Source organism: Salmo salar, chromosome ssa22 (assembly GCF_905237065.1).
Source record: "Salmo salar chromosome ssa22, Ssal_v3.1, whole genome shotgun sequence".
In the NCBI taxonomy this organism is placed as follows: Eukaryota; Metazoa; Chordata; class Actinopteri; order Salmoniformes; family Salmonidae; genus Salmo; species Salmo salar.
Genome location: NC_059463.1, coordinates 49,224,809 through 49,368,987, shown reverse-complemented (window position 1 = coordinate 49,368,987; position 144,179 = coordinate 49,224,809). Strand labels below are relative to the sequence as shown.

Genomic DNA, 144,179 nt, shown 5'->3' with positions numbered 1-144,179 from the left:
CCTCTCTCTCTCTATTACTATCCCTATCTCTTTATTACTATCCCACCTCTCTCTCTATATTACTATCCCCAGTCTCTCTCTATTACTATCCCTTTCTCTCTATTACTATCCCTCTCTCTCTATTACTATCCCTCTCTCTCTATTACTATCCTCTCTCTCTATTACTATCCTCTCTCTATGAATATCCCTCTCTCTCTATTACTATCCCTCTCTCTCTATTACTATCCTCTCTCTACGAATATCCCTCTCTCTCTATTACAATCCTCTCTCTCTATGAATATCCCTCTCTCTCTATTACTATCCTCTCTCTCTATTACTATCCCTCTCCCTCTATTACTATCCCTCTCTCCCTATTACTATCCCTCTCACTATTACTATCCCTCTCTCTCTATTACTATCCTCTCTCTCTATGAATATCCCTCTCTCTCTATTACTATCCTCTCTCTCTATTACTATCCTCTCTCTATGAATATCCCTCTCTCTCTATTACTATCCCTCTCTCTCTATTACTATCCCTCTCTCTCTATTACTATCCCTCTCTCTCTATTACTATCCCCTCTCTCTCTATGAATATCCCTCTCTCTCTATTACTATCCTCTCTCGCTATTACTATCCCTCTCCCTCTATTACTATCCCTCTCTCCCTATTACTATCCCTCTCGCTATTACTATCCCTCTCTCCCTATTACTATCCTCTCTCTCTATGACTATCCCCTCTCAACATTACTATCCTCTCTCGCTATTACTATCCCTCTCCCTCTATTACTATCCCTCTCTCCCTATTACTATCCCTCTCGCTATTACTATCCCTCTCTCTCTATTACTATCCTCTCTCTCTATTACTATCCCTCTCCCTCTATTACTATCCCTCTCTCCCTATTACTATCCCTCTCACTATTACTATCCCTCTCTCTCTATTACTATCCTCTCTCTCTATGAATATCCCTCTCTCTCTATTACTATCCTCTCTCTCTATTACTATCCTCTCTCTATTACTATCCTCTCTCTATGAATATCCCTCTCTCTCTATTACTATCCCTCTCTCTCTATTACTATCCCTCTCTCTATTACTATCTCTCTCTCTCTATTACTATCCCTATCTCTTTATTACTATCCCACCTCTCTCTCTATTACTATCCCTCTTTTCTCTATTACTATCTCTCTCTCTATTACCCTTCCCTGTGGCTCAGTTGGTAGAAGATGGTGTTTGCTACGCCAGCATGGTGTGTGCAACGCCAGGGTTGTGGGTTCGATTCCCACGGGGAATGCATGAAATGAAATGTTTGAAATGTATGCATTCACTACTGTAAGTCGCTCTGGATAAGAGCGTCTGCTAAATGACTAAAATGTAAATGTATTACTATCCCCAGTCTCTCTGTCTTACTGTCTCTCTCTCTTACTATCCCTCTCTCTCTATTACTATCACTCTCTCTCCATTACTATCCTTCTCTCCATTACTATCCCTCTCTCTATTACTATCCTCTCTCTCCATTACTATCCCTCTCTCTCTATTACTATCCCACCTCTCTCTATTACTATCCCTCTCTCCTATTACTATCCCACCTCTCTCTATTACTATCCTCTCTCTCCATTACTATCCCTCTCTCTATTACTATCCTCTCTCTCTATTACTATCCCTCTCTCTATTACTATCCTCTCTCTCTATTACTATCCCACCTCTCTCTATTACTATCCTCTCTCTCCATTACTATCCCTCTCTCTCTATTACTATCCACCTCTCTCTATTACTATCCTCTCTCTCCATTACTATCCCTCTCTCTATTACTATCCCTCTCTCTATTACTATCCCTCTCTCTCTATTACTATCCCACCTCTCTCTATTACTATCCTCTCTCTCCATTACTATCCCTCTCTCTATTACTATCCTCTCTCTCTATTACTATCCCTCTCTCTATTACTATCCTCTCTCTTTATTACTATCCCTCTCTCTCTATTACTATCCTCTCTCTCTATTACTATCCTCTCTCTCTATTACTATCCCTCTCTCTCTATTACTATCCCTCTCTCTCTATTACTATCCCACCTCTCTCTATTACTATCCTCTCTCTCTATTACTATCCCTCTCTCTCTATTACTATCCCTCTCTCTCTATTACTATCCCTCTCTCTCTACTACTATCCCCTCTCAACATTACTATCTTTTTCCCTCTATAACTATTGCTCTCTCTATATTACTATCCCTCTCTCCATTACTATCCTCTCTCTCTATTACTATCCCCAGACTCTCTATTACTATCCTCTCTCTACATTACTATCCCCTCTCTCTCTATCACTATCCTCTCTCTCTATTACTATCCACTCTCTCTATTACTATCCTCTCTCTCTATTACTATCCCTCTCTCTCTATTACTCTCCTCTCTCTCTATGAATATCCCTCTCTCTCTATTACTATCCCCCTCTCTCTATTACTATCCCTCTCTCTCTATTACTATCCCACCTCTCTCTATTACTATCCCCTCTCTCTCTATTACTATCCTCTCTCTCCATTACTCTCCCTCTCTCTATTACTATCCTCTCTCTACATTACTATCACTCTCTCTCTATTACTATCCCACCTCTCTCTATTACTATCCTCTCTCTCCATTACTATCCCTCTCTCTATTACTATCCTCTCTCTCCATTACTATCCCTCTCTCTATTACTATCCCTCTCTCTATTACTATCCCTCTCTCTCTATTACTATCCCTCTCTCTCTATTACTATCCCTCTCTCTCTATTACTATCCCTCTCTCTCTATTACTATCCCTATCTCTTTATTACTATCCCACCTCTCTCTCTACTACTATCCCTCCTCTCTCTCTAATACTATCCTCTCTCTCTATTACTATCCTCTCTCTCTATTACTATCCCTCTCTCTATTACTATCATCTCTCTATTACTATCCCTACCTCTCTATTACTATCCCTCTGTCTCTATTACTATCCCTCTCTCTCTATTACTATCCTCTCTCTCTATTACTATCCTCACTGTCTATTACTATCCCTCTCTCTCTATTACTATCCCTCTCTCTCTATTACTATCCCTATCTCTTTATTACTATCCCACCTCTCTCTCTATTACTATCCCCAGTGTCTCTCTATTACTATCTCCAGTCTCTCTCTATTACTATCCCTTTCTCTCTATTACTATCCTTCTCTCTCTATTACTATCCCTCTCTCTCTATTACTATCCCTCTCTCTCTATTACTATCTCTCTCTCTCTATTACTATCCCTCTCTCTCTATTACTATCCCTATGTCTCTATTACTATCCCTCTCTCTCTATTACTATCCCTCTCTCTCTATTACTATCCCTCTCTCTCTATTACTATCCTCTCTCTCTATTACTATCCCTCTCTCTCTATTACTATCCCTCTCTCTCTATTACTATCCCTATCTCTTTATTACTATCCCACCTCTCTCTCTCTATTACTATCCCTATCTCTTTATTACTATCCCACCTCTCTCTCTATATTACTATCCCCAGTCTCTCTCTATTACTATCCCTTTCTCTCTATTACTATCCCTCTCTCTCTATTACTATCCCTCTCTCTCTATTACTATCCTCTCTCTCTATTACTATCCTCTCTCTATGAATATCCCTCTCTCTCTATTACTATCCCTCTCTCTCTATTACTATCCTCTCTCTACGAATATCCCTCTCTCTCTATTACAATCCTCTCTCTCTATGAATATCCCTCTCTCTCTATTACTATCCTCTCTCTCTATTACTATCCCTCTCCCTCTATTACTATCCCTCTCTCCCTATTACTATCCCTCTCACTATTACTATCCCTCTCTCTCTATTACTATCCTCTCTCTCTATGAATATCCCTCTCTCTCTATTACTATCCTCTCTCTCTATTACTATCCTCTCTCTATGAATATCCCTCTCTCTCTATTACTATCCCTCTCCCTCTATTACTATCCCTCTCTCCCTATTACTATCCCTCTCTCTATTACTATCCCTCTCTCCCTATTACTATCCTCTCTCTCTATGACTATCCCTCTCTCTCTATGACTATCCCCTCTCAACATTACTATCCCTCTCCCTTTATAACTATCCCTCTCTCCCTATTGCTATCCCTCTCTCTATTACTATCCCCCTCTCTCTATTACTATCCCTCTCTCTATTACTATCCTCTCTCTCTATTACTATCCCTCTCTCTCTATTACTATCCTCTCTCTCTATTACTATCCCTATCTCTTTATTACTATCCCTCTCTCTATTACTATCTCTCTCTCTCTATTACTATCCCTCTCTCTATTACTATCCTCTCTCTCTATTACTATCCCTCTCTCTATTACTATCCCTCTCTCTCTATTACTATCCCCTCTCTATTACTATCTCTCTCTCTCTATTACTATCCCTATCTCTTTATTACTATCCCACCTCTCTCTCTATTACTATCCCTCTTTTTCTCTATTACTATCTCTCTCTCTATTACCCTTCCCTGTGGCTCAGTTGGTAGAAGATGGTGTTTGCTACGCCAGCATGGTGTGTGCAACGCCAGGGTTGTGGGTTCGATTCCCACGGGGAATGCATGAAATGAAATGTTTGAAATGTATGCATTCACTACTGTAAGTCGCTCTGGATAAGAGCGTCTGCTAAATGACTAAAATGTAAATGTATTACTATCCCCAGTCTCTCTGTCTTACTGTCTCTCTCTCTTACTATCCCTCTCTCTCTATTACTATCACTCTCTCTCCATTACTATCCTTCTCTCTCCATTACTATCCCTCTCTCTATTACTATCCTCTCTCTCCATTACTATCCCTCTCTCTCTATTACTATCCCACCTCTCTCTATTACTATCCCTCTCTCTCTATTACTATCCCACCTCTCTCTATTACTATCCTCTCTCTCCATTACTATCCCTCTCTCTATTACTATCCTCTCTCTCTATTACTATCCCTCTCTCTATTACTATCCCTCTCTCTCTATTACTATCCCACCTCTCTCTATTACTATCCTCTCTCTCCATTACTATCCCTCTCTCTCTATTACTATCCCACCTCTCTCTATTACTATCCTCTCTCTCCATTACTATCCCTCTCTCTATTACTATCCCTCTCTCTATTACTATCCCTCTCTCTCTATTACTATCCCACCTCTCTCTATTACTATCCTCTCTCTCCATTACTATCCCTCTCTCTATTACTATCCTCTCTCTCTATTACTATCCCTCTCTCTATTACTATCCTCTCTCTTTATTACTATCCCTCTCTCTCTATTACTATCCCTCTCTCTCTATTACTATCCTCTCTCTCTATTACTATCCCTCTCTCTCTATTACTATCCCTCTCTCTCTATTACTATCCCACCTCTCTCTATTACTATCCTCTCTCTCTATTACTATCCCTCTCTCTCTATTACTATCCCTCTCTCTCTATTACTATCCCTCTCTCTCTACTACTATCCCCTCTCAACATTACTATCTTTTTCCCTCTATAACTATTGCTCTCTCTATATTACTATCCCTCTCTCCATTACTATCCTCTCTCTCTATTACTATCCCCAGACTCTCTATTACTATCCTCTCTCTACATTACTATCCCCTCTCTCTCTATCACTATCCTCTCTCTCTATTACTATCCACTCTCTCTATTACTATCCTCTCTCTCTATTACTATCCCTCTCTCTCTATTACTATCCTCTCTCTCTATTACTATCCCCCTCTCTCTATTACTATCCCTCTCTCTCTATTACTATCCCACCTCTCTCTATTACTATCCCCTCTCTCTCTATTACTATCCTCTCTCTCCATTACTCTCCCTCTCTCTATTACTATCCTCTCTCTCCATTACTATCACTCTCTCTCTATTACTATCCCACCTCTCTCTATTACTATCCTCTCTCTCCATTACTATCCCTCTCTCTATTACTATCCTCTCTCTCCATTACTATCCCTCTCTCTATTACTATCCCTCTCTCTATTACTATCCCTCTCTCTCTATTACTATCCCACCTCTCTCTATTACTATCCTCTCTCTCCATTACTATCCCTCTCTCTATTACTATCCTCTCTCTCTATTACTATCCCTCTCTCTATTACTATCCTCTCTCTCTATTACTATCCCTCTCTCTCTATTACTATCCCTCTCTCTCTATTACTATCCTCTCTCTCTATTACTATCCCTCTCTCTCTATTACTATCCCACCTCTCTCTATTACTATCCTCTCTCTCTATTACTATCCCTCTCTCTTTATTACTATCCCACCTCTCTCTATTACTATCCTCTCTCTCTATTACTATCCCTCTCTCTCTATTACTATCCCTCTCTCTCTATTACTATCCCTCTCTCTCTACTACTATCCCCTCTCAACATTACTATCTTTTTCCCTCTATAACTATTGCTCTCTCTATATTACTATCCCTCTCTCCATTACTATCCTCTCTCTCTATTACTATCCCCAGACTCTCTATTACTATCCTCTCTCTACATTACTATCCCCTCTCTCTCTATCACTATCCTCTCTCTCTATTACTATCCACTCTCTCTATTACTATCCACTCTCTCTATTACTATCCCTCTCTCTATATTACTATCCCTCTCTCTCTATTACTATCCTCTCTCTCTATTACTATCCCTCTCTCTCTATTACTATCCCACCTCTCTCTATTACTATCCTCTCTCTCTATTACTATCCCTCTCTCTTTATTACTATCCCACCTCTCTCTATTACTATCCTCTCTCTCTATTACTATCCCTCTCTCTCTATTACTATCCCTCTCTCTCTATTACTATCCCTCTCTCTCTACTACTATCCCCTCTCAACATTACTATCTTTTTCCCTCTATAACTATTGCTCTCTCTATATTACTATCCCTCTCTCCATTACTATCCTCTCTCTCTATTACTATCCCCAGACTCTCTATTACTATCCTCTCTCTACATTACTATCCCCTCTCTCTCTATCACTATCCTCTCTCTCTATTACTATCCACTCTCTCTATTACTATCCACTCTCTCTATTACTATCCCTCTCTCTATATTACTATCCCTCTCTCTCTATTACTCTCCTCTCTCTCTATGAATATCCCTCTCTCTCTATTACTATCCCTCTCTCTCTATTAATATCCCCTCTCTCTATTACTATCCCTCTCTCTCTCTATTACTATCCCTCTCTCGATTACTATCCCTCTCCCTCTATAACTATCCCTCTCTCCTTATTACTATCCCTCTCTCTCTATTACTATCTCTCTCTATTACTATCCCTCTCTCTCTATTACTATCCCTCTCTGTTTTACTATCCCTCTCTCTCTATTACTATCCCTATCTCTCTATGAGTATCCCTCTCCCTCTGTTACAATCCTCTCTCGCTATGAGTATCCCTCTCTCTATGAATATCCTCTCTCTACATTACTATCCCTCTCTCTCTATTACTATCCCTCTCTCTATTACTGTCCCTCTCTCTCCATTACTATCCCTATCTCTTTATTACTATCCCACCTCTCTCTCTCTATTACTATCCCTATCTCTTTATTACTATCCCACCTCTCTCTCTATTACTATCCCCAGTCTCTCTCTATTACTATCCCTCTCTCTCTATGAATATCCCTCTCTCTCTATTACTATCCCTCTCTCTCTATTACTATCCCTCTCTCTCTATTACTATCCCTCTCTCTCTATTACTATCCCTCTCTCTCTATTACTATCCCTATCTCTTTATTACTATCCCACCTCTCTCTCTCTATTACTATCCCTATCTCTTTATTACTATCCCAACTCTCTCTCTATTACTATCCCCAGTCTCTCTCTATTACTATCCTTCTCTCTCTATTACTATCCCTATCTCTTTATTACTATCCCACCTCTCTCTCTATTACTATCCCTCTCTTTCTCTATTACTATCTCTCTCTCTATTACCCTTCCCTGTGGCTCAGTTGGTAGAAGATGGTGTTTGCTACGCCAGCATGGTGTGTGCAACGCCAGGGTTGTGGGTTCGATTCCCACGGGGAATGCATGAAATGAAATGTTTGAAATGTATGCATTCACTACTGTAAGTCGCTCTGGATAAGAGCGTCTGCTAAATGACTAAAATGTAAATGTATTACTATCCCCAGTCTCTCTGTCTTACTGTCTCTCTCTCTTACTATCCCTCTCTCTCTATTACTATCACTCTCTCTCCATTACTATCCTTCTCTCTCCATTACTATCCCTCTCTCTATTACTATCCTCTCTCTCCATTACTATCCCTCTCTCTCTATTACTATCCCACCTCTCTCTATTACTATCCCGCTCTCTCCATTACTATCCCTCTCTCTATTACTATCCTCTCTCTCCATTACTATCCCTCTCTCTATTACTATCCTCTCTCTCTATTACTATCCCTCTCTCTATTACTATCCCTCTCTCTCTATTACTATCCCACCTCTCTCTATTACTATCCCCTCTCTCTCTATTACTATCCTCTCTCTCCATTACTATCCTCTCTCTCCCTTACTATCCCTCTCTCTCTATTACTATCCCACCTCTCTCTATTACTATCCTCTCTCTCCATTACTATCCCTCTCTCTATTACTATCCTCTCTCTCCATTACTATCCCTCTCTCTATTACTATCCCTCTCTCTATTACTATCCCTCTCTCTCTATTACTATCCTCTCTCTCTATTACTATCCTCTCTCTCTATTACTATCCCCTCTCTCTCTATTACTATCCTCTCTCTCTATTACTATCCCTCTCTCTATTATTATCCCCCTCTCTCTCTACTACTTTCCACTCTCTCTATGAATATCCCTCTCTTCCTATTACTATCCCCCTCTCTATTACTATCCCCCTCTCTCTCTATGAATATCCACTCTCTCTATGAATATCCCTCTCTCTCTATTACTATCCCTCTCTCTCTATGAATATCCACTCTCTCTATGAATATTCCTCTCTCTCTATTACTATCCCCTTTTTCTCTGTTGCTCAAAATGGTAGTTAGTCAGACCATTATTTGCAGTAACGGTATGTTAAGCAAATAACAACAACGTAATGAAATAATAGTGAAATAATAATTAAAATACATATCCACTTAGCCACAATACATCAATCAATAGATACTGAACAGACATTAAGCATTGAGAGAACATTGAGTCCTCTTGTATTTGTCTGTTTTGGAGAAATGCATTTATACTGCCAATTTAGAAGAAATAAAGGTAATAGGAAACCAAGTCAGACACAGCTGTTCAGACAGCAACAGACAGTCTATTTTTTTTTAAATCTTTTATCTCCCTGTCTTCTATAATGTGCACAGGTGCAGCTTAATTCAAATGGAAAACGTTGCCATGGTTTTACATGAATATGTTTCCATGTTACCGGTACAACTGTTGTCATGGAGATGATAGTACTTATTTGAGCCTGAAACCAAGTCTGGTTCAAAAGGAGCTTGCATGTTTTCATTGTCCTTGTTTCATTTGGATTTGTTTCTAGCCACACAGAGGGTATTTGAATTGATACAACACAGTGCCTGTCACGACTTCCACCGAAGTTGGTGCCTCTCCTTGTTCGGGCGGCGTTCGGCAGTCGACGTCACCGTGTCACGGTTGTCGTCGGGAAAGGAGGACCAAAATGCAGCAGGATTGTGGATGCTCATCTTGAAGTTTATTTTAACTCAAAAGTGAACACCAAAATAATAAACACAACGAACTCACGATCAACAAAACAGTCTTGTCAGGCTCACACACGCTAAACAAGAAACAATCTCCCACAACTACAAACACACCCTAATATATAGGACTCTCAATCAAAGGCAAATAGACAACACCTGCCTTCAATTGAGAGTCCCTACCCCAATTAACTAAACATAGAAACAGATTCACTAGACTAAACATAGAAATACATAAACATAACACAGTGCCCAAAACCCCCAGAATACATAAATCAAATGCCCTACTAAATCAACCACCACCCCGAACCACATAAAACAAATACCCTCTGCCACGTCCTGACCAAACTACAATAACAATTAACCCTTATACTGGTCAGGACGTGACACACCGGCTTTCTAGCCGCCATCGATCTACGTGTCATTGTCCATTTGTTTTGTCTTTATTGTACACACCTGGTTTCCATTACGTTATAATTTATTCCCTATTTAACCCTCTGGTTCCCACATGGTTTTGTGCGTGTTTGTTTGTTGTTAAGTGTTCGCTATTTCTGTGAGCTGGAGTATTTTCCCTGCGTGGAATTATTTTTGTTGGTTTATTTGAGTAAAGTCCGTTTTTTTACTCAGTTCTGTGTCCTGCGCCTGACTCCGACCTACCAGCTGCACATTGACACTTGATAGTGCCTTGTGTTCTACAGTAAAATAAAATGCCTGGGTAACAGGTGATACAATAATTAAGTGTATTTTAGTCAGAGGTTGGCTTGCAATGAACATCAGCATTCCACTGGTATACAGAAGTTGTATTTTACAAAAGAGGAATGACGTGCTGAAATGGTTAGGACCATTGGTAAGGTTGGTTAGGTAAGGTTAGTTAGTGTTGTAGTTAGGTTAGTTGGTTAGGTTGGTTCGGCTTGTTTAGGTTAATATTTACCGTTCAGCCAAATATGCACCAAAGGAGGACTGTGTCCATGTAGAAGTTGTCACAATCTGTCTTTATCCCAAATGGCACCCTATTCCCTACTTAGTGCACTCCTTTTGACCAGGGCCCATAGGGCATCCTATTCCCTACTTAGTGCACTACTTTTGACCAGGGCCCATAGGGAAGAGGGACCCATAGGGCTCTGTTCAAAAGGCCCCTGAGCAAAAGTAGTGCACTATGTAGAGAATAGGATGCCACTTGGGACAGAACCTCTGTCTGCAGAAACATCTTTCACCAGAGGATTAACCATTCATTGACAGTGGAGGGATATGATTGACAGATGGGGATTTTTTTTCTCACCACCTTGTCAGAAGGCCTCTGTAAGTCTGGCCCTGTCTTCCCAGAATTCTCTTCTCGCATTCCAGTGTCCACAGATTTTTCAGTACACAAAAACGAAAGGGAATTTTCTGGATATTTTCCCAACATGCATCCATTCGATGAAAGAGAGAAAGAAAACCATTGGTCTCATACTCTCCATTTGCTTCACTGTGGTTTGAATGGTTTCATTTTATCATACACTGCCTGTTATGCATAAGGAGTGCACTAAGTAGGGAATAGGGTGCCATTTGGGATAAAGACAGATTGGCCTGGGCCTATTTACCATACAGTTCATCCAGGATGCCACTCAGTTTCACCTACAGTACGTGTGGCCACTTCTATACAGATAAAAAGGAATGTTCTGTGTTATTTGAGTGAGTGGGAGGACCGTGGTTATTCCTTTAGGCCTTAAAGCAAGCAGTTGGTTTACATTTGAGTAAATAAGTTGCTACTGGGATTTCACAGCAAAATAATGTAGTTCAAATAACGAATACAATGTTGGAACATGTGAGATTATGTAGGAGTATGAATAACATGTTGTGAGATTATGAAAGAGGTATGCATAACATGTTGTGAGATTATGTATGAGTAGGCATAACATGTTGTGAGATTATGTAAGAGGTATGCATAACATGTTGTGAGATTATGTAAGAGGTACGCATAACATGTTCTGAGATTATGTATGAGTATGCATAACATGTTGTGAGATTATGTATGAGTATGCATAACATGTTTTGAGATTATGTATGAGGTATGCATAACATGTTGTGAGATTATGTAATAGGTATGAATAACATGTTGTGAGATTATGTATGAGTATGCACAACATGTTGTGAGATTATGTAGGAGTATGCACAACATGTTGTGAGATTATGTATGAGTATGTATAACATGTTGTGAGATTATGTATGAGTATGCATAACATGGTTAGAGATTATGTATGAGGTATGCATAACATGTTGTGAGATTATGTGTGAGAACGCATAACATGTTGTGAGATTATTTATGAGTATGCATAACATGTTTTTATGTTGGTAGATTATGTAAGAGGTATGCATAACATGTTGTGAGATTTTGTAAGGGTATGCATAACATGTTGTGAGATTATGTATGAACACGCATAACATGTTTTGAGATTATGTATGAGTATGCATAACATGATGTGAGATTATGTATGACTATGCGTAACATGTTGGGAGATTATGTATGAGGTATTCATAACATGTTGGGAGATATGTATGAGTGTGCATAACATGTTGTAAGATTATGTATGACTCTGCATAACATGTTTTGAGACTATGTATGATTATGCAGAACATGTTGTGAGATTATGTATGGGTATGCATAACATGTTGTGAGATTTTGTATGAGTATGCCTAAAATGTTGTGAGATGATGTATGAGTATGCATAACATGTTGTGAAATTATGTATGAGTATGCATAACATGTTGTGAGATTATGTAAAAGGTATGCATAACATGTTGTGAGATTTTGTATGAGTAGGCATAACATGTTGTGAGATTATGTATGAGTATGCATAACATGTGGTGAGATGATGTTTGAGTATGCATAACATGTTGTGAGATTATGTATGAGTATGCATAACATGTTGTGAGATTATGTATGAGTATGCATAACATGTTGTGAGATTATGTAAAAGGTATGCATAACATGTTGTGAGATTTTGTATGAGTAGGCATAACATGTTTTGAGATGAAGTATGAGTATGCATAACATGTTGTAAGATTATGTATGAGTATGCACAACATGTTGTGAGATTATGTATGAGCGATGCATAACATGTTGTGTGATTATGTAAGAGGTATGAATAACATGTTGTGAGATTTTGTATGTGTATGCGTAACATGTTGTGAGTTTAAGTATGAATACGCATAACATGTTGTAAGATTATGTGTGAGTATGCATAACATGTGAGATGATGTATGAGGTATGCATAACATGTTAAGAGATGATGTATGAGTATGCATAACATGTTGTGAAATGATGTATGAGTATGCATAACATGTTCTGAGATGATATATGAGTATGCATAACATGTTGTGAGATGTTGTATGAGTATGCATAACATGTTCTGAGATGATGTATGAGTATTTATAACATGTTGTGAGATTATGTAAGAGGTATGCATAACATGTTTTGAGATGTTGTATGGGTATGAATAACATGTTGTGAGATTATGTATGAGTATGCATAACATGTTGTGAGATTATGTATGAGTATGCATAACATGTTGTGAGATTATGTAAAAGGTATGCATAACATGTTGTGAGATTTTGTATGACTGTGCATAACATGTTGAGAGATCATGTATGAGTATGCATAACTCGTTGTGAGATGTTGTATTTGTATGCATAACATGTTGTGAAATGATGTATGAGTATGCATAACATGTTGTGAGATTATGTATGAGCTATGCATAACACGTTGTGTGATTATGTAAGAGGTATGAATAACATGTTGTGAGATTTTGTATGTGTATTCGTAACATGTTTTGAGTTTATGTATGAATACGCCTAACATGTTGTGAGATTATGTATGAGTATGCGTAACATGTTGTGAGATGATGTATGACGTATGCATAACATGTTAAGAAATGATGTTTGAGTATACATAACATGTTTTGAGATGCTGTATGAGTATGCATAACATGTTGTGAGACTATGTATGAATACGCATAACATGTTGTGAGATTATGTATGAGTATGCATAACATGTTGTGAAATGATGTATGAGTATGCATAACATGTTCTGAGATTATGTATGAGTATGCATAACATGTTGTGAAATGATGTATGCATGTGCATAACATGTTCTGAGATTATGTATGAGTATGCATAACATGTTGTGAGATTATGTAAGAGGTATGCATAACATGTTTTGAGATGTTGTATGGGTATGAATAACATGTTGTGAGATTATGTATGAGTATGCATAACATGTTGTGAGATTATGTATAAGTATGCATAACATGTTGTGAGATTATGTATGAGTATGCATAACATGTTGTGAGATGATGTATGAGTATGCATAACATGTTGTGAAATGCTGTATGAGTATGCATAACAGGTTCTGAGATGATGTATGAGTATGCATAACATGTTGTGAGATTATGTATGAGTATGCATAACATGTTGTGAGATTATGTAAGAGATTCACAACATGTTGTGAGATTATGTATGAGTATGCATAACATGTTGTGAGATGATGTATGAGTATGCATAACATGTTGTGAGATTATTTATGAGTATATATAACATGTTATGTTGGTAGATTATGTATGAGGTATGCATAACATGTTGTCAGATTTTGTATGGGTATGCATAACATGTTGTGAGATTATGTATGAATACGCATAACATGTTGTGAGATAATGTATGAGTATGCATAACATGTTGTGAAATGATCTATGAGTATGCATAACATGTTGTGAGATTATGTATGAGCTATGCATAACACGTTGTGTGATTATGTAAGAGGTATGAATAACATGTTGTGAGATTTTGTATGTGTATTCGTAACATGTTTTGAGTTTATGTATGAATACGCCTGAATACGCCTAACATGTTGTGAGATTATGTATGAGTATGCGTAACATGTTGTGAGATGATGTATGAGGTATGCATAACATGTTAAGAAATGATGTTTGAGTATACATAACATGTTTTGAGACTATGTATGAATACGCATAACATGTTGTGAGATTATGTATGAGTATGCATAACATGTTGTGAAATGATGTATGCGTGTGCATAACATGTTCTGAGATTATGTATGAGTATGCATAACATCTTGTGAGATTATGTAAGTGGTATGCATAACATGTTTTGAGATGTTGTATGGGTATGAATATCATGTTGTGAGATTATGCATGAGTATGCATAACATGTTGTGAGATTATGTATAAGTATGCATAACATGTTGTGAGATTATGTATGAGTATGCATAACATGTTGTGAGATTATGTATGAGTATGCATAACATGTTGTGAAATGCTGTATGAGTATGCATAACATGTTGTGAAATGATGTATGAGTATGCATAACATGTTGTGAGATTATGTATGAGTATGCATAACATGTTGTGAGATTATGTATGAGTATACATAACATGTTGTGAGATTATGTATGAGTATGCATAACATGTTGTGAGATGATGTATGAGTATGCATAACATGTTGTGAAATGATGTATGAGTATGCATAACATGTTGTGAGATTATGTGTGAGAATGCATAACATGTGAGATTATTTATGAGTATACATAACATGTTATGTTGGTAGATTATGTATGAGGTATGCATAACATGTTGTCAGATTTTGTATGGGTATGCATAACATGTTGTGAGATTATGTATGAATACGCATAACATGTTGTGAGATTATGTATGAGTATGCATAACATGTTGTGAGATTATGTAAGAGGTATGCATAACATGTTGTGAGATTATGTAAGAGGTATGCATAACATGTTTTGAGATGTTGTATGGGTATGAATAACATGTTGTGAGATTATGTATGAGTATGCATAACATGTTGTGAGATTATGTATGAGTATGCATAACATGTTGTGAGATTATGTAAAAGGTATGCATAACATGTTGTGAGATTTTGTATGACTGTGCATAACATGTTGTGAGATCATGTATGAGTATGCATAACTCGTTGTGAGATGTTGTATTTGTATGCATAACATGTTGTGAAATGATGTATGAGTATGCATAACATGTTGTGAGATTATGTATGAGCTATGCATAACACGTTGTGTGATTATGTAAGAGGTATGAATAACATGTTGGGAGATTTTGTATGTGTATTCGTAACATGTTTTGAGTTTATGTATGAGGTATGCATAACATGTTAAGAAATGATGTTTGAGTATACATAACATGTTTTGAGATGCTGTATGAGTATGCATAACATGTTGTGAGACTATGTATGAATACGCATAACATGTTGTGAAATGATGTATGCATGTGCATAACATGTTCTGAGATTATGTATGAGTATGCATAACATGTTGTGAGATTATGTAAGAGGTATGCATAACATGTTTTGAGATGTTGTATGGGTATGAATAACATGTTGTGAGATTATGTATGAGTATGCATAACATGTTGTGAGATTATGTATAAGTATGCATAACATGTTGTGAGATGATGTATGAGTATGCATAACATGTGAGATTATGTAAGAGATTCACAACATGTTGTGAGATTATGTATGAGTATGCATAACATGTTGTGAGATGATGTATGAGTATGCATAACATGTTGTGAGATTATTTATGAGTATACATAACATGTTGTGAGATGCTGTATGAGTATGCATAACAGGTTCTGAGATGATGTATGAGTATGCATAACATGTTGTGAGATTATGTATGAGTATGCATAACATGTTGTGAAATGATGTATGAGTATGCATAACATGTGAGATTATGTATGTGTATTCGTAACATGTTGTGAGTTTATGTATGAATACGCCTAACATGTTGTGAGATTATGTATGAGTATGCGTAACATGTTGTGAGATGATGTATGAGGTATGCATAACATGTTAAGAAATGATGTTTGAGTATACATAACATGTTTTGAGATGCTGTATGAGTATGCATAACATGTTGTGAGACTATGTATGAATACGCATAACATGTTGTGAGATTATGTATGAGTATGCATAACATGTTGTGAAATGATGTATGCGTGTGCATAACATGTTCTGAGATTATGTATGAGTATGCATAACATCTTGTGAGATTATGTAAGTGGTATGCATAACATGTTTTGAGATGTTGTATGGGTATGAATATCATGTTGTGAGATTATGTATGAGTATGCATAACATGTTGTGAGATTATGTATGAGTATGCATAACATGTTGTGAGATTATGTATGAGTATGCATAACATGTTGTGAGATTATGTATGAGTATGCATAACATGTTGTGAGATGCTGTATGAGTATGCATAACAGGTTCTGAGATGATGTATGAGTATGCATAACATGTTGTGAGATTATGTATGAGTATGCATAACATGTTGTGAAATGATGTATGAGTATGCATAACATGTTGTGAGATTATGTATGAGTATGCATAACATGTTGTGAGATTTTGTATGTGTATGCGTAACATGTTGTGAGTTTATGTATGAGTACGCATAACATGTTGTGAGATTATGTGTGAGTATGCATAACATGTGAGATGATGTATGAGGTATGCATAACATGTTAAGAGATGATGTATGAGTATGCATAACATGTTGTGAAATGATGTATGAGTATGCATAACATGTTCTGAGATGATATATGAGTATGCATAACATGTTGTGAGATGTATGTATGAGTATGCATAACATGTTCTGAGATGATGTATGAGTATTGCATAACATGTTGTGAGATTATGTAAGAGGTATGCATAACATGTTTTGAGATGTTGTATGGGTATGAATAACATGTTGTGAGATTATGTATGAGTATGCATAACATGTTGTGAGATTATGTATGAGTATGCATAACATGTTGTGAGATTATGTAAGAGGTATGCATAACATGTTGTGAGATTTTGTATGACTGTGCATAACATGTTGAGAGATCATGTATGAGTATGCATAACATGTTGTGAGATGTTGTATGTGTATGCATAACATGTTGTGAAATGATGTATGAGTATGCATAACATGTTGTGAGATTATGTATGAGCTATGCATAACACGTTGTGAGATTATGTAAGAGGTATGAATAACATGTTGTGAGATTTTGTATGTGTATTCGTAACATGTTTTGAGTTTATGTATGAATACGCCTAACATGTTGTGAGATTATGTATGAGTATGCGTAACATGTTGTGAGATGATGTATGTGTATGCATAACATGTTGTGAAATGATGTATGAGTATGCATAACATGTTGTGAGATTATGTATGAGCTATGCATAACACGTTGTGTGATTATGTAAGAGGTATGAATAACATGTTGGGAGATTTTGTATGTGTATGCGTAACATGTTTTGAGTTTATGTATGAGGTATGCATAACATGTTAAGAAATGATGTTTGAGTATACATAACATGTTTTGAGATGCTGTATGAGTATGCATAACATGTTGTGAGACTGTATGAATACGCATAACATGTTGTGAGATTATGTATGAGTATGCATAACATGTTGTGAAATGATGTATGAGTATGCATAACATGTTCTGAGATTATGTATGAGTATGCATAACATGTTGTGAAATGATGTATGCATGTGCATAACATGTTCTGAGATTATGTATGAGTATGCATAACATGTTGTGAGATTATGTAAGAGGTATGCATAACATGTTTTGAGATGTTGTATGGGTATGAATAACATGTTGTGAGATTATGTATGAGTATGCATAACATGTTGTGAGATTATGTATAAGTATGCATAACATGTTGTGAGATTATTTATGAGTATGCATAACATGTTGTGAGATGATGTATGAGTATGCATAACATGTTGTGAAATGCTGTATGAGTATGCATAACAGGTTGTGAGATGATGTATGAGTATGCATAACATGTTGTGAGATTATGTATGAGTATGCATAACATGTTGTGAGATTATGTAAGAGTATTCACAAAATGTTGTGAGATTATGTATGAGTATGCATAACATGTTGTGAGATGATGTATGAGTATGCATAACATGTTGTGAGATTATGTATGAGTATGCATAACATGTTATGGGAGATTATGTATGAGGTATGCATAACATGTTGTCAGATGTTGTATGGGTATGCATAACATGTTGTGAGATTATGTATGAGTACGCATAACATGTTGTGAGATTATGTATGAGTATGCATAACATGTTGTGAGATGATCTATGAGTATGCATAACATGTTGTGAGATTATGCATGAGCTATGCATAACACGTTGTGTGATTATGTAAGAGGTATGAATAACATGTTGTGAGATTTTGTATGTGTATTCGTAACATGTTTTGAGTTTATGTATGAATACGCCTAACATGTTGTGAGATTATGTATGAGTATGCGTAACATGTTGTGAGATGATGTATGAGGTATGCATAACATGTTAAGAAATGATGTTTGAGTATACATAACATGTTTTGAGACTATGTATGAATACGCATAACATGTTGTGAGATTATGTATGAGTATGCATAACATGTTGTGAAATGATGTATGCGTGTGCATAACATGTTCTGAGATTATGTATGAGTATGCATAACATCTTGTGAGATTATGTAAGTGGTATGCATAACATGTTTTGAGATGTTGTATGGGTATGAATATCATGTTGTGAGATTATGCATGAGTATGCATAACATGTTGTGAGATTATGTATAAGTATGCATAACATGTTGTGAGATTATGTATGAGTATGCATAACATGTTGTGAGATTATGTATGAGTATGCATAACATGTTGTGAAATGCTGTATGAGTATGCATAACATGTTGTGAAATGATGTATGAGTATGCATAACATGTTGTGAGATTATGTATGAGTATGCATAACATGTTGTGAGATTATGTATGAGTATACATAACATGTTGTGAGATTATGTATGAGTATGCATAACATGTTGTGAGATGATGTATGAGTATGCATAACATGTTGTGAAATGATGTATGAGTATGCATAACATGTTGTGAGATGATGTGTGAGAATGCATAACATTGTGAGATTATTTATGAGTATACATAACATGTTATGTTGGTAGATTATGTATGAGGTATGCATAACATGTTGTCAGATTTTGTATGGGTATGCATAACATGTTGTGAGATTATGTATGAGTACGCATAACATGTTGTGAGATTATGTATGAGTATGCATAACATGTTGTGAGATTATGTAAGAGGTATGCATAACATGTTGTGAGATTATGTAAGAGGTATGCATAACATGTTCTGAGATGTTGTATGGGTATGAATAACATGTTGTGAGATTATGTATGAGTATGCATAACATGTTGTGAGATTATGTATGAGTATGCATAACATGTTGTGAGATTATGTAAAAGGTATGCATAACATGTTGTGAGATTTTGTATGACTGTGCATAACATGTTGTGAGATCATGTATGAGTATGCATAACTCGTTGTGAGATGTTGTATTTGTATGCATAACATGTTGTGAAATGATGTATGAGTATGCATAACATGTTGTGAGATTATGTATGAGCTATGCATAACACGTTGTGTGATTATGTAAGAGGTATGAATAACATGTTGGGAGATTTTGTATGTGTATTCGTAACATGTTTTGAGTTTATGTATGAGGTATGCATAACATGTTTTGAGATGCTGTATGAGTATGCATAACATGTTGTGAGATTATGTATGAGTATGCATAACATGTTGTGAGATTATGTATAAGTATGCATAACATGTTGTGAGATGATGTATGAGTATGCATAACATGTGAGATTATGTATGAGTATACATAACATGTTGTGAGATTATGTATGAGTATACATAACATGTTGTGAGATTATGTATGAGTATGCATAACATGTTGTGAGATTATGTAAGAGATGCATAACATGTTGTGAGATTATGTATGAGTATGCATAACATGTTGTGAGATGATGTATGAGTATGCATAACATGTTGTGAGATTATGTATGAGTATGCATAACATGTTGTGAGATGCTGTATGAGTATGCATAACAGGTTCTGAGATGATGTATGAGTATGCATAACATGTTGTGAGATTATGTATGAGTATGCATAACATGTTGTGAAATGATGTATGAGTATGCATAACATGTGAGATTATGTATGTGTATTCGTAACATGTTTTGAGTTTATGTATGAATACGCCTAACATGTTGTGAGATTATGTATGAGTATGCGTAACATGTTGTGAGATGATGTATGAGGTATGCATAACATGTTAAGAAATGATGTTTGAGTATACATAACATGTTTTGAGATGCTGTATGAGTATGCATAACATGTTGTGAGACTATGTATGAATACGCATAACATGTTGTGAGATTATGTATGAGTATGCATAACATGTTGTGAAATGATGTATGCGTGTGCATAACATGTTCTGAGATTATGTATGAGTATGCATAACATCTTGTGAGATTATGTAAGTGGTATGCATAACATGTTTTGAGATGTTGTATGGGTATGAATATCATGTTGTGAGATTATGTATGAGTATGCATAACATGTTGTGAGATTATGTATAAGTATGCATAACATGTTGTGAGATTATGTATGAGTATGCATAACATGTTGTGAGATTATGTATGAGTATGCATAACATGTTGTGAAATGCTGTATGAGTATGCATAACAGGTTCTGAGATGATGTATGAGTATGCATAACATGTTGTGAGATTATGTATGAGTATGCATAACATGTTGTGAAATGATGTATGAGTATGCATAACATGTTCTGAGATTATGTATGAGTATGCATAACATGTTGTGAGATGTTGTATGTGTATGCGTAACATGTTGTGAGTTTAAGTATGAGTACGCATAACATGTTGTAAGATTATGTGTGAGTATGCATAACATGTGAGATGATGTATGAGGTATGAATAACATGTTGAGAGATGATGTATGAGTATGCATAACATGTTGTGAGATGATGTATGAGTATGCATAACATGTTGTGAGATGATATATGAGTATGCATAACATGTTGTGAGATGTTGTATGAGTATGCATAACATGTTCTGAGATGATGTATGAGTATTTATAACATGTTGTGAGATTATGTAAGAGGTATGCATAACATGTTTTGAGATGTTGTATGGGTATGAATAACATGTTGTGAGATTATGTATGAGTATGCATAACATGTTGTGAGATTATGTATGAGTATGCATAACATGTTGTGAGATTATGTAAAAGGTATGCATAACATGTTGTGAGATTTTGTATGACTGTGCATAACATGTTGAGAGATCATGTATGAGTATGCATAACTCGTTGTGAGATGTTGTATTTGTATGCATAACATGTTGTGAAATGATGTATGAGTATGCATAACATGTTGTGAGATTATGTATGAGCTATGCATAACACGTTGTGTGATTATGTAAGAGGTATGAATAACATGTTGTGAGATTTTGTATGTGTATTCGTAACATGTTTTGAGTTTATGTATGAATACGCCTAACATGTTGTGAGATTATGTATGAGTATGCGTAACATGTTGTGAGATGATGTATTTGTATGCATAACATGTTGTGAAATGATGTATGAGTATGCATAACATGTTGTGAGATTATGTATGAGCTATGCATAACACGTTGTGTGATTATGTAAGAGGTATGAATAACATGTTGGGAGATTTTGTATGTGTATTCGTAACATGTTTTGAGTTTATGTATGAGGTATGCATAACATGTTAAGAAATGATGTTTGAGTATACATAACATGTTTTGAGATGCTGTATGAGTATGCATAACATGTTGTGAGACTATGTATGAATACGCATAACATGTTGTGAGATTATGTATGAGTATGCATAACATGTTGTGAAATGATGTATGAGTATGCATAACATGTTCTGAGATTATGTATGAGTATGCATAACATGTTGTGAAATGATGTATGCATGTGCATAACATGTTCTGAGATTATGTATGAGTATGCATAACATGTTGTGAGATTATGTATGAGGTATGCATAACATGTTGTGAGATGTTGTATGGGTATGAATAACATGTTGTGAGATTATGTATGAGTATGCATAACATGTTGTGAGATTATGTATAAGTATGCATAACATGTTGTGAGATGATGTATGAGTATGCATAACATGTGAGATTATGTATGAGTATACATAACATGTTGTGAGATTATGTATGAGTATACATAACATGTTGTGAGATTATGTATGAGTATGCATAACATGTTGTGAGATTATGTAAGAGATTCACAACATGTTGTGAGATTATGTATGAGTATGCATAACATGTTGTGAGATGATGTATGAGTATGCATAACATGTTGTGAGATTATTTATGAGTATACATAACATGTTGTGAAATGCTGTATGAGTATGCATAACAGGTTCTGAGATGATGTATGAGTATGCATAACATGTTGTGAGATTATGTATGAGTATGCATAACATGTTGTGAAATGATGTATGAGTATGCATAACATGTGAGATTATGTATGTGTATTCGTAACATGTTTTGAGTTTATGTATGAATACGCCTAACATGTTGTGAGATTATGTATGAGTATGCGTAACATGTTGTGAGATGATGTATGAGGTATGCATAACATGTTAAGAAATGATGTTTGAGTATACATAACATGTTTTGAGATGCTGTATGAGTATGCATAACATGTTGTGAGACTATGTATGAATACGCATAACATGTTGTGAGATTATGTATGAGTATGCATAACATGTTGTGAAATGATGTATGCGTGTGCATAACATGTTCTGAGATTATGTATGAGTATGCATAACATCTTGTGAGATTATGTAAGTGGTATGCATAACATGTTTTGAGATGTTGTATGGGTATGAATATCATGTTGTGAGATTATGTATGAGTATGCATAACATGTTGTGAGATTATGTATAAGTATGCATAACATGTTGTGAGATTATGTATGAGTATGCATAACATGTTGTGAGATTATGTATGAGTATGCATAACATGTTGTGAAATGCTGTATGAGTATGCATAACAGGTTCTGAGATGATGTATGAGTATGCATAACATGTTGTGAGATTATGTATGAGTATGCATAACATGTTGTGAAATGATGTATGAGTATGCATAACATGTTGTGAGATTATGTATGAGTATGCATAACATGTTGTGAGATTTTGTATGTGTATGCGTAACATGTTGTGAGTTTAAGTATGAATACGCATAACATGTTGTAAGATTATGTGTGTGTATGCATGACATGTGAGATGATGTATGAGGTATGCATAACATGTTAAGAGATGATGTATGAGTATGCATAACATGTTGTGAAATGATGTATGAGTATGCATAACATGTTCTGAGATGATATATGAGTATGCATAACATGTTGTGAGATGTTGTATGAGTATGCATAACATGTTCTGAGATGATGTATGAGTATTTATAACATGTTGTGAGATTATGTAAGAGGTATGCATAACATGTTTTGAGATGTTGTATGGGTATGAATAACATGTTGTGAGATTATGTATGAGTATGCATAACATGTTGTGAGATTATGTATGAGTATGCATAACATGTTGTGAGATTATGTAAAAGGTATGCATAACATGTTGTGAGATTTTGTATGACTGTGCATAACATGTTTATTAGATCATGTATGAGTATGCATAACTCGTTGTGAGATGTTGTATTTGTATGCATAACATGTTGTGAAATGATGTATGAGTATGCATAACATGTTGTGAGATTATGTATGAGCTATGCATAACACGTTGTGTGATTATGTAAGAGGTATGAATAACATGTTGTGAGATTTTGTATGTGTATTCGTAACATGTTTTGAGTTTATGTATGAATACGCCTAACATGTTGTGAGATTATGTATGAGTATGCGTAACATGTTGTGAGATGATGTATGACGTATGCATAACATGTTAAGAAATGATGTTTGAGTATACATAACATGTTTTGAGATGCTGTATGAGTATGCATAACATGTTGTGAGACTATGTATGAATACGCATAACATGTTGTGAGATTATGTATGAGTATGCATAACATGTTGTGAAATGATGTATGAGTATGCATAACATGTTCTGAGATTATGTATGAGTATGCATAACATGTTGTGAAATGATGTATGCATGTGCATAACATGTTCTGAGATTATGTATGAGTATGCATAACATGTTTTGAGATGTTGTATGGGTATGAATAACATGTTGTGAGATTATGTATGAGTATGCATAACATGTTGTGAGATTATGTATAAGTATGCATAACATGTTGTGAGATGATGTATGAGTATGCATAACATGTTGTGAAATGCTGTATGAGTATGCATAACAGGTTCTGAGATGATGTATGAGTATGCATAACATGTTGTGAGATTATGTATGAGTATGCATAACATGTTGTGAAATGATGTATGAGTATGCATAACATGTGAGATTATGTATGAGTATACATAACATGTTGTGAGATTATGTATGAGTATACATAACATGTTGTGAGATTATGTATGAGTATGCATAACATGTTGTGAGATTATGTAAGAGATTCACAACATGTTGTGAGATTATGTATGAGTATGCATAACATGTTGTGAGATGATGTATGAGTATGCATAACATGTTGTGAGATTATTTATGAGTATACATAACATGTTATGTTGGTAGATTATGTATGAGGTATGCATAACATGTTGTCAGATTTTGTATGGGTATGCATAACATGTTGTGAGATTATGTATGAATACGCATAACATGTTGTGAGATAATGTATGAGTATGCATAACATGTTGTGAAATGATCTATGAGTATGCATAACATGTTGTGAGATTATGTATGAGCTATGCATAACACGTTGTGTGATTATGTAAGAGGTATGAATAACATGTTGTGAGATTTTGTATGTGTATTCGTAACATGTTTTGAGTTTATGTATGAATACGCCTAACATGTTGTGAGATTATGTATGAGTATGCGTAACATGTTGTGAGATGATGTATGAGGTATGCATAACATGTTAAGAAATGATGTTTGAGTATACATAACATGTTTTGAGACTATGTATGAATACGCATAACATGTTGTGAGATTATGTATGAGTATGCATAACATGTTGTGAAATGATGTATGAGTATGCATAACATGTGAGATTATGTATGAGTATACATAACATGTTGTGAGATTATGTATGAGTATACATAACATGTTGTGAGATTATGTATGAGTATGCATAACATGTTGTGAGATTATGTAAAAGATTCACAACATGTTGTGAGATTATGTATGAGTATGCATAACATGTTGTGAGATGATGTATGAGTATGCATAACATGTTGTGAGATTATTTATGAGTATACATAACATGTTATGTGGTAGATTATGTATGAGGTATGCATAACATGTTGTCAGATTTTGTATGGGTATGCATAACATGTTGTGAGATTATGTATGAATACGCATAACATGTTGTGAGATAATGTATGAGTATGCATAACATGTTGTGAAATGATCTATGAGTATGCATAACATGTTGTGAGATTATGTATGAGCTATGCATAACACGTTGTGTGATTATGTAAGAGGTATGAATAACATGTTGTGAGATTTTGTATGTGTATTCGTAACATGTTTTGAGTTTATGTATGAGGTACGCCTAACATGTTGTGAGATTATGTATGAGTATGCGTAACATGTTGTGAGATGATGTATGAGGTATGCATAACATGTTAAGAAATGATGTTTGAGTATACATAACATGTTTTGAGACTATGTATGAATACGCATAACATGTTGTGAGATTATGTATGAGTATGCATAACATGTTGTGAAATGATGTATGCGTGTGCATAACATGTTCTGAGATTATGTATGAGTATGCATAACATGTTGTGAGATTATGTAAGTGGTATGCATAACATGTTTTGAGATGTTGTATGGGTATGAATATCATGTTGTGAGATTATGCATGAGTATGCATAACATGTTGTGAGATTATGTATAAGTATGCATAACATGTTGTGAGATTATGTATGAGTATGCATAACATGTTGTGAGATTATGTATGAGTATGCATAACATGTTGTGAAATGCTGTATGAGTATGCATAACATGTTGTGAAATGATGTATGAGTATGCATAACATGTTGTGAGATTATGTATGAGTATGCATAACATGTTGTGAGATTATGTATGAGTATACATAACATGTTGTGAGATTATGTATGAGTATGCATAACATGTTGTGAGATGATGTATGAGTATGCATAACATGTTGTGAAATGATGTATGAGTATGCATAACATGTTGTGAGATTATGTGTGAGAATGCATAACATGTGAGATTATTTATGAGTATACATAACATGTTATGTTGGTAGATTATGTATGAGGTATGCATAACATGTTGTCAGATTTTGTATGGGTATGCATAACATGTTGTGAGATTATGTAAGAGGTATGCATAACATGTTGTGAGATTATGTAAGAGGTATGCATAACATGTTTTGAGATTATGTATGAGTATGCATAACATGTTGTGAGATTATGTAAAAGGTATGCATAACATGTTGGGAGATTTTGTATGACTGTGCACAACATGTTGTGAGATCATGTATGAGTATGAATAACTCGTTGTGAGATGTTGTATTTGTATGCATAACATGTTGTGAAATTATGTATGAGTATGCAAAACATGTTGTGAGATTATGTATGAGCTATGCATAACATGTTGTGTGATTATGTAAGAGGTATGAATAACATGTTGTGAGATTTTGTATGTGTATTCGTAACATGTTTTGAGTTTATGTATGAGGTATGCATAACATGTTAAGAAATGATGTTTGAGTATACATAACATGTTTTGAGATGCTGTATGAGTATGCATAACATGTTGTCAGACTATGTATGAATACGCATAACATGTTGTGAGATTATGTATGAGTATGCGTAACATGTTGTGAGATGATCTATGAGTATGCATAACATGTTATGAGATTATGTATGAGTATGCATAACATGTTGTGAAATGATGTATGCGTGTGCATAACATGTTCTGAGATTATGTAAGAGTATGCATAACATGTTGTGAGATTTTGTAAGAGGTATGCATAACATGTTGTGAGATTATGTATGAGTATGAATATCATGTTGTGAGATTATGTATGAGTATGCATAACATGTTGTGAGATTATGTATAAGTATGCATAACATGTTGTGAGATTATGTATGAGTATGCATAACATGTTGTGAGATTATGTATGAGTATGCATAACATGTTGTGAAATGCTGTATGAGTATGCATAACAGGTTCTGAGATGATGTATGAGTATGCATAACATGTTGTGAGATTATGTATGAGTATGCATAACATGTTGTGAAATGATGTATGAGTATGCATAACATGTTGTGAGATTATGTATGAGTATGCATAACATGTAGTGAGATTATGTATGAGTATACATAACATGTTGTGAGATTATGTATGAGTATGCGTAACATGTTGTGAGATGATGTATGAGTATGCATAACATGTTGTGAAATGATGTATGAGTATGCATAACATGTTGTGAGATTATGTGTGAGAATGCATAACATGTGAGATTATTTATGAGTATACATAACATGTTATGTTGGTAGATTATGTATGAGGTATGCATAACATGTTGTCAGATTTTGTATGGGTATGCATAACATGTTGTGAGATTATGTATGAATACGCATAACATGTTGTGAGATTATGTATGAGTATGCATAACATGTTGTGAGATGATGTGTGAGTATGCATAACATGTTGTGAAATGATGTATGAGTATGCATAACATGTGAGATTATGTATGAGCTATGCATAACACGTTGTGTGATTATGTAAGAGGTATGAATAACATGTTGTGAGATTTTGTATGTGTATTCGTAACATTTTTTGAGTTTATGTATGAGTATGCCAAACATGTTGTGAGATGATGTATGAGTATGCATAACATGTTGTGAAATGATGTATGAGTATGCATAACATGTTGTGAGATTATGTGTGAGAATGCATAACATGTGAGATTATTTATGAGTATACATAACATGTTATGTTGGTAGATTATGTATGAGGTATGCATAACATGTTGTCAGATTTTGTATGGGTATGCATAACATGTTGTGAGATTATGTATGAGTATGCGTAACATGTTGTGAGATGATGTATGAGGTATGCATAACATGTTGAGAAATTATGTTTGAGTATACATAACATGTTTTGAAATGCTGTATGAGTATGCATAACATGTTGTGAGATTATGTAAGAGGTATGCATAACATGTTTTGAGATGTTGTATGGGTATGAATAACATGTTGTGAGATTATGTATGAGTATGCATAACATGTTCTGAGATTATGTATGAGTATGCATAACATGTTGTGAGATTATGTATGAGTACACATTTCATGTTGTGAGATTGTGTATGAGGTATTAATAACATGTTGTGAGATTATGTATGATGTATGCACAACATGTTGTGAGATTATGTTTGAGTACGCATTTCATGTCGTGAGATTGTGTATGAGGTATTAATAACATGTTGTCAGATTTTGTATTCACTCACTGGATAAGAGCGCCTACTAAATGACTAATATGTAGAAGTAGTTATTGTCCCATCCTCTCATACTGCATTTTACAAGTGAAAGGTAACAGTAACCAACATGTCATTAGACCTACTGTCTATATCAGATGAACCAAGATGGCTGGACAGTAAACAACCACTAAAGTAACGGACCAGGACCCTAAAAGCATCTGAGGCTAAAGGATCTGCAGCCATCATCTGGCCCCACTGTCCTTACTATCCTCACTGCAGACATCTCAGAAAGATTTTCTGGTGGTGGGGGAATTCAGCACTGAGGGATGCGTCAGGGGCTGTCAAATAAAAAGTGAGTGCTTTCCTTGGGTAATTTAATCCTGTACTTTTATGAAAGCATCAGTGCCACAGTGTCAGTAGTTAGAGCCAGAGTAAAAGGACCGTAATTGTCATTCTTTCACTTTGCAGTAATTTTTGTAATAATATACTGTATGTGTTGTAATTACAGATTAAATACTAGCCTGAGTGGAAATGTCTAACTTCCTGTGTTTAATGTCAACTGGAGGTACATCATATCCAGTCCATTTTTGGCAATTTTGGTTCTAGTCAAACCTTATGTCGAAGCATAAGTCAAACCTTGAGGCTTGACTTGCATGACCACCCCAAAAAATGTTTCTCAAATAGTCTTTCTAGAATCTAGATGATTGAAGAAGTGGAAATGTGTATTTCCTCGATAAATGAAACCCAACTGAAATGATTCTGTGGCATTAATTGAGTCATTCATTTAAATGATGTGTAGGAGGTCTTTGGCCTGCAACCATCAAAAGGCAGTTAGAGTGCCTGGGAATTCAGTAATGTAAGTGTCATCTTTGGATCCTGGGTTGCTTATTGTGGTTGTCAAGATAATGAGCTTGTCGGCAACACTAGCCATTGAGTTACTCAGTCATACCTCGTACTGTAGCTTCTCTACAGGTATTACTTAGTCTTTTAGTTACCGTTATTTAGCTTTACCCAGTTGGTACATGCTCTGAAACAAGTTTCTCAAGGAATTGGCTTCATTCTAATTCACATCAGTTACAATTACAAATTTGCTCAGATACGGCCTTGTCGAGATGTGTTTTTGATTACTAGTGTTGGCGACATTAGCAACAGTAATAATAAAAATGTATCTCAGATTCCCAACCATTTGACAAATACATTTGACATACAGTATATGGTACATAATAACTTACATTTTGCTAATCATCAGCCCCATATAGTAACTAGTCATTATAGTAACCTGTCATTTTTTCTTCCTGCTTGCAATATATGTCGACACTAACTCCATCTGTGCAGTTACAAACCCATTTCTTTACTGGAAACAGCCGTTCCTGGTTCCATGTTGTTGTCACTATACATTTATGCCACTTGGGCCTTTCTATTCACATAAGCCAGATCATTCCTCTTGCTCTCGGCTAAACCAATCCAAGGTGAGCCTCCTGCTTCACCCAGATGGTCCGGGGAAGACATCTGTGTGTCTGACTGATGAATTCATGCCACTGGATTGGCTGAATAGCTGTTGTATGCGTAGTACATGTGCTGCACAGTAGGCCTATGAAGGAGAGCATACGGTTGTTGATTTGACCCTCAACGCTAGATGTAAAGTTGGCCATGCTGGAATTCAATCACATAAAGCATAATACCTTATAGTACATCATTATAGTAATCTAAAGTGACATAACTACTACGGCTAAAATGACATATTTCTAAGCAGATGTATCTGGGCCATGTTGAAGTTGAACCACATAAAGTGCAATACCCCATACAGTATGCAGTGTATATACTGTACATTGCTGCCTAAAATCAACCCAGTAATGTATAGCTCCACGAACAAACTCCTCAGCCTTCCCTCCCTTTACAACATACCAGCAGGTCGACTCTCTCTTTGTCATATTTTCCATCGTCTCACTCATCATGAAACATTACGGCAATGAGATCCGGAGATGGGAGAAACAGAGCAGACAGAGCTTTCCACAACCCCTAAATAAACTCAATGTGACAAGAGGGTTACTTTCTCTCTCTACTGTGACAGTTCATTCTGGACTAGGAAAAATGTCAAAAATGTTTAGCCGCGCTTGACTAGAGTTAATTACAGCCCCGGAGGCAACTCTGACTGGAGCTCCTAATGGCATTGATTTGCAGATAACATTTTATTTACAGAAATGTTTTTAGCTACAGATCTAATTTGCTTAATATCAAATATTTAGGTTGACAATGTTTACAAGGTAGAAATAGAAGGGCCTTTTTTTCTCTCCAATTAATTCTTTGTGGCGGAGGGCTATTGTTTTGTTTTATCTTGGAATGAGATCATTTGATTTTCCTCTCCAATTTTGCTTCGACGTGCCCTGTGTGATGAGAAACTGTGAAAGTATGCCAATTATCTGTAGCCAGATTATGAATTAGAATTCAACAACACATTTATTTTTTTTTTTCAACAGAATAGGATTACACTCACATGGTCATCTTTTAACAAGAATATCTCTTGAGAAACAATAGCAGATGTCATGATGTGGTTTCAAGTTTCTGGTAACTTTCACAAAATCCCTAGGTTTTTCAGAAATCCTGGTTGGATAATTCCTGGCATCAGTAGGGAATAGGCAGGACATTTGGAATCCTCCAAACAGGATTTCTGGAAAACCTGGGAATTTAGGGAAAGTTACTGCAATTTTGCAACCCATGTAGATATCTTCACCAGCTTCTCTCATCTATTCTTAAATTGATAATACATTTATGAGAGTAGTTATCTTGCACAACATTTACATTTTAAGTAACACTTCAACAATATGGGGCGGTTTCCCGGACACAGATTAAACCTAGACCTAGTCCTGGACAAAACACCATGCTCAATGAGGAATATGCATCGGAAATAGTTATAAATCCAGGATTAGGATTAATCTGTGTCCGGGAAACCACCCCTATATGTCTGGACATAAGAAGAACATTATTGTTGTTATTACTAAGTCAGTGCTGGATAGCTTAAGAACATAATTTGTATTGTCTAAAGATGTTGTAGTGTGGCAGCATGGGGGATAAGAGACTGTCAGGTTTGGCTTCCAACAGCTTGATCAATACATCACTGTTTAAATTGCCTTCACTACCAATTGTGTACCCCTGGGAGAAGTTAAAGGGAGAAGATGTTGTTTCTCTCTCTCTCACTCACTCTCGCTCTAACAAAAAAGGGATATACTTTATGTTCTCATGCAATACAATGACCTTCTATGGGCTGGTATCTAAATGCATTCTTTTACAATGTCAATGTTATTAGAATATTATTTAGTTGTGTTTTTCATGGCACTGCCTATGTCCTAAATCATTAATGAGCTCAAATTCTAAGTTTGTCCTTAACATGTTCAACTGGTGTTTCGACTTGAGTGTAAGAAATGAGGATGCTAAAAAAAAAAGAATTCAGCGCTAAGCTAACCAAACCGTCCAAGCCTGGAAAATGCGGTAAAGTTTGACATTCAGCTTTTTGTTTCTGCACTTTGACATTTAGCCCCCCTGACCACCTGAGTAACTTCATTTTTTTCTCTCTCTCACTCTGTCTCTCTTTATCGTTCTTTATTTTCTTCTACAAGTACCTCCCTGTTTTAGACTTCCTCCGACCTTTGGTGTCAACGTTCGCTCACATGGCATTGTGGTTGCATCACTTCCTCATTGCAACCCACTTTGGCTTCGCTGCATTGACACATGAAAGCCTGTGAAATGTTAACTAAGGCACAACAGCAGAGGGGCCACTGGCGACGTCCCTTCTCTCAGAACCCCATAGATGGCCCATGCCTTAGAATGTCACTAGGGTGTAGGCCCTATGAAATGCTCCGCTGTAAAATTCGCTAGCTACTGTAGCTGGCTGTTGCAGTCAGACATCGGACAATGATATTATTCACTGACAGTCCAGTTGGTGGCTATACATAGAGATTACCATTGGAGCCATAGAAAATCAAACTGAGGAGCAATGTCTTCCTTTCTTCCTCTCTCTCGCTCTCTCTCTCTCTCTCTCCCACCCTCTGCTCTCTGAAGGCTTCCAGTTGTGTGGATTGTACTAAGCCACCCATCCTCTTCACTGAACTGAGACTTCAATGTACATCTACCTGTGGTGGTGTGTGAATTATAAATGCGGCTGTCATTCTCACATAAACTGTCACAATGGAACAGAGTCATTGCTGTTATGTGCGATGCGCCTCAGCATCAACCCTTCACTGATTTTATATGGGGGGGGGGGGGATCGAGAAGCAAAGCCTGGAATCCCAGAAGGCCATAAGTAGCTTTACTTCACATCAGACTAATTACCATTTGCATGATTAATTGGACCAATTAGAATTAGTGGAGGAAGAAAGCGATTCTTGGCAAGGTGCAAACATGAATTAGTCATGAAAAATGTTTATTAATGTTTTGGATTTAATACCCCCCCCCAAAAAAAAAAAAATGAGATGAAGAAGAAAATAGTGTGAATATGTGACGTGTTCAATAATCCTGGGCCGACATGGAAATAATGAGTGTCACTGGTTACACTGTGATTCATCTCCCCCACAATAACCTTCCCTGAGGAACACACACACACACGTGTACACACACACTCACATACATTCACAAGTGTACACACACACACACACACACACACACACACACACACACACATGCACAAATGTACACACACAAGTACATACACGCACAAGTACACACACAAGTACACACACTCACACACGGACACACACACACAGCCCCACCTCCAGCACCAAAGTCACCCTTTGAGAAATGCCTGCTTTATCCATCACCAAAGGCATCAGTTGCAACATAAACATTCCCCTCTTGATTGATGAATCCACTCTACACAGATTATATGATTTATACACACGAATCCTGTAAAATATTGATGGCTGTGTGAGCATACAGTACACGGCTGCAACATCAGAGAATAAACAACAGTAGCAGTGCAGTTGATGGCAGTCTGGCAAACAGGACTTGTAGTGGTAGTATCTGTGTGTAATAACATTACTGTTCCTACCACTGCTGTATGTTTCATCATGGTGGTAATAGTATGCTAGGTAATGGTGGCTGAAACAGAATTTCACATAACAAGGGAGGGGAAATGCATCTGTCTCAAATCCAAAATGGCACCCTATTCTCTACATAGTGCACTACTTCCCAAGGGGCCCTAGTCAAAAGTAGTGCACTCTATAGACCTAGGTAATAGGGTGCCATTTGGGTAGCAGATATGTAGATGTTCTTTCACATTGTTCACACTCGTAATGCAGTGACACAACAAAGGAAGCTGGGTGGATACCATAACACTATAGCCAGTCTGAGATTAAACTCTAACTGAATTACGTCAATGAGTTCCTATGAATTTATTATTTGACCTATGGATGATCCGATGCTTGTCTAGAGTAAGTACAGTAGCGCTTCATCAGTTTGATGTTTGTATGTTTTGAAGCTCACTGGTTGAAATATACTGTGTTTTGTTGCTGGAGCTTCAGATTGCTGTGAACCTCTCTCTCCTTTTCCATCTCTCACTCTTCCTCTCTTTCCATCTCTCTCTTTCCCTCTCTTTCTGTTTGTCTGTCTCTCTCTCCTTTCCTCACTCTCTTCTTTTCCATCTCTCTCACTCTCTGTCTCTTTCTCTGTCTCTCCTCTCGACCCTCATTCCCCCTCCCCTCAGGGCAAAATGGACTCTGTACAGAAGACCTCTGCGAATAAAAGCTTTTGCTTCACCCCAAGGGAAACATAAAATACAAAAAAAATATTTCCACATCATAAACACAATCTGCTCAGGAAGCTAGTTTTATAATGAGCATGTTTGCTTGGCTATGATCACAATAGGTGGATTAGAGGATTTCCGGGTGTTGTCATTGTGACTTTGTCATTGAAATATTGAAGAAAATGGGCCATGGAATACAAGTCCCATGCAGCTTTTCAATGAAACTAGCTTCACAACCAAACATTTGCACTATACATCTATAGCTAGTTTAATTAGATATATACAGTTATATATATATATATTTTCATATATATATATATATATATGATTATAGAACATTCTACTGTGTATTGGACTGTGTGTGGTTTAAATTGAACTTGAAATAAGTCCTTTGTTGTTTTATTTTGTTCACATTTAGATTCACCCCAATGTTAACCCTCAATGAATATTTGTGAATCAGGCATACATTGTTGAGTAAAGTTAATATATCCCGAGGTAAAGGTATATTATTTTTTCAACAGAGGAGTTTTAACACAAAAGCACTCATTTAATTTGCTAAACTGAGTGGTAGCTATGTTGGACAAATAGTCTTATTGGGGACCAATTTAATCCAGCCAATATCAGAGTAATTGAATTCACACTCAGTTCAGAGCTTGTCTCTGGGAGTTATTTTATCATAAACTCCCTGACAGTGATCTGAATGATCAAATATTACCGGAAAAGCACGGGCAACACAGCTCATCTGGGTTACAATCTGCACCTTTTTGCTTTATCTGACTTGTATGAAAATCTCTTGAGCAGAAAGGATATAGAGGAGACAATGATGTCCAGCACTAATTTAATAGCTTATTACCATAAGCCTGGTGCAATGCATGCATAATAAATGGTTGTATCTTACACGGCTAAGGCATATGGTTGGAGTCGGATTTTCTTCAAACTGTACCCCATTTGCATGATAGGATGTGAGAGTTGGTTGGATTTGGGGATTATATAAAACACAGCCTGCATTTCCAGTTCATTGTACTAAAGAGAGGTATCACGGTCGCACAGATGGAGAGGAATTTGGAAACACTGCTACAGAGAATCATAAAATGTGCACAGGAAAAAACACTTCAAAGACGGCATCTTCATTTTTTTTGAAGGATAACTTGTCTATTAGTTTCTGTGGTCCCCATTTCCTGTTTTTAAAAGGGTGGTGCCGCTCGAGGCTAAATGTTAGCTATAGAGGAGAGCCCAACGTTTCTAGATAGTTCTAAAAGTTGTTTTGGGACACTCATAATCTTCCAATGATGTTAGATACTGTAGATAGCTCTAGAAGTTACATTTACATTTTAGTTATTTAGCAGACACTCATCCAGAACAATTTACATTAAGTCCCTTGGACAATGGCACAACAACAGGTTCTCAGGTAGCCAGCTTGAGGATTTGAACTAGCAACCTTTCGGTTACTGGCCCAACGCTCTTAACCAATAGGCTACCTGCCGCCCTTACTCTGGGTCATCCATAATCTATATTGTTAGATACTGTAGATCGCTCTAGAAGTTACTCTGAGTCATTCACAATCTGTTGTTTGATTCTAGTTCAAGAAGTCTTTCCAGCCCACTCATAATCGGTTGTTATAAAATATATTTCTAGAAGTTATTTCAGTGGATTAGGGTCATTTATAATCTCTATTGTTGGATATAGGTTGGAAGGTCATATCAGGAGAGTGAGGACAATCATGATCTCATATATTGTTAGATATACATGTAGTTCAGAAGGTCATATCAGGACAGTGAGGACACTCATAATAATATAATATAATTTAATATTGTTTGATAAAATGTCTAGAAGTCATTGCAGGGCAACATTTCTGACATCACCCAGGCAGTCAACAAACACCCAACTGCAGTGGATTTGTGTATTATTCAGGGTAATTCAACATGGTAAAGCAACTGACATAGAGAGACACCAACACACTCTTTATAACTAACACTAGCTACATAAGCACACTATCAGGGATGTGCATTCCACTGGTTGACTTGACATAGGGCGGCGCACAATTGTCCCAGCGTCGTACGGGTTAGGGTTTGGCCGGGGTAGGCTGTCATTGTAAATAAGAATTTGTTCTTAACTGACTTGCCTAGTTAAATAAAGGTTAAATAAATAATTCTATAATGTATACAATGTAGTATGCTTGTTCATGTTGTTTTTGTATCTCCTCATTGTATATTTTCTGTGTGGAAGTTATGTAGCCTTTGAATACGTATTTTACGCAGCATAAGAATTGCCCTTCGGGACAATAAAGATCTATTTACATTCGTAAGTGTCTATGTATTCCTTATGAACAGTTATGGAGTTCAGAGGTCACACCCTTCCAGTACAACTCCAACCAGTGACCTGCTGACTAGGGGCCGTTATTTTCCCATCCTCGTCTAATTAGCTGGTGCATGTCTCTCTCAGCCTCATACCTGAGGGTCATTCGATATGTAGACCACATTACCATTCTATCAACCTCCTTTTCTTTAGGTGATTTGTGAAACTTTGCATAGGAAGACCTTGAAATAAGTTTTCATTAAATCATCCCATACTGTATTTATAGTCTTTTGGGGGGGGAGGACGACATGGTAGTGTGTGGCTCAGTCAGTAGAGCATGGAGCTTGAACCCACAAGGTTGTGGGTTCATTTCCACTGGGGCCACCCATATGAAAATGTATGCATGCGTGCATACCTCTAAGTCACATTTGATAAAAGCATCGGAATAATGGCATATTTTATATTAAATAGTCCACCAATGAAATGGTCTGAAAGCAGAATGACAATAGGCACGCACTTTGAGGTTGCTTGTCAACATTTTACATTTGCAGAAAGCAGGAGACCAGCTGTTGACATGCCACAATCAACAACCCCCAAACTGAACCCCCAAAAGGCTCACACAACGTTTACAACATTGTGTCATTAGAATACGTCAAAATGGTGACATATAATGTAAACAAAGACGTTTGACTCAATCTTGAACTGTACAACTGTGATTCTGGTTTCTATTAAAAGAGTCATTGCCGTCGTCCCGAGTCCTCTTATGAAATCATTATGAAACATGTCAGTTGGGATAACGTACTACTTTCCTGTTGTCACGGACAATCAAGAAGGTCGTAATGTCTGAATTTGCAGCCAGCCACAAATATCATCGGATAGGTAACGATCATTGATAGTGAAGGCAGTGCCCTGTGGAAATACTGTGTTAATCTGCTCTGAGTACTCTGTATGACACAAACCCATCCCATTCTACTGGTAAAGGTCAAAACAAACTGTTGAGAAACAAACTTGGTTAAAATTTCCTGCGACAGGCAACTATCCAGTAATGACAAATTATGAACTTTGTATATTGTTAATCATAGTTTTGCCACCCTCATGCATTAGTAACAAAATGTTAAAAGTCTAGTTTTCCCATACAAAAATTAAAGCTAGTCCTGGACTAAGAAAATGCTCAATGGTTTAATCTCAATTAGTGTCCAGAAAACCAGCTCATGGTATCTCTAGCTTGAAGATAAACTTTTAGCCTTTCAATAAATTGGTCATCAAGTAACTGGTGAGTTTGTGTCCACATTGTATTTCCTCATGTTGTAAAAACTAGCCCGTTTACACAAAGTTAACACACCAGCCCTAATGTCTATATTTTTACATGAGTTTCGTAACTACGCCACAGGAAAAGGGCAATTTTTCCCCAAACAGCCTGCCCAAACTCTGTCCTCCATCCTTGTCATTTTGGTTTAAAAGTTATTTAATTGTCTTCTTCAAGAGCCGAATGGATTCTAAAATGAGATAGTCATGAGTCATTTTGTGAAATCATCTCATAAAGGTTATCAGTTAATTGCCATATAAGGCCATTAAATGGGATTGAGGATGAAACCATGGACCAATGTTTTGTCATGTTGTTTCACATGCTTTTAGGCCTTAATTTGACTAGGTATGTCAACATGGTTCGACCAAAGCCATGCCATTTTCTTCTTACTTCAGCCAGTGACTTAAAAATACTGTATTGTGAAATGTTATAATTTGTTTTACTGAAGAAGGTTTCTATTTTGCCAACAATTCACTAAACATTATTCAATCAACATTTGTATGCAGAACCTGCGGTGGTGATAAAACAATTCCTGAGCTGTAAGAATTAATGTTGGAATAGTTTATCCAATCAATAGAACAGTGTATAAACATTATACCCCATTAGTATCATGTTGAAACTCCATGCTTTTGATGGAACAGGGACCCCCTTCCCTTTAGCATACCTAAAAGCTCTATAATTCCACTGCTGTTTTCAGTTAGCCTAACCATGGTTGTTTAACATCTTATAAATGTGACACATCTCAAGCTGTCAAACGTGACGATCTGGCGGATCATGTTTCTCATCAGTTTTTCCTATAGCTCGGAAATGTCATTGTCACCAAAATTGTATTCTTGCTGTAGTTGCAGAGAGAGTCCCAACTTTGGCACTAAGGTATATTGACATGTATTATTCATCCATGCCACCTCCATTGTATGCATACTGTTGACTGTGCTAGTGTAAAATGAGAATGCACAGTGAGAAGATGGAATGTCTCATACTTCTACATTTATTGTTTTGTTCCTGAATTTCATATTTGGGTTAAAAAAAAAATGATTTTAGCTTTTTCGCTACTGTCACGACTTCCGCCGAAGTCGGTTCCTCTCCTTGTTCGGCGGCGTTCGGTGGTCGACATCACCGGTCTTCTAGCCATCGCCGATCCACCTTTCATTTTCCATTTGTTTTGTCTTGTTTTCCTGCACACCTGGTTTACATCTCCTCATAATTACTATGTGTATTTATCCCTCTGTTCCCTCCATGTCTGTGTGGGGTATTGTTTATTTGTCAGGTGGGCACGCTTCAGGCTGGTGTGCGCCGGGTTTTGATTTGTACCCGTGCTTTGTGGCAGCCGGTACTTTGTACTTGGTTATTGTACTATTGTGCTGCCTCACTTGTTCTTTGGGCATTTGTTTTTGTGACGCGGTTGCGTTCTTTTCTAAATAATGCCTCAGTAAAGTGCTTTGTCCACTCATCTCTGCTCTCCTGCGCCTGACTTCCATGCACCAGCTACACCCACCGTTTGACAGCTACCAAGATTTCAATGTGCGTTTTATGCTGTAGTGTAGATGTTCTAATATCGTGAAGGGGACTAAAAAGGAGAAAGAGTGCACACTAGTTCTGTATAACTTTACATACTTTATGTACTATGCCATCATCAAATACATTAAACTAAGTCATAATATAATTGCTATACATGAACCTAGATTAACTCAGTGCATATGAAACAAAAAATGTTTTGCCAGCTTCATTTGAACACAGTCTACACAAAAACAAAACAACACTTTTTATGTTAATTCATTCAAAGCATAGTCCACCATAGTGGACTTGTTATAATACCTCAAAAACCTAGCGGTCAAACACGGAAATGGTTCCAATCGTCTTTCCAGCATTCATTTTGCACATACTGAATTTTACAAACACTTCAAATTAAGTATGTGTTTGGTGCAGTCTTACCTTGGTGTGATGTTTTGATAACTGTGTAATTCTCTCTTGGACAAGGTGAGTTTTATCAGTATATTCACCTCAATTTACCCCAAAAATATTTAAATGCTAATTAGTAACAGAAAAGACCTCAGCAAGACAACAAATTTGTGCTTCATCTTTAGCCGACACTGTCATCCAGGGCCGCAACTTTGGTTTTAGAAGTGTGGGGCACATAACCTGGTGGAGGGCTTAGGGGTTATCATGTTTTGGGGGTATTATATTTGTATGTCTAATTTTCTCACTCATCATTATTCACAATTCATCTGGATTATCCGTAATCATGGTAGCATCCACAATGTAGAAGTGTTTGGAAACATATTATATTCTTATTTACAATAAAAAAGTGACTCCAAAATAACACAATACATTATTTACTATTAATTTCTATTGGGCACAAAATAATCTAAAACACAACCAAAACAAACAGCAAATTTGTAGAGTCACAACCTTGATGTAGTCACTGCGTGCTATGAATGTGGGACCAAATACTTTTTTTTACTACTTTAATACACATACAAGTGAATTGGTTCCAATACTTTTGCTCCATAAAATGGGGGGACTATGTACAAAAGTGCTGTAAATTCTATATGGTTGAAAACAGCCTCAAATTAAAGCTAAGTGTCACGATTTCCGCTGAAGTCGATGCCTCTCCTTGTTCGGGCGGCGTTCGGCGGTCGGCGTCACTGGTCTTCTAGCCATCATCGATCTACTTTTCATTTTCCATTTGTTTTGTCTTGTCTTCCCACACACCTGGTTTCAATTCCATCATTACATGTTGTGTATTTAACCCTCTGTTCCACCCATGTCCTTGTCCGGAATTGTTTATTGTAAGTGCTTGTGCACGTATGGTGGTGTGTGACGGGTTTTGTTACCCATTGTATGTTTGTTCTGTTTTACGGTGGTTTTTATTATTAAACTGCTCCGTTGGAACACAGTTTTTGCTCTCCTGCGCCTGACTTCTCTGCCGCCAGTACGCACCCTTGACAGAATTCCGGACCAACTATATGGAGTCAGTAGGAGCAGGTACCCCGGGTATAGGGGTGGAGGAGCGCGTCCGGGAGCACGCAGCAATGCTCCACCATCTTGGCACCGCCATGGACCGCGTTGTCCAGACAATGGACCGCTGGGAGAGACAGGGAGTTCTACCAGCGACTCCACCAGCACAACCAGGGTCTCCATTACGCGCCCCTCCTTCTCCTGGTCCCAGTGGGATTCGTCTCTCCCTTCCCCAGGAATACGATGGGACGGCTGCGAACTGCCAGGGGTTCCTGTTGCAGCTAGACCTATACCTGGCAACCGTATACCTGGCAACCATGGAGAGAGGGAGATGCGGCGTTGGACCAGTTTGAGGAGTTCATCCGCCGCTTCCAGGCAGTCTTCGACCACCCGCCCGAGGGTAGAGCGGCGGGTGAGCGCCTCTTCCATCTGAGGCAGGGGACGAGGAGCGCCCAGGAGTTCGCCCTGGAGTTTCCCTGGCTGCCGGCGCGGGATGGAACGACAGGGCCCTGAACGACCATTATCGCTGCAGTCTGCGCCAGGACGTCCGTCGGGAGTTGGCCTGCAGAGACACCACCCTCACATTCGACCAGCTGGTGGACCTGTCCATCCGGCTGGATAACCTGCTGGCTACCCGCAGATGTTCAGATCGGGGTCTGTTGGTTCCATCCCCCCGCACCCCCTCTCCAATACCCATGTAGCTGGGAGGGGCGGTGCGCAGGGAGACCGGAGGGGTTTCCAGCTCGTGCACCATCTGTGGCCGCAGAGGTCACACTGCCGGTCGGTGCCGGGTTGGTTCCTCTGGGTATCGAGACAGCAGGCAGGGCACTCTGGCGTCACCCCAGGTGAGCCGGCACCATTCTCACCCAGAGCCCTCTGTTGCACATATGTTTTTGTATGTCACTTTCCTGAGTTTCCCCCGCATTCCCCCGTTTCCCCCAGCATAAGGCGCTTGTCGATTCAGGCGCGGCTGGGAATTTTCTAGATAGATCGTTCACTCATAGTTTAGGGATCCCCATTGTTCACGTGGCTGTGCCCTTCCCCGTTCACGCCTTAGATAGTCGACCATTAGGTCAGGGTTGATAAGAGAGGCCACCTCTCCCCTGGGCATGGTGACGCAGGGGGGTCACAAGGAGAGAATTCGTCTCTTCCTTATTGACTCTCCTGCATTTCCCGTGGTGATAGGCCTACCCTGGTTAGCTTGTCATGACCCCACTGTTTCTTGGCAACAGAGGGCTCTCACGGGGTGGTCGCGAGAGTGCTCGGGCCGGTGTTTAGGGGTTTCCGTTGGTGCTACTACGGTGGAAAGTCCAGACCAGGTCTCCAGGCCTTCTCCAAAAAGAATGCGACTCAATTACCACCCCATCGACGGGGCGATTGTGCAATAAATCTCCTGGTAGACACTGCACTTCCCAGGAGTCACGTGTATCCCCTCTCACAGGCGGAGACGGAGGCTATGGAAACATATGTCTCCGAATCCCTGCGTCAGGGGTACATTCGGCCCTCCACTTCACCCGCCTCCTCAAGTAAATTTTTTGTGAAGAAGAAGGAGGGAGGTTTGTGCCCGTGTATTGACTATCGAGGTCTGAACCAGATCACTGTGAGGTATAGTTACCCGCTATCGCTCATAGCCACAGCGATTGAGTCAATGCACGGGGCGTGCTTCTTCACCAAACCAGATCTCAGGAGCGCTTACAACCTGGTGCGTATCCGGGAGGGAGACGAGTGGAAGACAGCTTTCGGTACCACCTCAGGGCACTGAGTACCTCGTCATGCCGTATGGGTTGATGAATGCGCCATCAGTCTTCCAAGCCTTTGTAGATGAGATTTTCAGGGACTTGCACGGGCAGGGTGTAGTGGTGTATATTGATGACATTATGGTATACTCCGCTACAAGCGATGAGCATGTGTCCTAGGTGCGCAGAGTGCTTGGTCGCCTGTTGGAGCATGACCTGTACGTCAAGGCTGAGAAATGCCTGTTCTTCCAGCTGTCCGTCTCCTTCCTAGGGTACTGCATTTCCACCTCAGGGGTGGAGATGGAGAGTGACCGCATGTCAGCCATGCGTAATTGGCCGACTCCCACCACGGTAAAGGAGGTGTAGTGGTTATTAGGGTTTGCCAATTACTACCGGAGGTTTATCCGGGGTTTTGTTCAGATAGCAGCTCCCATTACCTCACTGCTGAAGGGGGGCCCGGTACGTTTGCAGTGGTCGGCTGTGGCGGACAGGGCTTTTGGTCACCGGAGGGCTCTGTTTACCTTGGCTCCCGTGCTGGCCCATCCGGATCCCTCTTTGGCATTCATAGTGGAGGTGGACGCGTCCGAGGCTGGGATAGGAGCTGTGCTCTCTCAGCGCTCGGGTACACCACCGAAGCTCCGCCCCTGTGCCTTCTTCGCGAAGAAGCTCAGCCCGGCGGAGTGAAACTATGACGTGGTGGACCAGGAGCTGTTGGCTGTCGTCAAGGCCTTGAAGGCGTGGAGACATTTGCTTGAGGGTGCTAAACACCCTTTTCTCATCTGGACTAACCACCGCAATCTGGAGTACATCCGGGCAGTGAGGAGACTGAACCCTCGCCAGGCCAGGTGGGCCATGTTTTTCACCCGTTTTGTGTTCACCCTTTCCTACAGACCAGGCTCCCAGAATGTGAAGGCAGACACACTGTCCCGGCTGTATGACACAGAGGAGCGGCCCATGGATCCCACTCCCATACTCCCCGCAACCTGCATGGTGGAGCCAGTAGTGTGGGAGCTGGACGCGGACATTTAGCAGGCATTACGTGCAGAGCCCACTCCCGTCCAGTGTCCAGCTGGGCGTCTGTGCATCCCGTCTGCTGTTCGGGACCGGTTGATCTATTTGGCCCACACGTCACCCTCCTCTGGTCATCCAGGCATCGGTCAGACGGTGCGCTGTCTGACTGGGAGGTACTGGTGGCCCACTTTGGCTAAGGACGTGAGGGTTTATGTTTCCTCCTGCTCGGTGTGCGCCCAGTGTAAGGCTCCTAGGCACCTGCCCAGAGGTAAGCTACACACCTTACCCGTTCCACAACGGCCATGGTCACACCTGTCGATTGATTTCCTGACCGATCTTCCCCCATCACAGGGAAACACTACGATCCTGGTTGTTGTGGATCATTTCTCTAAGTCCTGCCGTCTCCTTCCTCTGCCCGGTCTCCCTACGGCCCTACAGACTGTGGAAGCCTTGTTTACGCACGTCATCCGGCACTATGGGGTGCCTGAGGATATAGTGTCTGATCGGGGTCCCCAGTTCACTTCAAGGGTCTGGAGGGCGTTCATGGAACGTCTGGGGGTCTCGACCAGCCTTTCCTCGGGTTTTCGCCCCAAGAGTAACGGGCAGGTGGAGAGAGTTAACCAGGATGTGGGTAGGTTTCTGAGGTCCTATTGCCAGGACCGGCCGGGGGAGTGAGCAGCGTTCATGCCCTGGGCAGAGATGGCCCAGAACTCGCTCCGCCACTCCTCCACTAACCTCTCCCCCTTCCAGTGTGTATTGGGTATCAGCCGGTTCTGGCTCCTTGGCATCAGAGTCAGACCGAGGTTCCTGCGGTGGATGACTCGTTCCGGCACGTGGAGGAAACATGGGACGCCGCCCATGTTCACCTTCAGCACGCCGTGCTGCGCCAGAAAGTTGGCGCAGACCGTCACTGCAGTACCGGGTCTGGCTCTTGACCCGAAACCTGCCCCTCTGCCTGCCCTGCCAGAAGCTGGGTCCACGGTTTGTGTGGCCATTTAAATTCTTGAGGAGACTGAACGAGGTGAGTTACAGGTTACAGCTTCCCCCCGATTACCGTATTAACCCCTCGTTCAATGTGTCTCTCCTCAGGCCGGTGGTGGCTGGCCTGCTCCAGGAGTCTGAGGTGCGGGAGGTTCCTCTGGACATCGAGGGGGCCCTGGCGTACTCTATTGGTTCCATACTGGATTCGAGGCATCGGGCGAGGGGCCTTCAGTACCTCGTGGACTGGGAGGGGTATGGTCCGGAGGAGAGATGCTGGGTTCTGGTAGAGGACGTGTTGGACCCTTCACTGCTGTGGGAGTTCCACTGTCTCCATCCGGATTGCCCTGCGCCTCGCCCTGCGTGTCGTCCCCAAGACGCTGCTGGAGCCGCGCGTCAAGGGGGGGGGGTACTGTCACGACTTCCGCTGAAGTCGATGCCTCTCCTTGTTCAGGCGACGTTCGGCGGTCGGCTTCACCGGTCTTCTAGCCATCATCGATCTACTTTTCATTTTCCTTTTGTTTTCCCACACACCTGGTTTCAATTCCATCATTACATGTTGTGTATTTAACCTCTATGGGCTAGGCGGGACGAATTCGTCCCACCTACGTAACAGCCACTTGAAGCCTGTGGCGCGATTTTCAAAACCTTAAAAATCCTATTACTTCAATTTCTCAAACATATGACTATTTTACAGCTATTTAAAGACAAGACTCTCGTTAATCTAACCACACTGTCCGATTTCAAAAAGGCTTTACAACGAAAGCAAAACATTAGATTATGTCAGCAGAGTACCAAGCCAGAAATAATCAGACACCCATTTTTCAAGCTAGCATATAATGTCACCAAAACCCAGAAGACAGCTAAATGCAGCACTCACCTTTGATGATCTTCATCAGATGACAACCCTAGGACATTATGTTATACAATACATGCATGTTTTGTTCAATCAAGTTCATATTTATATCAAAAACCAGCTTTTTACATTAGCATGTGACGTTCAGAACTAGCATACCCCCCGCAAACTTCCGGGGAATTCGCTAACATTTTACTAAATTACTCACGATAAACGTTCACAAAAAGCATAACAATTATTTTAAGAATTATAGATACAGACCTCCTCTATGCACTCGATATGTCCGATTTTAAAATAGCTTTTTGGTGAAAGCACATTTTGCAATATTCTAAGTACATAGCCCAGGCATCACGGGCTAGCTATTTAGACACCCGGCAAGTTTAGCACTCACCATAATCATATTTACTATTATAAAAGTTTGATTACCTTTTGTTGTCTTCATCAGAATGCACTCCCAGGACTGCTACTTCAATAACAAATGTTGGTTTGGTCCAAAATAATCCATCGTTATATCCGAATAGCGGCGTTTTGTTCGTGCGTTCCAGACACTATCCGAAATGGTAAAGAAGGGTCGTGCGCATGGCGCAATTCGTGACAAAAAAATTCTAAATATTCCATTACCGTACTTCGAAGCATGTCAACCGCTGTTTAAAATCAATTTTTACGCCATTTTTCTCGTAGAAAAGCGATAATATTCCGACAGGGAATCTCCTTTTCGGCAAACAGAGGAAAAAAATCACAAAGGCGGGGGCGGTCGGGTCACGCGCCTAAGCCCAGAGTCCCTTGATCGGCCACTTGAGAAAGGCGATAATGTGTTTCAGCCTGGGGCTGGGATGACGACATTCTGTTTTTTCCCGGGCTCTGAGCGCCTATGGACGACGTAGGAAGTGTCACGTTAGAGCAGAGATCCTTAGTAAAAGATAGAGATGGAAAAGAAGTTCAAGAAATGGTCAGACAGGCCACTTCCTGTAAAGGAATCTCTCAGGTTTTGACCTGCCATTTGAGTTTTGTTATACTCACAGACACCATTCAAACAGTTTTAGAAACTTTAGGGTGTTTTCTATCCATAAGTAATAAGTATATGCATATTCTAGTTACTGGGTAGGAGTGGTAACCAGATTAAATCGGGTATGTTTTTTATCCAGCCGTGTCAATACTGCCCCCTAGCCCTAACAGGTTAACCCTCTGTTCCCCCCATGTCCTTGTCCGGAATTGTTTATTGTAAGTGCTTGTGCACGTATGCTGGTGTGTGACGGGTTTTGTTACCCATTGTTTTTTTGTTCTATTTTACGGTGGGTTTTTATTATTACTGCTCCATTGGAACACCGTTTTTGCACTCCTGCGCCTGACTTCTCTGCCGCCAGTACGCACCTTTGACACTAAGAGTATGCACTTTAACTTCATTTTCATTGTTTGATTTCAAATACAAACTTGAAGTATAGAGCCTAAAGAAGATAAAAATGCTTCACTGTCCCAATATTTACAGGGCACTGTAATTCATATCATAGGCCTAATAGTACTGATGAGTTCTTTTTACTTGCACACAATATAGCTGGATTGCTCAATCCTGCCCCTAGCGGTCCACCGCCCTGCAGCGCCCCAACCCAACACAGCCCATTTAGCTTTAGGGTCTTAGTGAAACATTAATTATTGGTTTCAGGTGTGTTAGGCCAAGGCCAGAGGGACAACCAACAGTACGGCAGACCCCCAGGGCCAGGACTGAGCAGCCCAGCAGCTAGGGATGGCATAAATAGGTATCTCCCTGACGTGGTCATGTTTTCAATACTGACTCCTTTTGTCGTACAATATTCCATATAAGTCATCCAGACCTTATAAAAGTTGCAGAGTATACCTTTAGTCTTGTAATAAATGAAGATACATAACTTGACATTTCTGCCATCCATTGTGACATTGTGGGAAGACAAACAACCTTACAATTAATGGCAATCCATTTCTTTGCTACTATACATGCTAGGTTACACTGTTTCTTCTGACAACAGTCTCCCATATCAACTTTTCCAAGCAAACAAAAAAACAGGGAGAAGGGACAATCTGTAGACATGCTGAGATTAAGAAAAAAAATAATTCAGCCAGCCTTCACAAATGTCCCTTTTTGTGTTTTACACCTCCAGCAGAAGAATTACATTTCTGAATACATGATATTCAGTTTCACTGGCATATAGTATGTTCTATGGATGGTTTTAAAACTGCAGTCATTTATTTGTATATTTTTGTTACTTAGCAGATGCGCCTATCCAGAGCAACTTACAGAATAAATTAGGGTTAAGTGCTCAAGAGCACAGACAGAGTTTTCACATAGTCGACTCGGGATTTGAACCAGTTCGGTTATTGGCTCTTAACCACTAGGCTACCTGTCTGAGATATGAACATGACTGGGCATTCAAACAAATCTGTATCCATTCATCATCATCAATAGCATTTCCCAGGTCTTCCTCACATTTTTGTTTTACTCTAATCAACTTTAGAGGTTTGTCAGACTGCCTTAAAAAGTTTCAATCTTTAAAGCTTCTGGCTTGTCCAGTGTTTGCTGCACAGAGAATAAAGTGTTGCATCTGCAAAAGTTCACCTCAGCACTGTCACAGACTGGTCTTCCCTGGTTGCTTGACCCTGCCGAGACCCTGTCACCATCCATTCCATCAACTCAAGATGGAATGTTGTATCCATTTACTGGTTGTTATAATATACTGCAAAATTCACCTGAACTCCGTAGACTGGTCTTCCCTGGCTGTCTGACCCTGCTGGGACACCTGTCACCTGCTAAGACATGATGAGCATAGTGCTGTGTACTGACTGTGCACCATGACAGTGAAGCCTGTAGAGCTGTTTATACCAACCGTGTCAGTGTCAAAAGTAGGGAATTAGCTAGGGAAACTAACAGATCAACAACGTTACATTACTATACTGACTTTAATAAAAACTGACATTGTGCTGTCAAAAACAGCAGAGTATCAGTCTTCAATCGTTTGGCCACTGGTTTCATTGTTTCATTCAGGTCTAGTGTGATCGAGGCAAAACTAATAGCTAGCTAGTTAACGCACTAACTTTAGCTAATGTTAGCCAACTTTTGGCTAGCTCTAATGGTAGATATCAACTGGCAAAAACTAGCCAAGTTCATTTACTTCTGTTGAAACACAACAAAACAAGCTAAAAAACATTTTCATACACACAACAATTGTAAGATACTGCTGCCTTTCAGCTAAAGCTGAAATGGCTGTGGTGAATACTAGCTAGCTAGTTCATTCCGTTCAGACAGAACTTCAGTTGAGAGGGGATGGAACATGTAATGCATTAGCTTAATTTAAATGTCAGTTGCATTTCTAACTCAGCACTAGGAATATTCTATTTTTCAAACAGCAGTTTGTCAAATAAAGAGTAGCCAGTTTCTGCTATACTTGCTTTTACAACTCAGAGAAAAAGCACACCACACACAGACAACAGCTGCCTCTGTTCACACGCTCTGTGGTGTCTGCTCGGTCCTAAATCATGCCATCTGATACCGCCAAATAACCTACCCGACCGCTCTGAGGTATCCGCACGGTTCTAAAGAACTTTCAGAACGTGCGGTCATATCCCCCTATCCCCAATGAAAGATGTGCCCCTGCTGACAGCTACCGTTCACCAGTGCAATCATAGACCTTCTGTGCCCAATCCATGATGAATCGATGTGCTGTATTGAAATTAATAAAGTATGGACTCTTCTTACATCACTTTTCTCTGTTTTAGCTAGCCACTGACTACACTTTGGCTAGCCAGTTAGCAGAGCAGTAGATCAAAACAATTATTTTGTTTTACTTAGCCTAGATAATTGTTTGTGCAGTATGTCAACTTTGTTGTCTATTTCAGACCTTATGGAATTTTGATGAGCATAAGAGCATTAAAAGGGGAAAAGACCCAATTTTTCCAAAATTTGTTACGTTACAGCTTTATTCTAAAAAGGAATAAATAAAGAAAATCCTCATCAATCTAAACACAATACCCCATAATGACAAAATGAAAACAGGTTTTTGGACATTTTTGCAAATTTATTACAAATAACAGAAATACCTTATATACATAAGTATTCAGACCCTTTGCTATGAGACCCGAAATTGAGCTCAGGTGCATCCTGTTTCCACTGACCATCCTTGAAATGTTTTTACAACTTGATTGGGGTCCACCTGTGGAAAATTAAATTGATTGGACATGATTTGGAAAGGCACACACCTGTCTATATAAGGTCCCACAGTTGACAGTGTATGTCAGAGCAAAAACCAAGCCATGAGGTCAAAGGAATTGTCCGTAGAGCTCCGGATTGTGTCGAGGCACAGATCTGAGGAAGGGGCACCAAAACATTTCTGCAGCATTGACGGTTGCCAAGAATACAGTGGCCTCCATCATTCTTAAATAGAAGAAGTTTGGAACCACCAAGACTCTTCCTAGAGCTGGCCACCCAGCCAAACTGAGCAATCGGGGGAGAAGGGCCTTGGTCAGGGAGGTGACCAAGAACCCAATGGTCACTCTGACAGAGCTCCAGAGTTCCTCTGTGAGATGGTAGAACCTTCCAGAATGACAACCATCTCTGCAGCACTCCACCATTCAGATCTTTATGGTAGAGCGGCCAGGCGGAAGCCACTCCTCAGTAAAAGGCATATTACAGGCCGCTTGGAGTTTGCCAAAAGGCACCTAAAGGACTCTCAGACCATTAGAAACAAGATTCTCTGGTCTGATGAAACCAAGCTTGAACTCTTTGGCCTCAATGCCAAGCGTCACATCTGGAGGAAACCTGGCACCATCCCTAAGGTGAAGCACGGTGGTGGCAGCATCATGCTTTGGGGATGTTTTTCAGCTGCAGGGACTGGGAGACTTTTCAGGATCGAGGGAAAGATGAACGGAGAAAAGTACAGAGAGATCCTTGATGAAAACCTCCTCCAGAGTGCTCAGGACCTCAGACTGAGACAAAGGATCACCTTCCAACATGACAATGACCCAAAGCACACAGCCAAGACAATGCAGGAGTGGCATCGGGACAAGTCTCTGAATGTCCTTTAGTGGCAGAACGAACATCTCTGGAGAGACCTGAAAATAGCTGTGCAGCAACGCCCCCTATCCAACCTGACGGAGCTTGAGAGGATCTGCAGAGAAGTATGGGAGAAACTCCCCAAATACAGGTGTGACAATCTTGTAGCGTCATACTCAAGAAGACTCAAGGCTGTAATTTCTGCCAAAGCTGCTTAAACAAAGTACTGAGTAAAGGATATTTTTCAGTTTTTTATTTTTAATACATTTTATAAAATGTATAAAAACCTGTCTTTGTCATTATGGGGTATTGTGTGTAGATTGATGAGGAAATAAACGATTTAATCAAATTTAGAATAAGGCTGTAATGTAACAAAATGTGGAAAAAGTTAAGGGGTCTGAATATTTTCCAAATGCACTGTAAGTCTAGCCATGTGGAGAAGTGCAGCTACAGTGAGGGGAAACCTACAGGTTTGGTCAGGGCCAGCATGAGGGAGAAAGTTTATCCTGTGTCAGTGAGTGTAGCTATTAAGTTAAGTTTTTATCATCTTAGCATTACAATGTTTTCTATACAACTGTCAACATTCTACAAGTAAAGAGACACTTATAAAATGACATAATAATTAACCAGATTACCCCAGATACCAGACTTAAATGAGTGACTGTTGTCATTGATGATAATGAATTTAAAAAAAATCTATTGACATTCAGAATTATTGACTTTGTTCAGACATCCAGCCTTGGGTTGAATGGAGGCACACTTGGTTACCGGGATTTACCAAGATTTACCACCCAAAACCAAATGAAATCAGATTTTATTGGTCACATACACATATTTAGCAAATGTTATTGCGGGTATAGTGAAATGCTTGTGTTCCTATCTCCAACAGTGCAGTAGTATCGAACAATTCACAACAATATGCACAAATCTAAAAGTAAAGAATGGAATTAAGAAATATATAAATATTAGGACGAGCAACGTCAGAGTGGCATTGAGTAAAATACTAGAGTAGAAAACAGAATATACTGTACATATGAGATGAGTAAAGCAATATGTAAACATTATTAATGTGACCAGAGATTCCATGTCTATGTACATAGAGCAGCAGTCTCTAAGGTGCAGGGTTGAGTAACCGGGTGGTAGCCGGCTAGTGATGGCTATTTAACAGTCTGATGGCCTTGAGATAGAAGCTGTTTTTCAGTCTCTCTGTTCCAGCTTTGATGCGGGCGAAGCGAGTGAAGAAAGTGTTTAGCTTGTCCGGGAGTAAGACTTTGGTGTACGCGACGTGGCTGGTTTTCCCTTTATAATCTGTGATTGTCTGTAGACCTTGCCACATACGTCTCGTGTCTGAGCCATTGAATTGCGACTCCACTTTGTCTCTACACTGATGTTTTGCCTGTTTGATTGCCTTACAGAGGGAATAACTACACTGTTTGTATTCAACCATATTCCCAGTCACCTTGCCATGGTGAAATGAGGTTGTTCGCGCTTTCAGTTTTGTGCGAAAGCTGCCATCAACCACGGTTTGTGGTTTGGGTAGGTTTAAATAGTCACAGTGGGAACAACATCCCCTATACACTTCCTGATGAACTCAGTCACCGTGTCCGTGTACACATCAATGTTATTCTCAGAGGCTACCTGGAACATATTCCAGTCCGCGTGATCAAAACAATCTTGAAGCATGGATTCCGATAGGTCAGACCAGCGCTGCCTATAGGAAGGGAGGAGAAATATGGAGTCGTGATCTGATTTGCCAAAGGGAGGGCGGGGAAGGGTCTTGTAGGCATCTTGGAAGGGGAAGTAACAGTGGTCGAAGTGTTTTTGCAGCGCGAGTACTACAGTCAATGTGTTGATAGAACACCCGCCACCCGGCACAGCCAGAAGAGGACTCGCCACCCCTCATAGCCTGGTTCCTCTCTAGGTTTCTTCCAAGGTTCCGGCCTTTCTAGGGAGTTTGTCCTAGCCACCGTGCTTCTACACCTGCATTGCTTGCTGTTTGGGGTTTTAGACTTGGTTTCTGTACAGCACTTTGTGACATCAGCTGATGTAAGAAGGGCTTTATAAATAAATATGATTTATTGACTTCGGTACTGTTTTCCTCAAATTAGTTTTGTTAAAATCCCCAGCTACAATAAATGCGGCCTCAGGATATGTGGTTTCCAGTTTGCACAAAGTCCAGTGTAGTTCCTTGAGGGCCGTCGTGGTTCGGCTTGAGGGGGAATATACACGACTGTGACTATAAACAAAGATAATTCTCTTGGGAGGTAATACAGTCTGCATTGGTATTCTAGGTCGGTGAACAAAAGGACTTGCGTTTCTGTTCAGTAGTTAATCATGAAACATACACCACCACCTTTCTTCTTCCCGAAGAGTTCTTTATTCCTGTCTGTACTGAGAACCCAGCTGGCTGTATGGACGGGGACAGAATATCCGGAGAGATTCATGATTCCGTAAAACAGAGAATGTTATAGTCCCTGATGTCTCTCTGTAAGGAGATCCTCGCCCTGAGCTTGTCTACTTTATTGTCCAGAGGCTGAACATTAGCGAGTAATATACTCGGAAGTGGTGGATGGTGTGCACGCCTCCTGAGTCGGACTAGAAGTCCACTCCGAATACCTCTTCTCCACCGGCATCTTGGAGCAGCCTCTGAAATAAGTTAAATTGCCCTGGGGGGTACGAACAAAGGATACAATTCAGGAAAGTCGTATTCCTTGTTGTAATGCTGGTGAGTTACCGCTGCTCTGATATCCAAAAGTTATTTCCTGTAGTATGTAATAACACAAAAAACATTCTGGGCTCATAATGTAAGAAATAATACACTGAAAAACAAAATACTGCAACGTTTCTTAGGAGCTAAAGCAGAGCTGCCAAAAAGGCCCTCCCTTTTTCCATGAAAAATAACAGCGAGAAACCGATAAGTTATAATAAATTATTTATATGAAGTGCATAAAGTGAAATGTAAATTATATGCAATGTCTAAATCTGGCTTGTCTATGGCCTTCTCTCTGCTCTCTGCCTGCCCAATCATCAATACTCAGGGTGTGTACATACAGCCCATCTCAGTATGGAGCGCAGTTCACAATGCATGAAGACCTATCATCACATAATGGTAAGTGTTTTCTTGTGACATGTAGTGCTCATAAAATGTATTTCATGTATAGCTCATCAGGCTCAGATAGCATCAGGCTTGAATTTTCAATCAAATCTCTAATCAAATCCAGGCACATGCATATTTAAATGCTTTATAATGCTTTCGCATGACACTTACGGTTTTGGCGAGAAATACCGGGTTACCGGGGAGAAAATTTATTTATTCTCGGGATGGAACATTTGTAAAGTAAAAAAATATTCAGGTATGAAAATATTCAACACTAATCCAGCCTGTATTGTAGTTGCATGACCATTGACAAATCTTCAAAGGCACAATGTTTCTCTATAGGTGACCAGGGCTTCTCTCTACCACATGTAAATGCCCCGTGGAGCTCATCAGTGGAGCCATGCAGCTGCACAATATCGTCTGTAAGGGTGTGGAATGCGAGTAGAGGAAGCCAGCCGTGCCCAACCAGGTGCAGTCAGTGGAGGACCTGTACCCGGCCGAAGACTACAACCCTCTGTCCCTAGAGTCCACAGAGGAGGATGTTCCGTGGGTAAGGAACCGTCTCTGGGGCAGGTTCAGTGGAATGGCATGTCTCCTTGAACCTGAGCCAGAACAACTGCTACCCTTCCTGTCATCCCTGTCTGTACTGGACATTGTTAAAAACAAGGGGACCTGGGGCATGCAGGCATCGTGGCTGGCATAGCGCTGTCGGTGGAGCAGCAGGAGGCTATACGGCAGGCAAGTTGGACAGCGCACCAACCCCAACTGGCACACATTGAGGAGAGGGAGGTTGACGGCCAGCAATTTTGGAGCAGTGGTTAAGGCCAAGTGCGTTACTCTGTCGCTGCTAAATAGGGTCCTCAGGTCACAGTCGTTGAATGGGGTGTTGTCTGTAAAGTGGGGGACAGATAACGAAGAGGAGGTCATCAAGACATTCAAAATGGTTACAGGGATGGATGTGCAGGAGTCAGGGCTTTGGGTCACAGGGTCTGGGATCCTGGGTGCCTCACCGGATGGTCTGGTGGGCACCACAGCATTGGTGGAGGTCAAGTGTCCCTTTGGTGCAAGGGATCTTATCATTGAAAAGGCATTGAAGGGTTTCTATATCCAGGGGGAGGCAGGATCCTACCGCCTCCATGAAGACCATCGTTACTGGCACCAGGTCCAAGGGCAGCTCAACATCACTGGAAGGGACACTTCATTGATGCTTCTTCATTGTGTGGACCACCAAAGCCTCCATCACCATCCCCGTCCAGCGTGATAACCTCTGGCAGACTCATATTGCTTGAGTTGAGGAGTTTTTCAAGGACCACATGCTCCCAAAGTTGCCACTGCAACAGTGAACATTTGTAAATATCTTATAGTTTATGCACATAAATCAGTTATCAGTTTTATTCCAATCAGTTTATTAGAGGGGCACTGGATCAGCGTTCTTGTCAAGCCTCCTTTCAGTCCCAATGGTCAGAAATATTGCACACAGTTAATTCACACACACACACTATTCTCCCAGAATAGGTTATATTACATACAATTTATGCTCAAAGCAGCCAACTAAAGTAATGTAGTTAACTTTATCATGGGCACAGTGGGAATTTATATCTGTGATGTTCAAATCATTTCTTACTAAACGTCTTACCTGCTGAAGGCCCCAGTCATCCCTGCCTGTACGTGGCATTGTTGAAAACAAGTGAACAATGAATAAAGATCATACACAAACAATAACCTCCTAGAATAGATTATATTACATTCAAGTTTTGCTCAAAGCAGCCACTGTAATTCATCTCTGCACAGTGTGTTAGTTTGTCAGCTAACTAGCCAGCCAGTTTAACTAGAATTATTAACTGACAATATTTACATTTAACTGACAATATTTCATATTAAGTGCCAACATCAAAGCAAAGCAACATCAAAGCAAAAGGCTACCTGCTATTCCAGCATCTGGCATCATCCCTCGTGCCTGGAACTTCAATGTTTCCATTGAACTCCAAATAAGTAAGTAGAGTTGGTTAGGACACAGACTACGAAAATCATCTGTAATGCTTAACCCTTGTGTGGTTTTCGGGTCTGTGGGACACATTTTCAATGTTTACTCAAATAAAAATGATATAATGAATTATTTTTTTTCAACTTGAGAATCATTTTCTGTTAAGAACATGTAAAAAAAAACATTTTCATTAAGTGCACACTGTGCAACCCCCTACACATTTTTATTACATATGTGGTGTTCGGGTCCACTGGACCCAAGGGTAATAAAATTGTGGAAAAGTGTGTGTGTAGGTGAAAACAAGTAAAAATAAAACAAAAAAGGTTTGCTGTTTGCCTTCACTTTGTCTTCCTCCTCCCTAGTCCTGCTGTTTCAACATAGCACCAAGAACCTGTCTGTCTCCCTGCCTCCCGCTTTTATCGCACTCTTTACCCTTGGTAGTGTGTGAAACTACACAATGTCTTGAGGGAACCTGCACAATGTTACTTTGGAAGATTAAGCATTTTCCAAATATGAGGATCATATCTCTGTCAATTCGGATGAGATTGAACCTCAGCCAGCCCTGGGACCAGCCCGTCAACAGCCAGCCCCAGAACCAGCCCATCAGCAACCAGCTCATCAGCAGCCTGCAGGAGGGGAAATATGAATGTAAAAAAATTGTGAAATTTAATGGTCTTCTTGACCAAGGATTGAGCCACCCAGAATGGCTGCCAATGTGATAAGGATGCAACCAGGGCCGACGCAGATGGCGGTTACTCATGTGCAGGACATAAAGTCTTCTTTTGAACTGTTCATCCCAGACACCATCCAGAAAATCATTCTGGACTGCATTAATTTGGAGGGAAGGAGTGTTTTTGGAGAGATGGACCAAACTCATTTACATGCATACTTTGGGGTTCTTATTCTTGCTGGTGTTTTCAGATCCGATGGGGAATCCACAGAATCCCTGTGGGATGCAGAAACTGGCAGAGAACTTTTCTGTGCAACAGTGTCTATTTCCAGGATTGTCCGGTTCGATAACCGAGACACCAGACCAGCTTGGCGGCAGAGAGACAAGCTAGCTGCAATCAGGTCAGTGTGGGAGAAGTGGGTGGTCTGCCTTCCCCTTTTTACAACCCTGGGCCCAATGTTCTTGTTGTTGAGCAGATTATGCCATTTAGGGGCTGCTGCCCCTTCAGGCAGTACATACCGTCTAAACCCGCAACATACGGAATCAAGATATGGGTTCTCTGTGATGCTGCTTCATCATATGCGTGGAACTTGCAAGTATATACGAGGAAGCCAGATGGAGGAGCCCCTGAGAAGAACCAAGGGACGTGTCCTGGACGTGACTCAGGGACTCCGTGACTACAGCATCACATGTAATAACTTTTTTACTTCACACAAGCTGGGACAGGAGATCCTCAAGAGGAAGCTGACGATGGTAGGAACAGTACAAAAAAACAAGCCAGAGCTCCTACCTCAGCTGTTGAATACATGGAGCAGGCCTATCAAGTTTGTGTTGGCGGCCGATACGTCCCTAGTGTCCTACGTGCTAAAGAAAGGCAAAACTGTGGTAGGGATGGGAGAATCTGTGTCCGGGAACATCAAAAACCAGAAATCATAATGGATTCCAATAACACAAAAGGAGGTGTAGACAATTTAGACAAGCTGTTGACTGGTTACAGCTGCAAAAGAAGAACCCTGCGCTGGCCACTTGTGATATTCTTCAACATCTTGGAGATCTCTGCGTACAACGTGTTTGTCATCTGGATGGCGTTGAACCCAGATTGGAACAGAGGGAAGCTCCAGAGGGAAGCTCCAGAGGATACAGCTCTTTCTCGAGGAGCTGGGAAAGGCATTGGTAAGACCTCAAATCCAGAGGAGGCAACATATTCCAAGGACCCCAGCTTCTGCAGCCATCGTGAGGAGGAATCAGGAGGAGATTGCTAGTGCACCATCCACCCGACCCACAGAACTCCAATACCGGAAGTAAGTGTGAGTTATGTTGTTGCATGTGTGTGTGTCTGACTCTCCTACCTTGGCCTGCTGTAACTATATATGTGAGTGAGATGTTAGTAAAATTCCTGAACTAAGTGATTTCATCATTCTAGAATGCAGCCATTAGCAACAAGAAAAAGCGCTGGAATGTGTGTGGACCCAAGAAGGACAGGACGACAGTATACATGCATCAAGTGCAAGAAATACATTTGCAACACACACAGTAAAACTCTGTCCCTCATGTGGTGTGTAGACCGGCCTTCATTTGTGTTCAATGGGGCTCATTTATCATTTCCCTTTAATACTGTACGTAAAATTTGACATTCCAATTTGTTCAGTTCAAAGCAATAAACATCAATAGTGATGAAAACCTTGTTTAATTTATATCTATTCAAGATAAACATGATTTACTCCACCCATGTCTTGATTATAATTGATTTTTCTTATTTTTTTAAATCACATTTTATTAAATAAAACGAATAGCGCTTTTATTGATAAATGTGATCTAGCAGAGGTAAATGGCAAATATTAACCATGTATGCTGTCTATTGCTTGTAATTGATATAACTCAACATCTAAGTATGAAGTATTTTTACGTAAATTGTTATGGCTGTATTGTTTAAAAACCCAATAATGTTGTGGGTCCATCAGACCCGGGAACATTGGGTGAATAACAAAAACATGAACACCACACAAAGGTTAACTAGAGAGAGAGAGAGTACATCTAAGGATGGGAGAGCCATCACTTCCAGCAGATCTCCTGGCTGAGGGTGGTGTTGATCATGCACTGCTTTTTGTGGGGTGAGCCCGATGTTCCGCATGTCAAGCCGCATGTCTAAAACTAGGGGAAAAGGGGACATAAAGGCAAAATTTCCACTGCTGTGTCCGGCTAGTTTGGCACATTTTCTATTAGCCATTTCACTGCTGTGTCTGGCTAGTTTGGCACATTTTCTATTAACCATTTCACTGCTGTGGCAGGCTAGTTTGGCACATTGTCTTCTAGCTCAGTCTGAAAAGCACTAGCCTCGGGCTAGCTTAATTTCCATCACTGCTGACATGTATAATTGACTTCAAAGGTCACTTGATTGGTCAGGTATAACAGATGCACGTGTGGAACAAAACCGCTTCTGTGTTTTATATGAGGAAAACACTGAGCCCACAAGTCCTTTGTGAGCTGGCTAGCAAGCTAGCTAACTTTAGCTAATGTAGCTACCTAGCCAACCAAGGTGCCTAACTATTTACCTAGCTAGCTATTTAACATTAGCTCACCGTTGATGTAGTCAGACATGTTAGCTAACCAACTATCCTTTCCAAGGTGCCTGCCTAACGTTAGCTAGAAAGTATGACTACATGAATGGTGAGTTAACATTAACTCGCTAGTCAATATCCCTTCCCTGGTGGGATAACGCTAGCTAGCATATCACCATGTGAGCTAATGTTAACTAGCTGGCTAGCTCACTAAAGACTAGCTCACTATGCTAGCCTATGGTGGGGGAGATTACAGGCAAATACAGTGAGGGAAAAAAGTATTTGATCCCCTGCTGATTTTGTATGTTTGCCCACTGACAAAGAAATGATCAGTCTATAATTTTAATGGTAGGTTTATTTGAACAGTGAGAGACAGAATAACAACAACAAAAAATCCAGAAAAACACATGTAAAAATGTTATAAATTGATTTGCATTTTAATGAGGGAAATTAGTATTTGCCCCCTCTCAATCAGAAAGATTTCTGGCTCCCAGGTGTCTTTTATACAGGTAACGAGCTGAGATTAGGAGCACACTCTTAAATGGAGTGCTCCTAATCTCAGTTTGTTACCTGTATAAAAGACACCTGTCCACAGAAGCAATCAATCAATCAGATTCCAAACTCTCCACCATGGCCAAGACCAAAGAGCGCTCCAAGGATGCCAGGGACAAGATTGTAGACCTACACAAGGCTGGAATGGGCTACAAGACCATCGCCAAGCAGCTTGGTGAGAAGGTGACGACAGTTGGTGCGATTATTCGCAAATGGAAGAAACACAAAAGAACTGTCAATCTCCTTCGGCCTGGGGCTCCATGCAAGATCTCACCTCGTGGAGTTGCAATGATCATGAGAACGGTGAGGAATCAGCCCAGAACTACACGGGAGGATCTTGTCAATGATCTCAAGGCAGCTGGGACCATAGTCACCAAGAAAACAATTGGTAACACACTACGCCGTGAAGGACTGAAATCCTGTAGCGCCCGCAAGGTCCCCCTGCTCAAGAAAGCACATATACATGCCTGTCTGAAGTTTGCCAATGAACATCTGAATGACTCAGAGGACAACTGGGTGAAAGTGTTGTGGTCAGATGAGACCAAAATGGAGCTCTTTGGCATCAACTCAACTCGCCTTGTTTGGAGGAAGAGGAATGCTGCCTAGAACCCCAAGAACACCATCTCCACCGTCAAACATGGAGGTGGAAACATTATGCTTTGGGGGTGTTTTTCTGCTAAGGGGACAGGACAACTTCACCGCATCAAAGGGACGATGGACGGGGCCATGTACCGTCAAATCTTGGGTGAGAACCTCCTTCCCTCAGCCAGGGCATTGAAAATGGGTCGTGGATGGGTATTCCAGCATGACAATGACCCAAAACACACGGCCAAGGCAACAAAGGAGTGGCTCAAGAAGAAGCACATTAAGGTCCTGGAGTGGCCTAGCCAGTCTCCAGACCTTAATCCCATAGAAAATCTGTGGAGGGAGCTGAAGGTTCGAGTTGCCAAACGTCAGCCTCGAAACCTTAATGACTTGGAGAAGATCTGCAAAGAGGAGTGGGACAAAATCCCTCCTGAGATGTGTGCAAACCTGGTGGCCAACTACAAGAAACGTCTGACCTCTGTGATTGCCAACAAGGGTTTTGCCACCAAGTACTAAGTCATGTTTTGCAGAGGGGTCAAATACTTATTTCCCTCATTAAAATGCAAATCATTTTATATCATTTTTGACATGCCTTTTTCTGGATTTTTTTGTTGTTATTCTTTCTCTTACTGTTCAAATAAACCTACCATTAAAATTATAGACTGATCATTTCTTTGACAGTGGGCAAACGTACAAAATCAGCAGGGGATCAAATACTATTTTCCCTCACTGTGTATTTATAAAAGTTACCTTGTCTGAGAGAGATTTACATGGTTATCAAGCCAGAGTAAGCTTACATGAATCACATACCTTATATGAAGTAATTCTAAAATCCCCTATGGAAAAATGAATGGTGGAAAAATAATTGGGACCATTTCCCTGTGTGACCGCTAGGTTTTATGGCTATTATGACTCTCTGTCATGGAGGAAGTCATTTCTCTATACCACCATAGGTTTCAGATGTAGTCTAAGAGCTCTTACTGAGGAAAAAAAGAGTGAGGATATTCTGAAAATGAGGTGTGTTGAGAGAAATGGTTTGGGGAGGGAGTGTCCCCTCTTAGAGACAAGCAATATAAACTCACACAGAACTATGGTGTGGGAGACAAGAACCAGTTTCATAAAGTTTCCATCAGCAATGAAAGACCACTAAATGCATGGCTTCATGGCTGAGAGTGCATATTCAATGAACATTGTAATGCACCCAAGGATATAAAGGTACATTGATATTACATTACTTAGGCATGTCAGTCAATGCTTTCCACAGAATGTTGGTTGATCCAGTATTTTTCATTCTGTATAGTATAGAAGTATCCTAAGTATAGAATAATAGAGATGATTTTAATTGTTGTTGAATTGTACCAGTTGAATTGTACCAACATTGGCTTATTGAGGTTAGGCAACAGCACAACTAGGTCAAGTTCCTCAATATACATCACTTTGGATAACTTGCTAAATCACCAAATGAGGAAAATAGACAAATAGGAGCCTTGAACATAAAAAAAACGATATACCAAGGAATTACCTCTTTACAGTGCAGCAAGACAGATCTGCCTTTTTACAGTACAATGAAATATGGAAAAACAGCGCTGACCCTTAAGAGCAACCCTTTAAGTAATAATGACAGTGAGAAAAGTAGTGCATAATTGAAAACGCTGATCAATTATGGATGATTAGAAAAGCTTTTAAATGCGTAATGGGAGGGGGGGGGGTGGGACTAGCTATATAAATAGAACATGAAGAACACAGTAATTGGAAAAACACAGAAAAGTACATTTGACATAAAAAAAACAGATTGAACTGGCGAACGAACCAATAGGATAGGATACATATTGTGTCATGACTTGTCACCAAAACATCTACTTAGAAGTCATGCATTGGTTTAGGAGAGACATGGCTCTTTTGTGCTTATCAAGGCCACTAATGTCTTTAAAATAGCTCATATTTTTTATAATTTCTTTTAATCTCTTTTGATTTTGATGATTTTCTCTTTGCCAACCTTTGATCTGCACGTCCACTCCGATAACTGTAATGTTGAATGCAATCTAAACAGGTCTCTCTCATCATGATTCTAAATGCAACTGAGCCATTCTGAAATTAAGCAGGGTTGGTCCCTGGATGGGAAACCAGATGCTGCTGGAAGTGGTGTTGGAGGGCCAGTAGGAGGCACCCATTTGCACTGGTCCCCCCAAAAATATCCCACTGCCCCAGGGCAGTGATTGGGGACATTGCCCTGTGTATGGTGCTGTCTTTTGGATGGGACGTTAAACGGGTGTCCTGACTCTCTGTGGTTACTAAAGATCCCATGGCACTTATTGTAAGAGTATGGGTGTCCTGGCTAAATTCCTAATCTGGCCCTCATACCATCATGGTCACCTAATCATCCCCAGCTTTGAGCTCCCGAGTGGTGCAGCGGTCTATTGGGGGCCCAATAAGGCGGTGCACAATTGTCCAGGTTTGGCCAGCGTAGGCTGTCATTGTAAATAAGAATTTGTTCTTAACTGACTTACCTAGTAATATATATATATTTTTAAATACAATTGTCTCCTTCATCCCCCCTCCTCTCCGCTGAAACTATTCCCCAGGTTGTTGCTGTAAATTAAATGAGAATGTGTTCTCAGTCAACTTAGCTGGTAAAATAAGGGATAAATAAAAAATAAACTGAAACAACTGAATGAAACCAACTATAACACAAACCATTTTGAAACTGATTTGTGTGTTGGAGTTCGTCCCAACAATGCATTTGAATGAGGATGCAGCTATATTGTGTCACAGTCATAATTGATCAATGTATTATTAATCTTCCTAAGGGACACCATTTCCAGCTCACTGATGTGGAAAAGAATCTTCTATTCTATGTTTACTGTGACCCCAACACAATGTAATACAGAGCGCAGTACTGTTTCAATGCAACATTTGGGTATTTCTTTAAAACAATGGACATTGCCTGCCGTGTTAAAGGTTTAAATTGTGCCTCCCGGACAGTCAGCATCATGCATCTTTTCACCTCTGAAGTGATTCCACTTGATTTATATGACAAGCCTTTAACCCTTCACGTGCCTGCCCATCACCAGAATTCACCCAAGGGCATACAGGACCAAATCTGATTCTCTGTCTTTGACGGGTTCAACTACAATGTGCTCCAACAAATCAAATGTTGTTATGTCCCTGTTTGGGGACAAGGACCAACAACACAAGGTCAACAGGGTTGTATGGGATATTGAATTTTGTTGTATGGTCTATGTAGACAAGATCTAGATCTTTGGTGACCTGCTTATTGCATGAGCTACACCATCGATAACAACATTAGGTAACTGAGATTCCATCTTTGGAAATTACGCAAGACGTTGACAGGCTATTTACCACATCAAAAGTCCACTTCAAGACAACTTGACTAAGCACTGGTTTATGTGTCCAACAAAACAACTGCACTGTGTGGTCTTATGTTATGATGTGGACAAGCCATAATGAACAGTTGTCTCCACCTGCAGTGAGCACTCATCTCCTTTTGACTATTGGTGATGTGTGTTGTTTGATGTGTATTGTGCGCTATATTTTAATTGTATTTTTATTTATTTTATCCCAGCCCGCATCCCCGCAGGAGGCCTTTTGCCTTTTGGTAGGCCATCATTGTAAATAAGAATGTGTTCTTAACTGACTTGCTTAGTTAAATAAAGGTTCAATAAAATAAAATAAAAATTGGTTTGTGTGTGCATGGCGCCGTCCCCTGGTTACAGATGGTCTTACAGGGTGATTTCTAATATGTGTATTATTACATTTTATTTGGTTAAAACAGTGAAGGATAATAAAGAACCGAGAATGTCCATGAGAATGTTTATACAAGGAGGATGACATCACCCAGCAAATAGAACTCTGACATACTGTATCTAATTAAAGATCATTTTGATCTACTGATATTCCCATACCCCACAAAGGCCAAATCAAATTACAATACCTGACTTTTTATAACATAGATCAGAATATAATGAAAACATGTATCATCAGTAGAATGAAATTCATGGGAATTACACCCCGATAGTAACCTTGTACCACCGTCTAGAAGTCTTGTGGGCTTACATTTTGCAGCGGTAATCGGTCTGGTAATACGAGGCTACCTGTTTATGGGTTGAAACCAACATAGTTTATGGTCTTGATCTTATTTTAACTGTATCTCTATGTTATTGCATCACATTGTGTGTATATTACTTGTTGTGTGTACGTACTGACATGTATGTGTAACTGATAGATGTACACACACACACACTTTTAAATGTATGTAAATTGTCAAGTCTTTTGTCTGTAATGCATTTTTTGTTATGTGTCGATTCCCAGTAAGACCAGCTGTCACCATTGTCGTCTGCTAATGGGGATCGTAATAAATGAAAATGTTTACATTAAAACAGTGAACCTGACACGCTGTGGAATGTGCAGCCAGATCCTGCTAATGATTTGAGTATAACATTTATAAAAACATGTCATCACTAGGCCTGCAGAAGGTTCAGGTGGCATCCTATTTTGACAATAACGCTGCAGGAAATAGCTTGAGTGGGACTCAAACCCATGATCTTGCATCTGTTAGTCCAAACAGCTAAAGATATTATGAAAGGAGGTCGGAACTGCTTAGCTGCTGGTGTTGTACATACACTATGTATACAAAAGGTATGTGGACACCTCTTCAAATCAGTGGATTTGGCTATTTCAGCCACACCTGTTTCTGACAGGTGTATAAAATCTAGCATACAGCCATGCAATCTCCATAGACAAACATTTACAGTAGAATGGCCTTACTGAAGAGCTCTGTGACTTTCAACGTGGCACCGAAATAGGATGCCACCTTTCCAACAAGTCAGTTCGTCAAATGTCTGCCCTGCTGGAGCTGCCCCGTTCAACTGTAAGTGCTGTTATTGTGAAATGAAAACATCTAGGAGCAGAGTGCTGATGCATGTAGCGCGTAAAAATCTTCTGTCCTCGGATGCAACACTCACTACCGAGTTCCAAACTACCTCTGGAAGCAACGTCAGCACAAGAACTGTTCGTCAGGAGCTTCATGAAATGGGTTTCCATGGCCGAGCAGCCGCACACAAGCCTAAGACCGCAACGCGCAATGCCAAGCGTCGGCTGGTGTGGTGTAAAGCTCGCCGCCATTGGACTGGAGCAGTGGAAACGTGTTCTCTGGAGTGATGAATCACACTTCACCATCTGGTAGTCCGACGGACAGATCTTGGTTTGGTGGATGCCAGGAGAACGCTACCTGCCTAAATGCATAGTGTCAACTGTAAAGTTTGGTGAAGGAGGAATAATGGTCTGGGGCTGTTTTTCATGGTTGGGGCTAGGCCACTTAGTTCTAGTGAAGGAAAATCTTAATTCTAAAGCGTACAATTACATTCTAGATGACTCTGTACTTCCAACTTTGTGGCAACAGTTTGGGGAAGGCACTTTCCAAATTGTATTTGTCACATGAGCCAAGTGTAGCCAGGTGTAGTAGACCTTACAGTGAATTGCTTACTTACAAGCCCTTAACCAACAACGCAGTTTTAAGAAAAATAAGTGTTAAGTAAAAAATAGATAAGTAAAAAACCTAAAATAAAATTGACTAATAATTAAAGAGCAGCAGTAAAATAACAATAGCGAGGCTATTCACAGGTGTACCGGTACAGAGTCAATCTGCGGGGGGCACCGGTTAGTCAAGGTAATTGAGGTAATACGTAAATGTAGGTCGAGTTAAAGTGACTTTGCATAGATAATAAACTAAGAGTAGCAGCAGCGTAAAGGGGGGGGGGTAATGCAAATAGTCTGGGTAGCAATTTGATTAGCTGTTCAGGAGTCTTATGGCGTCGGGGGTAGAAGCTGTTAAGAAGTCTTTCGGATCTAAACTTGGCGCTCCGGTACCGCTTGCCGTGCGGTAGCAGAGAGAACAGTCTATGACTTGGGTAGCTGGAGTCTTTGACAATTTTTAGGGTCTTCCTCTGACACCGGCAGGTATAGAGGTCCTGGATTGCAGGAAGCTTGGCCCCAGTGATGTACTGGGCCGTACGTAGCACTCTCTGTAGTGCCTTGCGGTCGGAGGCCAAACAGTTGCCATACCAGGCAGTGATGCAACCAGTCAGGATGCTCTCGATGGTGCAACTGTAAAACTTCTTGATAATCTGAGGACCCATGCCAAATCTTTTCAGTCTCCCGAGGGGGAATAGGCTTTGTCGTGCCCTCTTCATGACTGTCTTGGTGTGTTTAGACCATGATAGTTTGTTGGTGATGTGGACACCAAGGAACTTGAAGCTCTCAACCTGCTCCACTACAGCCCCTTCAATGAGAATGGGGACGTGCTCAGTCCTCCTTTTTTTGTAGTCCACAATCATCTCCTTTGTCTTGATCACATTGAGGGAGAGGTTGTTGTCCTGGCCCCTCACGGCCAGGTCTCTGACCTTCTCCCTGTAGGCTGTCTCATCGTTGTCAGTGATCAGGCCTACCACTGTTGTGTCATCAGCAAACTTAATGATGGTGTTGGAGTCATGCCTGGTCATGCAGTCATGAGTGAACAGGGAGTACAGGAGGGGACTGAGCACGCACCCCTGAGGGGCCCCCATGTTGCGGATCAGCGTGGCGGATGTGTTGTTACCTACCCTTACCACCTGGGGGCGTCCTGCAGGAAGTCCAAGATCCAGTTGCAGAAGGAGGTGTTTAGTCCCAGGATTCTTAGCTTAGTGATGAGCTTTGAGGGCCCCATTGTGTTGAACGATGAGCTGTAGTCAGTGAATTGCCTTCTCACATAGGTGTTCCTTTTGTCCAGGTGGGAAAGGGTAGTGTGGAGTGCAATAGAGATTGCATCATCTGTGGATCTGTAGGTGGGTATGCAAATTGGGGTGGGTCTCGGGTTTCTGGGATAATGTTGCTGATGTGAGCCATGACCAGCCTTTCAAAGCACTTCATGGCTACAGACTTGAGTGCTACGGGTCGGTAGTAATTTAGGCAGGTTACCTTAGTGTTCTTGGGCACAGGGACTATGGTGGTCTGCATGAAACATGATGGTATTACAGACTCAGTCAGGGGCAGGTTGAAAATGTCAGTGAAGACACTTGCCAGTTGGTCAGAGCATGCTCGGAGTACATGTCCTGGTAATCTATCTGGCCCTGCGGCCTTGTGAATTTTGACCTGTTTAAATGTTTAACTCACATCGGTTATGGAGAGCATGATCACACAGTCGTCCGGAACAGCTCATGCTCTCATGCATGTTTCAGTGTTACTTCTCTCAAAGTGAGCATAGAAGTAATTTAGCTTGTCTGGTAGGCTTGTGTCACTGGGCAGCTCGCGGCTGTGGTTCCCTTCGTAGTCTGTAATAGTTTGCAAGCCCTGCCACATCCGACGAGCGTCAGAGCCAGTGTAGTACGATTCAATCTTAGTCCTGTATTGATGCTTTGCCTGTTTGATGGTTCTTTGGAGGGCATAGCGGGATTTCTTATAAGTTTCTGGGTTAGAGTCCCGCTCATTGAAAGCAGTAGCTGTACCCTTTAGCTCAGTGTGGCTGTTGCCTGTAATCCATTGCTTCTGGTTGGGGTATGTACGTACAATCACTGTGGGGACGATGTCATCGATGCACTTATTGATGAAGCCAGTGACTGAATCCCGGAACGTATTCCACCTGTGCTAGCAAAACAGTCCTGTAGCATCTGCTTCATCTGACCACTTTTTTATTGACCAAGTCTTCCTGCTTTCGTTTTTGCTTGTAAGCAGGAATCAGGATTATAGAATTATGATCAGATTTGCCAAATGGAGGGCGGGGGAGAACTTTGTATGCGTCTCTGTGTGTGGAGTAAAAGTGGTCTAGAGTTTTTTTCCCTCTGATTGCACATTTAACATGCTGGTAGAAATGAGGTAAAATGGATTTAAGTTCCCCTGCACTAAAGTCCCCGGCCACTAGGTGAGCCGCCTCTGTATGAACGTTTTCCTGTTTGCTTATGGCCGTATACAGCTCATTGAGTGCGGCCTTAGTGCCAGCATCGGTTTGTTGTGGTAAATAGACAGCTACGAAGAATATAGATGAAAACTCTCTTGGTAAATAGTGTGGTCTACAGCTTATGATGAGATACTCTAACTCAGGAGAGCAAAACCTTGAGATTCCCTTAGATTTCGTGCACCAGCTGTTGTTTACAAATATACATAGACCGCCACCCCTTGTCTTACAAGAGGCGGCTGTTCTATCCTGCCGAAAAAGCGTAAAATCCACCAGCTGTATGTTATTCATGTCGTCGTTCAGACACAACTGGGTGACACTCTATAGGATCGGTGTCCCCCCGCGGGACGGTTGAGCTAACGTGCACTAATGTGATTAGCATGAGGTTGTAAGTAACAAGAACATTTCCAATGACATAGACATATCTGATATTGTCAGAAAGCTTAAATTCTTGTTAATCGAACTGCACTGTCCAATTTACAGTAGGTATTACAGTGAAATAATACCATGCTATTGTTTGAGGAGGGTGCACAGTTATGAACTTGAAAATGCATTAATGAACCAATTAGGCACATTTGGGCAGACTTGAAACAACATTTTGAACAGAAATGGAATGGTTCATTGGATCAGTCTAAAACGTTGCAGATATACTGCTGCCATCTAGTGGCGACATTCTAAATTGCACGTAAGCTGGAATAATGCATTGTGACCTTTCTCCTACATTTCAAAGATGATGAAACAAAAAATTGAGAAAAAAAACGGCATGTTTTTTCTTGTATTATCTTTTACTAGATATAATGTGTTATATTCTCCTACATTAGTTTCACATTTCCACAAACTTCAAAGTGTTTCCTTTCAAATGGTATCAAGAATATGCATATCCTTGCTTCGGGTCCTGAGCTACAGGTAGTTAGATTTGGGTAAGTCATTTTAATCGAAAATTGAAAAAAAGGGCCCGATCCTTTAAGAGGTTCCCGTTGGTAGGATTGACGTGCTCATAGTTCATCTATTTTATTATCCAATAACTGTACATTGACTAATAGGACCTATGGTAAAGGCAGATTACCCATTCAACGTCAGATCCTCACAAGGCACCCAGACCTACGCCCCCGATATCTCCGTCTCTTTCTCCTGCGAATGATGGGGATGAGGGCCTTGTCGGGTGTCTGGAGTAAATCCTTTGCGTCTGACTTGTTAAAGCAAAAATCTTCTTCCAGTACGGGGTTAGGGTTAGGGTTATAAGAGAGGGTACAGAAATGGTTTATCGAGATCAGTGTGGAAGAACTTGACTGGCCTGCATAGAGCCCTGACCTCAACCCCATCGAACACCTTAATTGGAACCCCGACTGCGAGCCAGGTCTAATCACCCAACATCAGTGCAATGCTCGTGGCTGAATGGAAGCAAGTCCCAGCAGAAATGTTCCAACATCTAGTGAAAAGACTTCCCAGAAGAGTGGAGGCTGTTATTGCAGCAAAGGGGGGACTAACTCCATATTAATGCCCATTTCGGAATGAGATGTTCTACTAGCAGGTCTCCACATACTTTTGGGCATGTAGCGTAGTTAACCATTGGGTTCTCGTTTGAACCATTGCCCACAGCGCAGCCAATGTGAAGGCTACAACTGTCCCGACGCTCTGTCTAACTGCAATATGGTCTTGGAATCCTATGAAAAAATACTTCCATATCACCACAAATTAATTTGACAAATACAAAAGATTCCACTTACTGTCCGCTGTTTTAACACATATTCCCACTGAGGTGTTTTGCACTGAACATTGACCTGAACTATGACACTTCCTGAGCTAATGGAAACTCGGGAGGGAACACAAAAAAACTTCGCTGTGTTCTACGAAAAACCTCAGCGGACATCAATGGTAAAACAACTAATTTTGAGAGAATCTTTTTTTATTTGTGAAGTAATTTTTTTCTGAATAATTTTTTGGAGTTTTCAAGGATTCCAAGCTTTTCACACTTCTCTTATCTTTTCTAGCTCCCTTTCCTGTTATTTCCTAGCAAATGTTCCTCATTTCCTCATATCCTTTGTGTGCTTCCTTTCCTAATTCCCTAGTTTCCTTTTCTTCTTCGATAGCATATTTCCTTATTTCACTTCTTGGATCCTTTTCATCATGGACTGGTCAAATCCAATAGAGGGCACATTTGAGCTGAATAATATTATGAACGGGTACATTTAAAGGGCTACACAGCTCATAATTAAACTGTTTTGAGAAACGTTATTAAACTGACGATTATAGGCTTCTTTATTTTTTTGTGTGTAAAATATTGTGCACATTCTGAGAAGTATTTTATTATTCCAACAACCTTCCTTTCACCCCAGCTTTTTTTTAAAGTCATGAGATGTGTGACCGACACAGTTCAGTGGTCAGGCTAGCCGTCGACCGGATGACGTCGGTGCAAATGTAGCTATGCTTGTCACTGGATGTTGATTTACTTCAAATATGGTTCTGCTATGTCCTCGTTTGTACTGTAAAGTTTGCTGAGAATACGGACGGTTGATATGACAGTCTTTCCCTCTGACACAGGTAAATAGCAACACATAGCCAGCTGTCGTGGTCTTGTTTTCATTAACTAGCGTAGCCAACTATCTAGCCAATGCGGCCTACAATAACAGTGAGACAGGGGAATCGAGTTCACACCGCTTCACACAACGTTAGCTTAGCTAGTTGGCTGAAACTTGCTTACTAGCCAGCTGTCCTGTGTCTACGGGTTGTGACAGCGTACTAAGTTGCCTATACTAGCCAAGTTAGCCATGCATTCTGGGCAGTTTCGACTATGCTAGCTACATGCCATAAGTAATGCTTATTTTGTAAACCAACTAACGCGTTAATGTTCCATTGCATGGAGACCTAGGTAACTCCCGCCTGTTGAAGACGTTTGTTTCACTTTCCAGCTAGCTGACTGGACTTTCCTGCCTGAACCAGAGCTAGTTTGACCTGACCATTTTTCTGCGTTGATGTGTGTGCTAGCCAGCGTCCAACGTTAGGGCTAACCAGAACGTTTCAAGTAGTAAAGTTAGCTAGCTATCGTTAGTAGTTGAACAAAACAGCCAGTGTGTGGCTCATTCAATATGGTACTGATTTCTCGAAGTTTATCATGCAGTTGTCAGGCTTTTTTCCTTTTTTTTTTTTTACATAGAGATAATTAGATTTTGCCTAACTAGCTAGCCAACAACCTTGAGTCATAACACATTCTGTTGGCTAGTTAATGTTTTACTTACAACTAGTTCGTTTTTAGGCTGACCTAGCTAATAACAAGCTATCTCTAGATGTAAATGTGCACTAAGGTATTGCTGTGCATGTCTTCTATACTTTTCAATAATACTTTTTACTGCGTGACGACCTATTACGGCTGTTCACCTGAACAGTACGTGTCTCCAGTCCACTCCTTGGCGCTTGCAAAGTTGTATTAGTAGGCAGGGCAAACCCGTTTTAGTGATTTCTTGTGTATCATCAAAATAAATCCATCGCAGCACGTTTGTTGACTGATTCAGCCGTTTTTACCTGATTTAGTACAATACCTTAGGAAACTAGATGGTAACTTTACAAGTAAAGTTGCGGGGCTTGTTTTTAGCTCTTTACAAGTGTTTTGGTGGTCATGGAAGACGTTTATTTAAAGCAAAGCAGTTAAATTTAGTAAAATATTTGGGCCCAATACTTTAATAGACTACTATATCAACCTTATTACTTTGGATTGTGTGGCAGTTAGAACACAAAAATGTCTAAGCTATGGTTATTCGCTGCTCTGGCACCCCAATGGTGGAACAAGCTCCCTCACGACGCCAGGACAGCGGAGTCAATCACCACCTTCCGGAGACACCTGAAACCCCACCTCTTTAAGGAATACCTGGGATAGGATAAAGTAATCCTTCTAACCCCCCCTTAAAAGATTTAGATGCACTATTGTAAAGTGGTTGTTCCACTGGATATTATAAGGTGAATGCACCAATTTGTAAGTCGCTCTGGATAAGAGCGTCTGCTAAATGACTTAAATGTAAAATGTAAATGTTATTGCGTGTGAACTGAAAGAAAGAAGGAAGGCATAGGACAAAGCCATCTGTCACAAGATGGGAATAAAAAGTAGGATTATGTGGACAACCCTTTTCATTCTGTGGGTTTCAGATAAATAAATGCACGATTTACTTTTGTAAAACGTTCTGGGTAAATTAAGTTGATTTTAGTTGAACAATGACGTAGTGATACGAATGTTTTAGGTTATTATCTGTGGAGATGCATATGATGGTGCATCTAGTGATGCCAGTTTTTGTGGTAGGTGAAGAACTATAGAGGATAGCTTCGTATGTAGACCTACTGATAGCTATCTAATAAATAGACTCTTTAGGCTAACAGGGATCACTAAAAAGTCCATTTTCTGAAGAAAATGTGGTGTACTTGCTAGCTTGTTTTAAAGGTTGTATGGTTTTTAAATAACTTATAGTAGTGGTAGTGTCTGCAGTAGTAATGGTGGTGACTCTCTGTAGTTGAAAAAGTAGGCATATGAAAATGTTGGTTGATAGAATAGGATAGCCTGTGAAAGTTGGTTTGGTGTTTCTTGCTTGAAAGGTTCAAGCGTTACCCTCCAACAATAATTGTATTATATGCAAATGTAGCATTTTTAAGTTGTTGTAATTTATAGTGCAGACCAGAGCTAGATCAGAGCTGGTGCGAACCAGAGCTAGCTAGCTACAACCAGGACCAGAGCTAGTGCAGAGCAGTAGTTGTGGTCAGTAGTTGTGTTGCTGGTTCTTTGGGCCCTACGGTATGGACATGGTCAATGGTTGTGGTCAGTAGTTTTGTGGGTCAGTTGTTTTGGTAAGATGTTTCGTTAGTTGTGGTTAGTAGTTTTGATAAGTAGGTGTTGTGGTCAGTAGTTGTGGTCAATAGTTGTGATTGTGGTCATTAGTTACATTTAACATTTACATTTAAGTCATTTAGCAGACGCTCTTATCCAGAGCGACTAACAAATTGTGTGGTCAGTAGTTTTGATAAGTAGCTGTGTGGTTCATTAACTGTGATAAGGAGTTGTGTGGTTGTGGTCAGTAGTTTTGTGGTTGTGGCCAGTACTGGTAGGTTGTGTTTTGGTAAGTAGTTGTGGTCAGTGTCTAAAATACAGTTGTTGCTATGAAGATGTTGTCTCCCTCCGAGTCACTTGTTGCTAGGCAACCGCCCTGCAGTTGCCTTGGCAGGCATGTTCCCTCATGACTAAAGCCAGTGTGAGAAACATGCTAACAAACATTTGTGCTATAAATAAATACTGTAGTCTTACCTACAAAATTCTAGATTCATGATAGTGTTAGACAAAGCAAGGAAAGTGAACTTCAAAATGTGGTGTAGTTTTATTGTAATTTGTGGTTGTTGTTGGTCTGTAATGAATCTGCTAGCTTCTGACACTGCATCTAATGAAAGCAGTTGATGGGTTACTAAAACGGCTCTAACTCTTGATTGGTAGAAGCTATTCATGTTTGGCTTTCTGATTTGGAAGGCATAGAAGTAGAGGAAGCTTCCATACATTAAGTTTCTCTGACTTTTTGGGATAGTGGTCAAAATGTCAGTTTGTGTGTGGGGGGGTGGTAGTAATGCAGTTAATAAAACAGCTGTATCGTTAGAGCCACAGATGTTCCGTAGGAAAATAGAATGCTCTGTACCTTATTGTGACATTTTTTTGGTAACAACCTATTCTGTTCCGATTTGTTTAAAAAGTTACAGATAATGTTGATGCGGTTACTAAAACAACTAACGTTTTATTGGTACCAGAATTCTGTTCCGATTTCAGATTTGAATAGAAGGGAAGTAGACCAAGATGTCATACCCTCTAACCTTTTGTCCAAGTTGTTGACAAAGTGGTCAAAGCAGCTGACTTGTGTCAAAAATTGCATTTACAGTGAATAGAATGTTGGAAGTGATGTCACAATAGGGAGATTTAGAATGTTGAAAAAAGTCCCATGAATGTGGATGAAGATGGACAACGTTTATTAGTTTAAAAAGTATATAAAAAAAAAATGGTATATAAGCAACTCAATCCAGACCAGTCTACATGTTTAAATGGCATTTCTAGCTTAAATGGTGTAAGAGGAGTCGTGTTCTTAATAATACGAATAATGCATTTGTCAAAGATTTGAAGTGGGGACTCTGCTTCGCAAGGCCCATTAAATAATGTGGAAAATTCCAATTTATATTCTTAAAACTTAAGTTGAAAATGATGCTGTCGCTGCTTCCTGTTGACAAGGCATTTTGAGTCAAGTGGTTCGCCAACATGGTAAGGTTAATGCAACAATTTTTTTGTTAATAACTTCCTTCAATATTACGCTGAAATCAATAGAACAGGGGGCAGATGTTTGGGGTGTAGTGCTGTTTAACACTTTTCAAAGGCCACACGGAAACTTAGAATAACCTATACATGGTTGGTTAGATGAGAACTTGTAGAATGCTTATATTATCACGACTCAGGATATGCAGACTCAGGAGGCGGATAGTACAGTTCTCAGATATTTATTGTAAACACGGGTCAGGCAAAGAGCAGGTTGAGGACAGGCAGGGGTTCGTTATCACGTCAGAGGCAGGTACAGGACAGCAGGCAGGCTCGGGGTCAGGGCTGGCAGAGGTTCGTAATCAGGTCAGAATCAGGCAGGTACAGGACGGCAGGCAGGCTCGGGGTCAGGGCTGGCAGAGGTTCGTAATCAGGTCAGAATCAGGCAGGTACAGGACGGCAGGCAGGCTCGGGGTCAGGGCTGGCAGAGGTTCGTAATCAGGTCAGAATCAGGCAGGTACAGGACGGCAGGCAGGCTCGGGGTCAGGGCTGGCAGAATAATCAGAACCGGGAAAACAACTCCTAAACAGAACTTGAGAAAAAGGAAGACCGGAAAGCACGCTGGTAAGACCTGACAAGACGCACTGGCAACAGACAGAGAACACAGGTATAAATACTAGAGGTCGACCGATTATGATTTTTCACCGCCGATACCGATTATTGGGGGACCAAAAAAAAGCCGATGCCGATTTGTATTTTTTTTACATTTTATTTATTTTATTTTTGATAGATTTATTTGTAATAATGACAATTACAACAATACTGAATGAGCACTTATTTTAACTTAATATAATACATAAATAAAATCAATTTAGCATCAAATAATGAAACATGTTCAATTTGGTTTAAATAATGCAAAAACAAAGTGTTGGAGAAGAAAGTAAAAGTGCATTTATGTGCCATGTAAGAAAGCTAACGTTTAAGTTCCTTGCTCAGAACATGAGAACATATGAAAGCTGGTGGCTCCTTTTAACATGAGTCTTCAATATTCCCAGGTAAGAGTTTTAGGTTACAGTTATAGGAATTATAGGACTATTTCTCTCTATACGATTTGTATTTCATATACCTTTGACTATTGGATGTTCTTATAGGCACTTTAGTATTGCCAGTGTAACAGTATAGCTTCCATCCTTCTCCTCGCTCCTAACTGGGCACGAACCAGGAACACATCGACAACAGCCACCCTTGAAGCAGCGTTACCCATGTAGAGCAAGGGGAACAACTACTCCAAGTCTCAGAGCGAGTGACGTTTGAAACGCTATTAGCGCGCACCCGGCTAACTAGCTAGCCATTTCACATCGGTTACACCAGCCTCATCTTGGGAGTTGACAGGCTTGAAGTCATAAACAGCGCAATGCATTGCGAAGGGCTGCTAGCAAACGCACAAAAGTGCTGTTTGAATGAACGCTTACGAGCCTGCTGCTGCCTACCACTGCTCAGTCAGACTGCTATATCAAATCATAGACTTAATTATAACATAACACAGAAATACGAGCCTTAGGTCATTGATATGGTCGAATCCGGAAACTATCATCTCGAAAACCAAACGTTTTTCCTGTCAGTGCAATACGGAACCGTTCTGTATTTTATCTAACTGGTGGCATCCCTAAGTCTAAATATTCCTGTTACATTGAACAACCTTCAATGTTATGTCATAATTATGTAAAAATATATTCTTCTGTGTATTGATTTTAAGAAAGGCATTGATGTTTATGGTTAGGTACAGTCGTGCAACGATTGCATTTTTTTTCGCAAATGCGCTTTTGTTAAATCATTCCCGTTTGGCGGTTTTATTTGTGACACTCATGGGCTGCAAGTGATGCTTCTCCTCATTGGTTTCTAGGCGCATATACCCACATGGGTGATTGAAAGAAACTGAGGTCTACACTCCAGGCCAGTTGGTTGTGGTAATGCACCTTAAAGTTGGTTGCCAACCACCATATATAAAGTCCAAAGATGAATAAGAAGAAGCCTGAAGGAGGAGAGATTACTAGAAACGATCTCGGTTGACCGTTTTATCTGTGGATTAATTGTCGGAGTTGAGGACCTTGTGCATGTCAGGTAAAATAACAACCCAATGTTTATATCCCAGGACAAATTAGCTAGCAACAGCAAGCAAGCTAGCTAAATTGCCATCAATGTTTAATGCTTTTCGACCTGTCCCCAAATTAATATAATTGGTTCAGAGTTTGTTTTGATATTTCAACCTGTGTGTCCTGATCGCGTCTGGTGTGGGGCAACAAAATCAACGCACGTGTGCGGTCTGGTCAGCATGTTATGTCATGATGACTAAACCTTTATACTAACGTCAGCAATCTGAGGTAAAAAGCATGTGTAATTCCACTCAATTTTTATGGGGTGAAAATGCAAGCTTGTGTAAGGTAGTAACACAAACTGTCCACATTAAGGAAATTAGCACAATATACAATAACTGAATATGGCAAAATAGTTTGACATGTCAATTTAAGATGATGGTGTATTACATCTTTCTTTCTCAGTTTAACCATTTAGAGTGTTTAAAAATGCTCTCAAACACAGTTTAACCGAGTGCTCTAGACTAGAGCGTATTTGCTGCACAGCCTGAATGTTTGATGTCCCTTGTATTAGTGGTCTGTGCAGGATACACATGGTACCTTCCAATAAAATGCTTACTCGCAGGTTCCTTCTCAACAATGCCATAATAATAGATAAGAATACGAACATAAAGTAAATGGCATAGTAGAATAGAATAAACATTTTCTCATAAGCTTTTAACTAAATGTATAGTCACATTTTCATGTGTTTTGGGGATTGGAGGGAAAGTGTTTCATTATTATTGCTAAGTAATGCATATCGTACGAGTCTGATAGCAGCAGTTGTGGTGTGTGTGGATGAGTGTACTGTATATCTGTGTGAGTCCATGTGTGCTAAGGTGTGGAGAGTCAGTGCAGGTGGTCAGTTCAAGTGTGATTTTGGCACTCAGTGAAGCCCAATCTGTCAACTTTCCATTCAGATCATTCTGGAAATAACAGTCCAAGGCTCTCTCCAGTTCAATGTTAACTTGTTATGTATCTAGCGCCTATGCACATCGATAGTCTACTTCAAATGTGCCTTATCATGCTTAGTTCGCCTTTGACATATGTTGACTTTTCAAGCTACATGAAAGGTCATTCGGAAAGTATTCAGACCCCTTGACATTTTCTACATTTTGTTACAGCCTTATTCTAAAATGGATTAGATCGTTTCCCCCCCCTCAATCTACACACAATACCCCATAATGATGAAGTGAAAACAGGTTTTTATAATTTTTGGGAAACTTATATACATTTTGTATAAGTATTCAGACCCTTTACTCAGTACTTTGTTGAAGCACCCTTGGCAGAGACTATCGCCTCAAGTCTTCTTGGTTATGATGCTACAAGCTTGGCACACCAGTATTTGGGGAGTTTCTCACATTCTTCTCTGCAGATCCTCTCAAGCTCTGTCAGGTTGGATGGGGAGCGTCACTGCACAGATATTTTCAGGTCTCTCCAGAGATGTTCGATTGGGTTCACGTCCGGGCTCTGGCTGGGCCACTCAAGGACATTCAAAGACTTCTCCTGAAGCCACTCCTGCGTTGTCTTGGCTGTGTGCTTAGGGTTGTTGTCCTGTTGGAGGGTGAACCTTCGCCCCAGTCTGAGGTCCTGAGCACTCTGGAGCAGGTTTTCATCAAGGATCTCTCTGTACTTTGCTCTGTTCCTCGATCCTGACTAGTCTCCCAGTCCCAGTCCCTGCCACTGAAGACCATACACACAGCATGATGCTGCCACCACCATGCTTCACCGTAGGGATGGTGCCAGGTTTCCTCCAGACGTGATGCTTGGCATTCAGGCCAAAGAGTTCAATTCTGGTTTCATCAGACCAGAGAATCTTGTTTCTCATGGTCTGAGAGTCTTAAGGTGCCTTTTGGCAAACTCCAAGTGGGCTGTCATGTGCCTTTTACTTTCTGAATACACTGTATACCCACCCATGGCTGCGCCCTTGCCCAATCATGTGAAATCCATAGATTAGGGCTTAATGAATCTATTTCAATTGACTGATTACCTTATGAACTGTAACTCAGTAAAATCTTTGGAATAGTTGCGTTTTATATTTTGTTCAGTATATGTAATGGTTATGGATGTTTTATTCAAGTTACAACCACCTGCAACGAAGACTGATTCAGGGTCCACTTTATATGTTAACCTCTAGGCACACTATTCAACAGCCAGTGACAAATCAGAGCGCCACATTTAAAACCACAAAATGTCATAATTCAAAGTTCTCAAACAGGACTATTTTACACCATTTGAAAGATAAGACTCTCGTTAATCTAACCACATTGTCCGATTTTCAAAAAGGCTTTACAGCGAAAGCAAACCATTAGATTATGTCAGGAGAGTACCCTGCCAAAAATAATCACACAGCCATTTTCAAAGCAAGCATATATGTAACAAAAACCAAAACCACAGCTAAATGCAGCACTAACCTTTGATCTTCATCAGATGACACTCCTAGGACATTGTTATACAATACATGCATGTTTTGTTCAATCAAGTTCATATTTATATCAAAAACCAGCTTTTTACATTAGTATGTGATGTTCAGAACTAGCATACCCACCGCAAACTTCCGGTGAATTTACTAAATTACTCATGAATAACGTTCACAAAATACATAACAATTATTTTAAGAATTATAGATACAGAACTCCGTTATGCAATCGCGGTTTCATATTTTAAACTAACTTTTCGGCTAAAGCACATTTTGCAATATTCTGAGTACATAGCCCGGCCATTACGGCTAGCTATTTTGACACCCACCAAGTTTGGCCCTCACCAAACTCAGTTTTACTGTAAGAAAAATTGGATTACCTTTGCTGTTCTTCGTCAGAATGCACTCCCAGGACTTCTACTTTAACAACAAATGTTGTTTTGGTTCCAAATAATTTGTTATATTCAAATAGCTCCGTTTTGTTCGTGCGTTGAGGTCACTATCCGAAGGGTGACGCATGAGCGCATTTCGTGACAAAAAATGTCTAAATATTCCATTACCGTACTTCGAAGCATGTCAAACGCTGTTTAAAATCAATTTTTATGCTATTTTTCTCGTAAAATAGCGATAATATTCCAACCGGGCGACGTTGTATTCATTCAAACACTGAAAGAAAAAAAATGGAGAATTCTCATGAACGTGCATCTCCAGTGTCACTGTTCCCAGCCTGACCACTCACAAACAGAGCTGCTGTACTTTGCCCAGAGACTGCAGACACCCCATTACACTTTCTGGCGCCTTCTGAGAGCCAATGGAAGCCTTGGAAAATGTCACGTTACAGCAGAGATGCTGTATTTTCGATAGAGATGCCACAGAAGGAGAACAAATTGTCAGACAGGGCACTTCCTGTATGGAATCTTCTCAGGTTTTGGCCTGCCATATGAGTTCTGTTATACTCACAGACACCATTCAAACCGTTTTAGAAACTTTAGTGTTTTCTATCCAAATCTACTAATTATATGCATATTCTCGTTTCTGGGCAAGAGTAGTAACCAGTTTAAATCGGGTACGTTTTTTTATCCGGCCGTGCAAATACTGCCCCCTAGCCCCAACAGGTTAAGGGTGTTTTTTCAAATTACAAACAGCTACAACCAAGTCTGCTTCAGGCGGGAGCCATCAGTCCGCTCTGTAGTTTCCCTATATTCTGACTACACCATCAGTCCACTCTGTAGTTTCCCTATATTCTGACTCCACCCATCAGTCCGCTCTGTAGTTATTCTGACTCAACCCCTCTCTGTATACACAGGTAGCAATCGGACCCAGTAGAAGCGAACGCCACCACCATGTACTCGGAGTGGAGGTCTCTGCACCTGGTAGTGCAGAGCGACCAGGGCCACCTGAGTGTCCTTCACTCGTACCCTCCGGCAGTTGGGCGCGATGTGGCCAATGCAGTGGTTAAACCTCTGGGGGTGACCCTGGGCACTCCATCCACTGACAGCCTGCTCAAGACCGACAAAGAGGTAGGCAACCTGTGCTGAAAACAACCCAGGTGTTTTGGCAGAGCTGAATCGGATAGGTGTAACTAAGCCATAAGGGTGAAGAGTTAGTTTCAAGTTTTAACGTCTCATGCGTGCACTAGTACAGTGAAATGCCTTTGTTGCAAACTCAAAACCCAGCAATGCAATAATTAATAACAATGTGTTACTAGAAAAAAACACGAGAAATGAGAGGTATGAAGGACACAATAAGTAAGTAAGCGTACTATATACAGGGACAGTTCCAATACTATATTTACAATGTGCAGGGATACTGGAGTGATGGACGTAGATATGTGTAGGGGTAAGGGGACTAGGCATCAGGATATAAGATAAACAGAGTAGCAGCAGCTTGTATGTGAGTGGGTGGGTGTGTGTAGAGTCAGTATAAATGGACGTGCATGTTGTGTGAGTGAGCAAATCATGGAGTGTGAGTGTGTAGGACCTGTGAGTGTGCGTAGAGACAAAAATAAAAAGGTCAATGAGGATACAAGATTGATTCAGATAGCTAACAAAATAGCTACACAGACTATTTATCAGTCTTATTGCTTGGGGATCGAAGCTGTTCAAGAGCCTGTTGGTACCAGACTTGATGCACCGGTACCGCTTGCCATGCGGAAGCAGAGAGAATAGTCTGACTTGAGTGGTTGAGTCTAATGATTTTCTGGGCCTTCCTACCACGCCACCTGATATAGATGCCCTGGATGGCAGGGAGTTCGGCCCCAGTAATGTACTGGGCTGTCCCCACCAAACTCTCTAGCGCCATGTGATCAAAGACGGTGCTATCGCCGTATCAGGCAGTGATGCAGCCAGTCAATATGCTCTCAATGGTCCAGCTGTAGAACCTTTTAAAGATTTGAGGGCCCATGACAAACTTTTTCAACCTCCTGAGGGTGGAAGAGGCACTGTCATGCCTTCTTCACTACTGTGCGCGTGTTTGGACCATTTTAATTACTTCAGTGATTTGGACACCGAGGAATGTGGATGGGGGGTGTGCTTGCCCCCCTGTGTTTCCTGTAGTCCATGATCAGCTCCTTGGTCTTACTGACGTTGAGAGAGGTTGTTGTTCTGGCACCACACTGCTAGGTCATTGACCTCCTCCCTGTAGGCTGAGATTTGACTTTACTTGGCCCAAGTGTTGCGTTGTTTTCCATTCAAGGGGAAAGAAAGTCAAGTTAGAATACCAACAACTTTCTAAGGTAGTATATTTTTTGCTCTAAATATGGGGAGGGTATTGTCAAGGTCCACTTCATTCAATATTCTATTAAAAAGTAAAAGTTTCTTCCCTCTTTAGCTCCAAGTTCCTCTGAAATTGTTTTTGAGGAAATAGGCAGAACATAAGCTAAATGACCCTAACACGCCCTTGATGGGCTAGGCTTTTTCAGTCCCTTATTTTTACAAAACCAAGGAGGCTGAACGGTCACCTGCACATTAGGACTCAACTACCTCCTGGCGAATGGAAACTTTTTTTTTTTAATCTTTTTTTATTATATATATATATATATATAACTGCACGCTTGATTGAAACACACACCTCCCCCTCTACATTCCATTGTGTTTTCAAATCTATTCTCTCTCTGATTTGTTGCTGGGTGAAAAATAGTCTTTGGCTTTGTCCCCATTTTTGTCTGTGCTGCTCACTTCCTCCTCATGTTAGCCTTGTAGCTCGGACAGCCCCAGGTCTCTGGGCTCGCCTGATAACATTGAGAGGATTTCCTGTGTGTCCCCCTGGGGCATTCAACCTCTGCATCTTTATTGACTGTTTTTTCACCCCAGTGGACTACGGCTCCTTGAGCCAGTCCCTGTCCCAGCAGCCATTTAGATAAGGCTTGATTGTAATAGGGCCAGGCGAAGGAAAAATGTAAGCCGTCTGCCAAAGAATGTACACATGCCCTTACTAAGTGCCTCCTTGTCATTCCTGCTTGTTTTAGTTTGCCTGATAATTCTCTTAACATAGCACTGGGCTCTGTGAGTGCAACTCACACAGTAATGGCTTATAGGGCTTGTGTTTTGTACAACTATCCCATATTTCAGATGGTAGTATTTTAGGATAATACTGTATTTGGTAAATACATGGATAGTTCACACTGTGTGGTGGAACCAGCCAAATAGCTGTGTTCACCTTCCTTTTTTGACATGTGAAGTGATATAGAATGGTGAGCGCAGCAAGGCTGGTTCCACCAGGCTCTAGTTCACCTACCTTTCAAAGTTAGATGACCCATCCCTTTACCCCTGTGTTTTGAAATGAGTTAATTTCACGACAATCATCATAATTAGGCCTAAACACTTTTCTTTTTATCTCAATGCACAAATAGGCCATCTTATTTTGATTCACTTTCGAGTGTTAAATCAAATCAAATGTATTTATATAGCCCTTCGTACCTCAGCTGATATCTCAAAGTGCTGTACAGAAACCCAGCCTAAAACCCCAAACAGCAAGCAATGCATGTGAAAGAAGCACGGTGGCTAGGAAAAACTCCCTAGGATAACTCCCTAGAAAGGCCAAAAACCTAGGAAGAAACCTAGAGAGGAACCAGGCTATGAGGGGTGGCTAGTCCTCTTCTGGCTGTGCCGGGTGGATATTATAACAGAACATGGTCAAGATGTTAAAATGTTCATAAATGACCAGCATGGTCAAATAATAATAATCATAGTAGTTGTCGGGTGCAACAAGCACGTCCGGTGAACAGGTCAGGGTTCCATAGCCGCAGGCAGAACAGTTGAAACTGGAGCAGCAGCATGGCCAGGTGGACTGGGGACAGCAAGGAGTCATCATGCCAGGTAGTCCTGAGGCATGGTCCTAGGGCTCAGGTCCTCCGAGAGAAAGAAAGAAAGAGAGAATTAGAGAGAGCATATTTAAATTCACACAGGACACCGGATAAGACAAGAGAAATAGTCCAGATGTAACAGACTGACCCTAGCCCCCCCGACACAAACTACTGCAGCATAAATACTGGAGGCTGAGACAGGAGGGATCAGAAGACACTGTGGCCCCATCCGATGATACCCCCGGACAGGGCCAAACAGGCAGGATATAACCCCACCCACTTTGCCAAAGCACAGCCCCCACACCACTAGAGGGATGTCTCCAACCATCAACTTACCGTCCTAAGACGAGGCCGAGTATAGCCCACAAAGATCTCCGCCACGGCACAACCCAAGCGGGGGGGGGGGCGCCAACCCAGACAGATAGACCACGTCAGTGACTGAACCCACTCAAGTGACGCACCCCTCCCATGGACGGCATGGAAGAACACCAGTAAGCCAGTGACTCAGCCCCTGTAATAGGGTTAGAGGCAGAGAATCCCAGTGGAGAGTGGGGAACCGGCAAGGCAGAGACAGCAAGGGCGGTTCGTTGCTCCAGCCTTTCCGTTCACCTTCACACTCCTGGGCCAGACTATACTTAATCATAGGACCTACTGAAGAGATAAGTCTGCGTCTCTCACATGGGTAGGCAGACCATTACATAAAAATGGAGCTCTATAGGAGAAAGCCCTACCTCCAGCCGTTTGCTTAGAAATTCTAGGGACAATTAGGAGGCCTGCGTCTTGTGACCGTAGCGTACGTGTAGGTATGTACGGCAGGACCAAATTGGAAAGATAGGTAGGAGCAAGCCCATGTAATGCTTTGTAGGTTAGCAGTAAAACCTTGAAATCAGCCCTTGCCTTAACAGGAAGCCAGTGTAGGGAGGCTAGCACTGGAGTAATATGATCAAATTTTTTGGTTCTAGTCAGGATTCTAGCAGCCATATTTAGCACTAACTGAAGTTTGTTTAGTGCTTTATCCGGGTAGCCGGAAAGTAGAGCATTGCAGTAGTCCAGCCTAGAAGTAAGAAAAGCATGGATAAATTTTTCTGCGTCATTTTTTAACAGAAAGTTTCTGATTTTTGCAATGTTACGTAGATGGAAAAAAGCTGTCCTTGAAACAGTCTTGATATGTTCTTCAAAAGAGAGATCAGGGTCCAGAGTAACGCCGAGGTCCTTCACAGTTTTATTTGAGACGACTGTACAACCATCCAGATTAATTGTCAGATTCAACAGAAGATCTCTTTGTTTCTTGGGACCTAGAACAAGCATCTCTGTTTTGTCCGAGTTTAAAAGTAGAAAGTTTGCAGCCATCCACTTCTTTATGTCTGAAACACAGGCTTCTAGCGAGGGCAGTTTTGGGGCTTCACCATGTTTCATTGAAATGTACAGCTGTGTGTCGTCCGCATAGCAGTGAAATTTAACATTATGTTTTCGAATGACATCCCCAAGAGGTAAAATATATAGTGAAAACACTAGTGGTCCTAAAAACGGAACCTTGAGGAACACCGAAATTTACAATTGATTTGTCAGAGGACAAACCATTCACAGAGACAAACTGATATCTTTCCGACAGATAAGATCTAAACCAGGCCAGAACTTGTCCATGTAGACCAATTTGGGTTTCCAATCTCTCCAAAAGAATGTGGTGGTCGATGGTATCAAAAGCAGCACTAAGATCTAGGAGCACGAGGACAGATGCAGAGCCTCGGTCTGACGTCATTAAAAGGTAATTTACCACCTTCACAAGTGCAGTCTCAGTGCTATGATGGGGTCTAAAACCAGACTGAAGCGTTTCGTATACATTGTTTGTCTTTAGGAAGGCAGTGACAGCTTTTTCAATTTTTTTGAGAGGAATGGAAGATTCGATATAGGCCGATAGTTTTTTTTATAATTTCTGGGTCAAGATTCGGCTTTTTCAAGAGAGGCTTTATTACTGCCACTTTTAGTGAGCTTGGTACACATCCGGTGGATAGAGAGCCGTTTATTATGCTCAACATAGGAGGGCCGAGCACAGGAAGCAGCTCTTTCAGTAGTTTAGTTGGAATAGGGTCCAGTATGCAGCTTGAGGGTTTAGAGGCCATGATAATTTTCATCATTGTGTCAAGAGATATAGTACTAAAACACTTTAGTATCTCCCCTGATCCTAGGTCCTGGCAGAGTTGTGCAGACAATGGAGCTTTGGAGGAATACCCAGATTTAAAGAGGAGTCTGTAATTTGCTTTCTAATGATCATGATCTTTTCCTCAAAGAAGTTCATAAATGTATTACTGCTGAAGTGAAAGCCATCCTCCATTTGCGAAGGCTGCTTTTTAGTTAGCTTTGCGACAGTATCAAAAAGAAATTTCGGATTGTTCTTATTTTCCTCAATTAAGTTGGAAAAATAGGATGATCGAGCAGCAGTGAGGGCTCTTCGATACTGCACGGTACTGTCTTTCCAAGCTAGTCGGAAGACTTCCAGTTTGGTGTGGCGCCATTTCCGTTCCAATTTTCTGGAAGCTTGCTTCAGAGCTCGTGTATTTTCTGTATACCAGGGAGCTAGTTTCTTTTGACAGATGTTTTTAGGGGTGCAACTGCATCTAGGGTATTGCGCAAGGTTAAATTGAGTTCCTCGGTTAGGTGGTTAACTGATTTTTGTCCTCTGACGTCCTTGGGTAGGCAGAGGGAGTCTGGAAGGGCATCAAGGAATCTTTGGGTTGTCTGAGAATTTATAGCACGACTTTTAATGCTCCTTGGTTGGGGTCTGAGCAGATTATTTGTTGCAAACGCAATAAAATGGTGGTCCGATAGTCCAGGATTATGAGGAAAAACATTAATCCACCTTGTCCCCATGTATTCAGCAATCACTGACATAACATCTGACTGTCCAGCTTGTCCCCATGTATTCAGCAATCACTGACATGACATCTGACTGTCCAGCGTGTCCCCATGTATCCACCTCTTTCTAACAACATAGTTCTCTGTGTGATGTGATTGACAGGTGAAGTGGACGATGGAGGTGCTGTGCTATGGCCTGACTCTGCCTCTGGACGGGGACACGGTCAAGCTGTGCGTGGACGTCTACACCGACTGGATCATGGCGCTGATCACTCCTCGCGACTCCATCCCCCAGCCCATCGTCAAGGAGCCCAACCTCTACGTGCAGACCATCCTCAAACACCTCTACAACCTCTTCATGCCCAGGTACAAGCTCTGTGTCTACACTTTCTGGCTAACTGTTGTCTACGCTCTAGCTAGCCCGCTAGCGGTGTGTCTCCGCTCTAGCTAGCCCGCTAGCGGTGCGTCTCCGCTCTAGCTAGCCGCTAGCGGTGCGTCTCCGCTCTAGCTAGCCGCTAGCGGTGCGTCTCCGCTCTAGCTAGCCGCTAGCGGTGCGTCTCCGCTCTAGCTAGCCGCTAGCGGTGCGTCTCCGCTCTAGCTAGCCGCTAACTATGGGGTATCTTATGTAATGTTCTACATTACAACTTCTTGACCTTAAGGCTCCAACCTCTAAAAGTTGCAGTACATTGCTTATGCAACATGGTAATTCTAAATAGGGACAGATTCCCTCCATTAGCTCATCAAACCAAACTGCAAGGCTTGGAGAGAACGGGAGTATGGAAGAGGGGAATGGTCAATGGAGTGTTTATTACAGACTTCTCTTTATAAAAGTGGTCTTTAACTCACTCTATTCCCACCTCCCTCTCTCAGGCCGGAGCACTACAGCCCCATGCACTTCCGCTTGTGCCAACAGGTGCTGACGGCAGTGTTGAAGCTGGCCAGGGAGTCGGGCAGCGGCATGGCTCGGGAGACCTGGGAGGTGTTGCTGCTCTTCCTGCTGCGCATCAATGACACTCTGCTAGCCCCGCCCACCGTCGGAGGTCAGTCCATCGGCACAGATGCAATAAGGCTGTCTTTACACAGGCAGCCCAATTCTGATCTTTTGCCCAATTATTATCAACATCTGATCTGATTGGTCAGAAGACCAATTAGTGGAAAAATATTAGAATTGGGCTGCCTTTGTGAAAGCAAGCAGCCTTTGATACTTTTCGTAGTGTCGTGGGGAACTTCTCACGTCAATTAAGTCAAATGTCTACTTGGTCTCCCATTTGATATCAATGCATAACTAATAGGTAGATGTTAGTATTTGTCCCATAATGATTTTGTCTTTGACTAAGTTAATTGACTTTGTTGCTAACATGACTATTTAGTTCCAAATGAAGATGCGTTGTTCTTTCTCATATGCTATTTTATGCACCCAGAACACCTAGAAATGTTGGATGATGAGCATTCACCCATTCTTCCTATTCAAAGTTACTCACCCCTGGCCCCCATCCCCCAACTCTCTCAGGTGGGATTGCGGAGAAGCTGGCTGAGAAGCTGATCAGCGTTCTGTTTGAGGTGTGGTTCATGGCCTGCACACGCTGCTTCCCCACGCCTCCCTACTGGAAGACGGCCAGGGAGATGCTGGCCAACTGGAGGCACCACCCACCCGTGGTGGATCAGTGGAGCAAGGTTATCGCTGCTCTCACTTCCAGGTAGCCACACCACAACGAGAACAGTGGTCGCCAACCCTGCGTTTGCAGGCTTTTGTTTAAGCGCAGCGCTCAAACATATGGGTCCCGTTCAGTAGGGCATAACGTTTTGAAACAAATGTGAGTGCTCAAGTTCAGGTAGGACATACTAGTTGGATTACAGGCAGGAGTCATTTTCTCTCAGCAGTCATTTCTAGAGTTTAAATGTGTGTTAATATTCAAATAAGAAATAGAAGGTGTAAAGGTGTAACGTAAATGTTCTGTTTTGGCACAGACTGTTACGGTTCACCTACGGTCCGTCCTTCCCTCCATTCAAAGTCCTAGAGGAGGATGCCAACCTCATCCCTACTGAGATGGACAACGACTGTGTGGCTCAGACCTGGTTCCGCTTTCTGCACATGCTGAGGTGAGTTCCACACAATGAGTTCTCTGGGTCTGTATCACAGAATGGGAGTTATTACTGTTACACCTGGACTGGATTTGGTATAAATATTCCCCGATGACCTCATTTTAGTATAATAAAATAATACTGGGATGACTTTTGGCTCATCAGCCGAGACAGATCACACTGTTTGTTCTCTTTCGGTGAAGAACGTCAAACGTCACGTGCCGAATACAACAGATGTAGACCTTACAGTGAAATGCTTACTTACAAGCCCTTAACCAACAATGCACTTTTAACAAAATACCTAAAAAATAAAAAAAGAAGTAAAAGATAATAACAAATTATTACGTGACCATACTGGATGGACTTCACACTTAGAAAAAAAAATATATATATCGAAAGGTATAAGAAAATTATTTTAGACCGCACCCCCAGATGATCTAAGTGATCTGGGAAAATATTGTGGTGAATAATCTATTAGGCTACATCAATTTAACTGTTACTCTCTCGTGGCTGGGTTGTGGAGAGAAATAACATGCTCAGGACCCATTTTTGCAACCCAACGTTAAAAGTCCCCCCTCCTGCTCCTTCTCTTGCAGTAACCCGGTGGACCTCAGCAGCCCTTTGACGGTCAGCTCCACGCCAAAGTTCCAGGAGCAGCTGCTGGGGGTGACCGGCGTGCCCCAGGAGGTGATCCAGCATCACCCCTGCCTCAAGCAGCTGCCCCAGATATTTTTCAGGGCCATGAGGGGGGTCAGTTGCCTGGTGGATGCCTTCCTGGGTAAGACTACCTCATCTCACCTTAGCGTTGCTTTTTCTCCATACTGTTACATTTGACTTTGGCAATTAATGTACTGTAGATCTGGGCCCATATTCACAAAGCGTCTCAGAGTAGGAGTGCTGATCTAGGATCAGGTTTTCCCTTGTATATCATAATAAGATGACATCGACGGGGGGGGGGACCTGTTTCCAGATCAGCATTCCTTACTCCGAGACGATTTCTGAATATGGGTCCTTAAAAATTGTATAGGTATGATAGTTGTTCCATCTTGTTCACTGACAGGCTAGCTGGAGATTCTGCTATATTTCTTACAGCGATCCAATCCATTCAGATCTACACAAGTTATCGTGTTATTGCTGGAGCACTTCTGACCAAGAGATCATGTACATATTTCCTCCCCTCTAGGTGTCGGGGTCGCAAAGAGAGAGATTCGAGAGAAACTGCCCTCTTATGGTATTTAATCAACTGCGTCTTTGTTATTCAAATGAAGGGTGGAAGGGCTCTGATTTTGTTGACGTTGATCATGGAAAGATGTCATTTGACTTAGTAACACCTTGATTTTATGACCAGCAACGACTAAAGGCTTTTGTAAATGGGTTGACCCACCACCTTGTCCTATCTTGTTTACTGGCTTTTAAACAAGAACCAGCCATTTTCAATTGAAAAGAGCTTTTATTTTAATTTTCTCCTTTCATTTCTCTACTGCCATTGTGCTACACCAGGGCTCTCCAACCCTGTTCCTGGAGAGCTACCGTGCTGTAGGTTTTCACTCCAACCCTGTTCCTGGAGAGCTACTGTCCTGTAGGTTTTCATTCCAACCCTAATCAGGAGGGTATCTCTCCAGGAACATGATTGGAGTGCTCTGGTCTATACCTCCCAACAGTCTTAGACTTCAACCATGTTTGTATTTCTGAAATCAAGCCGACCTCTGCATTTTGGCCCTATACATTATCGAAGCACTGTGCCACGCAGGGTATACACTTCCCTAAATCTCTTGACATCCCCATGTTTAAAGAAACTGGAGTACATACATTGTTTCTAGCTTGCAACACTACTTCGAATATATATTTTGGTTAATAGTAGTAGATGCTCATTTTGAAAATCACAGACCATTTATTAGCTATGTGGACATTTATGTGTTACAGTACACAAACACAGAATGTCTTTAATAAATACGATAATTTGGACCAACAACTAAACCTCCATTTTGTGTTTCAGCTTTTTTGTAATTTTTCTGTTCTTTAAAAAAAAATATTGTTGTAGTTTCTTCTTCTTCCCCAGAAACAGCGCTAGTGTCTCTCTCCCCCTCAGGAGTGACAGTTTCTCCTAGGAGCAATATACGTGACAGACTTCCCTCTCTAGGTACACTACTAAACCGGACCTAACCCAATCAAATCCAATCATTAACATTGCACAGGGGTCTATGTACATAACAAACAGGATTTCCTATAATGGTGTTTGGGCATAAGACAAAGTGCCACACTTCCAGTCATGAAAAACAACATACTCATAGACATCTATGAAGGAAAAAAAACATTCACTGTGTCAGGATGAGAAACTGCCAAAGCTGTTTTTGATTCTTCATTTCGATCGATGGCCGTGTCCGCTTGCCAAAAAGAACAGGTGAATGTTGTCATGGTTGGTTTGTCGGCGTTCTGATATTCCAGGCTGTACTTTGACCACTTTCTTTCCCTCAGGTGCCGCCGTGTCTAGGAACAATTTCCGAGAAAGGCTTCACTCCATTCCCTCCTATGGTACTCTGTAGTTGTCTGCTCCCAAACAATCATAAAGGGAGCTGAATACGTTTTGATGGATTTGCTGGGGTTGGCAAAAATTTGATTTGTGTGGTGAAAGTAGCTGGTGCATGCACTTAAAGGGCAACGCCACCACTTTTAAACCTCATTTTCATTATCTCCAGCACAATACCAGTGTCAACATATGTGAAAATTGCGCTTCTGTAGAAACTAATATAAAGTTAAGAAAAGTAGAAAAAAAAAAGATGAAATTCGCGGTGAGAGCAAGAAAACACCCTCCCTTGGGCTAGAAAATTGTTGCTGGTTTTGAAAATCACAATTCTTTTACATCACACTGTGATGTCACAGAGCACATTTTTTTTTGTTTTTTTTTTGGACCTTATCTTTTTAATCACTTAGAAACGTGCTGTTATCACATGTGAACACTGGTTTGTGCTGGAGATGATGAATAAGAGGTTGAAAAGTGGTGGAAATGCCCTTTAAAGCTGCTGTATCAAACAATTGAATCCATAATCACTTTCAGGACAACAGTGACAAACTGTCTCAATCCTGAAAACCTCACTTCCCTACCCCTGTATTTTGGGCCTTTCTATATAGGCTAGTAGTAGAAAAGCTTGCACATTTTACAGCATAGGCCTATTAGTAATAACCCTTGCTTTGACTATTATTGTAGTCTTTTAGTAACACTTGAATTGAAGCAGCCTTTCATGATTCTGTCAACAGAATTGCATAATGGATGATATAGCAAGGTAGGACTGTTTATGACAATCAAACCTGCTCGTATCATTCCTTATCAACCACAAAATAGATTTGATCAACTTTGAAACTTAAATTGGAGGTAATTTGTTGGGGAAAGGGTTGTCCTCTTCCATGGCCTGTTTGGAGAGACATTGTGTAGTGTGTGTGTGGCAGCATCACCATGGCAGTGTATGTCAAGTTGCTTCAAGACTTGTGTTTTAAAAAACATATCCTTGTTAGCTTAGCTAGCAAACCCACTAAACGGACCATACAGTCCAATTGGCATCTACAGCAGTTTAGTGCACCATGTTGCATCATCAACACTGAATTCTGTGAAAGGTGCCAATCAATCAAATGTATTTATAAAGCCTTTTTTACATCAGCAGATGTCACAAAGTGCGATACAGAAACGCAGTTTACCTATAAATTGTTTTGGGCTTCACTGAAAATTGCAGTAATAGGTTTAGAGGGTCTGATCCATGTGGTAATGTGAAGCACTCACCCAATCAATCAATGCCTGAGTTTACTGTGTCAGTGTGGACAGTAAGTATATGCATGTATGTATCTGTTTTGATAGACTGAGCCAAGATTCTGAATAAGTAGTGTTTCAATCAAAATTGTCCGTCTAGCCGCCCCAAGGCTATGAAGTGAAAATGTGACATTGGGAAACTTGCTCGATCTATTGTGGTGTGGATCTTTCTTTTAAAATATGTGTATACTTATTTCTATGTGTTTTTTTACATTGTTCCTTTATCTGTGGTGAGTATCCCCCAGCAAAGAAGACATATCCACATCACATGGCTTGTGCGTTTTGATCTGGTATCTTTCTCTCTTGTGGAGGAAGAGTGAACCTCAAAGATGATGAGCTGCCAATGTTGACGTTACTAACATCCTCCCTGATCCGAGTGGCGCTTGTAACCAAAATATGAGAGGAGGGGAAATGAGACTCCATTGGTCCTCGCTGTTTTCACCTGAAACACCAGAATGTCCTCTGATGCGGATCTCTTTCTCCCTCAGGTATCTCCCGCCCCCGGTCGGACAGTGCCCCACCCACCCCTGTCAACAGACTGAGCGTACCGCCGCCACCCACCACCACCAACACCACGCCCCCTCACAGCCGCCGCAACAAACCCACGGGGGTCATCAAGACGGCCAGTAAAACCTCCACAGTAAGTTCCTACACCAGAGTTGTTTTTTCCTCAAATGGCCCATTTGTATAAGAGTAAAATGGGAGAAATACAGCATCCCTTTGCCAAATAAGCCTCAGACGATCATAGGAATAAATATGAATGTCCCTGAATATTCATATTCTTACTATGCCCATTTGACAGTTAATTCATTCCTGGTTATCCCCCACCCTCCTACCCATCCAGGCAAGCATGACGCACCAACCCAAAGTGTCCTACCAGCCGTCCTCCACCTCTCCCTTGTCCAGCCCCAACCTGACCAGCTCTGAGCCCCGGCCGCTGCCCGCCCCCACCAGGCCCAAGGTCAACAGTGTCCTCAATCTGTTTGGCCAGTGGCTGTTTGACGCCGCGCTGGTGCACTGCAAGCTCCACACGGGCCTGAGCCGAGACAACAGCTTGACTGGTAAGGTCAGGGTCGGAGGTTAAGGGTCAAAAACTGGTTTGCGTCTCAATAGTCTAAAGTTGCTTCCGCTCTCCTTTATCGTCTCCTCTTATTTAGCTGTGAAAAAACAGGCTAGGGATGTTGAGAAACATTATCATAGAAATATAATACATAGAACAATTCCTACTACACTGGCTCTGATGCTCGTCGAATGTGGCAGGGCTTGCAAACTATTACGGACTACAAAGGGAAACCCTGCCGCGAGCTGCCCAGTGACGCCAGCCTACCAGATGAGTTAAATGCCTTTTATGCTCGCTTCGAGGCAAGCAACACTGAAGCATGCATGAGAGCACCAGCTGTTCCAGACGACTGATCACGCTCTCCGTAGCCGATGTGAGCAAGACCTTTTAAACAGGTCAATATTCACAAGGCTGCGGGGCCAGACGGATTACCAGGGCGTGTACTCGGTGCATGCGTGGACCAACTGGCAAGTGTCTTCACTGACATTTTCAACGTCTCCTTGACCGAATCTGTAATACCCACGTTTCAAGCAGACCACCATAGTCCCTGTGACCAAGAATACGAAGGTAACCTGCCTACATGACTACCGCCCCGTAGCACTCACGTCGGTAGCCAAGAAGTGCTTTGAAAGGCTGGTCATGCATCACATCAACACCATCATCCCAGAAATCCTAGACCCACTCCAATTTGCATACCGTCCCAACAGATCCACAGATGACGCAATCTCAATCGCACTCCACACTGCCGTTTCCCACCTGGCCAAAAGGAACACTTATGTGAGAATGCTGGTCGTTGACTACAGCTCTGCGTTCAACACCATAGTGCCCTCAAAGCTCATCACTAAGCTAAGGACCCTGGGACTAAAGACTTCCTTCTGCAACTGGACTTCCTGACGGGCCGCCCTCGGGTGCGTGCTTAGTTCCCTTCTGTACTCCCTGTTCACCCACGACTGCGTGGCCAAACACGACTCCAACACCATCAAGTTTGCTGACGACACAATGGTGGTAGGCCTGATCACCGACAATGATGAGACAGCCTATAGGGTGCCAGGACCACAACCTCTCCCTCAATGTGCTCAAGACAAAGGAGATGATTGTGGACTACAGGAAAAAGTAGTCCGAACAGGCCCCCATTAACATAGACGGGGCTGTAGTGGAGCGTGTCGAGAGTTTCAAGTTCTTTGGTGTCCACATCACCAACAAACTATCATGGTCCAAACACACCAAGACAGTCGTGAAGAGGGCACGACAACACCTTTTCCCCCTCAGGAGACTGAAAGATTTCGCTTGCGTCCTCAGATCATCAAAAAGTACAGCTGCACCATCGAGAGCATCCTGACCGGTTGCATCACTGCCTGATATAGAAACTGCTCGGCATCCGACCGTAAGGCGCTACAGAGGGTAGTGCGTACGGCCCAGTACATCACTGGGGCCAAGCTTCCTGTTATCCAGTACCTATATACTAGGCGTGTAAGAGGAAGACCCCAAAAATTGTCAAAGACTCCAACCACCCTAGTCATAGACTGTTCTCTCTGCTACCGCACGGCAAGCGGTACCGGAGCGCCAAGTCTAGGTCCAAGAGGCTCCTTAACAGCTTCTACCCCGACGCTATAAGACTCCTGAACAATTAATCAAATGACCACCCGGCCTGTCAAGGCAAATGGTGATTACTTTAAATATAAAATATATTTTGATTTGTTTAACACTTGTTTTGCTTACTTCATGATTCCATATGTGTTATTTCATGGTTTTGATGTCTTCACTATTATTCTACAATGTAAAAATAATGAAAAACCCTTGAATGAGTAGGTGTGTCCAAACTTTTGACTGGTACATACCTACCTACCTACCTACATACTTGTATCAGCTCTTTGTAGGCTGCTACACTGACCTGACAAAAATACTTTGCTATGTCTTTTACACATCTCTTTTTGGCTCAAAGCTACTTCAAACAATGGAACTTCATGTGACCCAAATCAAGTGTTGTCAGCAGAGCAAAATGCCAAGACTGAAGCGTTGTAAAGGTTCCCTTTGGAAGACACATTTGCGACCAAGCTTCAACTTCCTGACTAATGTCTTGAGATGTTGCTTCAATATATCCACATTGTTTTCCTGCCTCATGATACCATCTATTTTGTGAAGTTCACCAGTCCCTCCTGCAGCAAAGCACCCCCACAACATGATGCTGCCACCCCCGTGCTTCACGGTTGGGATGTAGTTCTTTGGCTTGCAAGCCTCCCCCGTTTTCCTCCAAACACAACGATGGTCATTATGGCCAAACAGTTCTATTTTTGAATCATCAGACCAGAGGACATTTCTCCTAAAGGTACGATCTTTGTCCCCATGTGCAGTTGCAAATCGTAGTCTGGCTTTTTTATGACGGTTTTGGAGCAGTGGCTTCTTCCTTGCTGAGCGGCCTTTCAGGTTATGTCGATATAGGACTCGTGTTACTGTGGATATAGATACTTTTGTACCGGTTTCCTCCAGCATCTACACAATGTCCTTTGCTGTTGTTCTAAGATTGATTTGCACTTTTTGCACCAAAGTACGTTCATCTCTAGGAGACAGAATGCGTCTCCTTCCTGAGCAGTATGACGACTGCGTGGTCCCATGGTGTTTATACTTGCGTACTATTGTTTGTACAGATGAATGTGGTACCCCCAGGTGTTTGGAAATTGCTCCCAAGGATGAACCAGACTTGTGGAGGTCTACAATTGTTTTTGAGGTCTTGGCTGATTTCTTTTGATTTTCCCACGATGTCAAGCAAAGAGGCACTGAGTTTCAAGGTAGGCCATGAAATACATCCACAGGTACACCTACAATTGACTGAAATTATGTCAATTAGCCTATCAGAAGCTTCTAAAGCCATGACATAATTTTTGGGAATTTTCCAAGCTGTTTAAAGGCACAGTCAACTTCGTTTATGTAAACTTCTGACCCACTGGAATTGTGATACAGTGAATTATAAGTGACAATCTGTCTGTAAACAATTGTTGGAAAAATGACTTGTGTCATGCACAAAGTAGATGTCCTAACCGACTTGCCAAAACTATAGTTTGTTAACAAGAAATTTTGTGGAGTGGTTGAAAAATGAGTTTTCATGACTCCAACCTAAGTGTATGTAAACTTCCGACTGTAGTGCACTACTTTTGATCAGGGCCCATAGCACCTTTTTATAGGGAATAGGGTGTAGAGCTTTCAGTTTAAAGGCAGTCGGGTTAAAGTAAGTAAACTTGATAGTAAATATCCTCTGTTGTACCGTTCCATTAGCACAACGTTTGAAAACATTTCTCAGCTCATCGAGATCTTAGAGGCATTTTTCAGGGGTTTTCTCAGCTCACTGATGTCTTTGATCTTTCAGGGGTTTTCTGGATCAAAAAGGGGTTTAGGTTGTGGGCGTGGCAATGGGCGCAGTTGAACCGTCAGCGCAGCTGAATTTTGGAGGTTTTTGTCGTTTTTTAAGTTTACACAGAATTTTTTTTCCATCCCGAAAATGTATTTCTAGATGTTTATTATTTTTTTACACAGTTTGGACTGAGGCGTCCTGTAAAATCGGCCTGCCCAAGGTTTTCAATGGCAGAAAAATCTCTCTTTGGAAAATGACCCCTGCCTTTTGACGTTTTATTTTAAAGCAGCTACTTTTTATAACCACTTATTGTCAGTGGCTTCTGCCTTTGACCTTTGACCCAACACATCTTCTCTGTCCTCTCTCGCTCTTCTCTTTCTAATTCCACCTAATTTCTCTATCCCTTCACTTTCTCTCACTTTTCTACCCCCACCCTCTATCCTTTACCATTCCCCATTGTGTTTCTCTCTCTCTCTGTCTTTCTCTCTCTCCTCTACTCCCAGCCCTGGCCACTCAGGCAGGCATGGAGCCGAGGAGGCAGGGCTCCCTGATGTCCACAGACACCATGGTGTCCAACCCCATGTTCGATGCCAACGAGTTCCCCGACAACTATGAGTCGGGCCGGGCCGAGGCCTGTGGGACCCTCTGCAGGATCTTCTGCAGCAAAAAGACCGGCGAGGAGATCCTGCCCGTTTACCTGTCCAGGTACCCACATGTTTTATGTAGTTATTCCCAATCCTGGTCCTAAAAGGGTGCACATTTTACTTTCTGCCCTAGCTTTAACACTCATGATTAAATTCATCAACTTGATTTGGGGCAAAAACAAGAATATGGGTCCCCAGGACCAGAGTTATGTGGCTGTTCATCATACTCTAGGTCTGTCTAAAAAGCTCTACTCCGACTAAACCCTTCTCTGTCTCCGCCCCCCCAGGTTCTACATGGTTCTGATCCAGGGCCTCCAGATCTCTGACTACATCTGCCGACCGGTCCTGGCCAGCATCATCCTCAACTCTTCTGCCCTCTTCTGCTCCGACCTGAAGGGCATCAACGTGGTTGTCCCCTACTTCATTTCTGCTCTGGAGAACATCCTCCCTGACCGGTGACGAATGCTACATCTATATTAAAGCTGCCGATATTACAAAAACAAACCAAGAAATTACCTCAAACAGATGACAATGTTTTTTCCCCCTTGGAAATCATTGCACACATGATAGAACAGAAAAGTATCTATTATAAACAATAACAAATGTGCTGGGGATGAACAGTGGTGGTGTTTCTCCAAATGCGCATTCCAGCTTTTACGTTTGCATGCTGAAAGAATAGCTGCTATTGTTATTCCCCCTACATCTCGTTGTTCTAAACTCTACTGTGCTGAAATTGCTTTTACAGCTTTACACAGCTGAAGTCTTATGATGTTTGATAGACAATTAGTCAAATGGTCTGTGTTAAGGACATCTGCATGCATAAGGAATGCATAGTTGACAGAAATATGTGTGTTTACCGTAAATTCCGAACTATAAGCCACAACTTTTTTCCCACGCTTTGAACATTGCGGCTTAAACAATGACGCGCCTAATATATGGATTTTTCCCACTTTCCCCAAAATTTTTTTTAAAAAAAAAAACACATTCTGTGACGTGCTCAGTTTTTTGGCGGCATGAAGCTTTCATTAGACCAATGAAATTGCCGAACGGGTTAAGGTCAAACCACTTTTTTGTTTACTGTTTAGATTAAATCGAGCGCTCTCAAACTTCCCATCATTCTGATTACGGTAGTCATTTTGTCACCCTCATGCATTTCTCCGTGTCTTTGCCATGATATGATGCAGCTTTCAAGTTGAAGGCGATTGATCTGGCTGTTGGAAAAGGAAATAGAGCTGCTGCACGGGAGCTTGGTCTTAATGAGTCGATGATAAGACGTTGGAAACAGCAGCGTGAGGAATTGACTCAGTGCAAAAAGACAACTAAAGCTTACTGCTAATTTTTTATTTTTTGTTACAAGCCGTGTTTCGTTAAAGCCTATTTATTTTTGTTACAAGCCGTGTTTTGTTAAAGCCTGTGTAAAGTTAATTTGTTTCAATGTACCGGTAGGCACCTGAGGCTTATAGACATGTGCGGCTTATTTATGTTCAAAATAAAAAAATTAAAAAATTCAGTGGGTGCGGCTTATATTCAGGTGCGCTTAATAGTCCGGAAATTACGGTAGTTCTTTGGGTGAAGTTTGTCTGTTAGTGTCACAGAAGGGAAATGCCCAGAAATGAACATTTAACAAAACTCACTGTATATGCTTGAAACAAACTCAAATGTCAATGTAAGAAATAGTTTGAGGAGTCTTATCAGTGGACAATTGATTGTTGGTTAAATAGGATATCTGACTGTTGTCTCCTTTTTAATGTTTATCATTTGAGTTAAGTGTAACTCCAATAGCAAATATTCAAAAGGAGTTAACTAAAGTGACCAACATTGAACAGAGCCTAACTCTGAATGTTTCATTTGAATTAAAGTAACTTGTTCTTTCCCCTCTCCAGAGAGCTGTCAAAGTTTAAGACCTATGTGAACCCCACAGACTTGAGGAGAGCCTCCATTAACATCCTGATGTCCATGCTGCCTCTGCCACACCACTTTGGCAACGTCAAGTCAGAGGTAAACCTGTTACACTCACTTGTCATGAAAGGAACATCAGTCTAAAACCAACATTTGTCAGATGTTTTCAAATGTCTTCAAGAGGCTCCAAGTCCCACACCATTAGTTGTGTAGACACAGCTAATATGCTTAATTCCCTAAATGAATAGAAAAAATTTGCACCAAATAAAATGAGGACATGGTATGGATGGATCTTATAGTTTACATATAGTTACAATTGATGGATGGTGATTTGGACTTATTTAAACGTTTTGTGTTGTACTGAATTTCTATTGAACTGTCTGTTTTAGTGAACAGTTGCAATGCCCTGTAGTTCTTGACGGTTGTCTAAGTGCAAAGTCAACCACATGTATAATTTGTATGTTCCAGGTGCTCTTGGAGGGCAAGTTCAGCAACGACGACAACTCTCTGCACGACAAGGCTGTCTCCTTCGTCTCCCTCAAGCTGCGATTGGTCAACATCCTAATAGGAGCGCTCCAGACGGAGACGGACCCCACCAACACACAGATGATCCTGGGTTAGTTCATCTTCACTTTCTCTACCCATTTTTTTCATTTGACCTTTGGTTGTTTTACAATGAAAAGTGTGTTATAAAATGTAATGTATTATTATTTAATTCCCTGTAGCTCAGTTGGTAGAGCATGGTGTTTGCAACGCCAGCATGGTGTGTGCAACGCCAGGGTTGTGGGTTCGATTCCCACGGGGGGCCAGTACAAAAAAAAAGAAGAGAAAAAATAAATGCATGAAATGAAATGTATGCATTCACTACTGTAAGTCGCTCTGGATAAGAGCGTCCGCTAAATGACTAAAATGTAAAATGTAAATTTAATAATAAGGGCAGCGGTCTAAGGCACTGCATCTCAGTGCTTGAGGCGTCACTACAGACCCTGGTTCGATTCCAAGCTGTATCACAACCGGCCGTGATTGGGAGTCCCATAGGGCAGCGCACAATTGGACCAGCGTCGTTTGGGTTTGGCCGGGCTAGGCCGTCATTGTAAATAAGAATTTGTTCTTAACTGACTTGTCTAGTTAAATAAAGGTTCATAAAAAAATAAAGGTTGACTACTGATTTAGTCGCGGTTTTAATCCTCATTAGGAAATGCGACTGAGAACCAGATTTGTGTCTTGGAGGCGTGCTTTGATATGGGTGTCTCGTATGCGTGTTCGAACATTGTACTTTCAACCTGCCAAAACAGTTATCTCTTTTACGTAGTGAAGAATCACCCTGGAATGAATGTAATAATGAAGAGCCTTTTCTCTGTACAGGTGCAATGCTCAACATTGTCCAAGACTCTGCTCTCCTGGAGTCCACTGGTGCCCAAGCGGAGGTGGTGAGACCAATGCTTTTGTTCTCCACGCTGTAGAAACGCTCACTCAACCAGAAAGAAAATAAACTGAACAAAACATGTAGCTAAGAGAAGTCTGTAAAACAAATATGTAACCTTTTATTTAACCAGGAAAGACGTTAGAAACCTGGCAAGAGGTCACCATAAATTTTGTATTTGAAGGATATTTTACTCAAATGTATTTTGTTCATTAGTCCACAAAGATGTTTTATGTAGACTAATGAACAAAATACCAAAATCTGTTTTTGTTTTTGAGTAAAATATCCGTTTAATGATCTGAGCAGACTGTGACAATGCCACCCCAACAGGGCATTGTGGACGGCAGCAATGCACTGGCCAAGAGCCACAGCAGGAACAACAGTGGCATCAGCAACACCAGCGGGGGCAGCTCTGAAGCCACCACCCCTGACAGAGAGAGGCCCACCCAGGCCCTCCTCAGAGACTACGGTGAGCCCCTTGGAGAACACATTCATGAGCCCTGTTCCAAAATCCAGACTTGTGTTCAAATAATATTTGCTTTCTTGGAGCATTTCATTGAGCATGCTCTGAGTACCAAGTGGGCGGGGTATGCACTTTTGAGACTATTCAGTTGGCGCCATTGTGCCAGGGAAGCTCAATCAAGGGCAGCTGAAGTATTTTAAAATAAAATAAATACTGTTTGAACCCATGTCTGCCAAAATCAATCAACCAACCAACTAGTTAGTGACTCCTAGCCCTTCCTAGTTAGTGACCCCTAGCCCTTCCTAGTTAGTGACCCCTAGCCCTTCCTAGTTAGTGACCCCTAGCCCTTCCTAGTTAGTGACCCCTAGCCCTTCCTAGTTAGTGACCCCTAGCCCTTCCTAGTTACTGACCCCTAGCCCTTCCTAGTTAGTGACCTCTAGACCTTCCCAGTTAGTGACCTCTAGACCTTCCCAGTTAGTGACCTCTAGCCCTTCCTAGTTAGTGACCTCTAGCCCTTCCTAGTTAGTGACCTCTAGCCCTTCCTAGTTAGTGACCTCTAGCCCTTCCCAGTTAGTGACCTCTAGCCCTTCCTAGTTAGTGACCTCTAGCCCTTCCTAGTTAGTGACCTCTAGCCCTTCCTAGTTAGTGACCTCTAGCCCTTCCTAGTTAGTGACCTCTAGCCCTTCCTAGTTAGTGACCCCTAGCCCTTCCTAGTTAGTGACCTCTAGCCCTTCCCAGTTAGTGACCTCTAGCCCTTCCCAGTTAGTGACCTCTAGCCCTTCCTAGTTAGTGACCTCTAGCCCTTCCTAGTTAGTGACCTCTAGCCCTTCCTAGTTAGTGACCTCTAGCCCTTCCTAGTTAGTGACCTCTAGCCCTTTCCAGTTAGTGATCTCTAGCCCTTCCCAGTTAGTGACCTCTAGGCCTATTTAGTAAACCCGAGCCCAGCGGTCATCAACTGCAGACGGCAAATTGACCGCATGAAGCCCAAACAGATAATATTTGACTAAAACATAATAATTTCAAACCTATACGATGGGAACGGATTTCCAAAATGTATATCACTTGGAGCTGATTTCCTGGTGTTTTTACAGTCTTATGTCCAACAATGGATTTTATATATATATATATTCAGAAAGTATTGAAATTGTGTTGCGTTACAGCCTTATTCTAAAATGGATTAAATAAATGTTTTTCCCTCATTAATCTACACACAATACCTCATAATGACAAAGCGAAAACAGTTTTTTTTTTACATTTTTGCAAATGTATTAAAAATAAAAAACAGAAGTATTTACTAGTCCTTGATATTGAGGGAGTTTGGTTAAGTGCACCAGGGCTATGGCCCTTGACGTGCACGGGCAAAAGTGGGGTAGAGGAGCGCCCTTCTCAAATCCAACAGTGATCTGCGTCGCATGGTCATTTTGTCAAACAAATTATACAGCACCAGTCAAAAGTTTGGACACACCTACTCATTCAAGGGTTTTTCTTTATTTTTACTATTTTATACATTGTAGAATAATAGTGAAGACATCAACTATGAAATAACACATGAAATCATGTAGTAACCAAAAAAGTGTTAAACAAATCAAAATATATTTTATTTTAGATTCTTCAAAGTAGCCACCCTTTACCTTGATAACAGCTTTGCACAGTCTTGGCATTCTCTCAACCAGCTTCACCTGGAATGCTTTTCCAACAATCTTGAAGGAGTTCCCACATATGCTAAGCACATGTTGGCTGCTTTTCCTTCACTCTACGGTCCAACTCATCCCAAACCATCTCAATTGTGTTGAGGTCGGGTGATTGTGGAGGCCAGGTCATCTGATGCAGCACTCCATCACTCTGCTTCTTGGTCAAATAGCTCTTATACAGCCTGGAGGTGTGTTTTGGGTCATTGTCCTGTTAAAAAACAAATGATAGTCCCACTAAGCACAAACCAGATGGGATGGTATATCGCTACAGAATGCTGTGGTAGCCATGATGGGTAATTGTGCCTTGAATTCTAAATAAATCACTGACAGTGTTACCAGCGAAGCACCATCACACCACCTCCATGCTTCACGGTGGGAACTACACATGTGGAGATCATCCGTTCACCTACTCTGCGTCTCACAAAGACATAGAGGTTAGAACCAAAAATCTCTAATTTGGACTCATCAGACCAAGGACAGATTTCCACCAATCTAATGTCCATTGGTCGTGTTTCTTTGCCTAAGCAAGTCTCTTCATCTTATTGGTGTCCTTTAGTAGTGGTTTCTTTGCAGCAATTTGACCATGAAGGCCTGATTCACGCAGTCTTCTCTGAACAGTTAATATTGAGATATCTGTTACTTGAACTCTGAAGCATTTATTTGGGCTGCAATTTCTGAGGCTGGTACCTCTAATGAAATGTATCATCTGCAGTAGAGGTAACTCTGGTTCTTCCTTTCCTGTGGCGGTCCGCATGAAAGCCAGTTTCATCATAGCGCTTGATGGTTTTTGCGACTGTACTTGTAAAAGTTCTTGAAATGTTTCGCATTGACTGACATTCATGCCTTCAAGTAATGATGGACTGTTGTTTCTCTTTGCTTATTTGAGCTGTTATTGCCGTAATATGGACTTCGTCTTTTACCAAATAGGGCTATATTCTGTATACCACCCCTACCTTGCCACAATGCAACTGATTGGCTCAAACGCATTAAGAAGGAAAGAAATTCCCCAAATTCACTTTGAACAAGGCACACCGGTTAATTGAAATGCATTCCAGGTGACTACCTCATGAAGCTGGTTGAGAGAATACCAAGCGTGTGCAGAGCTGTCATCAAGGCAAAGGGTGGCTACTTTGAAGAATCTGAAATATATATTTACGTTTTTCTTTTTTTTTTGGTTAGTACGTGATTCCATATGTGTTATTTCATAGTTTGGATGTCTTCACTGTTATTCTACAATGTAGAATAATAATAATAATAATAATAATAAGAGAAAAAGTAGAAGGTGTGTCAACTTTTGACTTTTACTGTATGTTTGATTTTTCAAACTAGTTTTCATTGGGAAGGCAGAGTAAGTATTTTTATCAAAAGAACTCACTTTTGCGTGTGAAAACACAGACTCCTTCTCATTACTCCCATTACTCCACGTGCTTAACCTACGTCACCTTTGTTTTGAGCCGACTTCACCATCAGCCAAAACGGACCACCTGGCTCATGCCCTGTAGGTAGCCTGGTTCCAAAACGAATGCAATCAACGCTAACCAGGTTCATCCAGGGCAGGCCCGGGGCATTAATAGAATCCACACACTGACTGTTACCAGGGAATCCTATGCAAAGGTGGAGGTCAACAGGGTTATGGGGGGGACTTTATGGTAAAACAGTGGTGGTGGTAAAACACTTCCACACAATTCAATCCACAGTAGAGGGGTTTAGGCCAATTCCATTTCCACACAGTTCCGCTAATTAATTGAAAACCAATTAATGGTTTAAAGATACTGACAAAAAGTAATCAACATAAAAACAAAATCAATTTGGTAGACAGCTTTTCATTATTTTGACCTCTGCATTATAAGAGGAAGTGTAACTCTAACATAGCCTATTAGCTAGAAGAGCTGCTGGTTAAACAAAGTTTAGCCATGTGTTGGCAAACATGTATGTCCAAGTCAAACCTTACCAGCAGAACTATTTAAATGTAACCTTTATTTAACTAGGCAAGTCGGTTAAGAACAAATTCTTATTTACAATGACGGCCTACAGACATCGCTGGGACAATTGTGTGGCACCCTATGGGACTCCCGATCATGGCCGGTTGTGATACAGCCTGGATTCTAGTGACGCCTCTAGCACTGAGATGCAGTGCGTAAGACCGCTGCCCCACTCGGGAGCCCCATTTTCCGCGCTGGTGGTAGCCTATTTGCGGGTGCTTTTTCAAAGCCTATGTCAGATACTCCAGTGTGTGTGTAATTAGCTCCAATTAGTGTAATTTGCTCAATATTATGAATTGAGAAACAAGGAGGTATTAGTAGGTATGTAATTCAAAATCTGATTTCTGCTAGCGATATTCATAAAAATATGATTATATTTTTGTGGACCCCCATGCAGTACCTTCGCGGACCCAAGGTCGAATACCCCTGAGCTAGACTTTTACAGTAATGTTTCTATCATAGTTTTGAATGTTGACTGTCTTTTCATTTATTTTTGTATTCCTGTCAGTCATGCTTTAGTAGTATAGTGGACATGTATGACATTGGGTAAAGGTGATTCCCAAAAAGGCATTATTTTCATATTTGCAGTGATGCTGTGTCATTTCAGTGATACTTATATTATCAGAATGCAGACGGTCGTGTGTCTGTCACCTGCTAGCTCTTCTCGCTATACCGCATGTGCAACTTGTGCATAAATATCTTAACTGCATGCATTAGTGTATACAGCTTATGCATGTTTTATTTAAGCTGTAATATGAGCCTAGACCTGGAGTGAATCTCTGTTTCCTTGATTCCTCATGTCCTCCTTCCATGTCACCTTCTCAAAGAGCATTGGAGCAGAAATCTGAGATTCCTCCCCTCAGATCTTCTCCAATGTGTTTTGTGGAGGAGGAGGCAAGGAGAGAATACAATTGAGATCATCCACAAGTTAGACCCACTGACTGGCTGCAAATGTCTTTCATAATAACTACATACTGGGCAAATGCATGGCTATGCTGAACATCAACTAAATGCAGACTCCCACTTGTGTGCAGCAACTGTACTGCAATTTCTTGGTTTTCTCAGACAAGTTCATTTTAAACAGAAACATGTTTTTTACTTGAAGTGTTGCCTTTTCCTTCATCTTAATTTGAACCTCTAAGTTTCTGAAAGACAATTGAAACACAAACAAACAAACAGCTCTATTGTTGGTTTATTTTTTTAAACATCAGGTAAACATGCATGTTTGGTTAATTTGTCCTAGTTTTGGCTACCATTCTATGGGAAACAAATGTCTGGGGCCATTTCATGAATTGAAAAATGTCTATTGTCTTCTAATGAGGATTTTTCAATTAATTGAAGATGGAATTTGACCTAATACATCCATAATATCCAACCTCATAAGGACTGCTCATATAGTACTGTCGTCATGCCGATTGCTTTGTGTGTGTAGCTGATGCTTATTGGACGTGCTCTGCCTGGTCCAGTAGTTACTAACCCCAGCTCTCCTTCTCTGCTCGTGGTTGTGTGACGTGGCGTGGTATGGCGTTTTCTTCTGGGGGGTCATATCCCTAGCTCTCCATACAGATGCAGCGGCTGGCTTGCTGATCCGCAGCATCCACCTTGTCACCCAGAGGCTCAACTCCCAGTGGAGGCCTGACATGAGCATCTCCCTGGCCGCTCTGGAGCTGCTGGCCGGCCTGGCCAAGGTAAAGCCCCAGGGTCCTGTTCATTAGGCACGCAACGTTTTAAACCCATCGTTTTAGCTCCATATGCCCACTTGGGGTCCTATCAACGATACCTACATTGTCCATTTAAAGCAAATTTAAAACCCTACATTGTAAGGTGACGGTGGACAACAAAGCCAGCATGGCTTTCCTTTCCCATGTAAGTAATTGTAATGGAAACAACAAACATGAGGTGGCCAGACAACTATGGAAAGGCTATGATAATGAACACTGCAATGGAGATGAGTAAGAGCCAGGAGATTCTACAACAGACCTTTCAGTTGTAGTTCATTAAACTCTGCTCGGTCTCCCTCCTCAGGTGAGGACGAGTGTGGAGTCTGCAGACCGTAAACGTGCGGTCAGCTCGGTATGTGGTTACATCGTGTACCAGTGCAGCCGACCTGCCCCCCTCCACTCCAGAGACCTCCACTCTATGATCGTGGCAGCCTTCCAGTGTCTGTGTGTGTGGCTGACAGAACACCCTGACATGCTCAATGAAAAGGTAGAGGGACCACAACACATTCTATCTGGACTACTACTGGGCATGGTCTCCCAGATTAAGCCTAGTAGGCTGCTGAACTAGAAAGCAATTTTAATGACAAATGATTCAAAGGCATTTGAGCCACAATTACTCTGGTTGCTATTTCCTTCTTTATTGATTTTGAGTGTGTTTTGGTCCAGGACGAGGCTTAATCTGTGTTCCTACTGTTCTGTCCATCTAAGAATGACCAAGGTACATAAAGATGGAAGGAATCAGCTCCATCTACTTTTTAGTTGTTTGAAATTGCTTGTGTCTGTGAACTACAGTTGGGATCATCTATAACGTGCTAATGCAGATACAAAAGAGTAACAGAGAGCAAGCTGCAATACAGCAAACTTAGAAAACAAGGCATTGTGCATGGAGGCTGCCATATTTATGCACGGCCACCGTTTGGACTAAACACAGTTTATCGCTATAGAAGCAAATATCAACCTTTTCTTGAGTTTTGAAAAGTATAGGTCAAATCTTCCTTTTGAATCATTCATTGTTCAAATGGTCACAAATCCTCCGTTTGACATCATTGCCTGATTTAATCTTAATTTTTTGTTCTCTATGACTTGTATGAACACTCTTAACTCACCAGTTGACTTTTGTGCCATGCAATGACATAGTGTTTTGTTGCAGGACTGTTTGATAGAGGTCCTGGAGATCGTGGAACTGGGCATATCAGGCAGCAAGTCCAAGACGGGTGACCAGGAAGTGCGTTACAAAGGGGACAAGGAGCACAACCCGGCCTCCATGAGGGTGAAGGATGCTGCTGAGGCCACCCTGTCATGGTGAGGGCCACCTGAGAGGAGTAATGGTTCTGTAGGGAAACATTATTATTAAGATGCATTACCTTTTAGTTCTCTCTTTAATGGGTAATCTGTGATTGGTACATCCGTTTTTGGACTTAATGCTATATGTTACAAGTTTTGAGGCGTTTGACGCCAGTTCCTACTTCATGCAGTAACCACGCCTATTTGTACCTTGTTGGGCATCATGCATTAGTGGAAAAAGTACCCACTTGTCATACTTGAGTAAAAGTAAAGATACCTTAATAGAAAATGATTCAAGTGAAAGTCTACCAGTAAAATACTTCTTGAGTAAAAGTATTTGGTTTTAAACATACTTAAGTGTAAATGTAATTGCCCAAATATACTTAAGGATCAAAAGTAAAATTATATATAATTTCACATTCCTTTTATTAGGCAAACCAGATGGCACGATTTGCTTTTTTACATTTTATTTACAGATAGCCAGGGGCAAACTCCAACACTCAGACATCAGTTACCAATTAAGCATGTGTTTAGTGAGTCCACCAGATCAGAGGCAGTAGGGATGACCAGGGATGCTCTCTTGGTAAGTGTGTGAATTAGGAAATTTTACTCTCCTGCTAAGCATTCAAAATGTAATGAGTACTTTTGGGTGTCAGGAAAAATGTATGGAGTAACAAGTACATTTTCTCTAGAAATGTTTTGAAGTAAAATGGTTGTCAAAAGTATAAATAGTAAAGTACAGATACCCCCAAAAACTACATAAGTAGTACTTAAGTACTTTACACCACTGGCTGTATGCAGTATCTATGCCTATTTACATCTTGTTGGGCTGTATTCAGTATCCACACCTATTGGAGCCTGTTGGGTTATATACAGTATCCACACCTATTGGAGCCTGTTGGGTTATATACAGTATCCACACCTATTGGAGCCTGTTGGGTTATATACAGTATCCACACCTATTGGAGCCTGTTGGGTTATATACAGTATCCACACCTATTGGAGCCTGTTGGGTTATATACAGTATCCACACCTATTGGAGCCTGTTGGGTTATATACAGTATCCACACCTATTGAGAGTATCAACTATTGGAGCCTGTTGGGTTATATACAGTATCCACACCTATTGGAGCCTGTTGGGTTATATACAGTATCCACACCTATTGGAGCCTGTTGGGTTATATACAGTATCCACACCTATTAGAGCCTGTTGGGTTATATACAGTATCCACACCTATTAGAGCCTGTTGGGTTATATACAGTATCCACACCTATTGGAGCCTGTTGGGTTATATACAGTATCCACACCTATTGGAGCCTGTTGGGTTATATACAGTATCCACACCTATTGGAGCCTGTTGGGTTATATACAGTATCCACACCTATTGGAGCCTGGATATCACACCTATTAGAGCCTGTATATCTTGGTAATGCAGTGAAACATTGATCCACTCACTATAAAATATGAAAGATGCACCTTTAGTGAAAAGGTGCAAAATGGCAAGTGAAGGATCGAGGTCCTTTCTCCTGAGAATCATTTATTTGGAAGATGTTCTTTCTTTTCCTATTCTGCTATGCATAGTGCAGTCTGCTTTGCATCTCTGAGTTCCATACATATTTACTAGTCCTTGATATTGACTGTGATCAGGGATTCATATGCAAAGGTGGAGGTTAACACGTTGGAGGGACTTTATGGTAATACCATAGTACACCAGCAGGTGGTGGTAAAACACAATTCAATCCACAGTAGAGGGGTTTAGGGCAATTCCATTTTAACACAGTTCAGAGAATTCATTGAAATTCAGTTCATGGTTTGAAGGTATTGACAAATGTTTTTAATTATGATTTGAGTTGAATGCATTCATTGACTGCCCTGGTATATTCCCCATCACTCCAAAATGGTATTGTGTGTGTGTGTGTGTGGTAGAGCGCTCAGGACCTCAGACTGGGGTGTACGTACATGCATACATACGTATGCATGTACTCCCGCCCGCCCCAGTCTGAGGTCCTGAGCGCTCTACCACACACACACACTACATGACCAAAAGTATGTGGAGACCTGCTTGTCAAATATCTCATTCCAAAATCATGGGTATTAATATGGTGTTGGTCCCCCCTTTGCCGCTATAACAGCCTCCACTCTTCTAAGGCTTTCCACTAGATGTTGGAACGTTGCTGCTGGGACTTGCTTCCATTGAAGCTCAAGCATTAGTGAGGTTGGGCGATTAGGCCTGGCTCGCAGTCGGCGTTCCAAGTCTTCCCAAAGGTGTTTGATGGGATTGAGGTCAGGGCTCTGTGCATGCCGGTCAAGCTTTTCCATACAATCGCAACAAACCATTTCTGTTTGGACCTTACTTTGTGCACGGGGGCATTGTCATGTTTAAACAAGAAAGGGCCTTCCCCAAAGTGTTGCCACAAAGTTGGAGGTACGTTGCTTCCAGAGGCAGTTTGGAACTCTGTAGTAAGTGTTGCAACCACGGACAGACGATTTCTACACGCTTCAGCACTTGGCGGTCCCGTTCTGCGAGCATGTGTGGCCTACCACTTCGCGGCTAAGCCGTTATTGCTCCTAGACATTTCCACTTCACAATAACAGCACTTACAATTGACTGGGGCAGCTGTAGCAGGGCAGACATTTGACAAACTGACTTGTTGGAAAGGTGGCATCCATTGTTTCCCCCCCCAATCTACACACCCTACCCCATAATGACGACAAAGCAACAACAGGTTTTTAGAAGTGTTTGCTAATTTATAAAAACAAAACTGAAATTATATTTACATAAGTATTCAGACCCTTTACTCAGTACTTTATTGGGACACCTTTGGTAGCGATGACAGCCTCGTCTTCATGGGTATGAAGCTATAAGCTTGTCACACCTGTATTTGGGGAGTTTCTCACATTCTTCTCTGCAGATCCTCTCAAGCTCTGTCAGGTTGGATGAGAAGCTTCGCTGCACAGCTATTTTCAGTTCTCTCCAGAGATGTTTGATCGAGTTTATGTCCGGGCTCTGGCTGGGCCACTCAAGGACATTCAGCGACTTGTCCCGAAGCCACTCCTGCGTTGTCTTGGCTGTGTGCGAAGGGTTGTTATCCTGTTGGAAGGTGAACCTTCACCCCAGTCAGAGGTCCTGCGCGCTCTGGAGCAAGCTTTTTTTATTTTTGTATAAAAAAAAAATCTATGATCTTTCTGTACTTTGCTCCGTTCATCTTTCCCTCGATCCTGACTAGTCTCCCAGTCCCTGCCGCTGAAAAACATCCCCACAGCATGATGCTGCCACCACCATGCTTCACCGTAGGGATAGTGCCAGGTTTCTTCCAGATGTGATGCTTTGCATTCAGGCCAAAAAGTTCAATCTTGGTTTCATCAGACCAGAGAATCTTGTTTCTCATGGTCTGAGAGTCCTTTAGGTGCCTTTTGGCAAACTCCATGCGGACAGTCATGTGCTTTTTACTGAGGAGTGGCTTCCGTCTGGCCACTCTACCATAATTGCCTGATTGGTGGAGTGCTGCAGAAATGGTTGTCCTTCTGGAAGGTTCTCCCATCTCCACAGAGGAACTCTGGAGCTCTGTCTGAGTGACCATCGGGTTCTTGGTCACCTCCTTGACCAATGACCTTCTCCCCCGATTGCTCAATTTCAAGTCTCATAGCAAAATTGTCTGAATAAGGTATTTCTGTTTTGTCATTATGGGGTGTTGTGTGTAGATTGATGAAAAAAATAATGCTAATACATTTTAGAATAAGGCTGTAATGTAACAAAATGTGGAAAAGTCAAGAGGTCTGAATACTTTCCAAATGCACTGTACCTTCACATTATACACCAGATTGATTGATTATACACCTTACCCCTAAGGCTGAAAGATACATAACCATATTGACCATTGTTTAAATATGCTACATTGGGAAAATTAAAATCATAAAATGATTCTAGTCACAATACATTTACATAGGCCTACCCACTGCCTCTGGGTCTACCTAGTAGTAGTGACATCGATTTACTACTATCACAATATATTAATCACAAATAGAATTTACATGTTAAAATCTAGTTCATAGATTAAAAGGCTTTACAAGGTGTTGTTCATACATGCATTGTCTCTTCAGTTCCTCCACCTGGCTGTCACTCTGGCCTCCAGAGCTAAACAGTTTTCATCAATTCAACACACCGCTGTTTTCCTAATCTTAAATCACAATACTAAAGTCATTGAACGTAGCTGCCTCACTATACCTGTGTTCTCTCTATCCAGTTCCTCCACCTTGTTCTTGTGGAACTGCAGTTCATGTAGATTTCTTTTTCTTCGTTTTTTTTTGTTGAATAATTTTATTTGTTAACCCTTTCTCCCCATATTCGTGGTATCCAATTGGTAGTTACAGTCTTGTCCCATAGCTGCAACTCCCATACAGATTCTGGAGAGGCCAAGGTCGAGAGCTGTGCGTCCTCTGAAACTCAACCCAACCAAGCCGCACTGCTTCTTGACACAATGCCCACTTAACCCGGAAGCCAGCCGCACCAATGTATCAGAGGAAACACCGTACACCTGGCGACTGTGTCAGTGTGCATTGTGCCCGGCCCGCCACAGGAGTCGCTAGTGCGCGATGGGACAAGGACCTCACTGCCGGCCAAACCCTCCCCTAACCCGGACGATGCTGGGCCAATTGTGCGCCGCCACATGGGTCTTCCGGTCGGCTGCGATAGAGCCTGGACTCGAACCAGGATCTCTAGTGGCACAGCCTTAGACCACTGCTCCACTCGGGAGGCCTGCAGTTCATTCTTTGTGACCCTCAGCTCCACTCTCTGGTCCTCCACATGGCTCTCACTGGCTATCAGTCTCGTCCCCGTGTTCCTCAGATCCACCACCATGTCTCTCCGCTCCTTCAGCTCAGTCCAGATGTCCGGCTCGTTGGTCAACGGTTCAACATCACTCTCCCTGCTCTCTCCCCCTTGACTGTGACCCTGTTGAGTAATGTCATTCTCTCTGACCCCTCCACTCTCTCCATTCCCCAGACAGTACAACAACACCAGCAGAGCTACAGCATCCCTCATTCTGACAATGCCTCAGAACTAATGTAGTCTACTGGGCTCAGTCCCCTTCTTTATATACACACTGGTCTTGGTGAACCAATACATGGAACAGGCCAGTGGAACATTTTGAGAACATCGCCAAGGACTATGTGTGATGTAACAGAACAAAGGTTAAAGATATGAGGTGTTATAAAGGACATGGGAAATTGAAACCTTTTACTCTGTTTAAAGTCTCTCTTTTTCTCTTTAAAGGATTCGGTCACCCTACCACTTGTTTTGGTAATCAGCTGAAGGATGGGACTGAAGAAAATAAGATGTTTAGAAGCTATACCGCGTTCGTTTACAAATACATTGTTGGCAAATGATGGAGTAAAACAACCTTATTTTTGGGGTTCTGCTGAGCGAAAAGAGTTGAACTAAGCTCACCAGGCATTTATTTGTCGTATTGTCCCACAATCAATGACAATCAATCATTTAAAAGTCCAAAAATGTGTGTACCAATCAGACCGTAGCTTTTAATTGTTTGCAACCATTTTACCTGAAGTTAATCATTTCAAAATATAATGTTGACTAATCCACTTTATTCAGGGTTTACATGTTTATTCATATACTTTTCAGTGTTTGAAATGTATTATAGTGGGGATTTCTGCCTCGTATATCCTTTCTATCTTTCCAATGCACTGTACCTCTGGAACACAGGAGGTTGGTGGCAACTTCATTGGGGAGAACGGGCTCATGGTAATGACTGGAGTGGAATTCGTGGAATAGTATCAAATACATCAAACTCATGGTTTCCAGGTGTTTGATGCCATTCCATTGGCTCTGTTCTGGCCATTTATTACGAGCCGTCCTCCCCCCAGTAGCTCTGAAGTCACTCCTCATGCCCACTCTTTACTCTCCCTGTCAGGCACTGCACCTCTGGAGTCACTCCTCATGCCCACTCTTTACTCTCCCTGTCAGGCACTGCACCTCTGGAGTGACTCCTCATGCCCACTCTTTACTCTCCCTGTCAGGCACTGCACCTCTGGAGTCACTCCTCATGCCCACTCTTTACTCTCCCTGTCAGGCACTGCACCCCTGGAGTCACTCCTCATGCCCACTCTTTACTCTCCCTGTCAGGCACTGCACCTCTGGAGTCACTCCTCATGCCCACTCTTTACTCTCCCTGTCAGGCACTGCACCTCTGGAGTGACTCCTCATGCCCACTCTTTACTCTCCCTGTCAGGCACTGCACCTCTGGAGTCACTCCTCATGCCCACTCTTTGGGTCGTCACTAGTAGCCATAGAGTCTTAAGCCCCGCCTATTTCGACAGTTTCTCTTAATGTGATTTTAAACCTAACCTTAACCACACTGCTAACCTTACACCTAACCCTTAAATTAAGACCAAAAAGCATATTTTTGTTTTCTACATTTTAATGATTTAGCCAATTTTTACTTTGTGGCTGTGGTAACTAGTGGAAACCCTCTCTTTGCGCTCCCTGACAGTATAATGCAAGTCCTGGGGGCGTTCCCGTCGCCTAGCGGCCCCGCCTCCCCCTGCAGCCTGCTGAACGAGGACACCCTGATCAAGTACTCCAGGCTGACCTCCACCAGTCACAAGAACTTCCGCTACTTTGTCCTGGACAACTCTGTCATCCTGGCCATGCTGGAGCAGCCGCTGGGCAATGAACAGAGTCAGTTATCCTCAACATGCTGTCAGTTATCCTCAACATGCTGTCAGTTATCCTCAACATGCTGTCAGTTATCCTCAACATGCTGTCAGTTATCCTCTACATGCTATCTGTTATCCTCCCACATGTTATCAGACTGATAGCTAATAAGAATAGTCTTGGGTCGTTTTCATTAGAGCATGCAATGGAAAAATGTTTCAAAACTTTTAGCAACAATAAACAAAGTCCACTCCCCCCAGTTTGTCTGTCTTCTGTATGGTGCCGAATGAGAAAGACCCTTTTTGACCTGGTTACCCTGTCTGTGTCAGCAGATCCCTGTCCGTCCGTGACCATGTTGATCAGGGGGATGTCCGGGAGACATGCCTGGACCATGCAGCTCTTCCATCAGCCCAGGGAGGCCCGCGCCAGCCACAAGGTAACACACAATAGATAACCCTTTAGATTCATTAGACAGCTCTTCCATCAGCCCAGGGAGGCCCGCGCCAGCCACAAGGTAACACACAATAGATAACCCTTTAGATTCATTAGGCAGCTCTTCCATCAGCCCAGGGAGGCCCGCGCCAGCCACAAGGTAACACACAATAGATAACCCTTTAGATTCATTAGACAGCTCTTCCATCAGCCCAGGGAGGCCCGCGCCAGCCACAAGGTAACACACAATAGATAACCCTTTAGATTCATTAGGCAGCTCTTCCATCAGCCCAGGGAGGCCCGCGCCAGCCACAAGGTAACACACAATAGATAACCCTTTAGATTCATTAGACAGCTCTTCCATCAGCCCAGGGAGGCCCGCGCCAGCCACAAGGTAACACACAATAGATAACCCTTTAGATTCATTAGACAGCTCTTCCATCAGCCCAGGGAGGCCCGCGCCAGCCACAAGGTAACACACAATAGATAACCCTTTAGATTCATTAGACAGCTCTTCCATCAGCCCAGGGAGGCCCGCGCCAGCCACAAGGTAACACACAATAGATAACCCTTTAGATTCATTAGACAGCTCATCCATCAGCCCAGGGAGGCCCGCGCCAGCCACAAGGTAACACACAATAGATAACCCTTTAGATTCATTAGACAGCTCTTCCATCAGCCCAGGGAGGCCCGCGCCAGCCACAAGGTAACACACAATAGATAACCCTTTAGATTCATTAGACAGCTCTTCCATCAGCCCAGGGAGGCCCGCGCCAGCCACAAGGTAACACACAATAGATAACCCTTTAGATTCATTAGGCAGCTCATCCATCAGCCCAGGGAGGCCCGCGCCAGCCACAAGGTAACACACAATAGATAACCCTTTAGATTCATTAGACAGCTCATCCATCAGCCCAGGGAGGCCCGCGCCAGCCACAAGGTAACACACAATAGATAACCCTTTAGATTCATTAGGCAGCTCATCCATCAGCCCAGGGAGGCCCGCGCCAGCCACAAGGTAACACACAATAGATAACCCTTTAGATTCATTAGACAGCTCTTCCATCAGCCCAGGGAGGCCCGCGCCAGCCACAAGGTAACACACAATAGATAACCCTTTAGATTCAGTAGACAGCTCTTCCATCAGCCCAGGGAGGCCCGCGCCAGCCACAAGGTAACACACAATAGATAACCCTTTAGATTCATCATGGTGATATGGTCACTACATTTCTATTAGTTTCCAGGTTTACATTGGCATCTAATTTAACTAGCAACTCCATTGTTATAAAGCAGCTTTTTTCACATGGCTTTAATGAGACACTAGTAATGTCAAGTAGTGCAATATTCTCATTCAAAATGAAGAATGATTCCTGATGTTGGTCCCAGACCTGTTTGGTGAAAACATGTCTGCGTCAGGGCATGGATATTCATTGTAGAGCTTTTAACCATGCTAAATGATCAGATGGCAGCTCATGTTTCTTGTTGAGTCTTCCCAGCTCCTTTCTCAGGGGTATGTGTCTCATAAGAAGTCTCTCATCTCTCCTTTCTTTTCCCCTCTCTTCTCTCTGTAGCAGGTGTTTGTCCCAGAGAGCCGGCCCACTCCCAAAAATGATGTGGGGATCCGGTTCAACGTCAAACACAGACCCTTCCCTGAAGAAGTGGACAAAATTCCATTTGTGAAAGCAGACCTGAGCATTCCGGACCTGCACGATATTGTAGATGAGGAGGTAGGTTAGCATCGGTTGTCCGTCCATGTTAGAATAATTGTCTCCATTGCCCTAATGAGGATTGTATTGCAGAGTAGAGGTAGTGTTCTCATCAGCCAGGGTCTATATTCACAAAGCGCCTCAAAACGGGTGCGTATCCAGGATCCTGTTATTAATGAATAAATAAAAAATGTATCCAAGGTCAGCTTAATGAATATGGCCCAGATGGGGCACTTTGTACAACAAGCACAACTAGCATATAAATGATAAACAAAATGTAGGCTAACTTTAAATGTAAAATGTAGGCTGACTTTAGACTGTTATTCTCTGTGAACTCCACTTCGATGAATCGGTGTCTATCTGAAAATGATTTGTGGAATGCAATGTTTCTCAACTGACAGGCCGAACTCTTCGTGACACGTACAACACTGAAGTACAGTGATCTGGGCGGGAGTTGTCCTCACACAAACGGGACATGTTTCACTAATACCTATAATTCATGCTGGGAAAGAAAGGTTTTGATGTTAGTTGTTTGGGGGCTAGGGATTGGGTGTGCACTGTATTGGTTTTGTGGGAGTATGAGGGTTTTGTGAAGATTTGTTCATGTCAGGGGTGGTTTTGATGAGGGGATTGGGTGTGTGTTTATGGGTGGGGTTTGATGTGATTGGGTGTCTGTATGTATGCAATGGGACTCGCTAGCACAACTCAAATACCTTATTTGTCCTGGGAGTATGGTATGGCCTTCAACCATGACTAATACTATTTTCTACTGCTACATTAAGTTCTTGTTCAGAATGAACTACGCCACAGGATCCCACTCCAGGCAGATCATATGTCCTTTGACACAGATCTTGGATCAGTGCTTACCCTCTCCTAATCACCATTTTGAGAGGGAACACATAAACAAAACTGACCTTCTCCAATGTCAATGGGCAACATCATCCTGCCCCCGCACCTCTCTCTCTCTTTCCTTCTCAGCTGGAGATGCAGCACAACAAGCTGTGTGGTGTGATGGCCAAGCAGACTGAGTATGAAACAACACTGGAGCACAGCAGCGAGGAGCGCTGGTGCAACAAGAGCTTCCCAGGCCCACTGACGGACTGCAAGCCCCCACCGCCCTCTCAAGAGTTCCAGACTGCCCGCCTTTTCCTGTCGCACTTTGGCTTCCTGTCGCTGGAGGCTCTCAAGGTACTGTGGGAAGAGAAGGAAGGGAGGGGGGGTGAGAGGTAGGGAGGAGGGGAACAGGGAGAGGGGGAAGAGTGGAGGAGAACAAGGCGGGGGAGGAAGGAGAGCGGGGGAGGGAGGGGTGGAGAGGAACAAGGTAAGGGAGGTGGGGGGAAGAGGGGTGGAGGGGAAAGGAGTGGTGGGGAGAGGAAAGGAGGGCGAGGAGTGGTGGGGAGAGGAGAGGGAGGAGTGGAGGGGAACAAGTCAAGGAAGGGGAGAGGAAAGAATGGGTCGGTTTTGAAGGGATTGAAACAGAATTGGACGTGACATGCATGTAGTGGAACCCTTTGCTTTCACCTATCCAATCCTGTTAAATCAGTGACTACTTCAAGGATCCTTGAAAGTGTTAGCAGGAAAGCATGCAATCAACCCTGCAAGATGTAATTAAGTTGAAACCATGTATAGATCATTTGATGACATGGGTTATCATATGGTAGCAAAATATAGTCAAACTAATACAGCAGTTAATCTGGCCCTTACGTCTGCTGATTAAACCAGCCAGTCACATGTAACTTTGTTTCCTGCCCTCCAGGAGCCCGGCAACAGTCGCCTACCTCCCCACCTGATTGCACTGGACTCTGGGTTGCCGGGCTTCTTTGATGACATGAGCTACCTGGACCTGCTGCCCTGCCGGCCCTGTGACACAGTCTTCCTCTTCTACATGAAGGCTGGCCAGAAGAGCAGCCAGGAGGTGACTGGTCAACAGGGTTAAAGGGGAGGGCAATCAACAGGGTTAAAGGGGAGGGCAATCAACAGGGTTAAAGGGGAGGGCAATCAACAGGGTTAAAGGGGAGGGCAATCAACAGGGTTAAAGGGGAGGGCAATCAACAGGGTTAAAGGGGAGGGCAATCAACAGGGTTAAAGGGGAGGGCAATCAACAGGGTTAAAGGGGAGGGCAATCAACAGGGTTAAGGGGAGTTACTATCTGAATTTATCACTGATATTACAGAGAGTCTGAAGCAAAATGGTCACTAATATTATCCAGTTCATATCAGGTATTTTATTATCTATTGGTTTTGCCAAGTGTGTAGAAATATGAATATGTCAAGATGGGGGTCTGTGCTGAGTTGGTCGTTTTTGTAAAGTGAAGAAAAAAAAATCTGTCTCGAGGAGAATACGCTTTTCTTTAACAGTTAAAAATAGTTTTGGACCCTGTAAAATAATTTATGACTTGACCATTCATTTCCATTTCTGTCTGTCTCTATCACTCTGTCCCATACCAGATCCTGAGGAACGTGGAGTCTAGCTCCAACGTGCAGCACCACTTCCTGGAGTTCCTGCTGTCGCTGGGCTGGCCCGTGGAGGTGGGGCAGCACCCGGGCTGGACAGGCAGTGTCTACACCAGCTGGTCCATCAACAAGAACAACAACAATAATGTAGACAGCAACCCACCAGGTGGGAGGGAGACCCCCCCCAAGGGCTTCTATACTTTTTTTCACATTATTGTGCCAAATCATTTTATTTATTTATTTATATATATATATTTATTTTGTTTTTTTATTATTTTTTATAATTTTTTTTACATTTTTATTATTAATATTATAATTTTTTTGCAGTAGTAAGGAAGTTGTTCTCTGTCCCCACAGATGACATGGTCACCCTGGGAGACACGGGTGGGGGCGTGTTCAACGGAGAGAAGCGGGTGCTGTACTATGCAGATGCCTTGACCGAAATTGCCTTCGTCGTTCCCTCGCTCACAGAGTCGTCCGGTGGGCCTCATCCCTCTCCCATCTTCACTTCTCATTACTTTTCTCTCACTCATCATCCCAGTTTCCAATCCTCCTGTCTTATTTTCTCTACAGTACATTCTTCATCTCTCTTTTTAAGCCTTCACTTCTTCTATTCTCTCATCTCTTTCTCTTTGTTTGCCATGGATCCCAAAGCCGCTGTTCTCCGTAAGGAAATCCCCACTGTGTGTCTTTATGGATTTCCCCTAATTTGTTCTAGAAATCTTCTTTCTTTTCTAGAGCGTTGTAATTGTATTAGGTAGCCATTAAGCAGCGTGGTATTGCATTAGGTAGCCATTAAGCAGCGTGGTATTCATTAGGTAGCCATTAAGCAGCGTGGTATTCATTAGGTAGCCATTAAGCAGCGTGGTATTGCATTAGGTAGCCATTAAGCAGCGTGGTATTCATTAGGTAGCCATTAAGCAGCGTGGTATTCATTAGGTAGCCATTAAGCAGCGTGGTATTCATTAGGTAGCCATTAAGCAGCGTGGTATTCATTAGGTAGCCATTAAGCAGCGTGGTATTGTATTAGGTAGCCATTAAGCAGCGTGGTATTGTATTAGGTAGCCATTAAGCAGCGTGGTATTCATTAGGTAGCCATTAAGCAGCGTGGTATTGTATTAGGTAGCCATTAAGCAGCGTGGTATTCATTAGGTAGCCATTAAGCAGCGTGGTATTCATTAGGTAGCCATTAAGCAGCGTGGTATTGCATTAGGTAGCCATTAAGCAGCGTGGTATTCATTAGGTAGCCATTAAGCAGCGTGGTATTCATTAGGTAGCCACTAAGCAGCGTGGTATTCATTAGGTAGCCACTAAGCAGCGTGGTATTCATTAGGTAGCCACTAAGCAGCGTGGTATTCATTAGGTAGCCACTAAGCAGCGTGGTATTCATTAGGTAGCCATTAAGCAGCGTGGTATTCATTAGGTAGCCATTAAGCAGCGTGGTATTCATTAGGTAGCCATTAAGCAGCGTGGTATTCATTAGGTAGCCATTAAGCAGCGTGGTATTCATTAGGTAGCCATTAAGCAGCGTGGTATTCATTAGGTAGCCATTAAGCAGCGTGGTATTCATTAGGTAGCCATTAAGCAGCGTGGTATTCATTAGGTAGCCATTAAGCAGGGTGGTATTCATTAGGTAGCCATTAAGCAGGGTGGTATTCATTAGGTAGCCATTAAGCAGCGTGGTATTCATTAGGTAGCCATTAAGCAGCGTGGTATTCATTAGGTAGCCATTAAGCAGCGTGGTATTCATTAGGTAGCCATTAAGCAGGGTGGTATTTATTAGGCACTTAACAGCGAGAACATACTAATACACGGAGGGACTACCTGAACCTGTCTAATAAGAAACGCTATGGAACTTGCATTACATAGGGCAGGGTGGGCATCATCTTGTCTCGAGGCGGGCCACATTGTGATTTCAAAATTCAGCAGAGTGCTGCACAGATTTCTTTTCGGGCCGATTTGTTCGTCAAAAGCAATTTGCAGGCCAGAAAAAGTGCAGTTATTTGAAAAGGTATAGGTTATTTTATCATTTCTACTAGTTCTAGATGTTAAGGAGTGGCCTGGAGTGGGTGCAGTTTGGGATACAGACTTGTCTTTGTGTTGTTTCTGTAGCGGAGTCGTCAGAGAACAGTTTCCCTACGGGAGAGCCAGACTCTCAGATGGACCTGCTGCCCAGCCTGCTGAAACAGTCCAACCTCACACTGGACCTCTTCCCCAACCACTCCGACAACGTGGCCCCTGGGCAGAGGGTAAGACATACAGCAGACTATTATAGCACTTTAACATCGTTAGAGTTCTCTCCAGCACCATACCGGTGTCTACATGTGAACAGTATACTAGTATTATTTTCCTCAGACAGACCGACCGACCTGATCAGTGGCCAAATCCCACCTAAACCCAAACCCTACCCCGGGGATTTTCAATTCATGTCTGGAGGGCTAAAGCACTTCTGGTTTTCATTCTTGCCTTCACTGACTAGAGATTTACATGGCTGTGGTTAGCGAATGGTGATCGTTATGCAAATGTTTAAATACAAAGCTGCTTTAAGGAGGAATTTGGCCTGTAGTTTTCTTTGTTCTAGCTTGTTCATGTGATTTCCACTATTGTCTGTCCCTTAGAGTCCCACGGTGAAGTCTAAGAAGATGCCTCCTGGCAGGGCCATCCCTCCGATGGGCCCCGAGACCAAAGTACTGGTGGTCTGGGTGGAGCGATACGACGATATCGGTAGGCTACCTTCCTGCTGCTTCACGCTGAAACTGGCCTCTTTTGGCTGCCATTTTGGTTCTTTATGAAATCCAGCAGAACTAAACTCTTATCTAGTCATGAAATATTTGTACTATTGGTAGAAACAGTGTATCAGATCTGTAGAAACTCAAATGTATTCCTTACAGACATTTTACTATCAGATACAACTCTTATCGAGTTAAATGTTTATTTTTCTGGAGGAATGTCTTCATATTGTCTTCATATTGCACCTTGATAAATTGTGTGCAACTAAAAGTTTGAACTGCGATGTATGTGGAATTCCTGTGTTGTAGATAACTTTCCTCTGGCTGACCTGCTGGTAGAGACCAGCACTGGAGTGGAGACCACGGCCAACAGTAGCACATCCACAAGGTTTCTGCACTGCAGGCTCCCTATCCATCACTACTCAACACTGACAGCCTGTCTCAAATCGCTCCCTATCCATCACTACTCAACACTGACAGCCTGTCTCAAATCGCTCCCTATCTATCACTAGTCAACACTGACAGCCTGTCTCAAATCACTCCCTATCCATCACTAGTCAACACTGACAGCCTGTCTCAAATCGCTCCCTATCTATCACTACTCAACACTGACAGCCTGTCTCAAATCACTCCCTATCTATCACTACTCAACACTGACAGCCTGTCTCAAATCACTCCCTATCTATCACTACTCAACACTGACAGCCTGTCTCAAATCACTCCCTATCTATCACTACTCAACACTGACAGCCTGTCTCAAATCACTCCCTATCTATCACTACTCAACACTGACAGCCTGTCTCAAATTACTCCCTACGTATCAATACTAATACATAATAAAACATGAAACTTTAAATGGAGATTCTCCTCTAAGCGTGCATTTTAGTCAAGGTGTCTGGGAAACTGGACCTAAGGGTTCAATATAAATGGGTGATTAAACCCTCAAAAGAGCAAGCGAAGGCGACAATGACAAGGAAAAACTCCTAGAAAAGAGTTCAATAGACCTCCTAAAGGAGCCCTTTCCTCTTCTGACTTGCCAGGTAGAAGCTCAGAGTATGACTTGCCAGGTAGAAGCTCAGAGTATGACTTGCCAGGTAGAAGCTCAGAGTATGACTTGCCAGGTAGAAGCTCAGAGTATGACTTGCCAGGTAGAAGCTCAGAGTATGACTTGCCAGGTAGAAGCTCAGAGTATGACTTGCCAGGTAGAAGCTCAGAGTATGACTTGCCAGGTAGAAGCTCAGAGTATGACTTGCCAGGTAGAAGCTCAGAGTATGACTTGCCAGGTAGAAGCTCAGAGTATGACTTGCCAGGTAGAAGCTCAGTGTATGACTTGCCAGGTAGAAGCTCAGTGTATGACTTGCCAGGTAGAAGCTCAGAGTATGCCACCACCAAGACCAGACAGTTGTCCTTTACTCCAGTCATATATAAATGTCTCATGTGAGCCCGCAAGATCAGTGTGGCTCAAGGGTAAAGTACACTCTGAGTTTATTTGGACAGTGAAGCTAAAACTTTACATTTGGCTCTATACTCCAGCATTTTGGATTCGAGATCAAATGTTTTCTATAATGCGACAGTACAGAATCTGACCTTCAATTCAAGGGTATTTTCATACATATCTGTTTTACGTTTTTAGAAACGAAGCACTTTATGTATTTAGTCCCCCCCCATGTGTCATAAGTATTTGGACAAATCCACTTATAGTGTATTAAAGTAATCAAACGTTTAGTATTTGGTCCCATATTCATAGCATGCAATGACTACATCAAGCTTGTGACCCTACATACTTGTTGGCTGCATTTTATTGCTCACATACACATATTTATCAGATGTTATTGCGGGTGAAGTGCTTGTGTTCCTAGCTCCAACAGTGCAGTAATATCAAACAATTCACAACAGTACACACAAATCTAAAAGTAAAAGATTGGAATTAAGAAATACGTAAATATTAGGACGAGCAACATCGGAGTGGAATTGACTAAAATACAGTAGAATAGAATACAGTATATACTTGAGATGAGTAAAGCAGTATGTAAACATTATTAAAGTGACTAGTGTTCCATTATTAAAGTGGCCAGTTATTCTATGTATATAGGGCAGAAGCCTCTCAGGTGCAGGGTTAAGTAACCGTGTGGTAGCCGGCTTGTGATGGCTATTTAACAGTCTCTGATGGCCTTGAGATAGAAGCTGTTTTTCAGGCTCTCGGTCCCAGCTTTAATGCCTGTACTGACCTCACCTTCTGGATGATAGTGGGGTGAACCGGCCGTGGCTCGGGTGGTTGTTGTCCTTGATGATCTTTTTGGCCTTCCTGTGACATCAGGTGCTGTATTTGTCCTGGAGGGCAGGCAGTGTGCCCCCGGTGATGCGTTGGGCAGACTGCACCACCCTCTAGAGAGCCCTGCGGTTGTAGGCGGTGCAGTTGCCGTACCAGGCGGTGATACAGGTTATTTTCCTCACCACCTCCCTCTAGGCTGTCTTGTAGTTGTTGGTAATCAAGCCTACTACTTTTGTGTCTTCTGCAAACGTGATGATTGAGTTGGAGGTGTGCTTGACCACACAGTCATGGGTGAACAGGGAGTACAGGAGGTGGCTGAGCACACACCCTTGTGGTGCCCCTGTGTTGAGGATCAGCGAAGTGGAGGTGTTGTTTCCTACCTTCATCACCCGGGGTGTCGGCCCGTCAGGAAGTCCAGGACCCAGTTGTTGCACGGGGCGTGGTTCAGACCCAGGGCTCCAAGCTTAATGATGAGCTTAGAGGGTACTATGGTGTTGAAGGCTGAGCTATAGTCTATTAACAGCATTCTTACATAGGTATTTCTCTTGTCCAGATGGGATAGGGCAGTGTGCAGTGCGATGGCGATTGCATCGTCTGTGGATCTATTAGGGCGGTAAGCAAATTGAGAAGGTTCTAGGGTGTCAGGTAAGGTGGAGGTGACATGATCCTTTACTAGTCTCTCAAAGCACTTCATGATGGCAGAAGTGAATGCTACGAGGTGATAGACATTTAGTTCGGTTACCATTTGCCTTCTTGGGTACAGGAACAATGGTGGACATCTTGAAGGAAGTGGGGACAGCAGACTGAGATAGGGAGAGATTGAAAATGTCCATAAACACTCCAGCCAGCTGGTCTGCGGCTAGGGATGCTGTCTCTGCGGTCTGGGAGCAAGATGTTGGTGTCCGCGACGTGGCTGGTTTCCCTTTGTAATCCGTGATTGTCTGTAGACCCTGCCACACACGTCTCGTGTCTGAGCCGTTGAATTGTGACTCCACTTTGTCTCTATTCTGACGTTTTGCCTGTTTGATTGCCTTACAGAGGAAATAACTACATTGTTTGTATTCGACCATATAACCAGTCTCCTTGCCATGGTTAAATACGGTGGTTTGCGCTTTCAGTTTTGTGCGAATGCTGCCATCTATTCACCGTTAGTGGTTTGGGTAGGTTTTAATAGTCACAGTGGGAACAACATCCCCTATACACTTCCTGATGAACTCAGTCACCGTATCTGTGTATACGTCAATGTTATTCCCAGAGGCTACCTGGAACATATCCCAGTCCGCGTGATCAAAACAATCTTGAAGCATGGATTCCGATTGGTCAGACCAGCGTTGAATAGACCTTAGCACCGGTACTTCCTGTTTGTTTCTGCCTATAGGAAGAGAGGAGCAAAATGGAGTCGTGATCTGATTTGCGTGAGGTCCTTATGGACATTTCGAAAGGGGGAGTAGCAGTGGTCAAGTGTTTTACCAGAGCGAGTGCTGCAGTCAATGTGTTGATAGAACTTCGGTTGCGTTTTCCTGAAATTTGCTTTGTTAAAATCCCCAGCTACAATAAATGCGGCCTCAGGATATGTGGTTTAAATGAAGTCCAGTGAAGTTCCTTGAGGGCCGTCGTGGTATCGGCTTGAAGGGAATATACATGGCTGTGACTATAACCAAAGAAATCTCTCTTGGGAGGTAATACGGTCGGTATTTGATTATGAGGTATTCTAGGTCAGGTGAACAAAATGACTTTTGTTTCTGTATGTTATCACAATCAACTGGTTAATCATGAAACATACACCCCTGCCTTTCTTCTTTCCGGAGAGTTCTGTATTCCTGTCTGCGCGATATACTGAGAACCTAGCTGGCTGTATGGACAGTATATCCTGAGAGAGCCATGATTCCGTGAAACAGAGGATGTTACAGTCCCTGATGTCTCTCTGGAAGGAGATACTCGCCCTGAGCTCGTCTACTTTATTGTCCGGAGAGTGAACATTAGCGAGTAATATACTCAGAAGTGGCGGATGGTGTGCACGCCTCCTGAGTCGGATATACCTCCGCTGGCGGCGTCTTGTTGCAGCTTCTGGGATAAGTTAAATTGCCCTGGGGGGGTACGAACAAAGGATCCAATTCGGGAAAGTTGTACTCCTGGTCGTATGGCTGTTGAGTTACCACCGCTCTGATATCCAAAAGTTATTTCCGGCTGTATGATTATCCGTGATGTTCATTTAGCTGAGGAGACAAAGCAGTGTAGGTCAGGGGCAGGGACTAGGTCTTGCCAGGGCAGCATATAGAACAGAATACAGGAGCAAGGCAATGCACGGTTGAGCTAGAGACAGTACAGGATCAAAGCCAGGCCAGTTGGATGGTATCTCAACAGAGACGTTAGTCACAAAGCCAGGCCAGCTGGATGATGGATGGGCCAGACATTACAGGAACAAAGCCAGGCCAGCAGGATGGTGCCTGTCCAGAGACGGTACAGGAACAAAGCCAGGCCAGCTGGATGGTGGCTGATCTCCATAAAGCAGAATGGTAAGAGGTGCTCGTAGCTCCTCTGCAGCGGAGACAGCGTCTCATATCTGCTCTGTTCTACTTCCACCTTTCTGCTGTCCCTCTTCTTATCCATCTATCCATCTACCCATCTACTCATCTACTCTCAGGCCCGCATCATCAGGTCAGGATGTGCAGGTGATCTTCATCCACCCTCTGAGGACTGGCCTGTTCCGGATCCGCCTGCACGGGGCCCTGGGCAAGTTCAGCATGGTTGTCCCCCTGGTGGACGGCATGGTGGTCAGCAGAAGGTCACTAGGTGAGAGAGAAGGTGTGGGAGTGATGGGGTGCTTGTCCGTGTGTTAGCCATCACGATGACTCGTGACGAGTGGCACTGTGTGTCTGTCTTCTTCACACCTGCCAAGTGTGTGTGTGTGTGTGTGTGTGTGTGTGTGTCACTCGACCTAGCTCCAAAGTGCTGAGCCATTGGTCCTCTCTTTCTCCTCTAAGGGTTCCTGGTGAGACAGACGGTGATCAACGCGTGCCGGCGGAAGCGGCTGGAGAGTGACTCGTACAACCCGCCGCACGTGCGTCGGAAACAGAAGATCGCTGAGGTAGTGAACCGTTACCGCAACAAGCAGCTGGAGCCCGAGTTCTACACCGCCCTCTTCCAGGAGGTCGAGGAGCGCAGCCTCAACCCGTGAACCCACCCCCGGTGAACTTTGACCTTTCACCCTACTCCCCCACACAGAGAGGGACTGACACAAGGACTGCAAAGATTCTATATAACAAATCTTTTTTTAATTTATATTTATGTATATTATCAGCAAGTTGCGATTCAACTTGAGGTCGACAATTTCTTTTTATTTCTATGCTGACTCGCCACGGCACCCAAACATCCTAGTTTTCCCATCCTGCGCCACAACACTGCTCATTTGCCACTTACTGTATTTCTATCTAGACTTCACAGGAGGTTGGTGTCATCTTAATTGGGGAGGACGGGCTCGTAGTAATGACTGGAGCGGAATAGCTGGAATGGTATCAAAAATATCAAACGCATGGTTTCCAGGTGTTTGATGCCATTCCATTTGCGCCGTTTCAGCCATTATTGTGAGCCGTCCTCCCCTCAGCAGCCTCCACTGCTAGACTCACGACAACTTGTAGGACACTTTGATGGGTTGTGGTTGTGGCACTCACCTCACCTGGCTGCGAGGCTTCAGAATGTCAGCAGAGGGAACATACTCAGTGACTTTAGACTTGTGACGTGGCAAAGAGATTGCCGTCGGCACTCAAAATGGCTTCCACTCTATGGCTGTTACTAGTTCCCACAGCCGTATCACTGTGGTTTTTGAAGTCCAATTCTTCTGTTTGCTTTTCTATGAAACGCATTGGTCTTTGCATTTTACCATATCTAATGTCATGTTTTTTGTTGTTATTATGTTGGTCTGGAGCGAAATAGACCGGTCAAAACATCAGAAAAATTTACTTTTATCTAAAAAAGGACATTACCTTTTTTATTTACAAAACTCAAATCTCACTTCAGTCAGTGGTCATTTTTGACTTACCTAGTGATTTTGGTTTTCTCTTCCCACATGCACACTTGTGCCAGTTAGCGAAAGAGTGTGGAAATGTACTTTTACTTAATTAAAATCTCAGGTAGATTGAGCCTTTTTATACTCATTGGCATCTGCGTTGTGTTCATAAGCTACAAAACAGGCTAACTAAACGAACTGAATGAAAAGGGAGGGACTACCAGAACTTCCAATCAGTCCAATGAGAAACGTTTGTTTTGTTTTCCGTTGTACAGTGTTTTGCTACGATGTGCCCTAATGAATGCGACCGTGGTCCTTGTACTCAATGCACTCCCAACCAACTGACCTCGTTTTAGGCATTATTCACTTTTAAACCTGTGGCATTTCACATTCACTGGATCTGATGGTAGACTTCAGGAAAAAACAAACATTTGCTATGGATAAAAAAACAATCTATCACTTGGTTTGTTTCTTTCCATATCAAATAAAAAAGAGAAATGTATACATTTTGATTGGTGATATTAAGGGTGAGTTACACTTTGATAGTCACAGTTGGAAAAATGATGGTCTTTGGTGATTTAAAAAATGATTTGTCATGAGTACTGTGTTTAACATCCCATTCCAGATGTGACATCACAGACTAGAGAACCTGATACAAACCGCCATGTTGTGTCCATAATATTGTCGTTTTATGTCCAGCCTAAAACCAAATTCAGAGCATTAAATCACTAGTGTGATGTTATTTTTTTCCCACCAATTAGTGTCTTTATTTGTGCTTGATTTTATTCCAGACAACATAACAGGGCTGAAACAGTAGTTTTATTTAGTCATTTAAAAAATGTTCTATTAAGGGTTGGATGGCTACAGCTGGCATCCTGTTCATACCCCCTGTGTATGTTGTTGGATCTGTCTAAAACACAGATTTTATACGTTTATTATTTACAATATGGAAAATAATCCACAACTATATTTCTTTTGCATGATATTTGCCGTGGTGATCCACCCGAGCCATTTATATTTTCAGGAAATAAGATTTCCTCCACTTTCGTTTCATAGATCGCTAATTTTGTGTTTCATTTTGGAATGATTTCCATTTTCTTGACTGTTAAGGAAAATATGAATTGTACTAAAAACTATTGAAACCTTACTGTATCTGGGGAAGCTGAAGGCTCACTTGAGTTATTTAGATTTCTCCAAAATAATATTACTGTCATTTCAGGTTACTTGCTTATTGGCAATTGACAAGTCCTGTGTTTGAGGATCAATAATGCAGTAAAATGTTAGTCTGGTCCCAGATCTATTTGTGCTGTAAAGCCAACTCCTAGGGTTGTTAGCAACTTCAAGAGTTTGTGCTTTCCAACACAACCTGATCTGTGACCAGGCCAGTAAAATGTCACTTCAGGCATGACTTTTGCTGTCAATTTACTAGTGTTAACTGTTTTGAATATGGAATGTCCAACCTATTGCTGATTTTCAAATGGCCTCAATGAATTTAAATTCTCAAATGAATCGATACTCTAGCCTGCCATTGTGCTCTGCAAATATTCTACAATCTCGATGGTGCCACATGAATTGAACTCGATTTTTATCTCGTTCCTCAGAAACCACTCATTTATTCTGTAAATGTTGAAGGTATCAACTTGTTGGAAGATGTGTACATACTGAAGGTGTGACGTATATTTCGTTCATCTGTCCCTCCGTTAGGAAAGGCACAAAATCTGCTTGTTTGTATTGGTCTTATTATATGCGTGTCGAAAACAAACTCATTGGATATTGAATGTAACACAATGTAATGAATAAAGATTTTGATTCACTTATTGTCATGTTTATGCTGTGTGGTTCTCTTACACAATTAGGTGCAGTTAAATTGTCCGTTTCTGACACTTATGTATGTAAGAAATTTTAATAATCTGAACTTTCGATGAGTTGAAACACGGACAATGATGAATGCATATGATTTCATATGTCTCTGTGTGGCCTCATTCTGAGAATGGACCGATCATCCTTAAACAAATGTTTTACCTTTCCAAGACTAATTATTGTGTTTGATCTGAAACAACACACCATGACTGGGAGTCCACACCCATAAAACTAGAATTACAGTAGATTTATAGTAAAACATTAATGGTGCTTTCCAGGGGCGAAAATCTGATATCAACTTTGGGGGGGACAATTACATGACATTTTCTCAAGAGTAGTTCCTGAGGGGGACACCAAAAGTAGTGCTGTAACACATAGCCTACATTGTAATATGGTAAATGTATATTGAGGAACCAAAGAAATAAGGTGTTTGCTGTACTCCTAACTACCGGTACCCAAAACTACACAACTACTCACAACAGCAATACCATTGCCTTTAACAAATCTTAGTTCAGTCACCAGTTTAAGTTGAGAGTGGGGGTATCCATGGCATTTTCCAATTATGTTCCTATTTTACAAGTCAAAAAATTTGAGAACCTTTCATAATGTTGCCAAACAAAGACTCAACAAACTTACCTGAGACTCCGTCTCTGCCAGTCTGTCCCTGCATATCTGTCCCCAACTCTGCTGTCTGTGTGCCATCTTTTGCCTGCTCTGCCTAATGACATCATTGTGAAACATTTCCATTAGAATTTCATTTCTTTCTTATGAACATTTTATCAACTAGTCTTTGAGAAATTAGGCTACTAGGGTTCTTACTTTGCGTTTTGGTGTACTGAAAAATACTCTGATGTCCGTCTTTTATTTTCTGCCATTTTTCTACCTGGCTGGCTGGCTACACACACACACAGGGTGTAGGTTATTTACAGTAGGAGATGGGCTTCTATCATATCTTTTATCATTCTATTTGGGCTTCGATCTAAAAGGTAGCTGGCAAATGTGAAATGGATTAAAATGACAAGAGTTGACAGCTGTATGAGTTCACCATTTACACAACATATGCTGCAACCTTTTGTAATTTTAATAGTTTGTTTCATATTGGCTGGCTTCCAACAATGGCTGAATTTGCAAAGCAAGCGAGCACCAATTCCGTTTTAGTGGTGTTTGCTATAATCTTTGCTACCCGGGTTAAATAAAATAAATAAATAAAAGTTCCCTTGCGACAATTTAGCTTTTGCAACGAGACCATTAAATATATTTAAGACAATGGTAGAAGAGAGTGTTGTTCTGTTCAGTTTGGACTTCAGTTTATTGCTAACCTTATCACAGGGACTTTGAAGCACTAATTTACATCATCTGCATGCTGATCTCGGAATAAATTGACGATAGCAAAGATTCCATCTTTGACGAGGCCACATAAATGGAATAGGTACTAGCTAGCTTAATAGTTAATATTTGCGCGCTAGCTCTGCATATTCAGCAAGTGTGTGTGCGCGATTGACTGGATTAACCTCACGTCAGTTACGTTCATTGAGTGCCTTTCAGACAGTAGACACGAATCCTCTGTTACCTTGCCAGTGGATCAAACCATTGTGAGGAAAAGGGTGGGGGGGTCGCAATCTTTTGAAACTTAAAAACGCGCTATTAAGTGTCTATAATCAGCACAATTGCTTTCATTGCGTATTATTAATATTATTTAAATTACATAGTTATGTTTCAGTGATATATTGGGGGGGACAAATCATATTTTTCCCAGGATGGGGGGGTCGTGTGTGTCCCCGTCCCCCCCGGGATTTCCGCCCCTGGTGCTTTCTCATATCAGCAGGCCAATAAGAGTCCATGGGCCAGATGGAATACATGCATCCATCTGTTTCCATTGGACACATCCCAAGACTACCGCCCTATCGGAGTAGCACACTGTTCCTGGGTCAGTTTAGCTTTTTCCCTACTAATGGTTAAGTGATGCTAGAGTCTGGTCCTAGATCTGTACGTAGTGGAAACATTACCTTGGAGCCCCATCTATCTGTGTGACTGTAGCACTGTGACATCTGCCAATGTTAAAAAAATTAATTAAAAGGGCTTTGTAAATATTTTTGATTTACGCATGTATTCTAGGGTGACAAAAAGGTGTTTTCCATATAAAAAAAGAATCAATGAGGACTTGATAGTTAACACCATAACTGCAATGTATCTAAACAACGGACCACTGCGTTGTCCTCCAAACAATGCACCCAAAGCATATGTTCCTCTTCTCCATGTTTTAAAGTGGTCCCTGTGGCCTTCACACAGCCCTATGCAGCTCAAGTGTTAATTCACACTCACAGCAGCTCATAGCACCTAAAATAGGTGTGACTAAGCTGGTAACCTTCACATAACTACATTCCTTGTTTATCTACTGTCTCTGAAGAGGCTCTCAATAAATGCCATATTCAGTACAGTACTAACGTTTGCAGTTCTTCAGAGACCCCCTCCCCCGTCACCTACTTTTCAGGATCAATTTTAGTATTGAACAAAACCACCTGAAGACTTGACTATTCAAGTCTTTACCTCCAAATCCAGATTGAAATCCAAATACACGATCAATGTGGGTTAAGCACTATCAACTATGGTCACTGTGTGTGTGGGGCAGGTGTGCAGCATGCGTACACATGTTTGTGTGTGTCTTATTAGGCTACCTTTGTGAAACTGCTGGATTAGGAATGGCAAGGTCTCACAGAAAAATAAACTCAGCAACAAAAAAAATGTAATCTCACTGTCAACTGCGTTTATTTTCAGCAAACTTAACATGTGTAAATATTTGTATGAACATAAGATTCAACAACTGAGAGACAACTTGAACAAGTTCCACATACGTGTGACTAACAGAAATGGAATAATGTGTCCCTGAACAAAGGGGGGTCGGTATCTGGTGTGGCCACCAGCTGCATTAAGTACTGCAGTGCATCTCATCCTCATGGACTGCACCAGATTTGCCAGTTCTTGCTGTGAGATGTTACCCCACTCTTCCACCAAGGCACCTGCAAGTTCTCGGACATTTTTGGGGGGAATGACCCTAGCCCTCACCCTCCGATCCAACATGTCCCAGATGTGCTCAATGGGATTGAGATCCGGGCTCTTCGCTGGCCATGGCAGATCACTGACATTCCTGTCTTGCAGGAAATCACGCACAGAACGAGTAGTATGGCTGGTGGCATTGTCATGCTGGAGGATCATGTCAGGATGAGCCTGCAGGAAGGGTACCACATAAGGGAGGAGGATGTCTTCCCTGTAACGCACAGCGTTGAGATTGCCTGCAATGACAACAAGCTCAGTCCGATGATGCTGTGACACACCGCCCCAGACCATGACGGACCCTCTACCTCCAAATCGATCCCACTCCAGAGTACAGGCCTCGGTGTAACGCTCATTCCTTCGACGATAAACGCAAATCCGAACATCACCCCTGGTGAGACAAAACCGCAACTCGTCAGTGAAGAGCACTTTTTGCCAGTCCTGTCTGGTCCAGCAACAGTGGGTTTGTGCCCATAGGCGACGTTGTTGCCGGTGATGTCTGGTGAGGACCTGCCTTACAACAGGCCTACAAGCCCTCAGTCCAGCCTCTCTCAGCCTATTGTGGACAGTCTGAGCACTGATGGAAGGATTGTGCGTTCCTGGTGTAACTCGGGCAGTTGTTGTTGCCATCCTGTACCTGTCCTGCAGGTGTGATGTTCGCATGTACCAATCCTGTGCAGGTGTTGTTACACGTGGTCTGCCACTGCGAGGACGATCAGCTGTCCGTCCTGTAGCACTGTCTTAGGCGTCTCACAGTACGGACATTGCAATTTATTGCCTTGGCCACATCTGCAGTCCTCATGCCTCCTTGCAGCATGCCTAAGGTACGTTCACCTAGATGAGTAGGGACCCTGGGAATCTTTCTTTTGGTGTTTTCCAGAGTCAGTAGAAAGGCCTCTTTATTGTCCTAGGTTTTCATAACTGTGACCTTAATTGCATGCCGTCTGTAGGCTGTTTGTGTCTTAACGACCGTTCCACAGGTGCATGTTCATTAATTGTTTGTGGTTCATTGAACAAGCATGGGAAACAGTGTTTAAAACCTTTACAATGAAGATCTGTGGTTATTTGGATTTTTACCAATTATCTTTGAAAGACAGGGTCCTGAAAAAGGGACCTTTCTTTTTTTGCTGAGTTTAGATTGGGCAAGATAGTTAGGAACATGGGAGAGCAACAGCAAGAGCTGTCCTCTCACCACCTGGGCAGAGCCCCAGAAGGCCAACAACATTTCATTTGACTCTTTCCAGCCCCTCCCCTCTGGCTGCAGGTACAGACAACCTAAAGCCCCTCCCCTCTGGCTGCAGGTACAGACAACCTAAAGCCCCTCCTCTCTGGCTGCAGGTACAAGCAACCTAAAGCCCCTCCCCTCTGGCTGCAGGTACAGACAACCTAAAGCCCCTCCCCTCTGGCTGCAGGTACAGACAACCTAAAGCCCCTCCCCTCTGGCTGCAGGTACAGACAACCTAAAGCCCCTCGCCTCTGGCTGCAGGTACAGACAACCTAAAGCCCCTCCCCTCTGGCTGCAGGTACAGACAACCTAAAGCCCCTCCCCTCTGGCTGCAGGTACAGACAACCTAAAGCCCCTCCCCTCTGGCTGCAGGTACAGACAACCTAAAGCCCCTCCCCTCTGGCTGCAGGTACAGACAACCTAAAGCCCCTCCCCTCTGGCTGCAGGTACAGACAACCTAAAGCCCCTCCCCTCTGGCTGCAGGTACAGACAACCTAAAGCCCCTCCCCTCTGGCTGCAGGTACAGACAACCTAAAGCCCCTCCCCTCTGGCTGCAGGTACAGACAACCTAAAGCCCCTCGCCAAATGTTGGACTTATTCCACCTTAGTACTTGCATTTTAAACATTTTATAAAAACATTTATTTAACCTTTACACTAGGCATTTTTACATTTTTATTTAAAAAATGCACTTACCGAGCCTACTTGCTTGTAAATATCCTTTGCTATTTGTTGTCTTTTAATATGTGATTTCATTTGTATGTTTTATGACTGCTGCTAAATGAATTGCCTCTTTGAAGGACATTCAAGTTTTCTGAATCTGTACACCCATCTTGCCAAAGGGACATGCAGGTCAAACTGCTAAGATATGGTCTGTCTCCTGGGGAGTAGGTTATCGTAATTTACGTTCCTCCTCCACCCTCCTACCCCCCACTGTATGCTCCTGCTGAATGTGCACCCCCCTCACCCCTCCACGACGTCCCCATTCCTCCTGATCCAGTCGGCCTTGGTGGCTCGATGCAGCCCCACAATACCTGGCAACATCAGCAGTGCTGGTGGGGGGAGGGTTAAGCATCTTGGCAAGGTCTGCATAGGCCAGGGTCAGTTCCATGCCACACCATCTTAGCCCTCTGAAGCACTGCTGTAACCCCTTATGCTGCACTTCTCTACCCCCAAATCACACCTTTTCTTCTCAATATCAACGATTTACAGGGTGTTTTGGCATATTTTTTCATTAGGAAGGGGGCGAGAGGTGAGAAAATGCCCTCTTTGCAGTTTCATGGGCACGGTCGACAAGTGGAGGTATGCTAGGGTTCCTGGGACCTCAGGGTTGATCAAAACAGGACAGAGGGAGATGGCGCCATAGGTTATAATGCATTATTACACGTTATAATCTGTATTAACCTTTGTAATATCGTTGAGATGATAATAAAATGGCATAGGTGTTTATGACAAGTTTCACAATGCATTCGACCGCAATATTACCTGCACACTGTACATTAAAGGGGCCTACTGTATGTCTTTTTGTGCCAGTATGGTTCATTAAGGCAGAGCTTGTATGCTTCTAACTCTCTTTTTTCCTTTACATCTCTGTTTAATTCGGTTAGAAAAACAGAAGTTCAATGGATTTCATGCCTGCCCAATAATCTCTCAGACCCTGTGAAGAAGATCCACTGATGTTTTAGTTATCTGAATGAATTACTGTAATAATATTCTCCCTGTTATGTTCATTATAACAATTATTGTACCATTGCTAGAATATTACAATATCTAACAATGTTCTATTAAAAATTGCAGTGTGAGTCTTTGTTTTTGCTGGACATAAGACTTTAATACTCAGCTCCTGTTCAAAACAAAGCCATTGAATGTTTATGTTCAACCATTTCTCATGAATGTATTATAGCTTGACACATGACACACACAGATCACATGCATTCCGTTCCAGTGTGAGAATGCCTTTGTTTTTTTACTGTGTGCACAGCCTGTCTATTTCACTCCTTTCTGAGCAGGTGCACCGAGGCTTTGATCCCGCGGAGCAGACTGGTGTCCTGGCAAAAGGATTCTGGTCAGGCAGGAAGGCCAGAGGCACCAGTCAAAGCCGACCTGCCACTGAAACCAGAGTATACAAACTAAATGGTGGTATTAACCTTGTTTTTTATGAAGAGTTTCTGTTTAATGAAACAATTTGAAACCCAGCTACAGTAAATCATTTACAGTACTGTAACTGGGTTTCAGAGAGAAGTCAAAAACAATATTCCTCTTGAGCTGCAAAAATTGTTTGGATCCATTTCGCCTACTTATCAATAGAATGCTAATTGTGTGAAATTAAGCTTCATGAATTAAAACCCATCTTCCTACTGCACAATATCATAGACAATCATAGAATGAACCCTGAAACCTAGTTATCTTTATAATAATATGAGACTAACTTTTTCACTCGATATAATGTTAATCACAGATAAATGATGTGTTTATATTCGTTTACTTGAACTGTTCTGAATGTTTGGCATAGAGATGTCTAATTCAGAAATGTCCTTATACGTCCACATATACATGATTGAGCAATTTTTCCGAGACCTGTCCGAGCTCCAAGGTCAAATCTAGTTTACTATCATTACCTGAAGACAGTTTCCATGGTTACCATCCCCAACCAGCTTTGGTATCCAATCTAAAAATTGTAAAAAATCTATAAAATCATCTTGACATTCATTCTCTGATGGCTGAGTAGGCTACATACCTGTGATCTGGATAGTGAATCAGCACAACCGTTCTCTTACAAAAAAGACTACAGTATACAGATGTAGGATCTTATTTGAGCCAGTTATCTACAACAGGAAAATAATACTGCAGCAACAGGAAATTCGAATTGTTGAATTATGTGGATTATAATTAATGGACATTTTTGTAGGGGTTTATACATTTTTCGTGAGTGAAAATCAAGTCTGAAATTTTGAAGTGGAAATTACAAACTTCAAAGCCTTTTAAAGCTGCAAATGGCTGGTAGGAGCGTTGGGCCAGTAACAAAAAGGTTTCTGTATTGAATTCCTGAGCTGACAAGGTAAAAATCTGTTGTTCTGCCCCTAAGCAAGGCAGTTAATGCACTGTTCCCCTGGCGTTGATGATGTGGATGTCGATTAAGGCAGCCCCCCACACCTCTCTGATTCAGACACATTTCAGTTGAATGCATTCAGTTGCGCAACTGACTAGGTATCCTCCTTTCCTTTAAGTTTTGAAGTTCCTACATTGCAGCAAAGTTCTCCAGCAACAACAGGGTGATCAAATTAAGATCCTACTGTACATCTGTACGAGCAGACACCTCTTTTCACCAGGCTGTGTGTTTAGGCCTACTTCAGTTGTTTATTTCTTTGTATTTTCTGGGCTCAGTGTGTGATTTACTAACACGTCTGGCTGGTATTGTCAGTCGTATTAGAAAGGCGATCTGCGGAAAGCAGATAGTGAGTCTATAGAATCTATATTGACAAGATGGACACCACAGTGTGGGTGAAGTGTCTCGCTCTTGTCATAAGATGGATACCGCTGCTTCACTTCATCTCGCCACTCTGGCCGCCAGGGACAAGAGAGGAAGAGGCCTTATTGTTCCGCTGGGTTGGTTGTCATGGAAATACTGCCTTACCAGAGGAAAACCAGCAAACTCAGCACCTTCAACTTTAAAGCCAGGGTGGGTTGACTCACTTTCTTTCTTTCTTTCTTTCTTTCTTTCTTTCTTTCTTTCTTTCTTTCTTTCTTTCTTTCTTTCTTTCTTTCTTTCTTTCTTTCTTTCTTTCTTTGTCTTTTCTTTATTGTGTAGCCTATGATACTGTATCATAATAGAGGACTATTTTGCCTATTGGGGATCTAACCCCCCCACAACCAATAGTATTAGACTGTATAAGAAATGAAATAAATAAATAGCTTCTACTAGCTTACTCTTAGCCTCAATAACCACCAGTCTACAGTGTATTAGTGCTAACGGACTTGGAGTGAGTGTGTGAAGGAGATTAATATTGTTCCTAGAGGTACACGGTTCTCAGCATCTCTAGTGCCTTGTGCTTCATTTCAAAGCAGTCAACCCCCTGAGGAGGCAAGGGTTTGTGTCCCAAATGGCACCCTATGGGTCCTGGTCAAAAGTTATTCTGATTCTAGTGCACTATTTAGGGAATAAGGTGCCATTTAGTACTCAGACAAGCTCTAGCTCCTCTTCCACTTGCCCCTTATTGGATTTATCTACCATTACTCAACCCTTCTCTACCATTACTCATTTCTCAACCATTACTCAACATTTCTCTACCATTACTTAACGCTTCCCTACCATTACTCATTTCTCTACCATTACTCAACATTTCTCTACCATTACTCAACCCTTCTCTACCATTACTCATTTCTCTACCATTACTCAACATTTCTCTACCATTACTTAACGCTTCCCTACCATTACTCAACATTTCCCTACCATTACTCAACATTTCTCTACCATTACTCAACCCTTCTCTACCATTACTAATTTCTCTACCATTACTCAACATTTCTCTACCATTACTTAACGCTTCCCTACCATTACTCAACATTTCTCTACCATTACTCAACATTTCTCTACCATTACTCAACATTTCTCTACCATTACTTAACGTTTCTCTACCATTACATAACGTTTCTCTACCATTACTTAACGTTTCTCTACCATTACTCAACATTTTTCTACCATTACTCAACGTTTCTCTACCATTACTCAATGCTTCTCTACCATTACTCAGTGTTTCTCTACCATTACTTAATGCTTCCCTACCATTACTTAATGTTTCTCTACCATTACTTAACATTTCTCTACCATTACTTAATGCTTCCCTACCATTACTCAACGTTTCTCTACCATTACTCAACGCTTTTCTACCATTACTCAGTGTTTCTCTACCATTATTTAACGTTTCTCTACCATTACTTAACGTTTCTCTACCATTACTCAGTGTTTCTCTACCATTACTTAACGTTTCTCTACCATTACTCAGTGTTTCTCTACCATTACTTAACGTTTCTCTACCATTACTCAGTGTTTCTCTACCATTACTCAACGTTTCTCTACCATTACTCAGTGTTTCTCTACCATTACTCAACATTTCTCTACCATTACTCAACATTTCTCTACCATTACTCAACGTTTCTCTACCATTACTTAACGCTTCCCTACCATTACTCAACGTTTCTCTACCATTACTCAACGTTTCTCTACCATTACTTAACGCTTCCCTACCATTACTCAACGTTTCTCTACCATTAATCAACGTTTCTCTACCATTACTCAACATTTCTCTACCATTACTCAACGTTTCTCTACCATTACTCAACGTTTCTCTACCATTACTTAACGTTTCTCTACCATTACTCAACGTTTCTCTACCATTACTCAACGCTTCTCTACCATTACTCAACGCTTCTCTACCATTACTCAACGTTTCTCTACCATTACTCAACGTTTCTCTACCATTACTCAACGTTTCTCTACCATTACTCAACGTTTCTCTACCATTACTCAACGCTTCTCTACCATTACTCAACGTTTCTCTACCATTACTCAACGTTTCTCTACCATTACTCAGTGTTTCTCTACCATTACTTAACGTTTCTCTACCATTACTCAGTGTTTCTCTACCATTACTCAACGTTTCTCTACCATTACTCAGTGTTTCTCTACCATTACTTAACGTTTCTCTACCATAACTCAGTGTTTCTCTACCATTACTCAACGCTTCACTACCATTACTCATTTCTCTACCATTACTCAACATTTCTCTACCATTACTCAACCCTTCTCTACCATTACTCATTTCTCTACCATTACTCAACATTTCTCTACCATTACTTAACGCTTCCCTACCATTACTCAACATTTCCCTACCATTACTCAACATTTCTCTACCATTACTCAACCCTTCTCTACCATTACTAATTTCTCTACCATTACTCAACATTTCTCTACCATTACTTAACGCTTCCCTACCATTACTCAACATTTCTCTACCATTACTCAACATTTCTCTACCATTACTCAACATTTCTCTACCATTACTTAACGTTTCTCTACCATTACTTAACGTTTCTCTACCATTACTTAACGTTTCTCTACCATTACTCAACATTTTTCTACCATTACTCAACGTTTCTCTACCATTACTCAATGCTTCTCTACCATTACTCAGTGTTTCTCTACCATTACTTAACGCTTCCCTACCATTACTTAATGTTTCTCTACCATTACTTAACATTTCTCTACCATTACTTAATGCTTCCCTACCATTACTCAACGTTTCTCTACCATTACTCAATGCTTTTCTACCATTACTCAGTGTTTCTCTACCATTATTTAACGTTTCTCTACCATTACTTAACGTTTCTCTACCATTACTCAGTGTTTCTCTACCATTACTTAACGTTTCTCTACCATTACTCAGTGTTTCTCTACCATTACTTAACGTTTCTCTACCATTACTCAACGTTTCTCTTTCATTACTTAACGCTTCCCTACCATTACTCAACGTTTCTCTACCATTACTCAACGTTTCTCTACCATTACTTAACGCTTCCCTACCATTACTCAACGTTTCTCTACCATTACTTAACGTTTCTCTACCATTACTCAACATTTCTCTACCATTACTCAACGTTTCTCTACCATTACTCAACATTTCTCTACCATTACTTAACGTTTCTCTACCATTACTCAACGTTTCTCTACCATTACTCAACGTTTCTCTACCATTACTCAACGCTTCTCTACCATTACTCAACGTTTCTCTACCATTACTCAACGTGTCTCTACCATTACTCAGTGTTTCTCTACCATTACTTAACGTTTCTCTACCATTACTCAGTGTTTCTCTACCATTACTCAACGCTTCACTACCATTACTCAGTGTTTCTCTACCATTACTCAACGCTTCACTACCATTACTCAGTGTTTCTCTACCATTACTCAACGTTTCTCTACCATTACTCAGTGTTTCTCTACCATTACTTAACGTTTCTCTACCATAACTCAGTGTTTCTCTACCATTACTCAACGCTTCACTACCATTACTCAGTGTTTCTCTGCCATCTACAGTGCTTACCGTTTCTTTTCCCAACAATCGGGTAAACATGACAGCTCGTCACTAGACTCAAGTTTGATGTAATCATTGCGTGCTAGGAATATGTGACCAAATACTAAACTTTTGACTGCATTGATAAACTGTAAGTGAATTTGTCCAAATAAGTATGGCTTCTTCAAATGGGGGGACTAGATGTAGTCGGATCCAAAATGACTGGCATCCTTGATAAAGATGAGCAAAATGACTCTAAAATAAATAATACAATCACTGAGCTATATTGTATGCTAAAAATTTGAAAATTATATTATTTTACACAAATGCTCAGAGAAGGATATATTGTTCAACAAGTAATTTCAAAAAATTGTCTTAAAAAGATAGGGGTCAAAATTATTGGCACCCCTGTTTGCAATGCATTTCAATACTTCACCTGGCAAGGATAATGGCACTGAGTCTTTTTATAAAATATTTTTATGATGTTGGAGAACACATTGGAAGGGATTATAGACCATTCCTCCATACAGAATCTTTCCAGATCCTTGATATCCTTTGTCTGCGCTTATGGACTGCCTCTTCAATTCAAACCACAGGTTTTCAATGGGGTTCAAGTCCAGAGACTGAAATAGCCATTGCAAAATGTTGATTTGTTGTCAATTAACCATTACTTTGTGGTTTTTGATTTGTGCTTGGAGTTATTGTCTTGCTGGAACATCCACTTGCAGCTATGTTTCAGCTTCCTGCCAAAGGCAACTAGGTTTTTGGCCCAAATTTCTGAAAATAATTAAATAAATCAGCATTTTGAATTGTCATCTCAGTCTCCGGACTTGAACCCCATGGAAAACATGTGGTTTCAATTGAACAGGGTAGTCTATAACCACAGACAAATGATATCAAGGATCTGGAAAGATTCTGTATGGAGGAATGGCCTAAGATCCCTCCCAATGTGTTCTCCAACCTCAGAAAACATTTTAGAAAAAGGCTTAGTGCCATTATCCTTGCAAGGTGAGGTATTGAAAGGTATTGAAAACAGAGGTGCCAATAATTTTGACCCCTATCTTCTATAGAAAAAAAAGTATTACTTGTTAAACAAAATCTATTTCTTTGAGCAATTGTATTAGTATAAAATAATGTTTTCTAATGTTTTTGAGCATACAATATAGCTCAGTGTGGTATTTACTTTATGTATATAAACTGTATACAGTCTTTTTTACGCATCTTTATCAAGGGAGCCAATCATTTTGGACTTAAAACCTCTATGGGCTAGGTGGGACGCTTCCCAGTGTAATCCCGTGGCGCGATATTCAAATACCTCAAAAATGCAAAAACTTCAATTTTTCAAACATATGACTATTTTACACCATTTTAAAGACAAGACTCTCGTTAATCTAACCACACTGTCCGATTTCCAAAAAGGCTTTACAACGAAAGCAAAACATTAGATTATGTCAGCAGAGTACCCAGCCAGAAATAATCAGACACCCATTTTTCAAGCTAGCATATAATGTCACATAAACCCAAACCACAGCTAAATGCAGCACTAACCTTTGAGGATCTTCATCAGATGACAACCCTAGGACATTATGTTATACAATACATGCATGTTTTGTTCAATCAAGTTCATATTTATATCAAAAACCAGCTTTTTACATTAGCATGTGACTAGCATGTGACTAGCATTCCCACCGAACACTGCCGGTGAATTTACTAAATTACTCACGATAAACGTTCACAAAAAGCATAACAATTATTTTAAGAATTATAGATACAGTACTCCTCTATGCACTCGATATGTCCGATTTTAAAATAGCTTTTCGGTGAAAGCACATTTTGCAATATTCTCAGTAGATAGCCCGGCATCACAGGGCTAGCTATTTAGACACCCAGCAAGTTTAGCACTCACCAAAGTCAGATTTACTATAAGAAAAATGTTATTACCTTTGCTGTTCTTCGTCAGAATGCACTCCCAGGACTTCTACTTCAATAACAAATGTTGGTTTGGTCCCAAATAATCCATTGTTATATCCAAATAGCGGCGTTTTGTTCGTGCGTTCAAGACACTATCCGAAAGGGTAAATAAGGGTGACGAGCATGACGCATTTCGTGACAAAAAAATTCTAAATATTCCATTACCGTACTTCGAAGCATGTCAACCGCTGTTTAAAATCAATTTTTATGCAATTTTTCTCGTAAAAAAGCGATAATATTCCGACCGGGAATCTGCGTTTAGGTAAAAAGAGGAAAGAAAATAAAGCACGGGGTCGACTCGTGCACGCGCCTAAGCCCATTGTCCTCTGATCGGCCACTTGCCAAACGCGATAATGTGTTTCAGCCAGAGGCTGCCTCGATATCATTCAGCTTTTTCCCGGGCTCTGAGAGCCTATGGGAGCCGTAGGAAGTGTCACGTTACAGCAAAGATCCTCAGTCTTCAATAAAAAGAGCCAAGATGAACAACAACTTGTCAGACAGGCCACTTCCTGTTCAGAATCTTCTCAGGTTTTTGCCTGCCATATGAGTTCTGTTATACTCACAGACACCATTCAAACAGTTTTAGAAACTTTAGGGTGCTTTCTATCCAAAGCCAATAATTATATGCATATTCTAGTTACTGGGCAGGAGTAGTAACCAGATTAAATCGGGTACGTTTTTTATCCGGCCGTGTCAATATTGCCCCCTAGCCCTAACAGGTTATTAAACGGTAAAACATATATGTGTGAAAATACCCTCAAACAAAAAGTGACATTCTGAACTGTTACTTCATATGAAACATTTGATTTTAATTCCAAAATACTGGGGTATATAGCCACATTAACATTTTAGCTTCACTTTCCAAATACACACGGTTGTGCAATCCAGAATGCTGGTCCAGGATAATTATTTGCCTTTTCGATCATAAGATTACATGAACATGGGACCTGATCCTAGATCAGCACTAC

At 41.5% G+C, this 144,179-nt stretch overlaps 1 protein-coding gene across 19 annotated transcripts; it reads left to right on the top strand.

Moving 5' to 3' along the window:
• The first annotated feature begins 34,520 nt into the window (after positions 1-34,520).
• Positions 34,521-129,854, top strand: LOC106583647 (ral GTPase-activating protein subunit beta). 19 transcript variants are annotated; one of them, XM_045705264.1, is made up of 33 exons: positions 34,521-34,545; positions 80,524-80,737; positions 86,537-86,739; positions 87,244-87,413; positions 87,884-88,070; positions 88,342-88,473; positions 89,052-89,233; positions 89,639-89,686; positions 90,497-90,595; positions 90,931-90,987; positions 92,743-92,894; positions 93,099-93,315; positions 97,164-97,365; positions 97,592-97,759; positions 99,188-99,302; positions 99,672-99,819; positions 100,569-100,633; positions 100,957-101,095; positions 106,317-106,450; positions 106,788-106,970; positions 107,634-107,785; positions 114,275-114,462; positions 114,771-114,874; positions 116,442-116,597; positions 117,555-117,764; positions 118,333-118,491; positions 119,024-119,195; positions 119,387-119,509; positions 121,142-121,278; positions 121,648-121,753; positions 122,068-122,146; positions 126,675-126,823; positions 127,015-129,854. In XM_045705264.1, the coding sequence occupies exons 2-33, from the start codon at positions 80,561-80,563 to the stop codon at positions 127,206-127,208; spliced, it is 4,707 nt and encodes a 1,568-aa protein (XP_045561220.1). In that variant the 5' UTR covers positions 34,521-34,545; positions 80,524-80,560; the 3' UTR covers positions 127,209-129,854. The 19 variants fall into 19 exon arrangements, with proteins under 19 accessions (XP_045561220.1, XP_045561221.1, XP_014023539.2 ...); XM_045705265.1 differs by lacking the exon at positions 34,521-34,545 and adding an exon at positions 70,259-70,279; XM_014168064.2 differs by lacking the exon at positions 34,521-34,545 and adding an exon at positions 70,566-70,587.
• Positions 129,855-144,179: the final 14,325 nt, after the last annotated feature.

What these genes read in the sequence shown, in the direction of transcription:
- LOC106583647 (XM_045705264.1), top strand. Translation starts at nt 80,561, where the DNA reads ATGTACTCGGAGTGGAGGTCTCTGCACCTGGTAGTGCAGAGCGACCAG. An exon ending in TACAACCTCTTCATGCCCAG is followed by an intron (nt 86,740 to 87,243) that starts GTACAAGCTCTG and finishes TCCCTCTCTCAG; the next exon opens with GCCGGAGCACTACAGCCCCA. An exon ending in CTGACATGCTCAATGAAAAG is followed by an intron (nt 106,971 to 107,633) that starts GTAGAGGGACCA and finishes GTTTTGTTGCAG; the next exon opens with GACTGTTTGATAGAGGTCCT.